The sequence below is a fragment of the Cibotium barometz genome, chromosome 29, assembly GCF_041138505.1.
Source record: "Cibotium barometz isolate CiBa-2024 chromosome 29, ASM4113850v1, whole genome shotgun sequence".
NCBI classification, from domain to species: Eukaryota; Viridiplantae; Streptophyta; class Polypodiopsida; order Cyatheales; family Cibotiaceae; genus Cibotium; species Cibotium barometz.
This window is the reverse complement of record NC_141074.1, coordinates 51889431-52033609: the sequence shown is the minus strand read 5'-3', so window position 1 is coordinate 52033609 and position 144179 is coordinate 51889431. Positions and strand designations below refer to the sequence as shown.

At 44.6% G+C, this 144179-nt stretch overlaps 2 protein-coding genes across 9 annotated transcripts; one reads left to right on the top strand and one right to left on the bottom strand.

Annotated features, from left to right (window-relative positions):
* Positions 1-35077: 35077 nt before the first annotated feature.
* LOC147622342 (uncharacterized) lies at positions 35078-126558 on the top strand. 8 transcript variants are annotated; one of them, XR_015269686.1, is made up of 18 exons: positions 35078-35206; positions 46160-46253; positions 46364-46443; positions 84478-84569; positions 84679-84839; positions 96160-96311; positions 119306-119454; positions 119579-119739; positions 119949-120032; positions 120198-120269; positions 122768-122905; positions 123009-123164; positions 123294-123346; positions 123447-123631; positions 124289-124389; positions 124708-125040; positions 125478-125733; positions 125825-126558. XR_015269686.1 is itself a non-coding variant. In XM_086823440.1 (16 exons), the coding sequence occupies exons 2-15, from the start codon at positions 46190-46192 to the stop codon at positions 124350-124352; spliced, it is 1611 nt and encodes a 536-aa protein (XP_086679566.1). In that variant the 5' UTR covers positions 35078-35206; positions 46160-46189; the 3' UTR covers positions 124353-124389; positions 124708-125376. The 8 variants fall into 8 exon arrangements, 6 of the variants coding, with proteins under 6 accessions (XP_086679566.1, XP_086679569.1, XP_086679572.1 ...); XR_015269685.1 differs by having other exon boundaries at positions 125478-126558; XM_086823440.1 differs by lacking the exons at positions 125478-125733; positions 125825-126558 and having other exon boundaries at positions 124708-125376.
* Positions 126559-132745: 6187 nt separating this feature from the next.
* On the bottom strand, positions 132746-134999 carry LOC147622341 (uncharacterized). The gene is made up of 4 exons (XM_086823575.1): positions 134790-134999; positions 133604-134738; positions 133063-133504; positions 132746-132989 (listed from the first exon to the last, which is right to left on the bottom strand). The coding sequence occupies exons 1-2, from the start codon at positions 134997-134999 to the stop codon at positions 133695-133697; spliced, it is 1254 nt and encodes a 417-aa protein (XP_086679701.1). The 3' UTR covers positions 132746-132989; positions 133063-133504; positions 133604-133694.
* Between the last annotated feature and the right edge of the window lie 9180 nt (positions 135000-144179).

The following is a 144179-nucleotide window of genomic DNA, read 5'->3' as shown; positions in this document are numbered from 1 at the left end:
ATATTCAAAAAGTTTTCTTTTAATATGAAAGGATAACAACATATACTCATGAGTGGTGGCCAACAACGTGTGAGACATGTGCATTATTATCCAATCACACTTTAAAGTTCTGGTGTCTCGGGTCTTAATAGCAAATAATGTTCCAATATCTTGTTCTAGATCTAGAAGATACACACCAGACATCGAACTACCATGATTGTTTAAGTTTTTTTCCCTCAAGTCTCTAAGTTAGGCTTTTTAATGCCTAGGAAATATTGATATTTGAACATATAACTTTTATAACTAAGAAGTCATTTACTCTACGGGCATTTCTAAGTTACACTTTACAAGGATTTTCAAGTATAGTAACTCATGAATTTTCTAAAATATTTCTAGCTATCATTTATAGTCTGTATGGTCTCTTCTTCTTCCAGCTTGATAAGGTTTAATCTTGTAGCTAATCAGGATATTTTGATTTTACTTTGAAGTTTATTCTAAAGAGACTTCTTGGTCAACAACAACAGGATATATGGTCACCTTATCCTACTATCTCAACAATGATGGTGGTTAATAAATTATTATGTTTATGTTTAGTAAAGTTAACAATAAGACCATATTAGGGAGTTTGGAAGAATCTCCATACTTTGGGAATTCGACATGGTAGCACTTTTGAGTCTACTTATTAGAGTATCTTGAGCGCGCCAACTTCAAATTTTTTAGAGATTGTATATTTTGAGCTTACACGTCAAGAGCTCTCCAACGATATGCCACATGAGAGGGTTTGACAAAAGATTGATAGGGTTCACCATGCTCCCCCTTTGTGAATCTTTGCAAAGTGGGAATTCGGGGAATAATAATCTACAGTCAATGGTCCTTTTGTGTGATCATATATTTTTCTCTATTATCTCGTGATTATAGAATTTAGTTGACTTAAGTTTAATACCGTTCATTGAGGCACCTTCATAACATAATCTCCCATTTTTCTTTTATACTCCGTTTGTAATTTCAAAGCTTCTTGTCACCATTCCCTTCCTTCTTCTCATAATAGAAAGTAGGTTGATTCGTTTTTTTCCAATAATAGTTCTCCCATATGAGGAGTTATTTTCCTCAGTCGAACAAAGAACTTGGTAGGCAACAAACTTTGTATTGTAAAGCATGATAAAGTACAACACTTCCATATGAGGAGTGATTGTCCTCAATCCAACAAAGAACTTGGTAGGCAACAAACTTTGTATTGTAAAGCATGATAAAGTACAACACTTACATTGATAATTTTGAATTAAGAGTAACAAATGAGGTTTTTGGTAAAGATTATCCGAACAAAATTAAACATAAAATGAATAAAGGTAGATTTGAGTATAATCAAAACTTTAAAAATGGTGTAGTAAAATATTTATCTTTCATAAGTGTGACTATTCAAAAAGCTTACTTGAATTGCTCGACTTGTAGTAGCTGGGAAAACTGACAACAACTCAATTGAAAGATATTAACAAAGCAAATACATAAAAATTTAAAATCCTACAATATTAATTTTGACTAATTTTCAAGTTTCTAGTAGTAAAAATATGGAAATGTACAACTATCTTTTTTGGGGGTAGTCAAGATTTTAGATATTCCAAACGTACATGAAATCCCCACCTTAGATAATTTCATAACGTTCCATAAATGACAAAATCAAAGATTTGGTTTAAATACTCGATGATTACCCGATAGGAGCCATAATGAAACATGCCTCGTGGTCTTTCAACCATACAATTGACCATTCATCGAGATCTCCATTAAAAATCTAGAGTAACACTTGGTAGAGAAAGGTGTTTCATTTAGAGATGATTGCTAAGCATATGCTCCCATAAGTTGTAGAAGTTTCAAGGTTTGAAAAATTTGATGTGGAATTGTTCGAGCCATCGAGAAAAAATATTGCTTTGTTATCTATGTCTTCACTCGTCTTCTTCTACTCAATCAATTGCAAGGATTTATTTTGTTGAAGCCACCTCTTTTTTTTAAATATAGATACAATTGTCCAATGACTCAGTAATGAATAGTACACTTTTAGAACAAGGTGTCTACACAGTTTGCTTCATGCTTTGTAGGCTCTTCTTTCTTGGCTTTAGCTTCGTTCGACTTATCTCTCTTCTTCTTGTAGCAATCCTTGATGGCATGGCCCTATTTTTGGCAGTATAAACAAGACCTTGCAGTCTTAAATGTTTTCTTTTGACCATCCATCAACAAAGTTGTCTCACTTGAGTGCTGAGGGTTTGTTATATCACTGGTAGGAGAAGTAGTTGAAGTAGAGGCTTTCCTTCCTTCTTCCAATCTTGTCTCCTCGAGAATGAGTGAAGGCGCTACAATGACAAGAGTTAGATTAGGTTGATTTGCAATGACACTAACACATTGCTCATATGCTATATCGGCATACTTGCAAGCCAAAAGCAAACAACCTCTTCTTCTTGAAGTGCCACACTAGCTCCAGTAAGCTGGTCTTGTCAGACACCTTATGTCATTAATGTGAGAAGCCACTGTGGTCTTCTCCTCTTTCTCCAACCTATATAATTTTTTCCTTAAGAAAAGACGAGATGCAGCATTTACTTGACCAAAAATTACTCTTAACCTTAGCCAAGCATCATAAGAGGTGGGGGAGGAACTGACTTGATGTATTTGGTTGTCATTCAAGCCATTGATAATGTATTAGAGGGCCTTTGCATCATTGCTCTCCCATTTCGTAACCATATCAGGATTCCTTACATTTGGTTTCCTCTCAGTTCCATTTACAGTTCCCCAAAGCTCTCTATCTGTCAAAGCCATTTCCATCTTGATGGCCCAAGTGTGATACTTAGATCCATCAAACCTATCTCCTCTTTTGAAATACCCATTTTCATTGCTCCCCATTGCTAAAAACTAAGGAAGGCACCCTCTCTGAACCCTTTATAAATGAGGGTTTGTACAACAAGAAATGATAAGACTACTATTACTTTTCTTGCTTCATAGAGAAGTCTCCCTCACCATATAAGTCCAAATTTTTACTTTAAAAACAATTGAATCCCCAAGGCCTAACTGCAATGTAATACGATGGAACTTTCTTCCGGTTAGTTACCAAGTTTTTTGATCTCTTCAAATATTTGCACCTAGATGTCTCTTTCGATTTTACCACACTGGTGGATTCACATGAGAATACCATCCTTTCTCTCCATGAAAAAATGCACCACTAAAATGAGAGAAAGTCCTTTATATAAAGAGGGCCTTTGTTACAATGTTTTTTCCTTCACTCACAAAGAGTGTGAACATGGATGTTCGAAAAAAGTCAGCTTCACACCATAATTTTTGAGAAATAATTAATGATGAAAGCTATAATAGCCAACTAAGGCTAATTTATCGAAATCCCAAGAATAGGAAGTGTGTGCGCGCCTAGAATCGAGCTGGCCGATTTGCAAGTCACAGACTCAGAATTGCAGGCTTTGCTGAATCGGTGTGTCCTCTTAACTACGACCACAGCGCAAAGACTATATGCTCCCTGAAGCTGGCTACCGAGAGCAACTAGCTTGCTGGCCGATGAGAGCGCTGCCTTCAGCCGGCGGGCCTGCCTGCCTGCCTTGCGCCACCAGACGTCGCCACTTTACACCCTTTCACCAGTCGTGGTTGCCACCAACTGCAATTTGCCGCCTCTTCCACCCAGCCACTTCAAAGGTACACCAGCAGCTACAGTTCGCCGCCTCTTCCACTTCAAAGGTATTGTGTTTGGTTCTGCTGCTTTGTTGGTCACCACAAGAAGCTTTGACTGAGTACTGTTGCTACAGCCGCCAGGTGTCCACAAAGTCGCCCTGCCTGGAAGAACTGATATTGAGCCTACTCTCACAGAAAGCCTACTTAATATTGAGCTAGATAACACTCACAGAAAGTCTACTTGTTGATATTAAGGATAACCTCACTCCCAGCTCACACAAGTTCTTGCACAAAAGAGAAGATTTACACTCTTGCTCTTACTCACACAGAAATGCTCCCTCTCTCTCACTTAGATTTGTAGAAGGTTCTCCTCATACAATGATATGATCACATAGATCTTTAGAGACTCTTCTCTCTCTCTCTCTCCTCACAAAAGAGAAAATGTGAATCTCTCTTCTTAAATAAATGAAAAAAAACTCTCTCTCACTTCCTCTCTTTATTAAGAGAAAATAAGATGTAGCTCACCCATGTGAAAAAAAAACACCCACAATGGTGTTACCCAAACAAACTCTCCCTCTCTCTCTCTCTCTCTCTCTCTCTCTCAATCTTGTTCATTTGCCACCACTAATCAATGATGAAGAGGTTAGTTTTATGACAAAGGAGAATTAGTATCGCTTCCACAAGATTTCCCTAATCCTCCCAACATGTGCCACTAAACTGGAGATTAGTTAGAGAAATGAAAGTTATTATCACAACAAGTTGTCTTGCCAAATCTTCCCACAAATAATGACAAGCTTAACTCACAAAGTTTAGTTACAAATAACAAAAAAAACTTCACAAAGATGATTAACAACACATGCCACTACTTCACCCATGATTCCCATACATGAAATGAAGGCCTAGGAAAGAAGCTTTGATACCATGTTAAAAGAGTGGTTAGCAAACATCATAAGATAAACTAATCACAGATATTAGTCTACTTGATTACAAGAGACAACACAAAGATTAACAAGGTGTATTTCCAATCTATTCACACAAGAGAGAAATCATAGAAGGCTTGCCTCTAGAATAGATGACTACTCACAAAGAAATGAAGCTTGCATAATCAAGAAATAATGACTAGAGTATTGTTGCCACAAAGGCTCACTTCTCTATTGTTCTTAAAAGGAATACACCACATAGGGTGTGGGGGTATTTATACATCAAGCCAAAGGGGGGGCGCCTAGATCAAGTGGGCATGCCACTTGCCTACACAAGATCATCCTCCAACACATATCCAGTAGGTTCCTAAGATACCTAAAATCACCATGGACCACTATGATTAATCACATCGTATTCCCATAGCTTACAAAGTATTAAAACCACCCACCTAGGGTAGTATGCCTACAACTAATTTAGATCACATATTTCAATAATATTCAGCACCAAGTACTAAACAGAATCACCCACAATATTGGGCCAAATACAATAACACACTAGGCATCCCAAGTACATCATAGAGAGAAAGTACACACGTCACATGTAACATATGTGTTGAGATAGTTATCCCAAAAGTTGTACTTGTATCTTGTGGGTGCACACATAAAATGCCCGTATAATACTTCTTGAAACGAACAAGATATTCTTGATACCCAAAGTGTAAAATCCTTCATGACAAACAACTTAAACTACAAATAGAAATAGAAATGGATTAAAATTAAAGTGTTAGGTTCTTTTTTGGATGGATTACTCTTGTGTTAAAGAAAACTTTTCATACTACATGAGTATAAGTTTGATTATGTTTAGAATCATGGCATTTGAGTATGATTTACTCTCCTCATTTAAATTAGATTTCACACAAAAGTGTTATTGATATGACTCGAAATGGTGTAGACTATAATAATAAGGATTAGTGGTTTGACTCAACTATTTGTGTGAGTCGATAAATGTTTTCAATTTACAGCTTGAATTTTAATCACTTTGATGTTTTATATAAGTGTGAGCCTTGCTTATTGGTTAAGACAGATTTAGAAAATTGGGGGTGAAAGGTATACCTTGCGTTCCCTTTATTTATGTTTGGGTATTGAAAGATTAATAATTTAGACTAAGATTTTATTGACACTATGGTTGATAAGTTTATGAAATTACAGATGACTTCAGAAAGGAAAAATGTCTTAACTACCATAAGTTTATGAAATTACAGATGACTTCAGAAAGGAAAAATGTCTTAACTACCATAAGGATAGTTCGGAGGAACCGCGCTACCTCGAGGGAAGTTCACTCTTTCCATACTGTGTGTAGTTCACTCTTTTCCATTCTATGTGTATTATTGACTCTTCATCAACATAATTGTATGCTTGGATAAAAAGGACACATTATATATAAGGAGAAGTTTGATCTTGGAAGACTCACAATGCCTATGGTATTGTTAGGATCCAGAAAAGAGATTGGATAGTTTGACCTACCCCATTGTCTACTCTAGAGCTCAAGACAAGGATGTCTTGAATATTATAAGGAGAAGAGAATGTAATATCCCACTAATTATATAAGAATGATTAATTATTTTTGGTGATATTTAACTACACTTTTGCCATAGATATAAAATTTCACCTTGATGTAGTGGCAATTCCCTGCAAATGTGAATGGTTGGGAATATTCTAAAATTAGTCTAAACCTGAGCCTTGGGAAAATTTATTGAACATCATATGTTGATACAATGATTACATCTATCATCAAATTGCATATCTACAATGATTACATCTATCATCAAATTGCATATCTACAAAGATAATTTATCATAAGCGCTTTGCGTGTAGAGGTACAAATAGGCACTTAGAATGTGAATCAAAGAGACACCTCTGATGTTTGGTGAAGAGCTATACTATGGTAGTATTTTAGAGTTAATTCACCAATAGACAAAAGTCAGACTCACTATGTTGCAAGGGTCATCCTCCCAATAATGAATGATATAACCTGAATGTCCCAATCTAGTGGTATTCTATGGATGTCTAACTTGTACACCTAAGCTTGAGGATGATAAGCTTTGTAATGATGAAAAAGAAATTGGTACCCTAACAATATTGTCAGGTAATGGCACCATGATCATGAGCTCTAGTCCGGAGAGGAGATTGTGGTGGAATCGAAGCAAGAACTAGAGCACGCCACTATGGAGGAGGAGGACGTTGGCTAGCCCGGAAGGGTTACCTGATGCTGTGTCAAAATATCCTTATCGTGTAAAACAAACAATTTGCATCTCTCTAGCTCCCATGTGAGCACTCTGTTTTGGATTTTATGCTCCTCAATCAATTAATCCGCAATTGGGCATGTTGTCAAAGAAAATCAATGTTCCCCTTGTGCTCCACAGTTTGAGCATGTTACCAGAGTAAATCAACACACTCTTTGTGCTCCTTATACATTTATCTAATCTCTTCTTTATACTTGTCCAACTTCTCGATAGCTGCTCAACAACTATGGGAAAACTTCCCACCATGGTTGTGCTCGTGAGAGAGATAGACAGGTATGGGGGCTCATATATAAAAGCCATGATTACTTATTAAAATCAACAGAGAAATGAGAGAGAAAACACAAGACTAGATAGAAGAAATACATGACTCAATGATGTGATACATTCATTATTTCTTCAATGAAAATACAAGACCTTTATAGGCCAAAAGATTCTTCTCCTCACATCATTGCTTATGTCACATCACACAAATATCTAGATATTATTCTGACCCCCTCTAAGAGGTGGTTCACACACACACATAATTACTAGATCAAGTAAACACATACAACTAGAGATATGGCCTTGCTTCCAAACAAACCCCCCTCAAGGGCTATCTCTCCTGCTGTGTCAAGGATAAATCTTGGACTCATAGTCCAGTTTCTCAGGCCAGTCAGGACTTGGGTAGGAACCACCCTCAAGAGATATCTCTCCTCACCTATGTCATGAGTTTTTTCTCATGCAATGATGATGAGGGGTTCTACATGAGTAGGGACAACCAAACAAGAAGAAGGACCAAACGAACATACACATTTCACATGGCCTACATCATAGGTGACCAGAGGTGGTTACATGAACCAGAACAAGTACTTGATCGAGAGTACGAGCAAACAAATGTTCCAAACACATAACAGAACACAACACAACATATATCTTGGACTTTAATAAGCCCAGACATACACACAAGAACATAGATTTCTGCTTTTTAGCACCATTTGTTTTTCTTCACCCTTCCTTGATTCCAACTTGGCCTACTCATTTGGTGGCTCAGAGGTTGAATCATTACATACAACATATTTTCATCTCTTGGAAAAATTAGGGTTTTCAAAAATTAGGGTTTTGTGAAATTGATATTATAGGAGGTTGTAGCACCCCTTCAATGCTTGCAATGCACCTTTAATTTTTGAAAACAATGAAAAAATTGAGATTTATGCCTCAATTTTTTTGGTCTATAGAAAATTTTGAAAAGCCCAAATATGTACCTTCTTGATGCTTTTGATGCGTATTGTTCTGATGTTGGGTCTCCCCTTTCTCAAGATATGAGCAATAAGAGTGGTTAGCAAGACAGCGAATCCACAACTCTCAGTTGTTGCCTTAAACCATTTAATAGGCCTTATAATATAAGGCTTAAAAGGTCTTAATAACCACTATAGGCTACGTGGCTACTACTAGCAACGCGAGCGATGGAAAAGGCGACAACGGCAACTTCATGGCAGAGTTGGTTGCGTATTGCTTACTGATTGTAGGTTGTTCTCGAAGTGTGGAGATGGCTTCAATAGTTGGTGGTGGCAATGCACAGCAACAAGTAGTAGTAGTGGGTCGCCACCACCAATGAGTAGAAAGCACTGCTCAATCACAGCAGTGCTTTCTACTAACTCAGCGGGAGCACTAGGTCTAATACCATATGGGAAAACTCGGAAGGACTGCTAACTCGGCAGAAGCACTAGCTCTAATACCATATGGGAAAACTTCCCACCATGGTTGTGCTCATGAGAGAGATAGACAGCTATGGGGGCTCATATATAAAAGCCATGATGATTACTTGTTGAAATCAACACAGAAAGAAGAGAGAGAAAACACAAGACTAGAGAGAAGAAATACACGACTTAATGATGTGATGCATTCGTTATTTCTTCAATGAAAATACAAGACCTTTATAGGCCAAAAGATTCTTCTCCTCGCATCATTGCTTATGTCACATCACACAAATATCTAGATATTATTATGACCCCTCTAAGAGGTGGTTCACACACACATAATTACTAGATCAAGTACACACATACAACTAGAGATATGGCCTTGCTTCCAATAGCAACTCTACTAAGGATCCCATTTTCTTCTTGAATTAATCAAATTTTTAACCGTCTCTACGGCTTGTTGCTCCATCGTTTCTACAAAAAAGAAGAAGATTGGATACCTTCATCTGAGCAAAAGCTACAAATGTGTTTGAAAACCCACAGAGGAAGAAATGAACAAAAAGAGGAGAATGCTAACCAATCAATGAGCCCCAATTTGAAAACAGATGAGCCACAAAAAGTGATGAACTTAACCCTATCGACCATACACCAAAAGCAAGCTACAAGGATGGTGACGCAAGGAACAACAGAAACAAATGAACCACATAAAGCATTAGAATTGAAACACAAAACAGATATATGAATGCCATCCAAAATGGAGCAGGAATGTAATGACAAAACATGAGGAGTTAACAATCGTCAAAAAATGTCTTGCCAAATGGATTGACAAAGAAGATTTAGCCCCCACACGAAATCCATGCAAACAAGCACATAATCACATAAATCAAAACAAAACTGAAGATATGATTAGTACTCGCTCTACAACATGATCATCAAAAGTGTTAGCGGATTTACCCCAATAGAAAACATTATGAAGCATTCATAAATCAACAAGCAAACAGATAAAAACAAAATAAACACCATATTGGGGAATATGGGAATTTCCCACAAGTTTGGGACATGTGGTCAAAAGTTTGGATTAACCTGAACACCACTAATCCAAAATGAGTGCTTTATAGCTCTTTAGATTCCATTTTTCAAGCGCTTTCCAATGATAGGTCATATGATAGGGTTTTGAGAAACTTACAAACATGTTAGCCATGTCCCCTTTTTTAAGTATTCAAAAATGGGAATTGGGAAATTCCCAAATTCACTAATATGGTGTTAATAGAAAGAAGAACATCATGTCTTGATATTGTAATTCCATCTATCATTAGATTGCATATCTAGTTATAAAGATAATTCATCATAAGCACTTTATGCAGAGATACGACATTTAGAGTGTGAATCAAAGAGATGCCTCTACTCTGATGATGTTTGGAATCCTAACAGAAAATACTATTTCTATACTAAGGTAAAGAACTATACTATGGTAGTATTTCAGAGTTGAATGTGTCTTGGGGCAAGAAAATATGATTTGTTTAAATGTATGTTTTAAGACCTTCGTCACATTGGATGGTTGCAATATTGAATCTATTTAAACTCTAAATACTAATTTTAGTGATGTTAAAGGTTAGTTAACTATGTGAGAGGTGAGTTAACTAGAGCTACAACTAGTTAACTAAGTGAGAGGTTAGATAAGCTTGTGTTAGTCCTAGTCTTCTAGTTGAGTTAATGCTAGTAGTGTTAGTGGAGTTAGCATGGGGTAAGTGGCCATGCAAACTAGTGATAGCCATGCACATGCATACATGGAGGAGTTTTATATAAGTCTCCTCTCCCCACCTCCCCACACATTCATCTCCTCTCTCATGTCAAAGGGCTACTCTACCATTTTTAAGACGTCCCCCTCATTGCACTCATTCCACCAATGTGCCTTTTTTAAGAGTAATTTTGACATTGTTGTAGGTCGAATTAGACCTAACCTCTCAAAAATGAATTTGTGCATCTACGCTTTTCAACAAGCTAAAGAGTGCTAAAATTGGAGTTTTCTATATTAAATTATGGTCAAAATAATAATTTGTAAAATCTATGGACGTATGATCATCATAACTTTTTTTTGTTTCTTTATGATGATGATCCTATGATTTTGATTTTGGGAGTCCAATAGGGATTAGAGATCTTTTGATCTTAGGGCTTGAAATATCATGTATAAATCCTCAAGCCCCCTAGTTTAATCTTGAATAATGATTAATCAAAGATTAATTAAGTAGGCATAACTTAGTGTATACTAAGCGATTGGGCCTCGATTGACTCAATTTATGTCCCTAAACCAAGATTAATTAAGTAGGCATAAATTACGTATCAAGAGGGTTACATCGGGCCTCGATTGACTCAATTTATGTCCCTAAACCAAGCATTATACTTTCATGAATTAGACTCAATTTATGTCCCTAAACCAAGCATTGTACTTTCATGAATTAGGACTTCATCTCGATTTCGTTCTTTCGTCCAGTGGCTAATTGACACCTTAATTAAGGAGAGGATTAGATTAGCCAAAAAGTCAAGGTCCTAATGGCCTTAATCTCACTTTCATTCTTGCGTTCAATGGCTAATTGACACCTTAATGGAGAGGATTAGATTAGCCAAAAATCAAGGTCCCAATCTTGTGATTAAACTTGCTCTTCCTCACATACGAAGGACACCTTAATCATGACCTAATGGGCAAGTGGTCAAAGGACGATTGACTTGAAACTCTTCTACTGAGTAATTAATTACAAGCTGAAGTGGGGCAAGCCGAGCGGTAAAGCAAAGCTCATTAGACCCTAAAAACCCCCAATTACATAAGCCTTAGTGCTAGGCTTAGCAAAGCCTTGTCCCAAATTTTTTGAAGGCCTAATTGCCCCACTAATGAGAATTGATCACAACGTTATGACAAGCAACTAGCATGTTCTCCCTATTCATTGCCTTGTAAATATCAACTAGCATGTTCTCCCTATTCATTGCCTTGTAAATATCAACAAGCACTTCACACATCAACTTCCATATGTATCACACATCAACTTCGATATATATCAAGTGCCGATGTGAGCATCCTTCCAAAGGCTATAAAGAACCTTCTATACTCGAAAAGGGGGTAGTTATTTTAGAGGAGGGTGTGATTGTGAGCAAGGCTCGACAAACAAGGGCATTTTAAGGTATTTTTACTTACTGCTAAAATTTGGCTAGGAATATATCAAGACGTTTTAAAAAACGATTCAAATTAAGTTTACTAGTTTTTAGTTAAAATACGGGCAAAATAGCCTAGAAAACTGGTTAGTTCATAAGCATGTCCTTATTTTGATGGGTTTTAAAAAAAATGCTTTTATCGAGCCCTTGATTGTGAGGGAGGTTTAGGGTTAGGGTTATGGTTTTCAGGGTCTTATATTGTTAGAAATACGCGCTCGGAGAGTTGAGATAACACTTGTACCAAATGCTATAATGTCCAAAAATTGGGGGAAATGCCCCAATGCCAACCAAATGTGCCTGTAATACCCAAAATTGCCTGCAAATAGTGCCAATTTCAGCAAAACTCCCAAATTTCTAGTGCAATTATGTACCAAATCTGTGAAAATGTGTGCCAATGTTGTAATTGCAGGCTCAATGGTGAAAAGTCCCAAATTTCAGCAAGCAATGTGTGCAGTTTCAAGTCAAAAATTTGCAAATCCTCATCATACCAGTTGTTCTGGGGCATGTTCCCAGATCGTCTCCATGTAGGCTGACTATGGGGATATGCCTCTGATGCTGCAGCATGAAGCATCTCTATCAATATCTGAGTGAGCTCATCTAATGGCCGCCCCGGCTCCTCGACACATAAGCGTCTGTATATCTCATCCGTGTACACGATGTCAGTCTCCCTCGTAAAGGTATAACAAGTGTGTGGAGACCTGTCCCAATGGAGCGGTGCTGAACTGAAATGTGAGAGTGAAGGACAAGATAGCATGATCCACTGCTACTCCAACCGGCCTAGTTCCTACAATAAAATCCTCAAAAGAGGGAATGAGACTGGGCTGAGCCATAACATAGTCCAATGTACTAGCACCATGCCGATATGGAAAGCTAGTGAAACCGCTCGCTGTCGGGAATCTCTGTAGGCCATTCCAATCCATGTGCAGTCTGCATGTCTATCAAATACCGCCCATACACTGTATGTTCCTCATCCTGTGAGAGTCTAGATAGGCCCATATCCCTAACATCAAGCTCCCTCAACATCTCCTCTGAGGTATCATAAAATACTGTCTGGTTATGGGCGTTCCTGGCATTGAAGTCCCCCAGGAGAATGATGTCACCATCCCTGGAGAACTCCCAAATGTCATCATCCAAAATAGAAAAGGGAGATTGCCAGCTAGGTGATGCATACACTGATGTACTAGGAGCAAAATAGCATATAGCAATGTAGAGATATCTCCCCGTCTCTGCCCCCAGTCTAACCCACATGTACCTAGCCTGCTCATCTCTGCGGACTATATGTATCAGTGGCTGCAGCTCCTCTCTAAACAATACTGCCACTCCTCCTGAGCTGCCCCGTCCTCTATGCTCTAAACGAGTCTCCTGTCTACAACCTATCTCCCATCGGTATCCATTAACATGTGGCATGGACTGTCCAGGAGCCTGATGCGTCTCACACTAGAAGATGATGTCCCTCCCAGTGAAACTATCCTCAAAAGCCTCTACATCAAGGCGTAGAGATCCATTACAATTCCAAGTAGCAACTTTGAGTGTAGTCCCATAGGTCTCGCGCCATCATGAAGAGCAAAGAGAGAGAGAGAGAGAGAGAGAGAGAGAGAGAGAGAGAGAGAGAGAGAGAGAGAGAGAGAGAGAGAGAACAAAGACAGTACACTCAATTGGGTCCCAAATACCCTTTGCACGGCCCCCATTGTAGCACGGTCAAATGCCCACTTTTATGAGTTGTAACCGTGGTTATAATTGAGAGGAGAGGGGAAATGTGTGAGAGAGAGTTATCGCATATGCAAATGGGTGTGAAAGAGCCTTAAAGTTGTACAAAAACCCTTTTCGCAATGGAAAAGTGATCGATTGTTTGTGGTGCAAAGATGCTCTTGTTCGTGTAAGTTCTTTCAGTTTTCTAGTTCCTTCCGTTCATTTCCCAATTCTTTGTTAGGCATAAAAGACGGCTACAGATGTAGCATCTTTTTGGCATGCTGGGTGGGATGGGGGGAATTCCATCGTCCCCCCGCTCCCCACATGTTTTCTCTCACCACCAGCAGAGCAGCTACCAAGCCCTTGCTTTCTATTTTAGTGTCATAACTTCTCGCTTGCTTGCATTCTACTTGGCCCCACTAGCGAGCTTGCAGCTAACTCTAGTTCAGTGTCTTGCTGGCTCGCACCCATCTATCATGCCTGCACTACTGGTGGTTAGAGCATTGTGCAACCGCCTGCCTCTACCTATGTTTTGGCATTTTCTACTTGCTCTGGCTGTCACGCTTGTGGCTCGGGGGTCGCTGGCATCATCGGCACACTTCACGCTGCTCGGCACTTTTCAAGGCTCTCTACCTTACATTGCTGGCAACAGTTGCTGACCGCCCATCCACATGGTAGTCCAGCACTTTTCACACCTACTGTCCTCTTACCACTTTTCATATCTGCCGCCGTCCAACCCTTCTGCATGCCACCGAAACTTTTCGTTCAGCTCGACAGTTGCAGCGTCGTTCACGTGCCTACTGCTACTACTGCCCAACCACTATCGCCTGCAATTAGCCCGCTTCTCGCCTTGCCTCACCTCCACCCTTTTGCCATTGTCCTCTTCAACTCCAAGGGCGTGGAAGTCTGCTGACAACTAATCTGTGCATTTTCCAAAGCCCGGTAGCTCTACGGTGGACCATCAAACACTTTATCAGTACCTCTTCTTCCCCAGAGCCATTTGATTTTGTTATGTGTTTTTTGGCTCTATTTGCTATGTTTGATGTGCCTCTAACTCTCTCTTTCTCTCTCTTTGCCTCATGGTGCTTCTCCCACTCTCTCTACGTCTCTCTTACGATAGAATCCTCTCTCATGGTGACCTATGTTGCTTCTCTCTGTGTTGCATGGTGTAATCTCTCTCTCTGTCTCTGTCTCTACCCTGTGGTGGATATTTCTTCAAATCCTGTGGTGGATTTCCTCTCTCTCTCTCTCATACCCTGTGGTGGATGCCCCTATCTCTTCCCATCTATATCCTATGGTGGATACTTCTCTTCCCTTCTATCTCTCTATTTTGTGGTGGATATTCTCTCTCAGTGTGATTTGGCATGTTGGTTTATCTTCTATCCTTTGCCTCATAAGTGATCTTGCACAAGTTCATGGCACAAGAACCACCTCTTTCTACATGGACACTCCTCTTCCATGGATGTGCTCTTCAACATCAGCATTGGCATCGGCATCGGCATCAGCATCAAATATGTACCATTTTTTTTATGATTGTTCACCGGGACGGTGAACTCTTATGACCTGGGGTATCTGTAGCACGGTCAAATGCCCACTTTATGAGTTGTAACCGTGGTTATAATTGAGAGGATAGAGGAAATGTGTGTGAGAGAGTTATCCCATATGCAAATGGGTGTGAAAGAGCCTTAAAGTTGTATAAAACCCCCTTTTTGCAATGGAAAAGAGATGTTTGTGGTGCAAAGATGCTCGTGTTCGTGTAAGTTCTTTCAATTTTCTAGTTGCTTCCGTTCATTTCCCAATTCTTTGTTAGGCATAAAAGACGGCTACACCCACCAAGGATGGGGTATTTGCTTTATTGAATGATGAGAAAAAGACTCAAATCTGTACATCTCCCTGTGGTTGTAAACCTTGAGCCTGTGGATGGTTGATTCACCTTTGCTCTAGGCTCCCTTTGGCTATCCTGGCCCTTGGAACACTTCAGCACTTTGTGAATTATGAGATGCTTAAATGATTAACTAGCCTATGTTTATATAGTAATCAAATCAGCTAGACCGTTTGTTCTAGGAGACAATCGACCTGTAAAAATTACCTCCGCGGCCTTTTTATTGCCGTTTAATATGTGCCTTCTTCTATTAGCTAGCCGCCTCTGCTAATGTTGTCCACGCTTGGCAGCCTTTGTGCACTGGCCGCCTACCAGTCTGCCCATGGGCTAGCCGACTGGCTGGCAAAGTCCATAGAGCTGGCCAACCTGGCCCCTAGCCCTTCTAGGCCTGGCCTCCTTGCTGCCCTAGTCTCACAGGGGACGGAGGGATGGACCCTTGGAACGAGGGGATGCCGTACCAAGAACACTGTGGGACGGGGACGGACGGAAGTCCCCCGCTGGGCATCCCTCACAAGGGATGGCGTTTCGAGGACAGATCCAGGAGGGGACGGTTGTGGGGGACAAATCCAGGAGGGGACGATTGTGGGGGATGGCTGCAGGTTACTGTTTGGGCAATGGTCACATTTTTGACCTTTTTTTTGGCCGTTTGGGAGGGTCTTTTCATGGGCCTTTAGCCTTGGCCCATAGGCCTTGAGCCTTTGAGGCTTTGGACCTTGGCCTCTCTCTTGCCTCCCTCCCTATAAGAAGACACACAGTGCACACACACACTCCCTCTCACACTTCAAGCTTTAGCTTCACACACACACACTCTCTCTCCCCCTCAAGCGGCAAGCCTCAAGGACCAAGGACTCAAGTTTCAAGCTCTCACACAAGCAAGCTGTAGCCTCTCAAGACACACTTTCCCTCACACACACTCCCTCTCAAGACACACTTTCCCTCACACACACTCCCTCTCAAGCTTCACACACACACACACACCCACCCATCCTCACACTCAAGTTCTCCCTCAACTTTCAAGATCCTCCTCATGGCAGTGGCTCTTCAAGTTCCAACTACCCGTAGAAGGACGACGGGATGGACATGGTGGGATGAGGTCAATCACACCCCATCCCCTTATGGAGGTGGTGCACAGCCATGGACTTGCACGCTTTGCCCATATAGGCGAGTGGGTGGTACTGACAAAGTAATTTTTAAGTGCCGTTTCTACCCCTGTCCCCGTTCCCTACATATGGCCATCCCCCGTTCTGTTCTCGTCCCCTTCCCCAGTTATCGTCCCCCGTCCCTTGTGACCCTGCTTGCTGCCCAGGCCCTCCAGACCCTGGCCAAAAGCATGCCCAGCCATCATGTGGCTATTGGGCTTTGGCCATGGGCCTCCTTGGCCCGTTAGGTGGCCTACAAGGCCTACACCCTTCTTAGGCAAGGATATTATCCTTTTCTGGGGTGGCCCACAGGGCTGCCCCTTCCATCTACATGCATTTACATGCTATTCTACTCAGATGTGGCCCACAAGGCTGCCCCTTCCATCTGTCAGAATGCACAGCAGAAATGAAGACAACTGTGGTAGAGAGCAAAACGCAGATGAGAGAGGGAGAAATGAAATGTTATATTAACGTCTCCAAAAGGCCAAAGTGACCTTTGAGACCAAAGTTACAACCATGTGACATCTGATACACTGTCTGGAAAAGAAAAGAATAAACTGAAGGTAAGTATCTAGCCCTAGAATACATCAATAGGGAGCATCCGGAAGCAGCAACTAGGGAGAGTGGGAAGCTAATGCTACTAGTCAAAATGGGGTACATGAGTACATGGATACATGAATACATGAATATGGGGGAGTACAAAAGTGACAGTGAGTACAACAATATATGGCTGGAGTGGTAATCATCCTAGGAGCTATAGCATGGGTCTCTGTCGGATGGCCTGGATATCTACCATAGTGAGATGCCTGGTCAGACGAGCCCGATGCCTCATAATGATGCTCTGAATCCTTCGGTGTAGGCACCGTCTCTGATGTGAGGATCCGCGAACCCTTGGGCGTTTGGATCTGCCCAGCTCTCTCAACTAGAGTCCCACGGGGTGCTTCCTAGGCTATCGGCTGTGTGTCCTCTCGGGTAGTCCCTCTAAAGAAGTCAATAATCTGTCTCTATGTGGACTTCCTGCCAGTCGGGCATCTGCTCTTGATAACGGACTCTCTGAGCCTGCGCATCTCCAAGAGAGAAAAACCCAAGCATCTCTGATCACAATAGTCCATGACTTTAGCCAATGGTCCAAATCCCTCTCTGAAAAGGCAATGGTAGCACCCTTGAATCTCATAATATGCTGTGCAGTGTGACAGATGTAGTGCTCCTCCGTCTCTGGCTCTATCCAACAAATCTGACAAATCCTGTCCCCTGGAGGTATGCCTCTAAATCTGCCTATCTCTATCTCTAACTGATGTGAAGAGGTGCGGATCTGCCCAATGGCGCACCTTAATCCATGAGACGGATGGGTATCCATGTACACAAGAAAAATCCTAGAAAATGGTACAATGACAAGTGTGGGGGGTAGGGGCCATTTTATATGGTCCAAAGTTGCTCGGGCAACCCAAAACAGGCCGACAGCAGCATATATGCTCACAACCAGCAATAGTTGCTCATGACCAGTAAAAAGCATAGTCCGCCAGGTGAAAAACCAGTCGGCCACTCTTGCAGGTTAGGTCGGGTAGCACAGACCAGTCTGCCAACACCTGATACAACCGACAGCCCTCCCACACCCAAAAAAGATGGGAAAAATACATGGAAAGGAAAAATGGGGGAACACCAAAACTGGGCAGGCACACCCACAACAGAGGCCCTAGTGTAATGCACAGACAGAAGATGAGTGCTAACACCCCCTCTCAGCTCCTGGATGATGAACCAACCCCAGTGAGCTGGAGTGCTGCCAGAGCATAGCTTGAGGTAGAGACTTCGTGAAGAGGTATGCCGCATTGTCCTCCGTCGAACAATAAACAAGCAAGATGTCACCAGCCAAATACTTCTCATGAACAAAGTGATATTGTATCTCTATGTGCTTGGTCCGAGCATGGAAGATTGGGTTCCGAGCGATAGCGATACAGCTCTGGTTATCGCACTAGATGACCATGGGATTCTTCTGTGGAAACCCAATCTTGCCAAGCAACCTCCGCAGCCACACGACCTCGCAAGCAACACCACAAGCAACTCGGTACTCTGCCTCTCTGTCGATGACAAGGTAATAGGTGGCTGCCTTTTGGTACTCCTTGATATAGCTCCTGAGCGGAGGGTAAATCCGTAGCCTGACGTAGATCTCCTCCCCAATCTGAGTCCCTCCAGCCTTGGAGTCGGACTCGGTCCTTCGCTTCCCCTTCAGTGTCGTAGAAGAGTCCAAGATCCTTCGTACCCTGCAGATACTGCAAGATCCGCAATCCTGCGTCCCAATGAGACTTCAAAGGTGTCTGCATGAATGAGCTCAACAGTCCCACAAGAAAGCTCAAGTCCAATCTGGTGTTCAACAACCAGATCAATGAACCAACCCGATGCTATAGAGAGGCATCAATTGGCTCACAAAACGATCATTCACTGTAAGCTTCGTGTTCAGGGGTGATGTGATAGGCTTGCAGTTCTCCATCCCGAAGACCTCAAGCAACTCATGCACATACCGCCACTGCAATCTGCTCCACATGACCGCTAGTGAGAATGAGGTCATCCACATAAAGGATGATCAACGTGACCAAACCGCGTTCTCGAAAGAGATACAAGTTAGGATTTGCAACTAATCTCTGAAATCCAGTCCGTAGAAAGAAGGAATCAATCTTCTAATTCCAAGCCCTAGGAGCCTGCTTAAGACCATACAAGGCCTTCCGCAACCTGTAAACCATCCCCTCTGATCCTAGAACCTCAAAGCCTAGAGGCTACTCAACATACACCTCCTCGTGCAAGTCACCATTAAGGAATGCAGATTTCACATCCATATGATATACGGGCCACCACTGAGAAGAGGCAAGGGCAAGAATGGTCCAAATCGTGGTCATCGTCACTCGCTGTCGGTGCTAAGGTATCCTCATAGTCGATGCCAAGCCGCTGAGCATAACCCTTAGCCACAAGTCTGGCTTTGTGTTTGTCCACTGACCCATCTCACGTATACTTGGTCTTAATGACCCACTTGACACCAATGACTGACCGTTTTGACGGCCTCAAAACCAACTCCCAAGTTTTATTCTTCTCTATGGCATTCAATTCCACTTGCATGGCTTTCCTCCGAGTATCCTTAAAAAGAGCTTCCTTCACGGAAGTGGGCTCTTTGTCCCACATGATACGAGACATCAAAGCATAGTTTACCTGTAAGAGCTCCATTGAATGACTTTTTTCATGAACTCTAGGTGATCTTCGAGGTCCGTCCTCTATGGTCCACTTAGAGGGAAGCTCCGTAACACCTAACTCCTGTGAAGGATGTCTAACAACCACCTGCTGGGTACTCGAACAAAATGTGGAGCCTCCTGCTACTACTGCAGGGGCTCATCCCTAGCTGCGGACTCACCCTCAACTAATTGACGCTGTCCAACTAGAACAATAGACTGGGAATCATGATTAGACTCATCTGGGTCTCCAACAAAACGTGGAGCCTCCTACTGCGAGGGCTCATCCCTAGCCGCGGACTCATCCTCAACTGACTGATGCTGTCCAACTAGAACAATAGACTGGGAATCATCATCAGACTCATCTGGGTCTCCAAGAAGTGGTGGCTCATCACAACAGTGGAAGCTCGAACATGATCATCAAAAACAACATCTCTGCTGACAACAACCTCATTCCGCTCCAGGTCATACAACCTGAATCCTTTGGAAAGAGAGTTATATCCCACAAATATAAGCTTCTGGGACTTCGAGTCAAGGTTCCCCCTCTGCTTCTTTGGAATGTGAACATAGGCATCACTCCCAAACACACGGAAATGGGAGACATCTGGTTTCCTACCAAAATAAGCCTCAAAGGGAGTCATTTTTGGTACTGAAGTCGTCGGAGATCAGTTGGACAGCCGTAGCCATAGCCTCTCCCCAAAGTGGACGAGGAAGCTCACAATGCTCCAACACCATCCTGGCCATCTCCAGACTCCACCACAGTCCGCCGGTTCTTTCGCTCAACTACTCCATTCTCTAAAGGCGAACCTGTATTGGCCAGCTTTCGCTTGATGCCATGTTCCGCACAAACGCATTGGAAGAAAACTCTCCTCCTTTGTCAACCCAAAGAGTCTTTATCTACAATCTAGACCCTTTCTCCACCATCACATGCCACTCCTTAAACCGAGAAAAAGCTTGGTCCTTCTAGGAAAGGAAATAAACCGATGTGAATCTGCTATAATCATCAACAAGCAACATAAAATACCAAGAACCTCCCAAGGATGGGGTCTCCATAGGTTCACATAAGTCAGTGTGTACCAACTCCAAAGGTTTTAAAGCCTGTATGGAAGCCTACTTCGGAAAAGATTCCTGTGCTACTTACCACACGAATGCAAGAACTACATCGTCCCTGCCTGCTCCCAACATTTGGCAAGCCATCCACCATCTGGTCCCAGAAAGCCCACCGTAGCGCATCCACATTCAAGTGGCTAAAATGAAAGTGCCACAAGTCACCAATCTGAGTGCCTGTCAGAGAGGAGGGTGCTAAGAGTTTGTAGTAAATACCGTTCTCCACTCTGCCTTCCCAAACAACCTACCCTGTTTCTCTGTCCCATATAGCAACAGAATGCTCCTCAAACTCCACCCGGAAGCCAATCCTGCAAACCTCATGCACTGACACAATAGATGAAAACCAAGTGCAGGGACATAAAGAACACGAGAGGAATGCTTCCCCCCTCTGCCATCGGGAATGATCTCCATCCTACCCTCACTATGAATTGGTATAGTGAAATTGTCACCAATGAAAATGCAACCTGAGTGCCATTTGAGATCCTGTAAGAACTCACGCGGGAAGGAGTCACGTGCCTAGAAGCACCACTATCAAGAATCCACTCCCGAGTATCCCTGGCAGTGAAGCTTACTGCCTCCTCGCTCGAAGAAGATGAAGCATCTGTTTCCAAAATCTGCAAGTGCACAAAAGCTAGAGTCTTTGCAGCTGAAGCTGAAGAATCAGCACTCTTCCTAATATTTTGCTTGGGACACTTTCTCCAATAGTAGCCTTTCTTGCCACAATCCCGACTCCAAAACGGACTCCAACATTACCTTCCATATGCCGTAGTTGTTTGCGTCCAAGATCACGTCTCTACTATCCTTGTTGGCCTATCGAGTGAAGGCCTCCTGCGCTTTAACCAATCTGTCTTTCGCAGACTCCAAGGTGTCCTGATAAGACTTCGTCGTTCTGTTCACTTGAGGCACTGAGGATGTCTTGGTCAACAAAGACTAGAACGGTCTTCCAAATGCTACCTCGTATGAAGTTCTGCCAATAGCTAAAGAAAAGATGTCATTCAAAACAGCTTGAACTAAAGGCAAATACGGTTCCCACTTACCTTGTTGGTCATGAACATAGCACTTCAGCATGTCGAATGCCAATTGATTGTAAATCTCTGTCTAGCCATCCGTCTATGGGTTGAATACACTGGAAAAGTACAAATTAGTACCAAATTTATCAAATAATGATATCCAAAAATGGCTGGTAAGCTTGGCATCTCGATCTAACACAATGGAATGCCAAACAAACATCCTAGCAACATCCTCAGCAGTCACGTTAGACCTACAAGGAATAAGCATAACAAATTTGCTAAAACAATCAACAATCGTCAAACACTGGGTTATATGCTTATCCAGACACTAGGAGGCAGGTTCATGACAAAATCCATCAAAATGTCTTGAAAAGGTCCTTCAGGAATGGGTAAAAAGGGTGTAGCAACCCAATCATCCTCCGACAAGAGGAGATTTCACCTTTTGACAAACCAGACATTGTTGCACACGTGTAAACACGTCTCGCCCCATTCTTGGCCAATAAAGCTACCGCTCTAACTTCTCCAGAGTCGAGTTCATGCCCCTATGACCACTAGTAACGGCATCATGGGCATCGTGGAGACGAGTTGCTTGGAACTGTTTCAACACGCAAAGTCAACCTTTGTAGAAAAGCCAACCATCGCATATCAAGAAATGGCATGGTCCTGTTCACAGAATCCACATACTTGTGCTTCATGTCATCTAGTCTTGTACTAGCAAATTCCATCCGTGTGGATTGGATGTGGGACATGGTTCCTTTCTTGCCCAAGGCATTGGCCACTGGGTTGGCCTTGCCCGAAAGATACTCGAGCATACCAACAAATGCTAGAAAATCTGGCTCCAATGATGTTGACGGTCACTCCAATTTGCATTTGGCACCATCTGAAGCTAACGCAAAGCCGGGTGATCTATGCAAACCTCAAAGTCGCACCTATAAAGAAAATGTTTCCAATGCTTCAGAGCTAGTATCACCCGTAAGGAGTTCCCGATCATAAACTGAGTAGTTCTTGTCTGTTTTTACGGGACATGTAAGCTACTAGATGCCCATTCTATTCCGATAGCAATGTTACTCGTCTTGGTGATCACCTGAAACGGATTATCCTAGGATGCTAGCGCTAAACAAGGAGCCTCAAATAATGCAACCTCAAGGTCCTTAAAAGCCTGCAAACCTCGAGGGGTCATCTTGATCTTTTGCCTTTAAGCAGATCAATCAAGCTACCAAGACATTAGAAAACTTGTCGATGTGGATGGAATATGCTTAGCGAATACCCACGAACAACCTAACATCATATGCTATTTCCGCAAGCTCCCAATTCAGGATCTCCGCCACTTTTGTTGGGTCTAATCAAATGCCTGAGGCACTGATTATATATCCGAGGTAGTGAACCTCGTATAATTAAAACTCTCATTTCTTCTCATTGACATACAACTCGTTGCTTTCCAACAATTTCATCACTTATTCGATATCAACATCATGTTGCTCTTCCTTAGCTAAGAAAGTCAGTATGTCGTCCAAAAAGATGAAGACATACTTTCCTATCAAGTCCCTGAAAACACACATCATCATGCAGTTAAATGTAGCTAGGACGTTCATTAATCCAAAAGGCATGACCACGAACTCATAGTGGGCCCGCTCAGTTTGGAATGCAATTTTGAGGATGTTTCTGTCCACAATTCTTCCTGATGGTAGCCACTTTAAAGGTCAATTTTTGAAAATACCTTTGCTCCATTCAGCCTCTCTAAGATATAATCAATCCGAGGCATAGAGAACTTGCTCTTTATCATCAGCTTATTGAACGCGTGATAATTTACACAGTCTAGAGGATCCATTCTTCTTTTTCACAAAGAGGATCGGGGCTATGAATGGAGACACTCTAGAACGTGTGAAACTGGACTACAGCAATTCTTGGAGTTGACAATCCAACTTCGTCTCCATGGCCTTGCTCATGCGGTATGGAAACTTTTGGGGAGTTCAAAACTTGGGAGGAGCTCAATTTTATTGTCCTCTGGTCTAGATAAGGGAAGTCTAGGAGGTAAGTTGTCCTGATTCCAAAAGAAAGATCTTTTGGAATCGATAATGTAGGGCCGTGTACTTCTCTGAAGCTTGGTCAAAATGTAGGTCACCGTACACTGTGTGCCTTTCGAATCTCTCTCTTTTAGCCTATAAATGACTAATGACCAAAAAGTTAGGTATCCCGAGTTCACATTTAATGATCACTCGGACTTTTGAGACATTTCGGGTAATCCCAAACGTGTGCTCGTCTAAATCAATGTCTAGAGTAAACTTATGAAACCACTGGATCCCTAAGATCATGTCTGCTCCTACAAAAGGGGGAAACCATCTAGTCCCACACAAATCATGTGCCTTGGATGACTAATCTAGCCTGGGGAGCTTCAAACTTGATGCTCGTTGCCATTGTTGGTCATGTCCACTCCCGGCTGGTTCAGGTGTGAACCCACCTTACTCACGCGGGCACTTTTTTCCTGTGACTAGACACATGTTTTTTCCCCGTGTGAACACACTTATGTGTGTTGGGCACTTAGCTCTAGGCCTTTTAGTACTCACTTGTACTTTCATTTCATATCATTATTGAGTACATCTTTTCCAGCACTCACGTTTCTCTGTGCTTGAGGTTGTGTGTGGTGTGTGTGTGTGTGCAAGCTAGCTTCCCTCCTACCGAACATTGGTATCAGAGCTTGAGCTTCAGCCTATTTGGCATTAGGGTTTTGCTGCATTAGGGTTTTGTTGTTTGGGGTTAGGGTTAGAGTTTTGCCCTCAGCCGCCCTGCCGTCGCCCTCAGCTGCCCGCCACCACCGCCCTCAACCACCTCTGCTATCGAACCTTCAGATCTACTACTGCCGCCACTGTGCTCAGCCGCCAGTCCCCGATCCACATGCACCGCCATCGCTACCGTCAGATCTGTGCTGTGCGACGTCGTCACTTTCAAATCTACGCTCGCAGCTCAGATCCGCCCATCACCCTATCAGATCTGTGCACCTCTGTCGATCGTCGCCCTCACAAATCTGTGCGCCGCCGCCTCAACCACTACCTTCTCCTGTTACCGTTGTACGTCGCTTGTACGTCAAACATTGCCCAAATCTGTGCGCCGCCCTACTGACGTACAACTTTGAGTGCCCTGTACCGTCGTCGTACGACACCTCACATCTGCATCTGTCAGATCTACGCCGACTTCACCTTCTGCAAGGTTTGTGGGAGGAGCTCCTAGTACCTTACTTTTCCTCATAGTTGTTGTTTCAGTTTCAATTAGTTGTTTAGTTGTTTTAGATTTCTTACACAGACATTGTATCAGATCCACCAATTGTTGTAACCTTTTTGGTCTCATAGGTCATTTTGCCTTTTGAGGATGTTAATATATCATTTCATTTCATTTTATCTCTCTGAGGGTCGAATAGCGCCATCTGGCCTATGAGACACGGAGGAAACAACATGAAGACAAAGAGATACACATAGTAGTCTCGAACTGTAATGGAGTCCTATGGACACATCCAAGGAGACTTGAGGAGGTGATGGAGGACCGGGATATCATCTTGATGAACAGAGACACATGAGAGCCCGGAGAGGGGCTTACCACGGGTTGAGGGTTATCAGTGGGAGTCAACTCACCGACAAGGGATGAGACAGGCCACCTCTCGAGGTTCAGGAGGTATTGCAGTGCTTTTCAGACATGGGTTACATGAGCATGTTCGAGTCATAGCACGAGACTCAGAGGCGAGATACATGTGGATTAGCTTACGCCTCTCGGAGACCATATGGATTTATATCGCGCTTTGCTACTTTCCTCCAAAGGGGTCGCGGTTTGCCACCACCGAGGAGCCGGCGGGTGGAGGAGAGGCTAGTGAGTTTCCATGCTCTGTCTTATCTGAGGGGATCTTACACTATTCGACACTGGGAGAAGTCTTCTTGATGGGGGACTGCAATGCACGGACTCAGAGCAGATAGTGCGAGATCTATGACTTTGAGGATCCCTTGAGACTAGAGCCGCTAGCTACAGAGGATACAGGGACCACTCGGATCTCCGCTTGACGGAGGAGCTGACAGCACTGGATATGGGCAACATTTGCTGGAGCTTGGGGCGCGACACCATCTCGTTATTTATAACGGGATGACTGAGTGGCCAAATTCAGGTGGGTTGACTTGCTTTCCAGTGGGGGGTGGTAGCAGTACATTGGACTATGTGATGGGATCCCGGGAGGGAGCAGATATGGTGTCTCACTTTACCGTACCACCATGCCCCATTGGGGCGGATCATACATATCTATCCCTCACTTTTAGGAGCTTACTGGAGACCCACCCACCCATCATACAGCCGCTACGCACTATTTTCCACTTCACTTAGGACCTAGCCCAATGTGTATGACTATCATGTTCATGATCAGCTATTTGCCGTAGACCCATCGGCACCCATGGCTATGCTCACCTCCCAGCTCTTACATGTACTGCACTCTGCAGCCGCGAGGAGTTTCCCATACCACATACAGACAGGAAAGCCACCTACATCTGGGAGCATGCCCCAGAACCGATGGTATGATGATGAGTGCAGAAACCTTTACCGCAGTCTCCGAGTGTGCAGAGGGCTCGTGGGGAGATCACCCAAAGACAGGTAGGCACGAGGATGCATACTCTCACCCGCCCGTAATAAGCGGCGAGCTTATGAGGAGACTCAGTACTGGGACACATATCACATGCTCATGAGTAGAGATACTGCTGCTGCTTGGAGGAGACTCAGAGAGCCCCGTCTTCCCACACCTATTACCGATATTCAGACCTGGCAGACATATGCAGAGAGACTCTATGATGTGCCTGCCTAGCCCCCTATACCACAGCCCACAGAGCCATGCCCCACAGTCTCCACCTTCTTCACTCCACCTATGGTTAGGAGGGCCATATGCCGACTCCAACATGGTCGGGCGACAAATCATACAGGATTACAGGGAGAGCATCTCATCTATGCTATTGATACATTAGCACCATTTCATGCTCATCTCTTCAACAGAGCTCTGTCAGAGGGGTTTCCGGCTGAGTGGACGATGCACACTACTGTGCCGATCCATAAAGCGGGAGATTTACTAGACCCCGGGAACTACAGGACCATCATGACTGGCCATATATTGGCCAAACTATACCGGGCAGTTTTGGAGGCAAAGCTGAGCACTCATGCAGAGGATGGGAGATTGAGAGCAACAGGCCAGGCAGGCTTCACGAGCCTTCTCGACCATCGACCACATTTTTACATTGAGGTGCCTGATTGATCAGGCCAAGGCACGGAGGCAATGGCTCTATTGTTGCTTTGTGGATTTCCGCAAGGCATTTGATACTGTGCCCAGAGAGCGCCTCTTTCAGCGACTACAGACACTAGGCATACCCTCAGACATGATGTGGGGCATATACAGGCTATATGAGCAGGTCTTTGGGAGAGTCCGATGCCCAAGAGGCTTGTCCGACATAGTTGCTAGCACCCGCTCTCCCCCATGCTCTTTGGGCTCTATATTGATGAGGTGGTCGACTACATCACACAGGGAGGAGGCTCTGGGGTTGAGCTATCAGGTACTAGTGTCCATGTTATGCTTTATGCTGATGACATCGTCTTGGTATCCGGCGACACGCAGGTTGGGCTTCAAAGACACCTTGTGGCACTTGATGTCTTTTGTGCACAGCAGGGTCTCATAATGAACCTTGGGAAAACCAAGGTTATGATCTTCCACACCTCACCCGTAGTCAAGAGCCACACTACTCTCACATTAGCAGGACGACGGGTCGAGGTGGTGAGCTCTTATGTTTACCTTGGCATCACATTTACTAGCTCAGCTGGACGCTTCTCCATGGCTCAAGCAGTCCGAGACAAAGTGACCCGGGGGTATGCAACTCTTGCTGGCCTTGAGCGTCAGTGTCATCAGGCACATTTTCAAGAACCCCGCACGAAGGGGTGGCTCTTTGATACATTAGTGACACCAACCTTGATGTATGCAGCAGTGGTTTGGGCACCAGGGCTTGCAGCCTCCACATGGGTACAGCTGGAGAGACCACAGATCTTGATGCTCTCGAGGATAATAGGCAACAAACCATCCGTCCCACACGACATTGTTCGAGCTGAGTTTGCTGCACCACCTATGGCAATGGAGGCATTGTTCCAGATGATCTCCTTTATATACAGGATGAGGGAGATGCCCACGGAGAGATTATCCCGCCGAGCTTTTGAGGCATCCAGGCCGAGGCTGGACACACTGGATCTTGGTATGCGCAGATGCTACAGTGGTTTTCACATCATGGGATAGACATTGAGCGGTTGCCACCTTTTCAGTATGATCAGTCTTTTCCACGTGTTTACCTCTCTCTCAATGAGAGGAACAGAGTGATGAGACAGGACATATGGCAGCGCTACATATAGGAGACATGACAGCACCAGAGAGCCCACTACCACCGAAGATGCTGTATTACAGAGACCACTTTATGAGCATCTTAGGGGATGGGTTTATACAGCGACCACGGTATATGGATGTATACATGCCACACAGCTCTCGTGTTGCTATTGGACAGCTACGAGTCTCATCACATCAGCTAGAGATAGAGGCACGGGTTCCCAGAGCCGAGCAAATATGCAGATTGTGCCACGAGGAGGTGGAGACTGATGATCACTTTGTATGTAGATGTAGAGCCCACCAGGGGGTGAGAGATAGTTATGCAGGATTGTTTGAGGAGCACTCTTCACTACATCAGTTGATGGAGGCCTCGGACCCCAGCGACAGCTTGGCAGACTACTACTAGAGCTTCATAGTTCTCGAGAGAGACTCCTCCAGACACCCGCTCCCACTAGGGGTGGTGGGAGATAGTCCCAGCTCACAGATTTCTTCTAGAGAGCTATGCCAGTGCCAGCTGATGTACCACGTGGGGTGACCGCACAGAGAGCAGAGGAATTGAGAGCCAGGAGGAGACCTAGGCAGACTGGACACAGAGCACCCCAACTCTGTCTCACCGATAGATAGCAGCTATCCGGATGAGTCACCACATGGAGACACAGGAGAGGCTAGCTCGCTTTCATTCAGACTCAGGGTACATGTTCACGCCACTCACAGCCTCAGCATCGACGATGTATGATATCTTATATCCCTCTTATGGCACTGGATGGAGTTAGACATAGATCTGCATAGCATGCTTGTACTACCCCTTCAGCATATAGAGATGCATCTTGCCTTAGCACTCCATCCACATCCCCACCCCCCTTTATATTGTTTGTAAAGGGGCTCCACCGATCCATGATGATTCACAGTTGTATCTAGACACATGCACACTTTTTTTCTTTCTTTTCCTTTTCTTCTGATGATCGGAAGAACACGGTTGTATTATTTTTTGTGTCATAGGCCGACTTTGGCCTCTCGTAGACGTTAATATATCTTTCTTTCTTTCTTTTATTTATTTCTCTCTCTCTCTCTCTCTCTCTCTCTCTCTCTTTGTCACTGTTGTACTCACTGTCACTCTCCCCATATTCATGTATTCATGTATCCATGTACTCATGTACCCCGTATTTTCACATATGGGCAGGAGAGACAGTGGAGTATGTTGACTCATACACATATCTTGGAGTGGTGTTCACTGGGCCCACAATTTCCATGAGGGGGGCAGCAGAGGCCAAATTGACTAGAGGATATGCAGCACTAGGAGGTCTAGAGAGGATGTGCTTACAGGTACAGTTTCAGGAGCCACGCACTAAGCTGTGGCTTTTTGACACGCAAGTCACATCGGCTATGCTATATGGAGTACAGATCTGGGGGCCTAGCCTAGATCGTCACAGTCGATCAAGACGCACATACAATGGATGGAGATCGATGGAGAGACAACTTGTGTCCATGATCTCTAGGATGATTCAGGCTAAGGCCTCGGTACCCCATGACATTATCAGAGCCAAGACGGGAGCACCACCGATCGTAGTCAAGGCTCTTGCCAAATCAGTGTCCTTCATTCATAGCACCTGGGAGCTTCCCCGACACCGGTATGCACGACTTGCTTTAGAGTCCTCTCATCAACTAGCCATGGATGGAGACACTTCATGTTGGTATGCGCAGATAGCATCCTGGTTTGAGCTCCATGGGTTCAGTTTAGACAGACTTCCACCCTTCCAGTACTCTCTGGAGGCACCCTCTCTCACCTTGACACATTCTGAGATTAGTAGTCATCAGACAAGACCTCATTCAGTTGGACACTAGGAGGCATGGCTAGAGCCCTCACAGGAGTTGGGGACGAAGATGGTTTTCTATAGACACCATCTTCTCCGCACCACTGAGGATGGCTTTATACTTAGACCGAGCTACATGGATACCCATCTGTCTCATGGATTGAAGTGCGCCATTGGGCAGATCCGCACCTCTTCACATCAGTTAGAGATAGAGACATCAGATTTAGAGGCATACCTCCAGGGGACAGGATTTGTTAGATTTGTTGGATAGAGCCAGAGCCAGAGACGGAGGAGCACTACATCTATCGTCGTTGCACAGCATATTATGAGACTCGAGGGCGCTACCATTGCCTTTTCAGCAGAGAGGGATTTGGACCACTGGCTAGAGTCATGGACTATTGTGATCAGCGATGCTTGGGTTTTTATCTCTTGGAGATCCACAGGCTCAAAGAGTCCGTTATCAGAAGTAGATACCCGACTGGCAGGGAATCCACACAGAGAGATTATTGACTTCTTTAGAGGGACTACCCAGGAGGACACACAGCCGACAGCCTAGCAGTGGGCACCCCGTGGGACTCTAGTTGAGAGAGCTATCCAGTTGGGCAGATCCAGACGCCCGAGGACTCGTGGATCCTCACAACAGAGACGGTGCCTACACCGGAGGATTCAGAGCATCATTGCGAGGCATCGGCTCGTCCGACCAGGCATCTCACTCAGATATCCAGGCCATCAGGCAGAGACCCATCCTAGAGCTCCTAGGATGATTACCACTCCAGCCATATACTGTCGTACTCATTGTCACTTATCTACTCCCCCATATTCACGTATTCATGTCTCCATGTACTCATGTACCCCATTTTAACTAGTAGCATTAGCTTCCCACTCTCCCTAGTTGCTGCTTCCGGCGGATGCTCCCCTACTGATGTATTGTAGGGCTAGATACTTACCTTTAGTTCTTTTCTTTGCTTTTCCAGATAGTGTATCAGATGTCACATGGTTGTAACTTTGGTCTCATAGGTCACTTTGGCCTTTTGAAGACGTTAATATAACATTTCATTTCATTTCTCTCTCAAGGGCGATATTGTGCGTAGGGTTGAAAAGTGCTCTCTTTTTCTCTCTCTATGGGCATGGGGAGGCTGAATTTGATGTCTCTTTCTATCTCTCCAGTTCTCTATGCACTATAGATGCCCTCTTTGTGTTAAGCTTTGCATGTAAACCAAAAAGCAAGATGGGATTTGGAAGGTGCTAAGTAGAAAGGGCTTCAACTTGTTGTAGATGAGTGCCTGGAAGTCTTCTCGTTGTTGGTAACACTACCTCTAAATGGAGGAGATCACTTAGGTCTATTTCCTCTGTTTTTTTCCCAAACCAGGCTGAGCATGATGTCTTTTGGGGGCGAGAGGAGCTTGGCGAGGCATGTAATAGGATGTATCTAATAGCCATACCTACAATAGGCTTAGGGGTAGTAGGGGTGGTGTGGGAGGTAGGTAGGAGTGGTGGAAGGGATATCTCAATGTGGAGGGGAGGCTGGTTGGCCACATGTAAAGGTGGGCACGAGATGAGGTGCATATTCACCCTAATGATGAACCTTAGGCATTAATTATTCCCCCACTTTAATACACAATATAATCATTTGGGTGAATATATATGTACCCAAGATATTGGGTATTAAATGTGGAGCACTAATTAATGTTGAACCTTAGACATTAAATAGTCCCCCCCTTAATACCCAATATAGTCATTTGGGTGAATATGTATACTCATTTTTTAGGTAGGTACGATCGTCAACGCATTTGAGATGGACTCAGATAGATCATCAACGCATTTGAGGTACGATCATCAACACATTGATATGGACTCATATATATATATATATATATATATATATATATATATATAATGTAAAATGATATAAATATTAGATTATATCCTATATATAGATGGGTCTTTTCTATGCAAGTCATTAATTTATGCAAACCTTAAGGGTCAACCTTAGTTGAGGACCCTTTACACGTGGAAGAAGAGACTAAATGTAGAAGGTCCAACCCCTCTCTCTCTCTCTCTCTCTCTCTCTCTCCACGTAGAGCTTGGGGCTCTGGTTTTGATTGCTCCCCTGTCTCCTTCTTATGTGCCTAGAGAGGAAGAAACATCCTTGCAACTATACGAAAGAGAAGAAAGAAAGATAGATGACGCAGAGACTGAGAGAGGGAAATTATCTATGGAGAGAGAGAGAGAGAGAGAGAGAGAGAGAGAGAGAGAGAGAGAGAGAGAGAGAGAGAGAGAGAGAGAGAGAGAGGTAACTATCCTTTGCACTCTAGACCCTATCATAATTAATCTAAGCAATAAAGAATAATGCTAATCACATGCACAATGATGACACAAAGAAGTAGAAAGAAAGAAAGAAAGTTGTGTTAAATGTCTTCAAAAGACCTAGTGGGTCTATGAGACCAAAATTGATACAATAGTGTCCATGTAATCTCATCATGGTACAAAAGAAAACAAAGCTAGAGCTATGAGCTAAGAATGACAAATCTGAGCTAGACAGAAGGAGAAGAGACAACTCTTTACCTAACCTACTCTAATTGTATATTACTAAATAGATGAGTAATTACAGTATCGGTAAAGATCTAAATCGAATCCAAGCCTTAAATGACATGCATGAATTGATGCAATGCATAAGCTAATGCTTATTCCCCTCCTTTATGCATTAATGGAAAACGTTGATATGGAGGTGTACTGATCCAAATGTCGTGATTGCATGCCCTTGGTCTAGCCTTTGCAACCTCTATCTCTAAGTGATTGTGAATGACCCCTAGCCTGCCTTTATATAGGAATCTAATGGCAAGTCATATTCAAGTCAGCAAGCCCCTTTCAAGCCATAAAACATCATAAAAAATTCTATTAAATGTGTTCATATTGTGTCCAATACTTGTCCCAACCATTGGTGCATGTTTTGGGCACCTATGACACTACCAAAACGGCTCCAAATTGCCCATATACGACCTTTAACGGTAATGTGTGGAAGCTTACAGACAAGACTATACTTCGGATAACGAATATTCAGCCCCTTGGTTCCTAACGATTTGCACAATGTAATGGAAGTAAGAGTGCGAGAGACATGAAATGAAATGAAATGTTATATTAACGTCTTCAAAAGGCCAAAGTGACCTATGAGACCAAAGTTACAACCGTGTGACATTTGATACATTGTCTGGAAAAGAAAAGAAACAACTGAAGGTAAGTATCTAGCCCCACAATACATCAGTAGGGGGCATCCGGAAGAAGCAGCAACTAGGGAGAGTGGGAAGCTAATGCTACTAGATCTCCAGACCCACTGAGCTGTAGTGTCAAACACCATAACCTTGGTCTTACCAAAGTTAACTGAGAACCCACTGTCTTGTGCATAAGCATGTAAAGTATCCAAGTGCCTCTGCATACCCTCTGGTGAGTCTGCTATAAGCACAATATCATCAGCATATAAGAGCAGAGGTATCAGCTAACTGGGCTTCTTTGCCCCCTCGTGTCCCAATATAATCAGAGATCTCATCTATGTATAGTCCAAATAGAGTCGGAGAGAGCGGGCAGCCCTGTTTCACCCCTCTAGTGGAGTGTACTGGTGGCTGGGAGAGACCCTCTGAAGTCTGCACGTTCCCAACTACTGTCTCATAAAGTGCCATAATACCCCAAATGAGCTCACATGGAACCCCCAAGTCTTGTAGCCGGCGCATCAGTCTAGCTCTGGGCACTGTGTCAAAGGCCGTGCGAAAATCCACAAAGCCACAGTAGATCCCCCTCCCATGTGCTCTGCCCTCCTCAATGATAGCCTTGAGGGTAAAGATATGAGCCAAAGTAGAGAATCTCCTCCTGAAACCGGCTTCTCCCTGAGCTCGGACCCCTTGTCTCTCTGCCCATCTACTCAACATTCTTTCGACGAAACCTGTCGGATGGTAGTACACCATCCTCACCCCGATGGATTCAATTGTGTATCGAGTATCCTCTCGTTCGTAGATCAATTCTGAGAATCCTTAGGTTCCTGCTCAAGAATAGAGGCATATAGCTTGGCCAGTGAGTGACCAATCATAATGGTGCGATAGTTAGTCGGCAAGCTCAAATCTCCAGACTTGAGTACCGGCACAATCGTGGAAGTACTCCAAGTCCAAGGAAACCCCCCACACATGGATCTATTAAACATGAGAGCTAGCAAGTCTGCAATCATATCTCTAGCATGTATGAAATGCTCGGCTACAATGCCCTCATGATCCTGTGCCCCCCCTCCCCTTGAACAAGATCCTTCTATTAGCTACCAAAAAACAGCCTTAAAAGGCTTGAGTACAAACTCACTCCATGTTCGGAGCAAGGATCAAAGAGCAAAAAGGGGGAAAGATGCACTTCTCCTCCAGCTGGACGCTCTATGAGGAGAAGATTATATCATACAATGGGTTTTTTTTTTGGGGGGGGTGGTGTTGTTTGAGGCGGGGGGGAATAACCACACAAGTAGTCTATAGTGCTAAGTGGGCTCACCACCACTATCTATGAGAAAAGGACCAAGTCGCCAGGGCCTCAAGAAGGCTTCTCGACGCTTCCCCATACGGCCAGAACCACCTTGAAGCTTCTCCCACTGGCCATGAAGCTTCCCCCACTGGCCACGGAGGGTATGGATGATGTCGAGCCAGATGCTCTTGATGGACTCCATAGGCGGGGTGTGGGTGCATTCGATGGCTTCGCTGCATCGTGTAACTATTTGGCCCTCCTAGCTCTATTCACATGATGGAACCCTTGCCCGTACACTGGACAGGTGGAAGAAGGCATGGAGACAGGGACCATAAGTTTTGTACATGAAAAAGCACCAGTTTTGGTCAAAAAGCAAAGAAAGCAGGAGCTTCACTAGCAAGAGGGGATTGAGTCAGACCAAAAAGCAAAAAGCTAGCAACTATAGGGCCAAAAAGCAAGGCCCCTAAAGCCAGAAAAGCAAAGCACAAGAATTTTGGTAAAAGATTGGCCTTGTTTGAGTAATATTTTATTGTATAATGTAAAAAAGAGAAAAGCAAAAACAAAAGCTTGGCTAGCTTTCTGGCAAAAAGCACGACCCCTCCCACAGGTATAAAATGACCCCTCCCACAGGTATAAAATAAGCAGAAGCCTCTCTTGATCACCATCATCAAGATCGTTGAAGGGTGGAGCTCATCATCGCCATCATCATCAAAGCGTGGGGCTCTTCATCATCAACATCATCATTGTTGAAGCGTGAGTCTTTGTCACTGCTTCCCTTGTTGTTTTGGATTGTACGATTGCTGTTGTCTGTACTGCCGTACCGCCCGGCCGCCACCTGTAGAACAGCCCCCAGCTGCCGCCGTTGTGCTGTTTGTCACTGCTTGCAGAACGCCGCCGCCTGTGCTTGGTTATCTCCAAATGAACTGCTGCTTACGTTGCTGCTTGACGGCCACCTGCACCTGCTGGTGCCAGTGCCGCTGCCACCTGTGCACCGCCACCTGATTGCTCGGCCAGCACTGCCCCTTGCTGTTGCTGCCATACCACTGTTCCGTGCTGCTGTCTTTGCCGTTCGACTGGCTGTCGATAGTTTATCGTAACAACTTTTCAGTTGTTTCATTAAAGTTTTCTTATAATCCTATTCCATTGCTAATGGAAATGCGTAAGTTTGTGAATGGACTACAACCTAAGCTTATGCAAGCAGTTTTCATGGCTGGTCCGAAATCTTTGGGGGAAGACCAAGACAAAAATTTACAAGTTGAGGCTTTATACATGCCTTGGATGGTGGGCAAAACGAAGATTGACAACCGGTATCCACCTCAAAAGAAGAAGTTTAAAGACAGAACCCAAGCGAGAACCGAGCCTCAAGAGAAGAAGGATAGGAGTGGGAACAAGCCTCCACTCTTTCCAAGGAAATTGTCCCACAAGCAACTTGAGGAATATGTCAAGCAAGGGAAGTGTTTCCAATGTGGAAAGAAGGGACACATGGCTGTAATATGTCCCGACAAACCAAAGCAAGAAGCCAACCAAGAGACTGGAAGATCATCATATTGACATCATGCCAGGAAGTTCTCAAGTGGTTTGCAGTGATCGCTAGTCCATTGCATGACTTGATAAAGAAAGCCGTGGGATTTCGGTGGACCAAAGCTAAAAAAGAATCCATTGACTGTTGAAATTTTACGCTAACAAAGGACCGGTGTTGATTATTCCCAATTTATCAAAGCCTTTTGTGGTTGAAAGTGATGCCTCAGGAGATTGCGTTGGAGCAGTCTTAAACCAAGAGGGCCATGCTGTGGCCTATGAAAGTCGAAGACTTCAAGGGGCCAAAAAGACCACACCCACATGAGAAAGAGTTGATGGCTATCATTCATGCATTGAAGATTTGGAAGCATTATCTTATGTGTATTCAGTTTGTTATAAAGACGGATCATCAAAGTCTTCGGTACTTCATGTCTCAACCTAAGATATCCGAAAAGCATATAAGATGGGCTAGTTATTTGGCCCAATTTCATTTCAAAATTATGCATACTCATTGGAAAAGACAACAAGGTAGTAGATGCATTGTCTCGAAGATCCATGAGTCATGCAGTTTCTATGGGATATTATATGGATTTTACTTTGATCTTTATGCTACTGATGAGGATTCAAGGACATTTGGAACAAATTGTAGAATGGAGATTTGGTGACCTCCTATGTCATCAAGGAGGGTTTCCTTGTGATGCAAACCTGGTTATGTCTGACAAAGGATATCCCCCTGTGCTTGGGGGCGAGCGTGAACAGCTCTGAGCTAGATGCAAGTGTCCATGTGTCATACACTCACACCATGGATCTCTTTGATCCTCCATTGCTTAGGCTTGTACCTACGCAAACCCTAACCCTAACCTACAATTGGTATCAGCAAGGTTTTGAGTTTCAGGGTTTTTGATCGCCGCCTTGTCCTCTTGCTGCATCATCTGCAATGCTATACACCATCGTTGCCCACCTCCACCTGTGTTGGCCTGTATTTGATCACCGCTCTACTCTACTGTTCCTGCTTAGCTTTACCTCCGCCCTTACCTTTGAACTGGCCTGAGGTGCCCTTTGTGCAACATTTGTAGCCTGCCATCCTTGCGCCACCTCTGCCAACACAGCCTTGCAATGCCGTTTGCTGCAATCCACAGTCGCTACAGCCACTTGCTATCCATGCTTTTGTTGTTTTGCCCTTGCTAGCTGGTTGTCATTCGGTCACAGGTCTACACCACAATTGTACTTGTAGGTTGGCATGTCAGCAAAAATTAGAGCATTTTAGGACGTTTTATTGGCCTAAGATAAAGGCAAAAGTCCAAAACTATGTGGTGAAATGTCATCAATGTCAGGTGAGTAAGGCTGAGCGCCTTAGGTTTGAGGGTTGTTACATCCTTTGGAGATTCTTGTTGGGAAATGGAAAAGTAGTTCCATGGATTTTATTGTCGGATTTCCATGGGCCGACAGAGGGCATGATGCCATCTAGGTGGTGGTAGAGAAGTTCACAAAGATGGCGAGGTTTTTACCTACAAGATCAAGCATGAGCAACTGATTTTGCATAGGAGCTTGTTGAGCAACTTTACAGGCTGTATGGGTTGCCTCGTGACATAGTGAGTGACAAGGATTCCAAGTTTTGTGGACACTTATGGCAACTAGTTTTCCAAAGATTGGAGACTACGTCTAGAGTATGAGTTTATTTGATCATCCTTAGTCCGACGGAGAAGGTGAATTAGGTTCTAGAGGATATGCTTCGTGCATACATCTCCAAGCGACCATTTGATTGGGAGAGGTATGTCCCAATGGTTGAGTTTGCCTACAATAGTGCTAATCATTCGACTGCTGGTTATAGTCTATTTATATACCAAAATAAAACACACTAAGATATTCAACGAGGAGACAAAACTCTGTGAGATATATAGTGATGAGAGATACTGAAAGTGGAAAATTTTTGTTGAAAGTGGAAAACTTCTAATGAAAGTGAAAAATGCAAAAAGAGAGGACCTCTTGACTCGAGAACACTTGGAGACTTATGAAACTCCAAGTAACTCCACTGAGTAACAAGGGCTCTATGGCTTATATAGATTTGGACGGCTCCCTGATGCTAAATCCAAACCACTATTAAAGCCTATACCATGTGCTGAACCCATGGGTGGAGCGCCAACATAGGCTTACTTTAGTGAGTGCTCGAATAATAGGGATAGCTTTAAATCATAAAGTGCTTTAGGTTTAATTTTTATGGCAGATTCCAAATCTCTGGCATAGGTTTAGATTCATGAACAAATATAGAAGAAGACACTTTTCTTCGAGAATGATCTTGTTAATCCTTTTGCATTAAGTTATCCATACTTACTGAACTGTTCTGAATCTAATGAGATTGCTTTGACTAATCGTTGTGTGACAAAACACAATTGCCTTTTTTCTTGCCTTAGCACCTAATGCAAACGGCCACTGGCTATAGATAGCAGGTGACGGCTTCGATTGTGGGTCTTATATGTTATATCTGCACCGTAAATTGTGGCTTCGAGACCACTAGACTTTAGAATTTCTTTGGAAGTAAAGTGATAGAGATATTGAATGCAAGAAAAACACAGACTGATAATATGAAACTCTCTAGAGAATGACTGAACAAGTGGAGTTTGAAGAAACAAGAGTATATTAAGAACATGATCATCTTGCCAAGGAGCATTTGGCTCTGATACCTAAACAAAACACACTGAGATATATAGCGAGGAGAGTTCTTAAAGAAAACTTCCATGAAAGCAGGAACACAAAAAGAGAAGTCCTGACTGGACTCGAGAACACTTGGGGACTTATGATGAAACTCCAAGAAACTCCACTGAGCAAGAAGCGCTCTATGGCTTGTATAGATTTGATGGCTCCTTGAGGCTGAATCAAAACCAATAGATAAGCCAATACCATGTGCCGAACCATGGGTGGAGAGTGCACACAGACGTGCACAAGGATACAGAAATCCTGATAAAGTTCTTACTTTAGTGAGTGCTAGAGTAAAAAGTACAGGTGGCCACAACTCGGCTCACATGGGTACAAAGTTATTCTAATACAATTTGGTAGGCTCGATGGATAGCCCACAATTCTTTACAAATCTATAGTGGATTTTGACAAAGCTTTGCAGTGTGAGCATACAGTCTTTTGACAACACCTTCTCCTGTTAGCATGTTGGCCACACAATTCTTGTGAACGGGGATGTGTTCGCACTTGAACCGCCAAAGTCCAAACTAGCTAGCCCAATGTAGCATTTTGGTGTTGCCTGTTTTTAGGACATTGTCGGAGTTGAAGAAACCTTTGAAATTGTTGAGGTCAGTTTTAAGACTGAATTCTTTGGAGATTATGAGAACATCTCTTTGCAAATAATATTTCCTTCTAAACAGAGGGCAAATTGAGTTTTGCTTTGTCAAACTTTCTTGCACAATATCTGGTTATTTCTTCAAGTCTATTTTTAGTTTCAGTTAGAATTCCACCCCAAAATTTACTTGAAGAAATTAGACAGATATCACAGCCCCTTTAAAAAGAAGTTTAGAAGACGCTTCAAAAGCTCCTCTTCCCAGATGCATGAAAGAAATGTATTTAGAAGGAAGAAAGAGTCTTCTAAAGATAGTGCTTGTTTTATTTGTAGAAAGACAGGTCAATTTTCTCGTGATTGCCTAAAAGCAACAAAGAAGGTATGAAAGTTGCTAGCAAAAAAAAATGATTATCAACAAGTCTCTGTTGATTATCATGAAGGTACATATATTCTTTTTGAAGAGATTCCCCTATCCAAACAAATCAGCTGATGTATGGTTACCAACCTAGATCTCGAATAACTATATCGGGACTTAAGGGTATTAGGATTGATGCGGCTAGAGATTTCTTAGCGGATATGCCAGAGATGCTAGTTAGTGCATGGGAATCCATCAGGAGTGCTCAGGATAGAGCATGGTTTTATGCTGATAGGAAGCGTTCGTCGAGGGAGTTATTTGAGGGAAATGCTAGTATATCTAAGGATACCCAAGAGTTTTGAGGCGTTGCCGGACCAGGAAGGTTGGGAAGTTGTCCTCTAGGTATTGGATCTTACCAGATCTCGCGAAGAATTGGTGCGGTTGCTTGTAAGATGGAATTGCCTCATAATGTGAAAGTTCGTTTTTCATGTGAGTAGACTCAAGGAGAAACAGGGGGTCGATGATAATGTTCTTACACCTCAGGAGCTAGTAGAGGTTGCGGACTTGTCCTTTGTTCTACATGAGGCGGAACTTATATTGGATTTCAGGGAGAGGAAGCTTAGGAATAATTTAGGAATAAGTTGATCCCAGTATAAGATTAAGATGGAATTGCCTCCTAATGTGAAAGTTCGTTTTTCATGTGAGTAGACTCAAGGAGAAACAGGGGGTTGATGATAATGTTCTTACACCTCAGGAGCTAGTAGAGGTTGCGGACTTGTCCTTTGTTCTACATGAGTCGGAACTTATATTGGATTTCAGGGAGAGGAAGCTTAGGAATAATTTAGGAATAAGTTGATCCCAGTATAAGATTAAGTGAAAAGATAGGGCGGTGGAGGACTCAACTTGGGAGACTTTGCTAGTTTAGAGCAGAGACTGCCTAGCCTTTGTTTCCTAGGGAGGAAAGGTCTTCGAAGGGAAAGTATGTTGTGTACCTAACACTAATCCTTGGGATTAGGTCCTAATCTGGTTAGGGTTGGGGAGCCCTGAGATTAGGGGAAGGCTGCGGCACAGGCAAGTTACGACGACGGGTGGCTAGGATTTATTATTATTGAAAATCCATGGCTGGGTATTTATGACTGAAGGGTTATTTGTTGCGGCAGGCCGCAATATTCACAATATGAGTGACTTATGGGTTATTGAGGATATACTGTTATACTTGACAGTTGGTATGTGCGTGGACTAGAGTAGTCTTACTCCTGCCATGGACATGGTGGTTCGTAGGCGGTCTTGTCGAGGGTCCCTTAGGAGAGGCTCTGGTGGTATGGGATGCCAAGGCTGACTGGCTTGGCGTGTGGGGGGAGTAGTGCTTGGCTCGGGGAAGATTACGGATGGAATCTATGGTTGGGAGGTGAGTTTACCTACACCCCTCTATTTTGTTCTAACCTTGTGTGTTTAGCTTGTGTATTAGGTGATCCTTTGGGAGGGGTCTTACAGAAACAACTTTAGACTTTTCTACCCTTGAAGGTTTCTAAAATGCCATTTGTATGGCCAAACATTTGCTGTTTTTTTAATTTAAAAAATCCAGTGGTTCCATTGTTCATGTGGGTGAAGTCATATAAACAGGCAGCTTGCTTAGATCCACGTCATTACTTATTTCATTGACATTATTTTTGCACAATTATCTTTTGCAGGAATATCATGTATCATAGAAATTTTCAGTGAACCTTTGTACATACTAGCACAGAACATGCTTTTGTTGCAAGTACGTGTAAGGATTGAAGCATTGGCCACTTTCATTCGTTGTGTGATTACATATATTCTTGTCATCCTCGAGATTGGGAAGTTTCATACTTCGTACCTCTTGCTTAAAAGTTCCAGTCTGTTATCATACAAAAGTTATTTAAAAAAAAAAAACAAAGAGGTTGCTCAGGTGTCTGAAATCTCATGACAAAGATAGAGATATCTCTCCTTCATTTAAAATAAGCTTTTTTAGGTTTCAAATCTCTCCTTAAATACAAAAATTAATAAACATTTTAATCTTTCAATCTCCTTTACTTAAAGGAGATCCTCTACACTCAAGTCCTTGTGACACTGGTGTTTTTTCATATCAACAAACCTTAATTTTCCTTCAAACCCCAAAAATCACTTTGAATCTAGATAAGCAAAAAGTCATTTTTTTTGGTTTAAATCTTTTTTTTTTTTGGGCTTAATTTTCTTTTGCTCTCCTGGATGGGGTATAAATATTTTGCTTGCATTACATGTTGGGTGATCTGAGAGTTATTCTTGCACTAGTGTTTTGGTGCTTGGATTATGGTTGGTGCATTTTGGTGACCTTTGAGATTTTGCATTGGTTTCACACAATCTTTGAATGAATTTGATGGGATAAAATTCGTATGATGTGATGTGGGGTTCATTGGTTTCTTGAGATCCATGTATTTACACAATTACTTGGAGGTGCTTAAGATGCATTAGTGATTCATGTGTTGCATGATTGGTCTTTTGGGTTAAAAAACTGAATGGAAAATATTATAAAACTGATACTGAAACAATTTTTTTTAAAAATTGATAGAACTTGGAGTTCTCAAACTCTAGTTTTGGTGACCAAACTAGTCGTAAAGTATCTGCTGTGGAATTGGAAACCACCCTGCCTTAGGATGTTCCTATTCCTACGGTTTCTCATGCTTTAGTGGGTGTGGGAGGAATGCCTATTGAACAATTGACCTGCCATAGGTGCGTACACTTTGGGGATATTCGAAAAATCAGCCACCGGCAACTCAATTTTTGACATTTGACTAGTAATCTCTACCCCTACACTCGTATTTTCATGGTTTACAGGCACCAGTGGGCCACTTTGTGGCCATACAAGTTGCATTCTATTGCAACTCCACGGATCTCCTAAACACAAAACACAAGTGATTAGTACAAACCCCCTAAGAGAAGTGTAGGCTAGCTCACCTCCCAACCGTAGGTTCTATGCTTCGAACCACCTCCGAGCCAGGGGCTAAGGTTTGACTCCCACATATCCATGCCACTCTACCCCATAGAGGCCTTTGGTATGTTGATCTATGATTTGCCAAATATGCGTGGTCGGACTCTTGGTCGAACTTCAACCAATAGTGAACTTCAACCAATAGTGACATCTGATACACTGTCTGGAAAAGAAAAGAAAGAACTGAAGGTAAGTATCTAGCCCCACAATACATCCTCTGAGCTGTAGTGTTAAACACCATAACCTTCGTCTTACCAAGGTTAACTGAGAACCCACTGTCCTGTGCATAAGCATGTAAAGTATCCAAGTGCCTCTGCATACCCTCTGGTGAGTCTGCTATATAAGCACAATATCATCAGCATATAAGAGCAGAGGTATCCAAGTGCCAGCTAATTGGGCTTCTCTGTCCCCTCGTGTCCCAATATAATCAGAGATCTCATCTATGTATAGTCCAAATAGAGTCGGAGAGAGCGGGCAGCCCTGTTTCACCCCTATAGTGGAGTGTACTGGTGGCTGGGAGAGACCCTCTGAAGTTTGCACGTTCCCAACTACTGTCTCATAAAGTGCCATAATACCCCAAATGAGCTCACATGGAACCCCCAAGTCTTGTAGCCGGCGCATCAGTCTAGCTTTGGGCACTATGTCAAAGGCCTTGCGGAAATCCATAAAGCCACAGTAGATCCCCCTCCCATGTGCTCTGCCCTCCTCAATGATAGCCTTGAGGGTAAAGATATGAGCCAAAGTAGAGAATCTCCTCCTGAAACCGGCTTGTCCGTGAGCTCGGACCCCTTGTCTCTCTGCCCATCTGCTCAACATTCTTTCGAGGAAACCTGCCGGATGGTAGTACACCATCCTCACCCCGATGGATTCAATTGTGTATCGAGTATCCTCTCGTTCGTAGATCAATTCTGAGAATCCTTAGGTTCCTGCTCAAGAATAGAGGCATATAGCTTGGCCAGCGAGTGACCAATCATAATGGTGCGGTAGTTAGTCGGCAGGCTCGGATCTCCAGACTTGAGTACCGGCACAATCGTGGAAGTACTCCAAGTCCCAGGAAACCCCTCACACATGGCTCTATTAAACATGAGAGCTAGCAAGTCTGCAATCATATGTCTAGCATGTATGAAATGCTCGGCTACAATGCCCTCATGATCCTGTGCCCTCCGTGTATGCAATCTGTTGATGGCCCTCCTCACCATCTCTGTTGTGAAGAAGGTAGAAGTGGGTGGACAAGGCTCTGAAGGGTTCGGTAGTGGTGGCTGCTCTGGTACTGTGTAGAGGGAGGCTGCATACTCGCCCCGTGTATCTGTAGAGGTAATGGCCAGAGGCGGGGGGTGCTCTCTAAGCAATCTCTAGGCCTCCCCAGAATCTTACTCAAAAACAGCTGATACATGTCTCTCTCCAGCCGAGTTGCTCTCTTCTTCCGCCGAATGAGGCATCGGAAGATGATGCGTGACTGTCTATATGTAGTAACACCTGTGGCCACCTCTCTCTGTAGCCGGGCTCTGAGCTCCCTATAGTCATCATCATACCAACTATTCTGGGGCATGCTCCAAGGACGTGGTCGTACTGTGGGTTGCGTGTGTGGGAAGGCCATCGCTGCAGCTGTATGTAAAGCCTCTGTCAGGATCTGTGTGAGCTCTGCTAATGGCCTCTGTGGATCCTTTGCACTCAATAGGCTGTAGATCTTTGCAGTGTATACTCCATCTCTCTACAGAAGGTATATCTCGGGTGATAGGAGGACTGCCCAACCTGGCGGGTATTGTAGTGGAAATCCACCGTAAAGGAGAGGAGTGCATGATCCACCGTAACTCCGATGGGCCTGGGGCCAATCGCAAAATCCTGGATACTTGGGATGAAGGTTGGCGAGGCTAAAACATAATCCACTGTGCTGGCCCCATGTGTGCGTGGAAAGCAAGTAAAGCCACTGGCAAGTGGATACCTCTCTAGGCCATTTAAAATGGCCAGCCCATGTGCAGTCCCCATCTCCAAGAGGTATCTCCCATACTCAGTACACTCCACCTCATCCGGTGATCTCCAGGTCAAACACATCTCCTCCACATCTATCATCTCCTCCGAATTGTTAAAGGAGGAGGTCTGGTACTGAGCCGTTCGAGCATTAAAGTCCCCAAGTATGATAACATCTCCCTCCCTGTAGAACTAATATATGTCCTCATCTAGAATCATATATGGAGATTGCCCCTTGGGCGCTGCATAATGAGATGTGCTGGGTGGAAAGTAACATATAGCAATGTATAGGGGTCTACCCTCATCTGCCCTCACTCTGACCCACATGTACCTCGCGCTCTCATCACGGCGTATAACATGGATGAGTGGCTGAAGCTCCTCTCTAAAAAGAATTGCAACTCCTCCAAATCCGCGACCACCATGCTTCGAACGGGCCTCCTGTCTACAAGTCGTCTCCCATCTGTATCCTGCCACTCTCGGTAATGTGCTGCTTAAGGCCTGATTTTCTTCTCCCTCTTGAAGTGTTCTCACTTGGGCCTTGATGGTGTTCAGCTCCACCATCATGACGGGCTGAATTTCACCTTCCTCGAGCTTATGTTGAGCACGTGCTTCTTCTATCTCCTTCTTGAGATTTGCGATCTCTACATCTTGGGCTGCTATCCACGCTTCAAGCTTCTTGACTTTGTCAAGAAGGCTCCGGTTGACCATATTAATTGCATTGTCCGTCTCTTTCTTGTGTTGTTGGATGGCTGCCTTGATCAGGTCTTCAATGTTGATCCTCTCCATCTTGTCTTGGGCTGAAAAAGGCTGGTTTTTGGTTAAAAATTAATTAACCCTTGGCCATAGGAAGAGCTTCGTGGCTGTCTGCAGCGCTTCCCACAGAGAGAGAGGCCAGAGGGGGCTGTTGCGAAGAGAGAGAAAGATAGGAAGCAGGCGGGAGAGGGAAGCAGGCGGGGGAGAGAGAGAGAGAGAGAGTGGTGGGAGGGGGCTATGACGAGAGAGAGAGATGGTCGAGTCCTTTTGGGGCGAGCAGAGAGAAGAGAAGAGCTTGTGGGGGCGCAGTGAGAGAGAGAGAGAGCGTTAGCAGGCGGGGCAGCAGGAGGGAGAGGGAGGCACACAGGTTCGAAGAGAGAGAGAGGGCAGCAGGCGGGGCAACAGGTGGGAGAGGGAGACGACACAAGGTCGAAGAGAGAGAGAGAGAGAGAGAGCGTCATCAAGCGGGGCAGTAGGCGGGAGAGGGAGGCGACACAGGTTCGAAGAGAGGGAGAGAGAGAGAGAGACCGACCTAGTTTAATGTGCGATAGAGCCCAACAAGAGATGCATGCATGGACACTTATTCTAATTACCCAAAAAAGCATGATATTCAAAGACTTCCTACTAAATGAAAACCTTGGTATCAAACCTTAGAATTTCCTACTTGTAGGCTCTAAATATTATTCTAGACTAATTAATTAAATAGATAGCCAAAAGAGCTTATATAAGATAAATAATTATAGTTGTACTCAAATTAATAGATAGCCTAAAGAGAATAGTTGTAAAATTAAAACATTACTCTTTTGGCTCCCTTTTCTGCATTTCCTTTTCGTTCTACAGACTAAAGGAAGAAGAAGCACGAACCCATCAATGCCTCGGAGCGCAATTCAGGAGGGGAGCTCCCCTCTGCTCCATACTTTTTTTCAACTCATGAGTAAGGACTTTTTTTTATCTTTTTTTTTTTTTTGGGGGGGGGGGTTCCGTTTTCTTTTTTAAATTCAACCCAGTTGGAAAATTGATTTTTTACCACATGGGTTTACTCAGTTTCGCAGGTTGCATCTCGGATTTTGTCATTCTCGTTGAATCTCCTAATAGCCCGCCGCCTCTCACAAGAAGATTATGGGGTATTATGGAAATTTCATTTATCAATTACTCTAATTCTGTCAAAAGTGATCATGTGTGCTACCATGAAATAAATAATTGCCTTATTTTCATTAAACAAGACCGTTGATGTTCATACCTTGGTATTAAGTAAAAGCTAACTTTTTGCCCTAAGTAGCACATACATAACCCCACAAACCTTCACTAAGATGTACCCTGACAATTGATCACGCATGTCCCACTATTAATCCGACTAAATAATAATAGGAGAGTATAAAAGGAGCCATGATTTAATTTGATTTGTTATTTAAGCTTTTTAATTTCACTTGTTATGGGCATGAGTCTATGGGTGGGCAAGCCATGGGTTTTCCAATAAAAAATTAAACGTGTTTAATTTTAAAATCACCCTTAGCTAAGAGATTGAATTTTTATGGTCACACAAAGCTCTGCTTCAAAAAGGAACAAAGCTTTTTTTATCCAAAACTTTTGGTCTTGAACGGTGAATTCAATCTATGGTGCAGATAGAATGTATAGTCACACTTGCACACTTTCATTATATATAGTAAGATGCCCAAAGTGTTGCCATTGTCGGTTTATCTCATTCTATTATTACGTTTGTCTATGGTATGTTGTTTCCTGAAACTATAGCCATGTTGTCATTTGTTAGTCCAAAGTTTTTAAAGAAAAAAACGATTATTATTATGTGTTTCATGTTGCTAATTGGCCCATGTTCAAAGATTTCAGACTAAATGAAAACCTTGATGTCAAACCTTCGATTTTGTGCTTTTAGGGTCTAATACTCTAGACTAGTTAATTAATAGGTAGCCACAATAGAATTCCTATTAGAGGTGAATAAAATTGTGTGAGAATTCTAAATTCTAGGACTTTATGTAACGGAATGTTGTCATGTCAAGTGTTGTGATTCTATTTTTCTCAATAGAGAAATTGGCCCATGTTCAAAGATTTCAGACTAAATGAAAACCTTGGTGTCAAACCTTTGATTTTGTGCTTTTAGGGTCTAATATTCTAGACTAGTTAATTAATAGATAGCCAAAATAGAATTCCTATTAGAAGTGAATAAAATTGTGTGAGAATTCTAAATTCTAGGACTTTTATGTAATGGGATGTTGTCATGTCAAGGGTTGTGGTTCTGTTTTTCTCAATAGAGAAATCGGCTTGGCTGCACGTCAAGGCAGGGATAACATGTTGGCTAGTCTTGAATGGGTTTCAATAGGAAATAAAGAAACCACAAGATTGAGAACTTAACAATGTCCTTGAGTGTAACTTAGTTAGGATGATCTCTGTCACGACCCTGTGTTTTTTCTCTGGACAGTGTGCAGGTGACATGGTGGACAGTGTGAATGGCATCAGGTTTGCGTTAAAAAGGAACCCCATGTGTGGACAACCCCAAGTGTGAAGGGGGCAAAGAGACTTTAACTCAAAGGGTTCTAAAAACCTTTAAAAAAATATTTTAATGCCCTTCATGAAAGAAAACGTGGCCCTTATGCTATTATTGGGGCCACGTGTGTTTTTTTTGGAAACAAGAGGGGCTGGCGGGCAGAAAAGGGGGAGGCGCCTATCTTTTGAGTGTGGTGTGTTTTTCCAGTCAGGAGGGCTGCTCATCTGGTACACAGGCGGCCAGCGCTGAAGTTCTGGAGTTTGGCTGCGTACAGGACTGCCCTTACACGCCTCTTTTCCTTCTCTTGCTTTTGTGTGAGCAGGCAGTCGGGCAGGAGCTGAACGGTGTGTGGATCTCTCCCTCTTTCTGCTGAAAAGCTGCGCAGGTCTGCAGGGAACAACCGGCGGGTTGGACTGCAGGTTGTGCTAGACGGTGAGCAGGTTTCTCGTGCTTCTTTCTCTCTCTCATGGAAGCAAGCGATGGGCTGCAGGCAGCTGTAGGAAGCGCACCACTGCCGAGGTGCTGGACTGAACAGGGCATGAGAGGCTCTCTTGGAAAGAGGGGACTGCAGGTGAAACAGGGGCGTACACGTGGGGACAGCCAGCACTGCTCTCTCTCTCTCTCTCTATTTGGCGACTGTTGGGTTGCAGAACAGAAGGTGGGCTGGACTGCAGGCGCAGAGGGCTGAAACTCATGCTCTTTTGCACAAGAGTGGCTTACAGGTTGGTTTCTCTAGACACACAGGCAGTCAGGTGTGTGCTTTTTGGAGGACGCTGTGTTTTTGCAGAAAGGAGGGGCTGGTTTTTCATGAACATAGACATCACGTCGATGGCGTTCAATTGATGGAACTTTCAGCTTCTCTTTGCTTTGGGTTCGGGACTGTTTTGGAAAGGGTTTATGGACTGTTTTGTGGCAGTTCATGTGGCTATGAACATGAGCAATGCTCGGGACTGTTTTGAGATCAGTTTGAGGACTGTTTATGGGCTGTTTTTGTTTGGTAGCAAATTCAGCTATGTACTTGGGTTATTGGCTGCAAGTACAGGTCACTTGGTTATGTTTCTTGGCATGGGAGTGAAGCAAGCTCGCATGGCTGCGTGCTCATGGAGCAGATTGTTTTCTTCCTGCTACAAAGGAACAGAGGGACCTACAGTTATGGGCATCTCTATGTTGCCAGATGTTTCATGAGGGAACAGGTAACTAGATGCATGCTGCTGTTGGCACTGTTGTTGAATGGTGCCATGAATGGTTCTGTATGGAAACAGGACATAAGTTTCAAAGGGAAACAGGCCTAAGGGTTTCATGTGGAACAGGTCGTAGGTTTCTCGAGGAAACATGTTTTTGGGTTTCTCCAAGAGAAGGTCACATGCAGGCAGAAGGTACAGGAATGGACACATGTTTGGTACAGCCTTGCTACTGATTGGGCAGGGGACAGGGAATCCATGATAGAGATGGATAGTACCCTTGGAAGGTAGAGAGGGTTGGTACAGGTGTGGACTGTATGGTATGCTGTGCTGTGATATGAGTTCTCTTTTGAGAGACAGTTTGAGAGTCTGTGTTGTGATGCAGAAGCACTGGATGTGTCAGGGTGTGATGCTGTTCATAGTGTGAGAGGCTATGGATGGTTGTGGCAGCCCTGATCATGGGAGAAAGCTTCTGTATGCAGACTCAATGTGAGAGAGTCTTTCGATGTGAAGAATGGCTGGACTTGTTTGTGGACGCCAAGTGGACAAGAAGCCATGATGCAGATTCTTTGCAGGCTTCACTGGTTCTACTGTGACGGTTGAGTTCCCAGCCTTATTGTAATCAAAGCTCTTATAATCAATTAAAGAAATACCGCAAGGGGCGCCACTGCGTTTTGGGGCCAATCGGTGTCCGTGTACTGTTTGCAGGAGCACTTTAGCTCCCTCTGTTTGTTTTCCTTTTCTAGGTCCTCAATGGCGTTGAAGTGTTTTATGTGCGAGTGTTTGTTTCACCGCCCGTCAGATTATCTGAAGGCCGGTTTCAATCTCCCATATGAGAGAGAGAAATGAAATGATATATTAACGTCTCTAAGAGGCCCTAATGGCCTATGGGACCAAAACTGAGAGTACATATGAAGTTGGTGTCTCATCAAAGGGAACAACCATATGAAACTGAAAAGTACAATAAATTGACTATCTGTAAGTAAGACTCGTAGATGATATTGAGTAGAAAATACTGGAAAATGTATATCAAGTAGATCCATGTATGCTGATCAGTTGAAGTGTTGCCCTCTCCTCATAACAAATATCTCCGCCATGGGGCTGTCTAGAATGGAGAGGTCGTAGAAGCGAGGTAGGCGCCTCCAATGCTGAGCAATAATGGCTCTGATTTGGTGATGGTGAGGATGCCGTGGTCGGGATCCTGGTGGGCGTGGCCGACAAGCACGACATAAGATGATCGCTCTATCAATGGTGACTCCCTGATGGCCCGATGGAGGAGGTATCAGGAGGTGTGCGGGTTGGGCTGCTGGTGCTGAAGAAATCTGTCAGGATCCTGTTAGAAGTCATCTCCTGTCTATTTGTATACACCAGGGCCTCTGTTGTGGGTGTGCCCGCCCGTATATCATTTTTCCACACTCCCCGTATTTTTTCCCTATTTTTTCCATTTTTTCCTAGTGGTTGGAGGGCTGCCAGGTGATGCCAGGAGCACCCCAATGCTGGCCGACTGGACTTTCTTCAGGCGTGTGCATCTGGGTTGTTGGCCGACTGCTCTTGCACCAGTCGTGGGCATCAGGCTGCTGGCCGACTGGTATTTTCTCAGTCGTGGGGTATTTTCTCAGTCGTGGGCACCATCTGTAGCTGGCCGACTGCCCACATGGAGTTGTATATATTGCCCCTCAGCCCCCACCACTTTCTCATTCAGTTTTTCGGGATCTTGTGTATAGAGAAGAGTTTACACACCTATCTCTCTATGTTTCTTGTGCTGATTATTTTCTGCAGTCTACTTGCTCTTGTCTACCCAAGTTTGGTTGTCATTTCCGCTGCATATTCTGACATGGTATCAGAGCCCTAGGCTCTAGGAGATCTTGGGCGTTTTTCTGAGCAAGAGGGGGAGCAACAGGTTGCTGATTGGTGGACTGTTTCGGGCTGAACAGGAAGAGGAGGTGCAAGAGGAAGGCAGGCAAAGGTGCTGGACAGCCACTTGCAGATTTTCAGATTTTTCCCACCCACCCACCCTTTCAGGTTACTGTCCGAGATGGCAGATTTACTAGAGATGGCCGAGAAGCACGTGAAGATTCCGACTCTCCCCACGTTCCCAGCGGATCGTGAGTTGGACGGGTCCAATTACGGCATCTGGAAGGTCATGATGGAGTCAGTTTTGGAGTCATATGACCTTGCTGATTTTATTATCATCGGGGTGCCACGGCCGGAAGCTGAGGAAGGGGAGTTATTATCGACGAGGAAGGACCGAGAGGCACAGGCACACATGTGGGACCGTGTCAAGGCCAGGGTCCGGTCGTTTATATTCCTCAATTGCACACCACAGGTGATCAACCATGTGAAGCACATGACGCTGGCGAGAGGCATATGGGAGCACTTGGCTTCTTTGTACAACAGGGTGTCACCCATGAAGCGGATATCCTTGGAAGTGCAGATGCGGGTTATGAACCCTGCAAAGTCTTCGACGATGCGGGAACACATTAACAAGTTGCAGGCCCTTCAGCAGGAAGTCCTTCAAGCTGGGAAAGAGATATCATCCGAAGATATGGCCATCACGTTACTTTCCCACTTGCCTGGTCAGTATTCCGCTTTCTATTCCTCGTTGATCACGAGTGGCAGGCTCAGCACCATTACTTGGGAGGAGCTTGTGCCAATGGTCTTGGACCAGGAGGAACGTTTCACGAACCCTCCTCACGGCGGAGGTTCGGAGGCCTTAACTGGCCAACAGTCGAAAGGCCGTAATACCAACAAGGGCAAAGGGAAGGCTTCACCGGAGAAGTCTTCTGAGAAGAAGCCTGATCCAGAACGAGAGAAGCTGAAGGCCAAAAGATCTTGTAATGATTGTGGCGAGAGAGGCCACTACTGGAGGAAGTGCCCTAAGCGGACATGGAAGAGTGCTGATTCCTCAGCCTCAGCTGCTGCGAAGACTCCGGCATTTGTGCACTTGGAGATGGTGGACTCCGATGCTTCATCATCTTCGAGCAAGGAGGCAGTTGGCTTCACCGCGAAGGATACCCGGGAATGGATTCTCGACAGTGGTGCTTCCAGGCACATGACTCCATCCCGTGACTTCTTTCTGGATCTGAAACGGCAGTCAGGTCGTATCTTTATTGGCGATAACTCCACTATTCCGATTCATAGTGAGGGCCGGATGGAGATTATTCCCGACGGCAAGGGGGGCAAGCATGCTTCCCGTGTTCTTTATGTCCTTGCTCTGGGTTTTCATCTTCTGTCAGTGCATGAGGTATGCAAGACTGGCTTTCGGGTGGAATTTGAGAAGCATTCAGTTGCTCTGAGGGACCGTGAGACAGGCAAAGTTGTTTGGGAAGGCGGTGTGGAGAACGGCATCTACAAGCTCTCTGCACTCTCCTCACTGACAGGCTCTCAGGTCGGAGATTTGTGGCACTTTCGTTTTGGCCACTTAAATGTGGATGCTTTGCGGCGCGCCTTCCGGGACTAGATGGTGGTTGGCTTGCCAGATGTTGGTAATAGGCAAGGACGCTGCAGTTCTTGCATACGTGGTAAGCAGCACAGGGAATCCTTTCCGAAGCAGGCTTCCAGGCGGGCTTCGAAACCATTGGAGTTGATTCACACTGACTTGTGTGGACCACAGCAGATACCATCCTTGGGAGGATCTCTCTACTTCATGGTGCTTGTTGATGATTGTACCAGATTCACGTGGGTCTACTTTCTTTCACAGAAGGACCAGGCTTTTGCTCGGTTCAAGGATTGGCACGTGATGGTGGAGAAAGAGTCTGGATTTCAGGTCAAGACTCTCAGGGCTGACAAAGGAGGTGAATTCTCCTCGACTGTATTTTTCCGGTTTTGTGCAGATCATGGCATCAAGAGGGAATTGGCCAATACTGGATCGCCTTCGGAGAATGGAGTTGTTGAACGTAAGAACAGGACTGTGGTGGAGATGGCGAGGACCATGCTGGAGCATCGTGATCTTCCTCGTCCACTTTGGGGTGAGGCTGTGGCAACAGCTGTCCATACCATTAACCGCTCTCCGACGACTTCTGTACCCCATATGACTCCATTTGAGGCATATTTTGGCAGGAAACCTGATGTCTCGCACTTCCGTGTCTTTGGGAGTGACGCGTATGTACATATTCCGAAGAAGCAGAGGGGGAAGCTTGACTCCAAGTCCCGCAAGCTGGTATTTGTGGGGTATAACTCTCTTTCCAAGGGATACAGGTTGTATGATCCAGAGAGGAACGAGATTGTTGTCAGCCAGGATGTGGTCTTTGACGAGCATGTTCCAGCATCCACTGTCGAGGAGCCGCCACTTCTTGGAGATCCAGAGGAGTCTGATGATGATTCCCAGTCTACCACTCCAGTTGATCCACCTCAGTCATCACAGGAGGTTGAGCCCGCAGCTGGAGTTGAGCCCCCGCGACCACAGGAGGCTCCACGATCTGTTCGAGTACCTAGGTGGTTGTTAGACACCCTTCGTGTAACGCGCGGAAGCTCTGGGTAGTCTTCTTTCAGCCCTAAACACTCTTGGAAAACCTTCTGGTGCAAAAACGCACCATCTGATGCAAAAACGCAGGTAGAGAGAGAGTAGAGAGAGAGAGTGAGAAGTGCTGGAAATTCAGTATATACTATGGTACAAAAAGGTACATATCTTTGCAGCCCTTGGCTGCCCTCTTGAAAAGGTGATAACACACCTAAAATCTGCCCTAGACTAGGATCCTACTGACTCAAACCCCTAGTGGGTTGAATGAATAAAACAAGGAGCAAGGAGCCCTTTTTATATGGGATTTTTGACACTTTATGCTGGCCGACTGCTGGTCGGCCAGTTCCATGTCCAAACAATCCCCTTTTTGCCCTGCCCGACTGTTGCTGGTCCTTGTCTTTGATGCGCATGCTGCCCCCCCCTCTGCTGACGTAAGCCGATAGCTCCTCTGGCAGCCAGCATCCACTGCCCTGCAGCCGACAGCCATCTGATCATGCTTTGCTCCATGTCCACCTCAGATGAGTCACCTGAAGCTCCTACCTTCTGGTTCTACTGGTTCATAATCTTTATCTGTTTGCCTCTTCTGGATCTAGCCCTGAGAAGGTCCATGGCATTGCTGATGCACATGACATCCCCCTCTGCTAAACTTGATGACGGGAATCCAACCTGCTCTTGGATGACTGTCATCATCCCAATCCTGTCCCGAAGTCCCTCTGTCACCTTCCATCCCTGGCAAACCTTTTTCTCTGAAAATCCGATCTGTTCTCCAAACCACTCTGTCTCTGATGAAGATCTATGCATCTGGTCTTCCTCTAGTCCACAATCCTTTCCTGCCCTGGCTCTGAACACCGTCTTGGTCTTCGTTCCTGGAACTGAGTCTGGCACTCTCACATCACCCTTGGAGGATCAACCTCCCTTGGGACCGTTCCCTTAGAACCCATCTGGCTCACGGAACTGCCATCCCCATCTGGCACTGTGGAACACCACCAACAAACCTCCTGGGAGTTCTTCCCGATCTGTGTTCCCGCCTTGGGCTTCGAATCCGTGTACTTTCCTGTACCTTGGACCTGTACACCATCATCTGGGACTGAATCAGTGTTTAGCTTGGCTGAGCCTGATGCTCTGATACCAATGTAACGCGCGGAAGCTCTGGGCAGTCTTCTTTCAGCCCTAAACACTCTTGGAAAACCTTCTGGTGCAAAAACGCACCATCTGATGCAAAAACGCAGGTAGAGAGAGAGTAGAGAGAAGTGCTGGAAATTCAGTATATACTATGGTACAAAAAGGTACATATCTTTGCAGCCCTTGGCTGCCCTCTTGAAAAGGTGATAACACACCTTAAATCTGCCCTAGACTAGGATCCTACTGACTCAAACCCCTAGTGGGTTGAATGAATAAAACAAGGAGCAAGGAGCCCTTTTTATATGGGATTTTTGACACTTTATGCTGGCCGACTGCTGGTCGGCCAGTTCCATGTCCAAACAATCCCCTTTTTGCCCTGCCCGACTGCTGCTGGTCCTTGTCTTTGATGCGCATGCTGCCCCCCCCTCTGCTGACGTAAGCCGATAGCTCCTCTGGCAGCCAGCATCCACTGCCCTGCAGCCGACAGCCATCTGATCATGCTTTGCTCCATGTCCACCTCAGATGAGTCACCTGAAGCTCCTACCTTCTGGTTCTACTGGTTCATAATCTTTATCTGTTTGCCTCTTCTGGATCTAGCCCTGAGAAGGTCCATGGCATTGCTGATGCACATGACATCAATGTAACGCGCGGAAGCTCTGGGTAGTCTTCTTTCAGCCCTAAACACTCTTGGAAAACCTTCTGGTGCAAAAACGCACCATCTGATGCAAAAACGCAGGTAGAGAGAGAGTAGAGAGAGAGAGTGAGAAGTGCTGGAAATTCAGTATATACTATGGTACAAAAAGGTACATATCTTTGCAGCCCTTGGCTGCCCTCTTGAAAAGGTGATAACACACCTAAAATCTGCCCTAGACTAGGATCCTACTGACTCAAACCCCTAGTGGGTTGAATGAATAAAACAAGGAGCAAGGAGCCCTTTTTATATGGGATTTTTGACACTTTATGCTGGCCGACTGCTGGTCGGCCAGTTCCATGTCCAAACAATCCCCTTTTTGCCCTGCCCGACTGCTGCTGGTCCTTGTCTTTGATGCGCATGCTGCCCCCCCCTCTGCTGACGTAAGCCGATAGCTCCTCTGGCAGCCAGCATCCACTGCCCTGCAGCCGACAGCCATCTGATCATGCTTTGCTCCATGTCCACCTCAGATGAGTCACCTGAAGCTCCTACCTTCTGGTTCATAATCTTTATCTGTTTGCCTCTTCTGGATCTAGCCCTGAGAAGGTCCATGGCATTGCTGATGCACATGACACTTCGGGAGTCAGGTGTCACGGAGCTACCCTCCGAGTGGACCACAGAGGACGGCCCTCGAAGATCACATCGAGTCTGAGATAAAAGCAACACGGCGGAGCTTCTCCAGGTGAACTATGCTCTGATGTCTCGTATCATGCGGGATAAAGAGCCCACTTCCGTAAAGGAAGCCCTTTCACAGGATACTTGGAGGGAAGCCATGCAGGTGGAACTTGATGCCATCGAGAAGAACAACACTTGGGAGTTGGTACCGAGGCCGTCGAAGCGGTCAATCATTGGTGTCAAATGGGTCTTTAAGACCAAATACACGTCTGATGGGTCGGTGGACAAACACAAAGCCAGGCTCGTGGCTAAGGGTTATGCTCAGCGGCCAGGCATCGACTACGAGGATACCTTTGCACCGACAGCGCGGATGACCACGATTCGGACCGTTCTTGCCCTTGCTTCTTCTCAGAGATGGCCCGTGTACCAGATGGATGTAAAATCAGCGTTTCTTAATGGTGACCTGCAGGAGGAGGTGTACGTTGAGCAGCCTCCAGGCTTTATTGTTCCAGGATCGGAAGGGATGGTTTACAGGTTACGTAAGGCCTTGTATGGTCTTAAGCAGGCTCCGAGGGCTTGGAATCAGAAGATTGATTCCTTCTTTATTCGGACTGGATTTCAGAGATCGGTTGCAGATCCGAACCTGTATCTCTTTCGGGAACGCGGCATGGTCACACTTATCATCCTTTACTTGAATGATCTCATTCTCACCGGCGGTCATGTGGAGCACATTGGAGTGACGAAGGCTGCCTTGTCAAAGGAGTTTGAGATGACCGACTTAGGCTTACTCCACTTCTTTTTGGGATTGGAGATCTGGCAGACCCAGAGGGGGTTTTTCGTCTCTCAGCAGCGGTATGTTCATGAGTTGCTTGAGGCCTTTGGGATGGAGAACTGCAAGCCTATTACTTCGCCGATGGACCCGAACACAAAGTTAACCGTTACAGATCCTTGTGAGCCAGTTGATGCCTCACAGTACCGGAAGTTGGTTGGTTCATTGATCTGGTTGCTGAACACCAGATTGGACTTGAGCTTCTCCGTGGGGCTGTTGAGCTCTTTTATGCAGACGCCATTGAAGACTCATTGGGACGCAGGATTGCGGATCTTGCGGTATCTGCAGTGTATGAAGGACCTGGGACTCTTTTACACAGGAGGGAATGGAGTCAAGCTCCAAGGTTGGAGTGACTCAGATTGGGGAGGAGATCTAGACACGAGGAGATCTACTTCAGGATACACTTTTACCCTGGGCTCAGGAGCAGTTTCTTGGAGCAGCAAGAGGCAGCCAACTATTGCCCTTTCTTCGACAGAGGCAGAGTATCGGGCTGCTTGTGGTGTTGCTTGTGAGGTTGTATGGCTGCGGAGGCTGCTAGGCGAGATGGGGTTTCCACAGAGGGAGCCCACAGTCATCCAGTGTGATAACGAGAGTTGTATAGCTATTGCTCGGAACCCGGTATTCCATGCCCGGACCAAGCATATAGAGATACAGTATCACTTTGTACGTGAGAAGATCTTGGCGGGTGACATCTTGCTACTTTATTGTTCGACGGAGGACAATGCGGCGGACCTCTTCACGAAGTCTCTACCTCAGGCTACGCTCAGGCGGCACTCCAGCTCCCTGGGGTTGGTTTCACAGCCAGGAGCTGAGAGGGGGTGTTAGAAGTCATCTCCTGTCTATTTGTATACACCAGGGCCTCTATTGTGGGTGTGCCCGCCCGTATATCATTTTTCCACACTCCCCGTATTTTTTCCCTATTTTTCCCATTTTTTCCTAGTGGTTGGAGGGCTGCCAGGTGATGCCAGGAGCACCCCAATGCTGGCCGACTGGACTTTCTTCAGGCGTGTGCATTTGGGTTGCTGGCCGACTGCTCTTGCACCAGTCGTGGGCATCAGGCTGCTGGCCGACTGGTATTTTCTCAGTCGTGGGGTATTTTCTCAGTCGTGGGCACCATCTGTAGCTGGCCGACTGCCCACGTGGAGTTGTATATATTGCCCCTCAGCCCCCCCCACTTTCTCATTCAGTTTTTCGGGATCTTGTGTATAGAGAAGAGTTTACACACCTATCTCTCTATGTTTCTTGTGCTGATTATTTTCTGCAGTCTACTTGCTCTTGTCTACCCAAGTTTGGTTGTCATTTCCGCTGCATATTCTGACAGATCCTTTGTCTAGGTAGATCATGGCTCGGTCTACTGTCCACCAAGAGGGTCTCTTTGTGTCTCCTGAGCTCAAGTAGGAACAATCCCAAGCATCTCTGATCCTCAAACTACATGACCCTGCGTAACGGCCCAAAACCCTCTTGGAAGAGGTAGTAATATCTCCCTCGGGAGTCGGAACTCATAATAGACTGTACATTGGCAAATGTAGTGCTCCTCTGTCTTTGCCTCCTGGTAGCATAATTGACAAATGTGGTCTATGAGACCAAAAAGTGACAATAGTTCCATGAGAGTACTAATCCATGGAAAGAAAAGGACAAAAAACTGAAAAAGGAAATGAGCTACCAATACAAGGAAAATGTGTGATAATACACGTAGCCATGTGAGGATGCCATCGTCCTTTAAATAGATCATGAAGCTAAATCCTCTCACTGTGGTGTATGACTCGTGAGTATGTCGTATCGAAAGTTGGGGCATAGGGATCTTCGGGGACGGTAGCATCTAGATCTTAGAAGAATTTGTGCTCTCTCTCTAGTAATTGCGGAGAGTGGAGCTGGAGGGTTCGGATGTCTGGCTATGTGATCTCTCTTTGCCTGAGAGAAGTCCTCAGTCATTGGTGGATGTAATCTAAAGAAGTCGATTTGATGAGAGGCCAAATGGCCAGATCTGTAATGGGGGTGGGTGGCCTAGTTTCTACCAAGCCTCACCACTATGTGATAAAGAGAGAAAGAGACAGAGAAAGAAAATAATATTAACGTCTACAAAAGACCCCAAGGGTCTATGAAACCATAAGTGATACAATGATACCTTGGATATGGTGAGCCATGGAAAAAGTAACAGAGAAAAAGGAAAAGCGATCATCACTAGTGTATACAGATGTGATATTAGCATGTGACCTTGTATGGGAGAAACTAGCCATGAACTAATGATACCCTTCTCAGCCAATACGAATTTGATGGCTGAGAGAATATATGGCCTTTGTAATGGAAGCATATCGTGGCATTGAATTTTGGAAGGCTACTAGAATTAGTGCCTATGCAAGAGTGCACTATTTTTGTCACACTCATATGACACGTGTCCATGTCCACGTAGTAATCATGCATTGGCTAGTGTGGAAAGCCGTTGGGTTATTATTATTGTATCGTGGGGTGGCCTCCGCTTCATTTCTCTTAGTCGCCCTGTCACATCAAATTGTGTGTATCATGAATCCAGTCATCATGAATTAATGTGTGTAAATTTTTGTCGTTTGAATGTTTTATGCCACACCCTATATCTCTATTATCAAAACTTTCATCCTTCTCAATCATTTTTTCATTCGCAAAGTTCATTGTCATCTCGCTCTCACCCTCTGTCTTTCACTTACAATCGCTCTTGTTGCTTTCTCTAACAAGGTGGAATTCGAGAAGCTTATTTCTTATATGGACCTGGCTGACGGAGCTCAGCTGTTAGGGTTAGGGTTTGGAAAGTACTTCAGCAAGAAACGTAAGAGGCAGAGAGAGGAACATGACTGCTCTTGTATTGAGAGTGATAAAAGTGAAGTACAATAGCCACATAAAGAAGTGACCTAAAAGATGTGCTCACATGGTCCGGCCATAAAGTGTGCCAGGTGGACCAAATCACTTATAAACTATTATAAGTGAAACTAAGCTAAAACTGGGGAAAAAAACCTCCACTAACTGAAGTAAAAAGTGCCCTAGTAATCTACTGATGATCACTAGCACTCCTCTGGGTGCATACACAGCGTAAAACCCAACAAACTCCCCTGGAGTGATATGTGATCACTGTACATCATCCACCAAAAGGAAACAAATTCAAAGCAGTGCGGAAAGCTTCGAATTTCGGATGTGGTAAAGCCTTGGTGAAGATGTCTGCCACATTCTGATCTGTAGGACAGTAGATCAGACTGATATCACCTGCCTGGAGTCTCTCCCGAACAAAATGATAGTGAATCTCAATGTGTTTCGTGCGAGCATGAAACACAGGATTCCTGGCCACGGCAATGGCACTCTGACTATCAGTATAGATAGATGTAGGCTCCTCCACTGAAATATCCATATCAGTCATGAGACGACGCAGCCAGACACACTCAACGGTAGTAGTGTAGGCTGCTCTGTACTCTGCCTCACAAGACGAAGTGGCCACTGTGGTCTGTTTCTTGCTTAGCCAAGAAATACATGAAGAGCTAAGAAAGAAACGATTGCCACTAGTGGAATGTCTGGTATCAAGATCACCAGCCCAATCTGAATCGCTGTAAGCATATAACTGCATGTCACCCCCCTCAGGATAAAGCAATCCAAGAGACAAGGTACCCTGCAAATACCGAAATACACGCTTCACAGCTTGCCAATGTGACAATCGCGGGCTGTGCATGAATCTGCTCAACTGAGATACGGCATACTGAATATCTGGCCGTGTAGTACACAAGTAAATAAGGCACCCAATAGCCTGAGCATATGTAGTGGCATCAAATAAAATACTGTCATCTTGTAGTGACAGGTTCATCCCAGGCTCCATAGGAGTGCTATAATAGGCTTGCAATCCTGAAATTTAAACTTCTCCAGAAGTTTAGCAACATACCGAGATTGCAACAACCCAATGCCTCTGTTATCTTGCACAAACTGTATGCCCAAATAGTAGTGTACGAGCCCCAAATCAGACATGTCAAATGTCTGTTGCAGTATCTCTTTAAAAGCTGCAATTTTGTCATCATTTGATCCCATGAGCAAAAGATCATCTACATAAAGACTGATGATCAGCAGATCTTTCTCTTCTTTCTTTACATACAAAGTGGCTTCTGATGGACTGTTCACAAAGCCTTGAGTGAGCAAGAAAGCATCTATTTTTGCATACCAAGCTCGTGGAGCTTGTTTCAAACCATACAAGGCCTTTTTCAGCCTGCATACTTTCCCTTCATGACCATGTTCTGCAAAACCTATGGGCTGATATACATAAACTTCCTCCTCGAGGTCCCCATGTAGGAAAGCAGTCTTGATGTCCAACCGGTGAACAACCCAACCACGATGTGCAGCCAATGCAATGACACACCTAAGTGTTGACATACGAGATGTAGGAGCAAATGTCTCCTCATAATCAATGCCCTTCTTCTGTGCATAGCCCTTTGCAACTAGACGGGCTTTGTACCTGTCAATGGATTCCATCTGCATGTCTTTTCAACTTATAGACCCACTTAGTACCAATGGCTTTCTTGCCTTTGGGCAGATCAACCAAATCCCATGTTTGATTCCTTTTAATAGAATCAAGCTCATCCTGCATGGCTTTATTCCAATGCACATTGTCTCGTGCATCCACAAATGAATTAGGCTCATCATCATCCTGTAAAGTGGCTGCCATAACCATATTCAAATCCATGATGTGTGCATGCTCATTGGTCCGTGTCTCCCTTCGAGTACGGCTAGCAAGAGGACCATCTAGATGGCTGTCCTGTAATGTCCTCAAATACCATCTAGGTATGTGTCTGACCTGTGGAGCCTGCTGCCCCATATTTGGCTCAACTACTGGCTCAATAGCCTGCTGAATTTTTGCACCATCTTCATGATTAGCTGGCTGTCCTGCACCCTCATGGGTTGGATCACCAACTGTGGAATGAAACTCCATAGGTAGTAGACCTTCAAACACATCATTTTCAGCCTGATTTGCATCATAACCAGCCATGGATATTTCTGATTTTTCATCAAAAATCACATCCCTACTAGTGAATATCTTCTTGGATAGTGGGTCATATAACCGGTAGCCCTTGCTCTCACGGCTATACCCAACAAAAATGCATTTTGTGGCTTTATCATCCAACTTCCTCCTCAACTCTTTGGGTATGTGTGCATATGCAAGACACCCAAAAGTACGAAAGTGTGATACCGAAGGCTTGCGGCCATGCCAAGCTTCAAAAGGAGTAATGGAAACCAATGCCTTTGTGGGACATCGATTCAAAATATGACAAGCACACATTACAGCTTCCACCCAAAAGATATGTGGTAGCTTCTTTGCCTTTAACATACATCTGGCCATCTCCATGAGTGACCGATTCTTCCTTTCTGCAACCCCATTCTGCTGTGGAGTATAAGTAGTAGTATACTGATGTTTGATACCTCTACTCTCAAGAAAGGAATTCAACATATGTGACACATATTCCCCCCCTCGGTCAGAACGGAGAGTTTTAACCTTGCATCCTGACTCTGTTTCAGCAAGTGCTACAAAGGCCAAAAATGCATCATATACCTGTGATTTTTGTGTCAACGGATAGACCCAGCATATACGAGAGAAGTCATCAATAAATGTAGCAAAATAGAAGCAACCTCCTAATGACTTCGTCTGCATGGGACCACAAAGATCACTGTGTATAAGCTGCAACTTTGCAGTTGCTCGTAGAGCTTGATCACGTGGGAAGGAAAACCGATGCATTTTTCCCAAAATACATCCTTCACATATGTGATCTGGAGGCTTCTCCATAAGAGGTAGGTCTGTCAACATGTTATGTCGCTGCATAAGCATAAGACTACCAAAATTTACATGCCCCATGCGAGCATGCCATAACTCCGCATCAACCATAGCTGGAGTAAGAGTGAATGCATTATAAGCAGACTGATCCACTGGCTGAAATGCATCCAATTGATAAAGTCCATGACATAATGTACCAGTAAGCATCAAGGTCAAAGCATTAGCTTTGTCTCTGACCATGCATTTGTCATCATCAAAGTGGACTTGCATACCACACTGTGCTAAAGAAGAAATGGACAACAAATTCTTCTTTATCCCTGGTACATATAAGGCATCTGTAAGGCGAAGAATAAAGCCATCAATGGCTGTGAGCTGAATCTCCCCAATGCCACGAACTGGATATGAAGCAGTATTGGCACACTGAACAGTTTTGCCAACAGGAGCAGGGCCTACATGACAAAACAAATCCCTGCGAGATGTGATATGCTTTGAAGCACCACTATCAAAATACCAAGTACATGCATGCTCTGTCACACTGAGTGCCTGTGAAGACCAAGAGGCATCATAGCTGCATGTGTAGAAACAGTAATCCCTGTCCTCAACAAAAGAAGCAGTCTCCGGAGGAGCTTTAGAGGCATCATTTACAGACATCCCAGATTCCTTTGCCTTCTCTTTGGCAATCCTCTTCCTACACTCTGTGATGTAGTGACCTGGCTTCTTACAGTCATGGCATTTGCCCTTCTTCTTGGGCTGGCCATCACCTTTCTTGGTATCCTGAGATGAACCACCATCACCTGAATTCTGATTTGAACTCTTTGGCTGAGATTTGCCTTTCCCTTTTTGACCTGTAGTAAATGCTTGTTCAGCACTTGTGTTCATATTCATGTTCTTCTTGATTTGCTCTTCTTGTAGCAAGAGAGTAACAAGTTCCTGATACTTAAGGGGTTCACCAGCATTCCTCATGCTGAGGTTCAAAGAGGTATGAAAAGCCAAGTAAGATCTTGGCAAAGAGTTCAAGATGGTGGACACAAGCTGTGTCTCAGGAATAATCTCATCCACATTGATGAGTTGCTCTCTCAAATCCTGCAGCTTGTTCAAGTGGCTAGACATATCATCTCCTTCATTCATTTTCTGATTTTCCAGGTCTCTTTTAAAAAACGAGATCCGAGCCTCATTATGAGCAGCATACATCTGCTCCAAAGTCACCCATGCATTCCGTGAAGAGCCAGCTGAACGAATATGAGGTATAATAGACCTCTGTACTAACAATGCAATAAGTGACAAGGCTTGTGCATCTCTGGCATCCCATGTCTTCTGAGCATTTGTTCTTTGAACAGGCAATGGCTGACCTGGTGCCTGTACCTGTTGTCCTCGTCCACGAGCACCCCCTTGGGGAGGAGTCTCTGGAGCCAATGGACCTGGACGTGGTTCATCACCACTAACAAAATCCCAAAGACCTTTTGCCACGAGCACATTTCTCAGCATAAAACTCCACAAGGAGTAGTTCATGCCGTCCAACTTGTCTTCCTTAGACAAATACGTGAATACATCACTCTGCTGTTGATTTGCCATTATGCCAATGCACAATGTTGTACCTGTGTATCAAAAAACCCAATAGCAACAACCCTAAAAGCAATTGTACTCCACTGAATACAGCTTACCCAAATATGCCTGCACTCTCAATCCTCTGAATGTGCAACACAATGCACCACTGACTGAGTAGAGCAGCAAAAATGGCTCACACAGTGCCAAAATGTCCAAAAATGCCCAAAGTTACTGTACCCAAAACCTTGCAAAAACCACAAATGTGATTTTGCAGGTACAGGCGGTTGTAGACTGTACGGAACTAGTGTACGGTACAGTGCAGGTACAGGTCGACTGCACGGCGGATGTACGGCGATTGTACAGTGCAGGTACACGCAACAGGTACTGTACTGAAACAGCAGTCCACAAGTTGGCAGCGGGTACTGTACGGAGCTGGGCGAGCAGCTGACGGCGAGTGTAGGTCGCCTGCAGGTACTGTACGGGGCTGGGCGACTGTGTACGGAGTAAAGCAGGCGCCTGGTTGTACGAACAGCTGAAGGCGATAGCTGATAGCGAACTTGCACGGTGCTGTGTACGGAACAGTAGCTGGTCGACTAATGTACGGAGCAGAGTACGGAACAGGACAGGCGCCTGTACGGAATGTACGGTTGAAGGCGACTACCTGTACGTGGCTGCAGCTGAAGGCGACTAACTGTACGGACACTGATGGCGTGGAACAATACGGGTAGGTCGCGTGGAGCTGTACGGGCAGGGCAGGCCAACTTGGGAGCTCTGATACCAAATGAAGGAGCTCAGCTGTTAGGGTTAGGGTTTGGAAAGTACTTCAGCAAGAAACGTAAGAGGCAGAGAGAGGAACACGACCGCTCTTGTATTGAGAGTGATAAAAGTGAAGTACAATAGCCACATAAAGAAGTGACCTAAAAGATGTGTTCACATGGTCCGGCCATAAAGTGTGCCAGGTGGACCAAATCACTTATAAACTATTATAAGTGAAACTAAGCTAAAACTGGGGGAAAAAACCTGCACTAACTGAAGTAAAAAGTGCCCCAGTAATCTACTGATGATCACTAGCACTCCTCTGGGTGCATACACAGCATAAAACCCAACAATTTCATGAGCCTATAAGTAGCAAGGGTCAGTTCAGTCATGAGTCATCTCATCCTTGATAGGTGGGACCACATATAGGATAGTGTCTGAGATCTGTGATATCCTATCCATCAAGGTCTTGACATCCACCAGGTCAAGGGAGAGTTGTCTCTCACCATCTTCCATATTCACAAAGACAAAAATACCCCTCTGCAAGCTCCTTAGCATCTCCAGGTTGGCTGACTTTAACTCTTCTGTTTCTTTGATGTATTGTTCTTGGATATTTGCTGGGGTTATTTTTACTTATCGATCCTTTTCTTTTTTGATATTGTGCTCTTCCTCCCGTCTGGCCTCCTGTTCTGCCCTTGCTCTTGTGTTAACACAGGTCATAGGGAGGCCATGCTAGGTAGGATCTATGTACATCTTGATACATATATGGAAAACACTGTTTCTCAGCAACATATCTCTCTCCTATCTTTGTTCATCTTTGCTAAGACAGGTAGTTCTTCCGCATGTTACAATCCCTATCAAGAGTGTATACATGCCGGATATAGGTGATGGTTTGAAAGAGGGCATCTATGGTGAGTGGGTCCACCCCAAACACTGTTAGCACAACCTTATGTGGCACCGACATCTTACTTCTGATCATGTGTGACAACATCATAACTTGTAGCCTCTCTATGCTCTTCCAGATGGCTTTCCCTAGCCTTGGTCCCCAAAAAGTTGCACCATTCATGACTGTTGGGTGTACCAAAGTGTCAAAAAGCTAACACTTGTTGCGAGGCTCTTGGAAGAACATTGCCCCTCTCTAGACGGGCCAGGGAGGCATGAACTTTTTTCATCATTTCTATGCGATTGGTGGGAGTCCTCTTTCATGGCTTATGTAGTATGTGGGTTAGCAATGCTTGGTTATGTATCTACTCAAGCTCCGTCACCCTACTCAGACATCACCCATGAGGTTGTAGCTAGTGGGATGCTTCTCAAACCTCCATTACAAACTTCTTTAGATTGTCTTAGCCTACGTCAGAGGAGGCCACTTAGGCCCCACATAGACAGAGGGATCACACATGCCATTGCCATACTAGATGTCACTAAAGCTTCAAAATACAGGTTGCTGATATGCAAAAACTCAATGCGCAAAAAAAGGGAAAAAAAGTTTTTGAAGAAATAAAAATAAAAAAATGACATGGCGATGTGGCACTGACACGTGGGAGGATAGCAGCACAAGGTCACCTTACAGGCTTGGAATGATGCAACTAGCTTTTGGAAAGCAAAAGATGAAAAGCTTTTTAAAAACTAAAAAGAGAAGAGCTTTTATTATTAAAAAGATGCTTTTTGGACTATAAGTGAGTTTTAAAGCACTTTTCTCAAGTGCTTTTGGGCAAGAACTATAAATTCAGCTATTCTCTCATTATTGAGACATGGAAAAAGACAAGAAAGCTCTCAAGCTCTAAGAACTTGTACTGAAGACTCCTTGAAGAGGTTTTATCTAACATAACTTGGAGGGGGGGGTCGGCCCAAGGCTATTTCGACTCCTAGTGTGGTGTCTTCTCTCTCTACTCTCTGTCTTTTGTTTATTTTTAGAGTTTCTCAAGATTTTATGCGTGAACTTGTTGTTTTCTTGAAGATAAGCTAAGTACTTGTGCCACAACCCTTACGAATGCCTATTTCAGTGGTATCAGAGCGAAGGTTATCTCTCTCTCCTATGAGGGATAACGATCTTTACACCCGATGCTTTTTGCTTTTTCTTCAAGCAATGGGAAGCACTCACCACCAAGAAGAGGACCAAACCACCAAAAGTGGAAAGCAAACCCAAGAAGACTGAAGAATCCACATGATCAAAGAACTTATGACCAATGTGGAAACTTCTCTCCAAGATCCCGACTTGATGAGAATTTTTGAGAGACTATCTAAGAAGATCGAGCAAATGAAGAAAGGGGATGAGCAATCAACAAAGGAGGTTGCAACTGAAAATTAAAAGTCTTCATCAAAGAGAGCTCCCTCAAAGAGATCACCCGGTCCTCCACCTTCTCGTGGATGGAAGAGGAGCCATTCCAAATCAGCCCTCTCTCATCATGGGAAAAGTCGACATGGTTGGAGAAGGTCCAGGAGCCCATCTTCTTCATCAAGCCTTTCATCTTTCTTATCATCATCATCATCATCTTCTTCTTCTTCTTCGTCTTCTTCCCCTTCTAGGTCACCCTATCCATCGCATGGAAAGAAAGGGAAGAAAGGTAAGCGCAAAGCTAAGGAGCTCAAAGGAGTGTCATGTGCATGCTTGCCCATGTACATTCTCAGGGCTAATCTAGAAGGGGCAGCCAAGAAAAACAGATTAAAGCTAGGACATGGAGCACAGAGTGCTATTTGGCAGTGTGAGACTAGGAGCAAGGCATGGAAGAGATGGAAGGACAGTCGACTGAGACCAGAAGCTGTCGGCTGTACCAGATCAGTGTTGGGCTGCAGGTGCATCAAGACAAACCAGTCGGACAACGTTTAAAAGTATTTTATGCATTGTAGGCTGGCCGATCAGCAGTCGGATAGAATGCCATGTATTCAAGAAGACTATAAATAGACAGGTGGTGCTCCTCAATGATTCATTCAACTCCATAAGAGTTGGGTCCGTAGGGTCCAGCATTAGGACTAGATTTTGGCGATGTTCACCTTTTCAAGAAGACAGCCAAGGGCTGTAGATTGTAGGTACCTTTTTGTACCATTAGAATATACTGAATTTCCAGCCATATCTCTCTCTCTTTTTTGTCTCATAGGCCGACTTTGGCCTTTCGTAGACGTTAATATATCTTTCTTTCTTTCTTTCTTTCTTTCTTTCTCTCTCTCTACTCTCTCTTCATGTCTGCGTTTTGCATCAGCAAGGTTCTAAGTGGTGTTTAGGGCTGAAAGAAGACACCCAGAGCTTCTGCGTGTTACATTGGTATCAGAGCATCAGGCTCAGCAAAGCTAAACACTGAATCAGTCCCATATGATGGTGTACAGGTCCAAGGTACAGGAAAGTACACGGATACGAAGCCCAAGGCAAGGAACATAGAATCGGGAAGAGCTCCCTGGAGGTTTGTTGGTGGTGTTCCACAAAGCCAGAGGGGATGGCAGTCTTGTGAGCTAGATAGGTTCTTGGGCAACGGTCCCAAGGAAGGATTATCCTCCAAGGGGTGATGTGAGAGTGCCAGACTCATTTCTCAGGAATGAAGACCAAGACAATGTTTAGAGTTAGGGCAAGAATGGATTGGGGACTAAATGGAACAGATGCATAGATCTTATTCAGAGGCAGAGTGGTTTTGGAGACCGGGCTGGGTTTTCAGAGAAAAGGGTTGCCAGGGATGGATGGATGACAGAGGGACTTTGGGAAAGATTGGGATGATGACAGTCATCCAAGGAAAAGGTCGGAATCCCGTCATCAAGTTTAGCAGAGGGGGATGTCATGTGCATGCTTGCCCATGTACATTCTCAGGGCTAATCCAGAAGAAGGGGCAGCCAAGAAAAATAGATTAAAGCTAGGACATGGAGCACAGAGTGCTATTTGGTAGTGTGAGACTAGGAGCAAGGCATGGAAGAGATGGAAGGACAGTCGGCTGAGACTAGAGGTTGTCGGCTGTACCAGATTAGTGTCGCGGGCTGCAGGCGCATCAGGACAAACCAATCGGACAGCGTTTAAAAGTATTTTATGCATTGTAGGCTGGCTGACCAGCAGTTGGCCAGTATGCCATGTATTCAAGAAGACTATAAATAGGCAAGTGGTGCTCCTCAATGATTCATTCAACTCCATAAGAGTTGAGTCCTTAGGGTCCAGCATTAGGACTAGATTTTGGTGATGTTCACCTTTTCAAGAAGACAGCCAAGGGCTGTAGATTGTAGGTACCTTTTTGTACCATCGGAATATACTGAATTTCCAGCCATATCTCTCTCTCTCTGTCTAGTCTCTCTTCATGTCGGTGTTTTGTATCAACAATGTTCTAAGTGGTGTTTAGGGCTGAAAGAAGACCCCCACAGCTTCCACGTGTTACAAGGAGCCTGGAGGAAGGACGGTGCGGTTTACACCATATGATGGAGCTTATGGATACACAAACAAAGCCCTCACTTTCATCCGCCAATTTGATATTGCTTTTGGCTCCAAAAACTATTCGGAGTCATCTAAGATTCGCATGGCTAGTTTACATCTTACGGAGACAGCCAATGCATGGTGGGGTGCACTCATGGTTGAGGGAACAGCTCAATGGAAAGACTTCAAGGAGCAGTTTTATGATCAGTTTTTACCTAAGAAGTCTGAAGATGATGTGCACCTTGCATGGGAAAGATTGTGGATGGAAACAAGTGAGATAGTTGATCTCTAGAGTAAGAAATTTTGGGATGCATATCTCAAGATTAGTCCTTTTAAAGAGATTTTCGAGAAGTCTAAGTTAAGAAAGTAGGGGGCTGGTTTGCATGACAACATTCGAGATTTTTTGAATATATGCCCGAATGATACCATCGAAGATTTGATGCATTCAGCTTCAGTTTGTTGCCAGGGTCTACATGGTAGAGGAACCAAAGAAAAAGACAAGTACTAGAGATCAAAAGTCTTCGGTACTTGAGAAGCGTGAGAACTCCAAGAATAGGTTTCAGCCTATGAAGTTGACGGGTATTCCAAACTCCTACAAAGGAAAGCACAACTTGACCAATGAGCAAATAGAGGTCTACCGCAAGGAAGGGAAATGCTGTTAGCATTATTCATCTCCTGGTAGTGTGCCCAAGTTGTGTATCAAGGGTGCCCAGATTTATCCCGAGCAGCACCATATTTTTCCCTCTGGTCAGAGCCCTTGGTTGTAGGGTTGGCCACCCATTTTCACATGTTTATTATTAGCTAGTCGTGGGTCTTTTTTAGAGCAAGTCGGCCAGCTCCAGTAGGGGCTATATAAGGCTAGGCTCTTACTCATTTGTAGACAGCTTGACAGGGGCTTCTAAGCCCGGGTCCTCCCTTAGGGGAGTAGCTCATCACCCCTCACTTATGGGGACCACCCCTTGCACAGTGCTGTTTGTATCATTGCTTCTTCATCAATATGCAGATTCGTTTTCTTTCTCTCTGTTCCTATGTGTCATGCTTTCCGCTGTGCACTTTTGACATGGTATCAGAGCACCAGGTTGAGGCTCTTCTACAAAAGGTGTTCTAGCGTTTTTTTTGAGAGAAGGATTTCTGCGTTTTTTGATACTGCTGGTTGCAGAGGAGGAGGGAGCGTTTTGGTCTTGTCTGGGGCAGCTGGAGGAGGTACAGGGCAGCCCCTACTGGCTGCATTTTCTGCAGGTCTGGGGCGGCCAGAGTAGGTACCCTATTGGCTGTGTTTTCTGCCCTTGTGAGCAAGTGAAGGGCAGCCAGCATGGCTGCGTTTTTTTCTCTGAAGGTGGGCAGCCTGGCTGCGTTTTTTTCCAGAGGAGGTGCTGGGCAGCACAGCAGCGTTTTTTCTCCACTGGAGGTGCTGGGCAGCCTGGCTGCGTTTTTTCTCCAGAGGAGGTGCTGAATGTGCTGTGTTTTCCTTGTCCCTCTCTACTTCTTGGTACATGTGCTGCCGGCTGGTTACAGCAGCGGTTTTTGCATTATCTCATCTGTGTTTTTGGAGGCAGGTGTTCTTTTCCAGGAATGGTGCCTTCCCACATGGCCTTGAGCCCTTGCTCGGCCAATCTTTGCTTTGTCAGAGTTTTCAGACTCATGGGTACACACTTGGATTCACATCCTCGAGGTGTGTATGGAAGACAGTTAGTCCTTTCTCGATAGCAGAGGGGGTCTATGAGTTTGTGCCAATTCAGCATAGTTTTGCTGGTGTACAGGTGTTTCTGTTAGGTTCTCAGGGTGTTCACCTTGAGAGGGGGATGTGGTTACTTGGCAAGGTGAGCCACTCCTATTCCCCAGGCAGATGGCCTTCTGGATTACAAGGTACAGGCACAGGAGTCTTCGTCCCTAGGATGAGCATTGATTTGGGAGCATGGTGTACATGTTGAAATCGGCATTCATGCAGAGGCAGGCTAGGTCATTTGGTGATGAGAGCTGTTGTCGAGGTTCACAGGTACTTGCTTAGTTACAAGACGGGTACAGGATGCATGGCAGGTGTACAGGTTCATTGGATACAGATAGGTACCAGTGGAGCAGATGATTGACATCAGATTGTGCTTTGGGATGATGAGTTGTGGATGGTTGGTTCCACATGGACACGTGACTGGTTGGTTGGGAGCTTGCCAACTGGGGGTGTTTGGTTTTGGTAGGAGAGCTTTCTTGAGCTTAGTGCGATAGTTAACACCAAAGAGCTCAGGGGGTGTTGCCATGTGACTGGGTGACTCATAGGGGTGTGTGAGTAGTAGTCCCATTATGCGATGGCGAATTATGGGTACAGGTTTTAAAGGTTAGGTGCCAACAGGATTGTCAGCTATAGTGCTGGAGGTATGTTTCTTCCACTTAGAGTGTTAGCAGGATAGAGAGGCATTGTTGGACCGAGGGATACATGGAGATCCGGAAACCTTGTATCTGGAGATTGGTGTTCAACAAGCTCAGAGTTGGAGGCTTGAGTACCAGGTCTAATGTAGCCATTGTGGGCCTCTAGGGTGTCTAGAGGCGGTGCCAACAGCGAGACAGTTTGGCGGTGTTCTCTAAGGAGCAGATTTTTTCTTGGAGGTAGAGAGTCAGACGACATCCTTTCTTGGGCTGAAGAGGGAGCACATTGTGTGGACTGGTGTGATACAGATTGGGTTGGAGATATGGACATCTGGTGGTTCATTTTTGGATTTTGCTGGACTTCTGGATCGAGAGCAGTTTCTTGGAGTAAGTGGTAGAGGCGGGAGCAAATCGACTTTTCGACTTGCTTTGGAGGTTTCCTTTTCCAGCTCCTTGGACCGGTTTCTCTCCCAGGATCTGAGAGGGGGTGTTAGCATTATTCATCTCCTGGTAGTGTGCCCAAGTTGTGTATCAGGGGTGCCCAGATTTATCCTGGGCATCACCATATTTTTTCCTCTGGTCAGGGCCCTTGGTTGTAGGGTTGGCCCACCCATTTTCACATGTTTATTATTAGCTAGTCGTGGGTCTTTTTTAGAGCAAGTCGGCCAGCTCGAGTAGGGGCTATATAAGGCCAGGCTCTTACTCATTTGTAGACACCTTGACAGGGGCTTCTAGGCCCGGGTCCTCCCTCAAGGGAGTAGCTCATCATGCCCTCACTTATGGGGACCACCCCTTGCACAGGGCTGTTTGTATCATTGCTTCTTCATCATTATGCAGATTCGTTTTCTTTCTCTCTGTGCCTATGTCTCATGCTTTCCGTTGCGCACTTTTGACAAATGCTTTAGATGTAGCAAAGAGGGGCACATGTCAGCCCAATGTCCGGATCGTCCGAAGGGACCTAGTGAGCAAGTGAAGTCCAAGGAAAAGTCTAAGCTAGTGGTTGGTGGGATTCCGGATGTATTGGGAAACGTTTCAGAACTTGAGGCTAGAGAGTTATGCCTCTCTTGGGCAAAGTGCGGGCCAAGAATGCTCTAGTGTTGTTTGACATGGGAGCCATAGGTAATTTCATTTCCGTAGAGGTTGCGGAACAACTGGGTATCAAACCCGTGTTTCATGGTGATGTAGTGGCAGTAACGCCTATCATTGGTAAGTTGAGGATTCATATCCAGGGTTATGTGGACTATGAGGATTTCTATATTTCACCTGTGAAGCACTCGGATGTCATCTTGGGGATGCCATGGTTCCATAGGAAGAGTGCTATTATCTAGATTCCCGAGAGGACTATTTCTTTAGCATAAGAATAAGGGTATCACTATTGTAGCAAAGAAGAAGGGAGATACCATCCCTATCGTATCTGATGTATCTATTTCCAAAGCAATAAAGTCTTCTATCTTTGCGCATATGATCTTTGTAAAGGATAAGAGTGAAGACTCAGTGAAAGATTTGAACTTTCTTGAGAGGGAGAGACTACAATTTCTAGAGGGATACAAGGATTGCTTCACGGATGTTATTCCAGGAGAGTTGCCTCCTGAGTGACCAGAGGATCATGTGATAGAGTTGATTATAGGGAGTTCACCCCTGAATCGACCTCCTTACCGTGTGAGTGCAGTACAACAAGAAGAGATTATGACACAAGTACAGGACTTGCTATCAAAGGGGTTGATACGGCCTAGTTCTTATCTCTTTTGTTCTCCAATGCTTCTACTGCATAACAAGGATGGCTCATTCCTCATGTGCATGGATTATAGAGCGTGGAACAAGATTACAATGAAGAATCAGTTTCCTACAAATCAGTTTCCTACACCGAGGGTTGATGATGTATTGGATAGGTTGGAAGACGTGGCATTCTTTAGTTGGATTGAGCCACAGGATATTCACAAGACTGCCTTTTGTACCACTTTTGGATAGTATGATGCCTTTTGGACTCACAAATGCTCCGGCTACCTTCAATTGCGTGATGGATCGGATCTATAGACCACATTTGAAGTATGCAGACACTTTCTTTGATGACATCATTATGTTTTCCAAGACCGAAGAGGAACAGAGGAAGCATTTAGCTAAGGTATTTCAAGAGTTGCAGTCAATGGAAAGAAGAGTGAGTTTTTCTTCAAAGAAATGCATTACCTTGGACGTATAGTGTCTAAGGAAGGAGTGCAGATGGATCCAACAAAGCTTGAGGCCATCAAGAATTGGCCAGAATTGAAATCCGTACATGAGGTGCACAATTTCTTGGGGTTATGCGCCTATTAAAGGACGTTCATTAGAAAGTTTGCTACCGTTGCCGCTCCATCGCATGATCTAACCAAGAAAAAAAGTAGTAGTGTTTAGATGGGGTGAGCGTCAAGAGACATGCCTTCAACCTATTGACGGAGAAGCTTATTATTGGACCGGTATTGGTCATTCCAGACCTAGTGAAACCTTTTGTGGTGGAATGTGATGCAAGTGGGGATTGTATAGGGGCAGTTTTGCAACAAGAAGGGCATGTGGTTGCCTTTGAGAGTCGAAGGTTGCAACATGCTGAGAAACACTTGCAGGTTTATGAGAGCTGTGATTCATGCTCTTACTTTATAGAAACATTATTTGCTTGGGGCTGATTTCATGGTGAAAGTTTGAGAGATTTTCTGACCCAAACTAAGCTTTCCAAGAAACATATGAGATGGGCAAACTTTTTGTCCATGTTTCATTTCCAGATTATCCATACACCTAGAAAGAAGAATGTGGTTGCAAATGCTCTATCTATGTTACATGTACTGAGGTTGATCACGGCAATGCACAACAGTGTCTTCTTTGTACCTTTATGTGGTGAGATCTTTATTATCCAATTCACAGAATAGAGAGAGAGAAGAGAAGTAGGCGACAAAGTATTGGGTCCCAATTTACCTACTAAAGGGCCCCTCCTACAAGCAGGAGTATTTGCTTGTACTATTTCTTTGGAGAATGCTGTACAACGCTTGAGAACAAGCGATATGATTGTCCAATGCAAGGATGAGGAAGAACGTGCATCGATTGAGTATCCACCAATCCGAGGCACTGCAGAAAACTCTTTGGGCCACTTATGCAAGTCCAGATAGCTATAGGACTGCACATATGCTGGCTGAATGCTGAAGAGATGCTTCAATGATTGCTTGGAGAGAGCAGGATGCGAATTGGTGCTTGAACTACTGAATGCTCTTGTCATGTGCACGCCCGTGCCATGGCTAATCTTTAGCATGAACTAGCTTAATCCTTGATTAGTGCAGCAGATAAGATAAGCATTTAGGTCACCATAAGCATTGGCATTAGCATGATCATCATGAGCATCATCAACAGTATTATCAGCATCATTCATCAGCAGCAGCAGCCCCAATATCATCTCCATCAGCATTAGCATCTTCATAAGGGGCCTGTTGGCAGCCAGCAGGTATTCTGTCGGCTGCCATCAGAGGCCCCACAGCAGGCGGCTGGTTGCTCAGCCTTTGGCCAATAGTAAAAGGGGGAAAAACGCAGCATATTTAGCAAGTGAAAGGGGTTTTTGTCCATCAGAAGTGACCAACTGGATTAATATGCTGGCCGACTGCAGCCTCAACATATATAAAAGCATCTAATAATTTTCAGCAATGTTCAAGTCATTATTCAGTCATCATTCAGTCTAGAATTAAGTAGAATATCATGTAGAAGGGCTAGGGTCAACCCCTATGGGGCTGACCACAAGCCTCAGCCATGTACAAGCATAAGTCACCTTTTTGTACCATATGAATAAAGAAAACCTGAACACTAATCTCTCTCTTCTTCGCTCTCCTCTCTGTCTTAATCATAAGTAATTAGCATCATTGTTCATGGCACGGGCGTGCACACGACAACTCTTTTGAATACTTGAATGAATTATGAGGGACTGAAGTGATTTCTTATATATGTCCTCAGGTTGGTGGTCGGTGATAGAGGCTGTCCACCAGTTCATCGTGGGGACAAAAAATGCTGTTTTTACAGCATTAAATGCTGTGCTAACATCTTATTGCTTTTTTAAGTCCTGGCGGACTCCTTGCCTACTGGCCGACCTGCTGTTGCTTGTTTTGATGCTGGCCAACTGGTGCACTAAGGCTCCCAAGGCTGGCCGACCGTATGTAGGGGCAGAGGTAGGCAGCCGACTGGCTGCCTAGGCCCCTCCAAGGCCTAGATGCTGCCCTTTGTGGGCTGCCATGCTTATGGGATGGCCTTTGGCTGTCCCATAGAGCAACTATGCATCTATATGCTTGCTAATGCATGACCTAATGCTAAGGATAGACCTCTACATGCTTTATCTGATGAATTCTCCAAGTGGGTTAAGAGGACTGACTCTCGATTGACCTCTAAGGCTCGGAGACTGACCTACGTAGCACGTGCCTGACTGTCCCTGGACTGAGGGCTCATGGCGTACGACAAATATTCCTAGAAAAGGTATTATTATGTACAAATGTTCACACTGATGATCATGCCGGTGTGTTACTGTGTACCCTAGTGCAGGGTGCACGTGACAATCTAGGAGACCACAGGTACATTTAGTGACCATTGCCTATCATTGAGAGTTGGATTCCGTGAGAGATCACTATGTGCATGATAAGGACTTTGGTGGGACTATGCGGAAGCTAGAGGATGGTCAGACAGTTAATCACTATTCCTTGAAAGAGGGATATTTGATGATGGATACACGGTTATGCGTAACCAAGGATTTGAGGCAAAAAGTGTTTGAAGTCACATGCACCATCTTAAGCAGGGCATAGAGGTATTTCTTCTACTATGCAAGCATTGGTATTGGCCTAGCATGAGAAAGGATATCGACACAGTGTTTAGACTTGTCAAAAGGTTAAGTACAATCGTCAAAAGACTCCAGGATTGCTTATGCCTCTACCCGTGCCCGAGGGGCCATGGGAAAGTATAGCGATGGACTTCATTTTTGACTTACCGAAGTCAAAGTTTGGGAACGATGGTATTTGGATGGAAATCAGAGCTGAGTACATGGATATGAATACTGTTAGTCTACCATAGTCAGACACTGAAATGGGTAGTTGGACTATTGTAGGAACTGGTGTAAAAACCAACAAATTGGTATCAAAACCAAGGAACCGTTTGTGCATTCATTTGTTCATTTGATTTATGCTTGTGAGCATATTTGTGTATGTGTGCCAAGGGTCAGGACGCTCGGTTAAACCCAAGGACGAGCATGTGTGTACGTGTTTGTGTTTTGACATATATTGTGTGCGTGTTGATCTTGACACAAAGAGAATCATGTTGGGAAACTCCTGCCTGAGGATGACTCTAGAGGTGCAAGGGTTGGAAGTATTTGCGAGAGATCAAACAGGAGGTCACTTTATGTGAAGGGTGAAAACCATGAGGGCAAGATGCTTCCCAAAGCCAAGCGCAAGAGAAGAGGAGGATATTTCACATGAAGAACCATGTCTCAAGAGCCAAAGAGAGAAGAGCTAAGTCCACAGCAAGGAAAAAAAAGGAGAGAAAAGCAAGACCTAACAATTTAGGACAACTGTTTAATAAGTTGGGGGGATGTCACCGAAGCATCAAAATACAGGTTGCTCATATGCAAAAACGCAACGCGCAAAAAGAAATGAAAAAAAGCAAAAACAAAAAAGAAAAAAGGGTGATGTGGCATTGATGACGTGGTGATGGTGATGTGGCACTGACACATGGCAGGATAGCAGCGCAAGGTCACCTTACAGGCTTGGAATGATGCGACTAGCTTTTGGAAAGCAAAAGATTAAAATTTTTTTAAAAACTAAAACGAGGAGAGCTTTTATTATTAAAAAGATGCTTTTTGGACTATAAGTGAGTTTTAATGCGCTTTTCTCATGTGCTTTTGGGCAAGAACTATAAATTCAGCTATTCGGCTCAAGGCTATTTCAACCCCGAGTGTGGTGTCTTCTCTCCCTACTCTCTCTCTTTTGTTTATTTTCAGATTTTCTCAAGGTTTTACGCGTGAAGAAGTTGTTTTCTTGAAGATAAACTAAGTACCTGTGCCACAACCCTTATGAAGGTATGTTTCACTAGAGCGCGTGGTCCTTTGGCCCCATAGACCCATGGAGTCACCAGAGAGAGCGCTTGATTTATTTGAGAGCTAGATGCCCCTACCCCAAGAAATCTGGACCCCCCCACCATTCAGTTGTGGATCCAAGATAGGGATCAGAGGAGGTTGACTTCCTCACAACCTTGCACTATGTCGTGGAGGAGAATGGTACTATTATTATTTTTTTTCAGAAAGGAGACTTCTAGTAAGTATGAAAAAATTTTACAAAATGGAGATTTCACACCAAGAAAGGTGGAGATCTCAACCAATCAGGAGCCCTTTGCTGCCAATAGGGTCCCGAATGAGAGGATGTGAAAAAGATACCAATGTCCCACTCTCTCATAAACTGGCTGCGCTTCCTCTTCGCAGCCCTCGAAGATCCCTGGATTCTGGCCCAGGTAGCCATGATGGTGTGAATAATATCACTCCAATCCTTGCAAAGATACTGAGAAACAAGAACGGGAGTAAACTATTATTGGATGTCATGGAGGAGGATGGTACTATTATTGAAGAAGAATACCACATGGGGGTTGATTCGGACCTTCCACCAGTTGATTGTAGATCCTAGACATGGATCAGAGGAGGTGGAATTCAGCACAACCTTGCACACTCTCGTGGAGGAGGACACTACACAACATGAGCTCTTTGTATTGTATTGATATGGAGAATCTATTATGTACCTAGCCCTAACCCTTGGGTTTAGGGAATAATTTAGTAGGGTTAGGGGAGCCCTAGGATTAGGGAAAGCAGGCTTAGAATGATGGCTAAGGTTCAATATTAATAAACCCAAGGTTATTGGCTATTTATGACTAGACCATTATTTATAGCAACAATAAGCACTATATAGGCTTCGGTTATTATTGATTCATTGTGGTCTGGACCTGGACCAATAGGCTTACGCCTACCATGGACATGGTGGATCACGGGTAGTCTTGCCGAGGGCCCCTGTGGGCAAGCACCGGTGGTATGGGACGCTAGGGTTGATTGGCATGGACTCGTGGGAGTGGAACCTTGGCGATTGGCTCGGGGGAGGTTTGTGGACGCGAACCTATGGTTGGATGGTGAGTTTGCCTGCACCCCTTTTATTTGGTTTCTCTAACCTTGTTTGTGCATGTGTATTAGGTTGAATCTTGGAGGGATCTTACAATTGGTATTAGACCAAGCCTAATTGCGGAGGGGGGGAAAAAGCAAAGTTTGCATGGCGTCCTGTTTTTATCAAAGTTGCCTAAGCTAGGTATCTCTTGTTCTCCATATCTGCATTTTGAATTTGCAAGGAGTAGGTGCTTTTTCAGGTTTTGCTGGCAAGGTAAAGTGCATGTGGATTCTGAGAGAAGGGGGGGTAACGAGGAGATTGGTATGCATGCTTGCGGGCGGGATTGCCCTGGGAAACCCCTGGTTCTTGACTGTAACCCTAGGCTTTTCTGAACTCTTGGAAGCACTGCAGGTTGCTTATGTTATGGTGCATGTGGTGTTACATCGGCTATCGACTAGCACCCAGACATGTAGGAAAGAAAAGAGGGCATCACTTGTAGGTTCTGTGAGCAGTAGGCGACTGTCTGAATGCTGGATGCGCTCTGGATTAGGGCACCTACAGCAGACAGCCAGGTTGCAGTCACAGCCACCAGAAAAGGGCTGCATAGGACAGCAGCTGGGCAAGCCAGCAGGGATTCTGTGCGTAGGGCTGTACGCTTGGACCAGACCGAACAGATCTGTACTGTATTGTGCAGGTCAGCAGGCCGTACAGCAGCAGCAGTTGACCGTACAGAGGCTGAATTAGCCAAATATATGGTAGACTGGCACATGGAGACAGAGCAGGCTGAAAGTTGGCAGACAGCAAAAGGCAGCACATAGAAAGAGAGAGAAAGCAGAGGGTGGCGACTTGTTTTTTGGCCCAAAAAAAAAAACATACTTGATGCCAGTTATAGGGCTATTGTTTTTTTAAACTCGACAGTCATGTTATTTTTATTATGAAAAAACATGGGGCTGTTTTTTTTTAAAAAAAGCAAGGGGTGGGGCAATTTTTTGCGGACAGTTTATAAAAGGCTGTTTCTTTTTTGGGAAAAAGCACTTGGGTGTTTTTAAGCCATAAAAGAGGGATGGCCTTAGGCCCTTTGTACTGAGCCCATTACGAGATTGATTGAAGGTCCGTCGTGAGGATTTATCGCCGATCTTCATCTCTCGTGCGTGGAGTACATGTGGGACACCTTATTTTTGCATACTTTTCTCCTGTTTCTCGCGTGAAACTTGTTTTATCTTCCTCCGACTTTTCAGAATTTTCAGAATCCTTGCAATAGTAAACCTTTCTTCTCCCTTTATCATGGCATCACGACTCCACTCATTGATGATGTTTTGGACCATGAGGAAGATTGTCCATAGGGGTCAAGAGAACACCTGGAGATGTAGCAAAAGGTGGTTGGGGGGGTTGAGAAAACTTACTTCGAGGAGTATATGGTTCAACTTTGAGTAGAGTTCCGGGAAGCCTAGGTGGACTCTTGGCTCAACCGCTAGAACGTACTCTTTGAGTTTCACTTGTTCCCGGAAACTGAGAAGTTGCAGATGGTTAGGGGTCTCTTGAGGGGGGAAGCCCTGACATGGTGGAGAGAACTCAACAATAAACTGGGTACTTGGGTGGATTTTGAGACAGTGTTTCGCGATGAGTTCCTCCAAGTGGAGGATGAGTTTGATATAGTGGCTCAAGTTTATGTACTTGGACATGAGAAACCTGTCTTTCGACACATATTTGCAAAGATGCAAAGAGTCGCAGCCCTAAGCGACACACATGGATGCCACAATGTTGTGTGGGCTTTTTATCTGTGGGTTGGCATGAGAACACAAGCTCCAGGTAAATAATAATCATAGCAAGACACTGGAGGATGACATCCGCTATGCTAGGATTTATGAAGAGACCATGGTTGGCCAGACGCAGAAGAACCGCCTTTGAGAAACCTCAAACCACAGGAACCTTTGAGCAAGATTCCAGGCGTAAACATACGTTTAAGTCTGAGAAGGATCCACTAGACGAAACCAAGTCTTCGGGTGAACCCAATGAGAAGAAGGATTAGAAGCATCAGGAGATCCTCCAGAGCATTAGGAAGGGCTGGTGTTTCTCATGGTGCCATATAAAGGCGAGTTGTCCAACGACAAAGACCACGGCGGCTCATTTGACCGAAGTCACAAGTAAACCTAAAGTTCTTTCCTAGATATTATTGTTTTAGGTCAGAGTGCTTGCATGGAATATGTTTTCAGCATGGCAATCTTTGATCCTAACGACTTAATACGTATGTGTAAGTCGGTGTTAGGGAGGGCTGTGCACATCCTTTTTGACCCTAATAGCACTCACAACTTCATTAATGGCAAATTTTTACAGAAGTTGGGAGTGAAGATGCACCTAAGTGATCATGTGTATCGTGTGAACTTGGTGGGAGAATTTGGACTGATTTGGGACAGGCGTGTGTCTCAGTCACATATATATATTCAGAGTTATGCATCTATGTCAATTAAAAGGGTCATGTTTTTGTCCTTTGTAATGGAAGATGCTCCAGTATTTTGGAGAGAGATTTTGCAATCCCACTTTCTATTTGTTGTAACTCAGCACCACTTCGTAATATAAGTGTTTAAATGTGTTGGTACCCTTTAATCTGATGTTAATTCTGGTTTATAATGGTTAACTTAGGTGTTTGGAGGACACTGGTTTCGAAAGCATCAGTGCGCAATTTCGTAGATGTTTTCTTTGCTGAGTTAGGTTGTGATCTTCATCTGGAGAGTTAGTCGATCCCAGGGTCTCAGCCTTTGAGGATGAGCCAACTGGGGGAGGAAGAGATTGTTTGACAATAGTCGGAATATGTCAGGGTTGGGACATATGACATGGTACATTTCCATGAGGGAGAGCCATTAGGACGAGACTAGTAGGATGTATGGACATGTGTGAATTATTTCACTGTTATTCCAATGTGACATGAGGTGGAGGTGTAGTGCACCAAGACTTAGTTGGGAAAGGATTGATCACCTCAAGGAAATTTTATATTGTGTGTATCCTAGTGGTATTGGACGCTATGATCTGCAGCATGTAGAGTTTGTGGGGGTGTATATTTTCCAATCTTGCTATGGCCTATCCTTATGGAGGGTAGTTATCCTAAGGTAGACAGAGTTTACACATGACTTGACAAGGAAATCGGAAGGGTAACTTGGATGGGGTTGCTAGGATAGGGTGGGTGAATCTTTTACCTAGTTTTGTCTTGATTGATATGATTCCTTGAGAGGGCTATGCAGAGCCAATGGGCATTTCATTCGGTATGGCAATAGGTCCAGGCGGGGAGCTCTATTAATTTAGATAAGGACCGGGGGATCATTCCACTTGTTAGGGTGAAAGGTAGTCAATACCATGTTTGGAATCGGGTGTTGTTCCATGGTGATAAGAGTATGTGTGCCAGATTATGTTGAGCTTAGGGGAGAAATTTCTTATGTCATGACGCTCCTACAACATGTAATATGGAGACTTGACAGACGTGTGTTTTTCTGATCATCCTTAGTCCGATGGGCAAACAGAGAGGGTGAGATCAGGTTTTGGAGGATATGGTTTGGGCATACGGCTCCAAGCGACCATTGCATTGGGAGAGGTACATCCCTATGGTCGAGTTTGCCTATGGTACTACTCGGCATATGGTTATGGCAAACTAAGTGGGGAGGAATGTTATGTACCTAGCACTAACCCGTGGAGTTAGGGACTTATCCAACAGGGTTAGGGGAGCCTTGCGATTAGGGAAAGCAGGCTTAGATGGGTGACTAAGGTTCAGATTTAATAAATCCAAGGTTATTGGCTATTTATGATTGGATTGATATTTATAGTGGCAATAAGCACTATATAAGTTAGTTGGGGGTTACTATTGATTCATTGCGGTTTGGACATGGACCAAGAGGCTTACTCTTGCTATGGACATGACGGATCATGGGTAATCTTGCGGAGGGCCCCTGTGGGCAGGCACTGGTGGCATGAGCATGGACTCGTGGGAGTGGAACCTTAGCCACTGGCTCGGGGGAGGTTTGGGGAGGTGAGCCTATGGTTGGGTGGTGAGGTTGCCTGCACCTCTTTTATTTGGTTTCTCTAGCCTTGTTTGTGCATGTGTATTAGGTTGAATCTTGGAGGGATCTTACAACTAGGTTGAATCTTGGAGGGATCTTATAGAATCCGTGTTTGAAGAACACATGTATGGACTCGACTAAAGCTGCTCCTAGGATGTTGTGCCTTGGTGCTTCTCTAAAGGTTATGTTGGACTAGTTTTATGCTTGCGTTATGTGTTAACCTGTTGGCTACAAATTTTCGACTTTCTAGACCTCCTCATCGCCTCCTTATGGTTCGCGTTAGCCTTTCCTTGTTGCCTTTGGCTGCGTCTAGGCTTGGCATTGTTGTGTGTATATCGAATGTAGGAATCAGCCCCTTATACAGAGGTTATAGTTAGCCAGCTATCCTTATAGAATTAGTTGAGACCGAGTTCATGGGGTAGTTGTGCCAAAAGCCCCTTACTACATGGCCGACTTGGGAGCCTAGGCCCTTGGCCCCATTAATTTGGCATTGGGCCCCTCTAGGGTGGCTTATCAATTGATCCAAAGATGTCTCGAGATGTACGTGACAGAGCTCAGCGACATAGGGACGGAATATTGAGAGGACATGTTGAGAGACAAGGGGAGCCCATACAAGACGTTGCCCAGAGATCCATCACCGACTTGTTCACGGCATGAGCATCTGCAGCAGCCACCCACACTGACATGGCTGCCGCATCAACGTCAGCTCATGCCAGCCATACACGGGGGAGATATTTGTGTCCTAGAGGAGTCCTAAGTGCGCAGGCCTACTCCATCTTGCGGCTAGGCGCCCCCGACCGAGAGCACCGAGCCATGAGATTCTCCGATGACGTGATATGCCCTCACGAGTCACGGTTCACCATAGCCACATCTGCCGTCAGGAGGCTTATAAGTCATGTTTCAATTTTCAGTTTTCACGTTCTTTTTTAGTTTTTCCATGGCACTGTATACCCATGGTATTATTGTACTATTCATGGTCTCAGAGGCTTCAAGTCTTTTGTAGACGTTAATATATATTTCTCTTTCTTTCTTTCTCCACCATCTTGCACAGCTATCCCACAATCTCCTTCCCTTTCACGGGCCACCCACCTTTGCCTCTTGCAAGAGGAACTTGCAAGCCACCTGGCAAATCATGAAGTGTGAAGTGCAATGGATTCTTTTGGTGCCTTACTTGATGCGAGAAGCGAGTGACACGAGAATGCATTGCACCAACTCTTTTCGAGCGCGGATAGTAAGGAGGCTTGGCGTAAGCTCTTGTAACATGGGCCACCCATACTCATCACTGACCCCCTCATTTGGCACACATGTGCAAAAGCTCTACGATGTACCCATCCAATCATCCCTTGCTCCGTCATCTGACCGTCACTATCTCCAATGTCATTACAGCCATATACAAACTCTGAAATGGGCGTTCCTAGTATCATGAGGGTTTAATGACGGAGCACATTGCACACGCATGTGACACCCTTGCCCCCCTGTTGGCACACATGTTCCACACAGAGATTTATGCCATGGTTTCCTATCTTCATGGTCCACCAACACCATCACCTCCATCAGATCCTGGAAACTACAGGACTAAGGCCTAAAGCAACACTGATCAGGAGTACTTTTGATGAAGCAAACAGAGCCAAGGTAGAAGTGTTTGTCCTTGTCTTGACCCACGCTTCAATGGTAGAGCTGTCAAGTGTGCTGGGCAATTCTAGTCCTTTTTCTTTCGTCCTGTTCTCTTTGGTGACTATCTGAAAGATCTGCTGAAGCAGGAGTGTTTTCTCTTCATGTAGGTTTTTGCAATACAGTTCCACCTCTTGATAACAACGATTTTGTTCTTGAGCAGAGAAGGATTTCGACGAGCTTGTTTGCGATCTGAGTTTAGGTATTATTTAAGTATGGTCTGTCTTGGTATATATGTTGATCCAAAGCTTTGATTGAAACTGTTCCTTCCATTACAACTTGTGCTACATTTTATTCACATCGTGTGACAGATCTGCAGTCTCAAGATTGACAAATGGAAACAAACTCATGGCAGTTGCATGGTTAACGGTTCCCTTTGGAGTGATCTTGTCAGTTGTATCTTGTGCAATTGTTTTGAGGTGGAAGGTGGTCAGTAATTCAAGAGAATCTGCACATGCTTTTGTAGTTTTGGGTATGATACCTGACTTGATACTTGATATGCCTATTTTCTTGCAAATGTTGAGACTTCAGGCATTGTTTTTGGTTTTTGGATGAACAGATGTGCATATTTTTTTCTGGACCCTACTTATATTACTAGTGCTACACAGCATTGTTTTGCAGCAAGTTTTGCTACATTGGCTGTTTTATGAGGCTCTGAATGGGTGTATGGGTGTATGATATATTACTCCTTGATTCATGTCAACGTGATAGTGAATAAAGATTTTTTCTATGACTTGCAGCCTTGCTGTGTAGATATGCATTCATGGGTGGGGACGGCTGCCTCACCTGGCCCCACAAGCCCCCGTGTGTCTGCGCCCCCTCCCCCCCCCCCCCCCCCCCCCCCCGCCCCAAAAAAAAAGAAAAGAAAAAGGAAAATAAAAAAGAAAGAAACCATGTGGCCTTCCTCTGAGAGCAGCTAGCCATGGAGGGAGCCCTCTTTATTATACTTTGTACATTTTACCTTCTTACAGGGTTGTAGTCCACCCGTAAGGAGATGGTGCATGCCTAAGGAGAGCAGGATTTTCCCTTGCAGCGGCCTTTTAGGCAGGATTAAGGGGAGGATATGGTCCTAATCTGGAGCAGCTTCCGCATGCATGTACTAGTGGTATCAGAGCATCTAGATTCTTCCTAGGTAGCTTTTTTTGCATTAGGATCTGCAAGAAATGCATGCAATAAATTAGAGTTTGCATTTTTGCATTGTACCCAAATTGAGGTTTGTGTTTTTTATTACTGCACATGTGGGTTAGGTTCCATGCACAGGTCTTGCATGTAGCAATATTTTGCATGCAGATTAGATCAAGCTTAGTTAGTCAGTCAGCCAGCCATAGTTGCGTTTGTCTTCATGAGTGGCATGGGAGGAGAATTCAAGGCTATGTTCCAAGACGAGTTGGAGATTTGGGAGCAAAAGATCAAGGATACAATCTGTATGTTGTGCTAGATAGAGAAGCGAGGATTTAAGTGCGTTAAGCATTACTATAACTATTGGGAGTACACGTGTGTAGTGTTAGAGAGTGCTCCAAGTACAGGAAGTAGCATTGGCAAGACCCAAAAACAAAGGCACAGAAGTAGCACTGACGAGCCCAGAAACAAAGACACAGAACTGGAGAGTTCTCCAGATGTTGAAGCTCGGCAGGAGGCAGTTTTCAAAGGTGCCTGAGAGCTTCCAGGACCGAAAGTGGCTCAAGAGAGAGTTTCCCCAAGTAAGGATTATTGATTGGTGGATAGCCAGAAGAAGAGGTGCTGATGCCATTGATGGTAGAGTCAGAGTCAAAACTAGTTTTCCTGAGATGCAGTTGTCCGGAAGCTGAGTCCGCTGACCAGCTGAACATTTAGGATACTGTTGTGAGTCTGTCTGAATTCAGGACAAAGGAGGATAAAACTATGAGTGGTGCAGTAGTTTTCGGGGGAGTCACTTTAGTAGTGCATGCCGATAGATACGGCGCACGGCCTACTATTGGACACAACCCAAAGAGAAGCAAAGCAGCATGGAGCAAAAGTGCACCAATAGATATTGGATGCCATTATTTTTAAGGCCTTCTCTGTTTGGTACTTGACATTTGTGTCACTTGATTATATAATGTATGGCCGTATTCTTACTTGGCTAGGAAAATTGGTTCTTAGAAGTGCATATGCTCTCTATATCCTTGGGTATCTTGCACTAAAACTATTATGGACTGTCATAACATCTTTAAAGACTTTGGCCCCTTATATTATACTCCACTTTTGTAAAGGAGATACCCATCCCCAATCTTATACTTCCTCCATTTAGATACTCATTCTCAATTTTGTACCCATCCTCCAATTTCGATACCCATCCTCACTTTTATACTCCCCCATTTTCCCTTGCAGTTATGTGTGGTGGATTATATGGCCTGATAAATCCTAATATAAAGTTTCTTCATTTGCACCTACTCGGGATACAATTTCAAACGCACAAGCATCCATCTTAGATGCTTCGCCTATGGGGCGTGTTATCATTGCAACTTTCCAAACCTAAGAGTAGAGGGCATCATTCTCATATCTGCCCTTTATCGTCTAATCTCAGCACATGGGTAGAGAGCATCTGGGGGCTTCATACGCCATGACACCCACATGGGTGCTGTATACCCCATGGCTGCCCTTGTTCTCGCACCACCAGGATACCTAATGTTGAAGAACCACTTGGCTGCGTTTTCTCATCTGGACCAAAAACAACCACCTTTGTACTGTGCATTTTCCAAATCTGCACCAATTCAGCACCTCTAGGACTTCTACCAGGCTCTGATACCAATGTAACATGAGGAAGAACTGCTTGTATTAAGTACTATGCAAAAATGCAAAGATGAACAGAGAGAATAGAGAGAGATGTTGCTGAAACAATGTTGTTTGTATATATATATCAAGATGTACATAGATCCTAGCCAACTTATAGGCTCCTAATTACCCCTGTGGTGCAGTCTGCCAATGCAACATCTGTCGGCCAGGTCCTTGGACAAATAAAATGCAAAAATAGACACATACTGCCAAACTACTAGTAAATGTCCTCCAACTTCTTCTGACTGCCTTGGTGAAATCCCTAGCATTAACCCTGGTTGTCTACTGCCCCAAAAGGTGCCTAAACACATCCTGAAACTGGGGATTAGCATGTCCACATGTTGTGCATGTGACACATAAAGCCTTCCCCTCCCCCCTCCCCCACCCACTAAACAAGATCCTTCTATTAGCTACCAAAAAACAGCCTTAAAAGGCTTGAGTACAAACTCACTCCATGTTCGGAGCAAGGATCAAAGAGCAAAAAGGGGGAAAGATGCACTTCTCCTCCAGCTGGACGCTCTATGAGGAGAAGGCTATCTCATACAATGGGTTTTTTTTTTTTTTTTTTTGGGGAGGGGGGGGGGTGGGTGTTGTTTGAGGCGGGGGGGAATAACCACACAAGTAGTCTATAGTAGTGCCAAGTGGGCTCACCACCACTATCTAGAGAAAAGGACCAAGTCGCCAGGGCCTCAAGAAGGCTTCTCGACGCTTCCCCATACAGTCAGAACCACCTTGAAGCTTCTCCCACTGGCCATGAAGCTTCCCCCTCTGGCCACCACGGAGGGTATGAATGATGTCGAGCCAGATGCTCTTGATGGACTCCATAGGCGGGGTGTGGGTGCATTCGATGGCTTCGCTGCATCGTGTAACTATTTGGCCCTCCTAGCTCTATTCACATGATGGAACCCTTGCCCGTACACTGGACAGGTGGAAGAAGGCATGGAGACAGGGACCATAAGTTTTGTACATGAAAAGGCATCAGTTTTGGTCAAAAAGCAGAGAAAGCAGGAGCTTCACTAGCAAGAGGGGATTGAGTCAGACCAAAAAGCAAAAAGCTAGCAACTATAGGGCCAAAAAGCAAGGCCCCTAAAGCCAGAAAAGCAAAGCACAAGAATTTTGGTAAAAGATTGGCCTTGTTTGAGTAATATTTTATTGTATAATGTAAAAAAGAGAAAAGCAAAAACAAAAGCTTGGCTAGTTTTCTGGCAAAAAGCACGACCCCTCCCACAGGTATAAAATGACCCCTCCCACAGGTATAAAATAAGCAGAAGCCTCTCTTGATCACCATCATCAAGATCGTTGAAGGGTGGAGCTCATCATCGCCATCATCATCAAAGCGTGGGGCTCTTCATCATCAACATCATCATTGTTGAAGCGTGAGTCTTTGTCACTGCTTCCCTTGTTGTTTTGGATTGTACGATTGCTGTTGTCTGTACTGCCGTACCGCCCGGCCGCCACCTGTAGAACAGCCCCCAGCTGCCGCCGTTGTGCTGTTTGTTACTGCTTGCAGAACGCCGCCGCCTGTGCTTGGTTATCTCCAAATGAACTGCTGCTTACGTTGCTGCTTGACGGCCACCTGCACCTGCTGGTGCCAGTGCCGCTGCCACCTGTGCACCGCCACCTGATTGCTCGGCCAGCACCGCCCCTTGCTGTTGCTGCCATACCACTGTTCCGTGCTGCTGTCTTTGCCGTTCGACTGGCTGTTGACTACTGTTGCCCCCACCTGATATCTGCACCGTATGCCTGTTAATCTGATTGCCTGTGCCATACTGCCACGTGGACTAGCTCCGGTTCATACTTATCTGTGCGGCCCCTTCTTGTGGATTGTTTCTATTCCGGTTTGGGCAACAAAATCTACAGCTGGTCATCATGTATTTCGTCATCTACACGTATCTCGTGTGTACCATGTTTACAAGCTTGCGGTTCGTTGGATTTGGATTTGGATTTGGATTTGGTACTTGCCCGGTGAGAGATCTTGTGGGTCATCCCCTTGGTGTGCTCGGCATTAGCATCTCGTGCCTAGACATTGACATCGACTTCGACTTCGACTTGAGTTTCACATCGGCATATTTGTTTGATTTTGTTATCATTGATGTATTGATCCTGGCTTGCTAAGCCCGTGGATTGTTCCTGAAAGAGGGCGGGGCCTATTCCTCGCTCAGTGTGCATGTCCTGTGCAAAGTTCCCTAAACCCTTTTCTCTCCCCTCTCTATTTTCTCTCTCTATTTTCTATCTCTTGGATACGTGGTGGAATTTGTCACACAGCATGTCCCGTTGGGCTTACAGTGGTATCGGAGTAGGATTTCTCTTGAGGAATCTTTCTTGGGGTGATAGAGCCATGTAAAGAGTAGAGGGCAACCAAGGGCCTAATGAAGGGAACAACTATGAGACCGATCTAGGACTTAGGATGGGAACCAGGGTCGTCGATCGATTACTCATGAGACCCTCAAGTAGTTAAAAGAGTACCATGATTTTCAGCAATTCAAACATTTGCTCAGGGATGAAGAATTCCTTGCTTGGAGAGACAAAACGGAACATGACAAAAGAAGGGCTCAAATGTTTGAAGACTTCATCAAGGATAGAGCCACCTAAGGCGAAGGAGTTGAAGCTGCCAAAGCCCATCTTCGTGCCAAGGGAATCACTGTTTGCAGAAGGATCTAGAGTCACTAGGTTTGCTTCTCGTGGAGGAGACACGGAGGCTACCCATAGGCCTGCTCTCTCAGATGCAGTCTCTTCGGGACAAGCAAGAGAAAGGAAGGCAAAGGAACCTTCAACAACCAGCAAAGTGGACTTTAAGCCGGGAGAGAGGAGTGTCAAGCTTGATGCTTTCTATGGTAAGCGGGATACTCAAAAAGCCTTATCTTTTATTAAGCTATTTGATGCTGCTTTTGAAGGAGAGGACTTCCCCAAAAAGTCCAAGCTTCGCATGGTTCACATGCACTTGAAGGATGCCGCCTTGAATTGGTGGCTAAAAGTGGTAAAAGAAGGGACTGAGCCAAAGACATGGACCGACTTCGAGGTTATTTTCAACAAGAAGTTTTTACCACAAACTTTGAAGCAGAGGTGTAAAAAGAATGGGATGAGGTAAAGCAAAAAGTCGGTGAGGATGTGGTAGTTTACCGTAACAACTTTTCAACTGTTTCATTAAAGTTTTCTTATAATCCTATTCCATTGCTAATGGAAATGCGTAAGTTTGTGAATGGACTACAACCTAAGCTTATGCAAGCAGTTTTCATGGCTGGTCCGAAATCTTTGGGGGAAGACCAAGACAAAGATTTACAAGTTGAGGCTTTATACATGCCTTGGATGGTGGGCAAAACGAAGATTGACAACCGGTATCCACCTCAAAAGAAGAAGTTTAAAGACAGATCCCAAGCGAGAACCGAGCCTCAAGAGAAGAAGGATAGGAGTGGGAACAAGCCTCCACTCTTTCCAAGGAAATTGTCCCACAAGCAACTTGAGGAATATGTCAAGCAAGGGAAGTGTTTCCAATGTGGAAAGAAGGGACACATGGCTGTAACATGTCCCGACAAACCAAAGCAAGAAGCCAACCAAGAGACTGGAAGATCATCATATTGACATCATGCCAGGAAGTTCATCAAGTGGTTTGCAGTGATCGCTAGTCCATTGCATGACTTGTTGATAAAGAATCCTTTGACTGTTGAAATTTTACGCTAACAAAGGACCGGTGTTGATTATTCCCAATTTATCAAAGCCTTTTGTGGTTGAAAGTGATGCCTTAGGAGATTGCATTGGAGCAGTCTTAAACCAAGAGGGCCATGCTGTGGCCTATGAAAGTCGAAGACTTCAAGGGGCCGAAAAGACCACACCCACATGAGAAAGAGTTGATGGCTATCATTCATGCAGTGAAGATTTGGAAGCATTATCTTATGGGTATTCAGTTTGTTATAAAGACGGATCATCAAAGTCTTCGGTACTTCATGTCTGAACCTAAGATATCCGAAAAGCATATAAGATGGGCTAGTTATTTGGCCCAATTTCATTTCAAAATTATGCATACTCATTGGAAAAGACAACAAGGTAGTAGATGCATTGTCTCGAAGATCCATGAGTCATGCAGTTTCTATGGGATATTATATGGATTTTACTTTGATCTTTATGCTACTGATGAGGATTCAAGGACATTTGGAACAAATTGCAGAATGGAGATTTGGTGACCTCCTATGTCATCAAGGAGGGTTTCCTTGTGATGCAAACCTGGTTATGTCTGACAAAGGATATCCCCCTGTGCTTGGGGGCGAGCGTGAACAGCTCTGAGCTAGATGCAAGTGTCCATGTGTCATACACTCACACCATGGATCTCTTTGATCCTCCATTGCTTAGGCTTGTACCTACGCAAACCCTAACCCTAACCTACAATTGGTATCAGCAAGGTTTTGAGTTTCAGGGTTTTTGATCTCCGCCTTGTTCTCTTGCTGCATCATCTGCAATGCCATACACCATCATTGCCCACCTCCACCTGTGTTGGCCTGTATTTGATCACCGCCCTACTCTACTGTTCCTGCTTAGCTTTACCTCCGCCCTTACCTTTGAACTGGCCTGAGGTGCCCTTTGTGCAACATTTGTAGCCTGCCATCGACCTATTGCAATAGCCTGCCATCCTTGAGCCACCTCTGCCAACACAGCCTTGCAATGCCGTTTGCTGCAGTCCACAGTCGCTACAGCCACTTGCTATCCATGCTTTTGTTGTTTTGCCCTTGCTAGCTGGTTGTCATTCGGTCACAGGTCTACACCACAATTGTACTTGTAGGTTGGCATGTCAGCAAAAATTAGAGCATTTTAGGACGTTTTATTGGCCTAAGATAAAGGCAAAAGTCCAAAACTATGTGGTGAAATGTCATCAATGTCAGGTGAGTAAGGCTGAGCGCCTTAGGTTTGAGGGTTGTTACATCCTTTGGAGATTCTTGTTGGGAAATGGAAAAGTAGTTCCATGGATTTTATTGTCGGATTTCCATGGGCCGACAGAGGGCATGATGCCATCTAGGTGGTGGTAGAGAAGTTCACAAAGATGGCGAGGTTTTTACCTACAAGGTCAAGCATGAGCAACTGATTTTGCATAGGAGCTTGTTGAGCAACTTTACAGGCTGTATGGGTTGCCTCGTGACATAGTGAGTGACAAGGATTCCAAGTTTTGTGGACACTTATGGCAACTAGTTTTCCAAAGATTGGAGACTACGTCTAGAGTATGAGTTTATTTGATCATCCTTAGTCCGACGGAGAAGGTGAATTAGGTTCTAGAGGATATGCTTCGTGCATACATCTCCAATCGACCATTTGATTGGGAGAGGTATGTCCCAATGGTTGAGTTTGCCTACAACAGTGCTAATCATTCGACTGCTGGTTATAGTCTATTTATATACCAAAATAAAACACACTAAGATATTCAACGAGGAGACAAAACGCTGTGAGATATATAGTGATGAGAGATCTTAGAGAAAACTGAAAGTGGAAAATTTTTGTTGAAAGTGGAGAACTTATAATGAAAGTGAAAAATGCAATAAGAGAGGACTTCTTGACTCGAGAACACTTGGAGACTTACGAAACTCCAAGTAACTCCACTGAGTAACAAGGGCTCTATGGCTTATATAGATTTGGAGGGCTCCCTGATGCTAAATCCAAACCACTATTAAAGCCTATACCATGTGTTGAACCCATGGGTGGAGCGCCAACATAGATGTGCACAAGGATACGAAAATTATGACAAAGTGCTTACTTTAGTGAGTGCTCGAATAATAGGGATAGCTTTAAATCATAAAGTGCTTTAGGTTTAATTTTTATGGCAGATTCCAAATCTCTGGCATAGGTTTAGATTCATGAACAAATATAGAAGAAGACACTTTTCTTCGGGAATGATCTTGTTAATCCTTTTGCATTAAGTTATCGATACTTACTGAACTGTTCTGAATCTAATGAGATTGCTTTGACTAATCGTTGTGTCCCAAAACACAATTGCCTTTTTTCTTGCCTTAGCACCTAATGCAAACGGCCACTGGCTATAGATAGCAGGTGACGGCTTCGATTGTGGGTCTTACATGTTATATCTGCACCGTAAATTGTGGCTTCGAGACCACTAGACTTTAGAATTTCTTTAGAAGTAAAGTGATAGAGATATTGAATGCAAGAAAAACACAAACTGATAATATGAAACTCTCTAGAGAATGACTGAACAAGTGGAGTTTGAAGAAACAAGAGTATATTAAGAACATGATTATCTTGCCAAGGAGCATTTGGCTCTCTAGAGAATGACTGAACAAGTGGAGTTTGAAGAAACAAGAGTATATTAAGAACATGATTATCTTGCCAAGGAGCATTTGGCTCTGATACCTAAACAAAACACACTGAGATATATAGCGAGGAGAGTTCTTAAAGAAAACTTCCATGAAAGCAGGAACACAAAAAGAGAAGTCCTGACTGGACTCGAGAACACTTGGGGACTTATGATGAAACTCCAAGAAACTCCACTGAGCAAGAAGCGCTCTATGGCTTGTATAGATTTTGATGGCTCCTTGAGGCTGAATCAAAACCAATAGATAAGCCAATACCATGTGCCGAACCATGGGTGGAGAGTTCACACAGACGTGCACAAGGATACAGAAATCCTGATAAAGTTCTTACTTTAGTGAGTGCTAGAGTAAAAAGTACAGGTGGCCACAACTCGGCTCACATGGGTGCAAAGTTATTCTAATACAATTTGGCAAGGCTCGATGGATAGCCCACAATTCTTTACAAATCTATAGTGGATTTTGACAAAGCTTTGCAGTGTGAGCATACAGTCTTTTGACAACACCTTCTCCTGTTAGCATGTTGGCCACACAATTCTTGTGAACGGGGATGTGTTCGCACTTGAACCGCCAAAGTCCAAACTAGCTAGCCCAATGTAGCATTTTGGTGTTGCCCATTTTTAGGACATTGTCGGAGTTGAAGAAACCTTTGAAATTGTTGAGGTCGGTTTTAAGACTGAATTCTTTGGAGATTATGAGAACATCTCTTTGCAAATAATATTTCCTTCTAAACAGAGGGCAAATTGAGTTTTGCTTTGTCAAACTTTCTTGCACAATATCTGGTTATTTCTTCAAGTCTATTTTTAGTTTCAGTTAGAATTCCACCCCAAAATTTACTTGAAGAAATTAGACAGATATCACAGCCCCTTTAAAAAGAAGTTTAGAAGACGCTTCAAAAGCTCCTCTTCCCAGATGCATGAAAGAAATGTATTTAGAAGGAAGAAAGAGTCTTCTAAAGATAGTGCTTGTTTTATTTGTAGAAAGACAGGTCAATTTTCTCGTGATTGCCTAAAAGCAACAAAGAAGGTATGAAAGTTGCTAGCAAAAAAAAATGATTATCAACAAGTCTCTGTTGATTATCATGAAGGTACATATCAAACAAATTAGCTGATGTATGGTTACCAACCTAGATCTCGAATAACTATATCGGGACTTAAGGGTATTAGGATTGATGCGGCTAGAGATTTCTTAGCGGATATGCCAGAGATGCTAGTTAGTGCATGGGAATCCATCAGGAGTGCTCAGGATAGAGCATGGTTTTATGCTGATAGGAAGCGTTCATCAAGGGAGTTATTTGAGGGAAATGCTAGTATATCTAAGGATAACCCAAGAGTTTTGAGGCGTTGCCGGACCAGGAAGGTTGGGAAGTTGTCCTCTAGGTATTGGATCTTACCGGATCTCGCGAAGAATTGGTGCTGTTGCTTGTAAGATGCGAAGAATTGGTGCGGTTGCTTGTAAGATGGAATTGCCTCATAATATGAAAGTTCGTTTTTCATGTGAGTAGACTCAAGGAGAAACAGGGGGTTGATGATAATGTTCTTACACCTCAGGAGCTAGTAGAGGTTGCGGACTTGTCCTTTGTTCTACATGAGTCGGAACTTATATTGGATTTCAGGGAGAGGAAGGTTAGGAATATTTTAGAATTAAGTTGATCCCAGTATAAGATTAAGATGGAATTGCCTCCTAATGTGAAAGTTCGTTTTTCATGTGAGTAGACTCAAGGAGAAACAGGGGGTTGATGATAATGTTCTTACACCTCAGGAGCTAGTAGAGGTTGCGGACTTGTCCTTTGTTATACATGAGTCGGAACTTATATTGGATTTCAGGGAGAGGAAGGTTAGGAATAATTTAGGAATAAGTTGATCCCAGTATAAGATTAAGTGAAAAGATAGGGCGGTGGAGGACTCAACTTAGGAGACTTTGCTAGTTTAGAGCAGAGACTACCTAGCTTTGTTTCCTAGGGAGGAAAGGTCTTCGAAGGGAAAGTATGTTGTGTACCTAACACTAATCCCTGGGATTAGGTCATAATCTGGTTAGGGTTGGGGAGCCCTGAGATTAGGGGAAGGCTGCGGCACAGGCAAGTTACGACGACGGGTGGCTAGGATTCATTATTATTGAAAATCCATGGCTGGCTATTTATGACTGGAGGGTTATTTGTTGCGGCAGGCCGCAGTATTCACAATATGAGTGACTTATGGGTTATTGAGGATATACTGTTATACTTGACAGTTGGTATGTGCGTGGAGTAGAGTAGTCTTACTCCTGCCATGGACATGGTGGTTCGTAGGCGGTCTTGTCGAGGGTCCCTTAGGAGAGGCTCTGGTGGTATGGGATGCCAAGGCTGACTGGCTTGGCCTGTGGGGGGAGTAGTGCTTGGCTCGGGGGAGATTACGGATGGAATCTATGGTTGGGAGGTGAGTTTACCTACACCCCTCTATTTTGTTCTAACCTTGTGTGTTTAGCTTGTGTATTAGGTGATCCTTTGGGAGGGGTATTACAGAAACAACTTTAGACTTTTCTACCCTTGAAGGTTTCTAAACTGCCATTTTTATGGCCAAACATTTGCTGTTTTTTTTATTTAAAAAATCTAGTGGTTCCATTGTTCATGTGGGTGAAGTCATATAAACAGGCAGCTTGCTTAGATCCACATCATTACTTATTTCATTGACATTATTTTTGCACAATTATCTTTTGCAGGAATATCATGTATCATAGAAATTTTCAGTGAACCTTTGTACATACTAGCACAGAACTTGCTTTTGTTGCAAGTACGTGTAAGGATTGAAGCATTGGCCACTTTCATTCGTTGTGTGATTACATATATTCTTGTCATCCTCGAGATTGGGAAGGTTCATACTTCGTACCTCTTGCTTAAAAGTTCAAGTCTGTTATTATACAAAAGTTATTAAAAAAAAGAAAACAAAGAGGTTGCTCAAGTGTCTGAAATCTCATGACAAAGATAGAGATATCTCTCCTTCATTTAAAATAAGCTTTTTTAGGTTTCAAATCTCTCCTTAAATACAAAAATTAATAAACATTTTAATCTTTCAATCTCCTTTACTTAAAGGAGATCCTCTACACTCAAGTCCTTGTGAAACTGGTGTTTTTGCATATCAACAAACCCTAATTTTCCTTCAAACCCCAAAAATCACTTTGAATCTAGATAAGCAAAAAGTCATTTTTTTTGGGTTTAAATCTTTTTTTTTTGGGTTAAATCTTTTTTTTTTTGGCTTAATTTTCTTTTGCTCTCCTGGATGGGGTATAAATATTTTGCTTGCATTACATGTTGGGTGATGTGAGAGTTATTCCTGCACAAACGAATTCTCTCTTTTCTTCTCATGGGTGCGCTACTGGGCGTTATGGACACTATGGAAAGTTCGCAACCATGCAGTTTTCGGTGATGCGGTTTTTTCTGCTTTTTCTTTTTTTCGGTACTCCCTGCATCAATCTTTCTTCGATTGCATGCAGGTTGACCAAATAGATTATGATGTATATATGTCTTATATTGACATCTTCAGTTGATGTACTTTGGGACTATCTACTTTGGATAGTCATCTTGTAAATCTAATATACTTATGATTCCACTAAAAAAAGAGAGTTATTCCTGTACTAGTGTTTTGGTGCTTGGATTATGGTTGGTGCATTTTGGTGACCTTTGAGATTTTGCATTGGTTTCACACAATCTTTGAGTGAATTTGATGGGATAAAATTCATATGATGTGATGTGGGGTTCATTGGTTTCTTGAGATCCATGTATTTACACAATTACTTGGAGGTGCTTAAAATGCATTAGTGATTCATGTGTTGCATGATTGGTCTTTTGGGTCAAAAAACTGAATGGAAAATATTATAAAACTGATACTGAAACAATTTTTTTTAAAAATTGATAGAACTTGGAGTTCTCAAACTCTAGTTTTGGTGACCAAACTAGTCGTAAAGTATCTGCTGTGGAATTGGAAACCACCCTGCCTTAGGATGTTCCTATTCCTACGGTTTCTCATGCTTTAGTGGGTGTGGGAGGAATGCCTATTGAACAATTGACCTGCCATAGGTGCGTACACTTTGGGGATATTCGAAAAATCAGCCACCGGCAACTCAATTTTTGACATTTGACTAGTAATCTCTACCCCTACACTCGTATTTTCATGGTTTACAGGCACCAGTGGGCCACTTTGTGGCCATACAAGTTGCATTCTATTGCAACTCCACGGATCTCCTAAACACAAAACACAAGTGATTAGTACAAACCCCCTAAGAGAAGTGCAGGCTAGCTCACCTCCCAACCGTAGGTTCTATGCTTCGAACCACCCCCGAGCCAGGGGCTAAGGTTTGACTCCCACATATCCATGCCACTCTACCCCATAGAGGCCTTTGGCATGTTGATCTATGATTTGCCAAATATGCGTGGTCGGACTCTTGGTCGAACTTCAACCAATAGTGAGGTTATGACAATAATAACCCATGTTTCACTTATATATTACCCATTGCTGTTATAAATAATCATCCTATTATAAATAGCTAGTACATATGGATTTATCAATAATAACCTTAGCTGCCTGTATTAGCATACTTTCTCCTAATCCAAGGGATCTCCTAACCTTGCTGGATTAGGCCACTAATCCTGAGGATAAGCACTAGGTACGTAACACATTGAGTGGACATTGCCTTTGCAGTGTATTGGAGAGGTGCATTTGGTGTGGGACTGAGAGTCTTTAAAATGGTAGACGATGATGTATTCGGCATGCTTACAGCTAAGGACAAATTGGATGGGACTAACTACCCATTGTGGGCATACATGATGGGGCACTTGCTGGTTGCGAAAGGCCTATGGGCTATGGTTTTAGGTGAGGAGGCCCAACCTCCCTCGCCAATTTTGTAGCAGCCAATTGCTCGTGCTTCTACAAGTGGCAAGAGCATAGCTACATTTGGCACTACGGGATCTTCTATCGCTCAGGCATCACACCTCCTACTACAGATTAGCAAGGCCATGGGATGCCAAAGATGCACAGGCACATGCACTCATTGCCCTCTCAGTGAAGAGGAGCATCATTCCTTGTATTCGCTCGTGTCACTTCTAAGTTAAAGTGGGATGCCCTTGCAACACTCTATCAGGTGTGCAACGAAGCACATGTTGCCTACCTAAAAAAACAGTTGGACATGTTGCGTTTGGATGAGGGTGACTCTATGTATGAGTAGATAATGAAGGTGAAGGACCTTTGTGAGCAGCTTGCTAATATTGATGAGATCATACAAGATAGTTCTCTTGTCGACAATCCTCAATGCATTGCCTGACTCATATCAGACGTTTGTTACCACTCTCAGGTTGCTAATGAAAGGCAATGCAAATGCCTTTTCTTTTGATGAGCTTGTCTCCTTTCTCATGCAAGAGGAGCAATGCAAAACAAACAGGTCTTCCATGAGGATTGGGGATCGGGCTTTCCTTGCCCAAGGCCAGGACAAAGACAAAGCATCTAGTGCTAGTGGCTATAAGACAGTTTTTCAGCCGCCTCTTCTAGCAAAGATGTAGATAAGAGTAACAACAAGAAGCCCAAGAAAAAAGACAAATGCAATTACTGTTGCAAATGAGGTCACTATATCAATGAATGTTGAAGAGGCTTGCTAAAGAGAGGAGAAAAAAGACTCTGGTATGTCTGTGGCTGATGCATTAGCACCTAGTGCTAAAAAGAAGGAATCCGTTAACTATGCTCAAGACGAATGGGCATTCCAGGCTCAATATAGCTATGATTCTTCTTTACATGATGCATGCATGTCAGTGGCAGATTCTCATGTGAGGTGTTTTGATAGTGGTACTAGCAAGCACATAACGTCACAGCGCCATTTGTTTGCTTCATTGGGAGATGCACCAAAGGGGGGTACTGTCCACTTACGTTGTCATGGAAGTTGGTCAGATTGTGCTAACCAATGGTGGGACAATCACTCTCTCTAATGCATTGTATGTGCCAAGAATTAAGAAAAATCTCCTATCAGTTTCGGCCATTGGTGGGTCTGTGTGTCACATGCACTCTGCACTGTAGTGCATGTAGTGCATGGTGACAAGATGGCTCATCATCAGTGCATCATTGTGTAGTAGTAGGACCCTTTAGGATATGGAAATGTCGTATGTCGTGGCCCCATTGTAATCCTCAGTCAAGGATATGTCTCGCACCACGAGCTATGTAGGTCATTCCTTAGCCTTGGAGTGTTAGTCAGTCAATCAAGTCCTTGAACCCACTCGGAGAGAACCATTCATGCATGTAGAGTCAGTAGAAGCCTTGGGGTTAACATCAGATCACGGTCTGCATTTGCATAGCATTCGTCCCATATGCATATAGACCATTGCAGAAGCCTTAGAATAATATTCAGTATTTTTACCATATTTATTAGTATTATTCTAGCATTTTTATCATATTATTTCAGCATTTATCACTTATACAAGTCATGTAGCATTATTTATGGAGTCGACCAGCTCTGTAGCCAGCCGACCAGCCTCATGCTCATATAAATAGCATCAATTGCATCATTCCATATCATCTCAACATTCAAGCATAAGCAATTCAGCTCTCAGCCTTTGGGAGCTTCATCGCTTGGAGAATATAAGCATTCATCATCACAAAACGGATCATCAACAATCAGCTCAAGGAAGAAGTGCTTCAGCCCTTGTGTTTCTCAGCCTACAGCAGGTTTCAGCATTCATACATTCATCGTTTGCTCCAACCATCAGGGTGAAGGTAAACGCAGCATGTACTTTCATTCATATTGCATATTCACAGCCTAGAACAGTCCCAAAACAACCCATCTCTCAGCCATAGTTTGGAGCCTTCCTACAGCCCCTTGGAACAGTGCATCGGCCTTGAGATTGGACATCATTGGTGCTTCTACTGCCGTGTACAGTTCAGCCCAACTATTGGTCTTCCGAAGGTCTTGTGTTTGGCTTATCTACAGTCCCAAGTTAGTCATTCTCTTCAAAGTAATAAAGCAAATACTCCTAGCAATAGGAGGGGGCCTTTCAGTGGGTAATTTGGGACCCAATAAGGTGTACAGATCTCTCATCTCTTAAAGTGTGAAGTGATAAAGTGGATTGCTAAAGACTTGCGAAACTCAAGATAAAGAAGGCAGTGTGAGACTTTGTGTGACAAGATTCTATATCTACGCATAACTCCGTTGTATGTTACACTAGCCTAGTGGTTCATTTTGTTGATGACAGATGCACTGTACATGATTGTAGTGATTGTACTTTGTGTCATCGCCTCTACAAGCTCGATGTATATGAGAGAGTTGCACATGATGCACTTGCAGTAGCTGCCACTTCTAGGATGAGAGATGCTAAGCTATTGGCATGCTTGGTTTGGTCATTTGAACTTGGGTAGTCTACTACACCTTCAAATGCATGATATGGTATTTGCTTTGCCACCACTTGATGCACCCATCAAGCATGTATGTGAGGGTTGCATATTGGGCAACATGCATTAGACACCTTTCTCCAAAGATGGTTCAGTGAGGGCTTCCCGGAAATTGTAGCTCTACATAGTGATGTATGTGGTCTGATGCAGACAGCATCTATTGGTGGTTACCTCTATTTTGTCACATTCATTGATGATCTTTTCAGATTCAGCTCGGTCTATGGTATGAAGCAAAAAGCAAAGGTGTTTATATGTTTCAGGCACTTTCATCATATGGCTGAAAATGTGTCAAGATGCAAAGCGCAAACTCTACGTACAAATAGAGGGGGGAGTACATGTCCAAATAATTCAATGCATGCTTGTCTGAAAGAGGCATTCAACACCAATGTACCATGCCATATACGCCTCAGTAGAATGGTGTATCTGAAAGAAAGACTAGATCTCTCATGGAGATGGCACGATGTATGGTTAAAGGCCAAAGTTTGTCTCATAAGTTTTGGATGGAAGTTGTTATGTGTCCAACATATGTACTTAACAAGTGTCCAACAAAAGCCTTACAGACTATTCTTACCTACGAAGGATGACATGACAGAAAGCCATCAGTGACTCATGTGCATCTTTGGTTGCTTGGTTTATGCTCTTGTGCGTTCTATGCTTGATGACAAGGCAATGAAGTGTGTTTTTGTGGGCTATAGTTCGGAGAGTAAAGTGTATCGTCTCTACCATCCTACTTCACAGTGGATTATGGTTAGTCAAAATTCTCCTTGCTGGAAAAAAAAAAAAAGACGTAGTCTTTGTGGAGAATTCATCTCAACCCGTGCTTGAATGGAAAAAACAGCCAATTGTTGGCTCACAGGATATGTTTTGATAGTCTTCTCTTGAAACTGGCCTCTGGTAGAAACCAAAGTGTGGTAGACTAGCAGTCACCCAAACCAGTTGTAATCCAGCAAATAAAACAAATATATGGGAGCTAGAGTGCTCCAACACGAAAAGAAGAAGGACACTTGTTGGCCCCAAAGCTTGGTGCCCCTTTCGGTATTTCTTTATTCAAATTCAATGGAAAAGTTTAAATGAGTACATCATGGCCATTCATGGCTTGTATGTTTGCATGTCCAATCTGCCAATCCCCTGAATCCCTTAGCATAGAGGTTATACACAACCTTGTGTCCCCAAAACACCACATTGTTATCTCCTCTAATTAGCCAAGACAGTGCATCCATGAGGCCTTGAATATGCATCCATGCTCATAGCCACAAACTCAGCCATGAAATAGTCCACAAAGTCTTCCAAATCATTTCAAAAACTTGCCGTGTTTCCATCCTCCAAACTACCAAACCCTTCCTCTCACAAAGGGCCAGAGAAACAACTCCGAAACAATCACGAGCCAGTGAAAAGAGAGACTCAGTTTGACACTTCCTGCAGTCCCACCTGCTCACAAAGAGAGAAACTTACAGTCCTTGTGTCGCTTACCACAAGAGAGAGAAGGTGTGAGAAAAACTCTGTTCTGTCCTGCCCTCCTGTCTAGCAGCCGCCTGCAGTCAAGTACCTGTTTCCACGTGAGAGAGAGAGAGAAATGCGTGGGTGAACCTGCTGTCCAGCCCTGCACGCCCTGCAGTCCAACCTGCCAGTTCACAAGGAGAGAGGAGGTGTGTCCCTAGCTGTAGCCCGACTCCTTGCAAAGAGAGAGAGAGAGAGATTCAGTCTGTGCCTGTGTGTACAGCAGTGCCGCCCGCCAGCCTCCTTCCAAAAGCAAGGGAGAGAGAGAGAGATTCAGTCTGCCCCTGTGCGTACTGCAGCGAAGCCCGCCAGCCAGCCTCCTTTCAAAAGCAAGGGAGAGAGATTCAATCTGTGCCTATGTGTACTGCAGCGCAGGCCGCCAGCCAGCCTCCTTCCAAAAGCAAGGGGGAGAGAGAGAGAGATTCAGTTTGCGCCTGTGTACTGCAGCGCAGCGCAGCCCGCCAGCCAACCTCCTTCCAAAAGCAAGAAAGAAAGAAAGCTGTATTAACGTCTACTAGAGGCTGAACTCGACCTATGAGACAAATCAATGTACAACTATCAATGTCTTCTGGATGTGACAAAATGAACATGAAATAAACTATGAAAGTACTGAGCTAGTGGGGCGTGGTGATGGATGGAGCACTACTGCTAGAGGCTCAGTATGCAACCTATATGTGTAGGGTATACAAGAATGCAATGCAGATCTGTCTAGCTTCAACCACTACCATAATGGGGGTGTAATATGTGATACATAGGTGATGGCGAGGCAAAAATACCTCGGAGCATGATCTCCGGGTGTGAGTGTAAGTGAGCTAGCCGCTCCTGGATATGGTGCTGATGCCGAGCCCGTATCTCTGTGATCTCCCTCTGATGTAGTCTGGGAGTCTGGTAGCCTGGTGCTCTCGGTCTCCGTTTGGCTCGGAGGTCCGCAGCGCGCTGAAGTGTAACCCACTCCTGTGTCAAGGTAGGCACTTCTTTGGAAGAAATTAGTGAGCTAGAGCTGTCCCCCACCTCTCCCTGTGGTATGAGTCCGTATCAGTGTCTCTCTGTGGCGCTGTGTCTCTAGCAAGAACTGGCCAAATCTGCGTTGGTCTGCGGACTCCATGATCTGGCGGAGTGAGGGATGTCCACTGAAGATGGTGATGTATCTCTCTCTAATGACACTACATGCTCTGCATCTGCATACATAATGTTCCTCACTCTCAACCTCCTCCTGGCATAGTCTGCATATCCTCTCTGCTCTGGGGATCCGTGCTGCCCTACCTGCCTCAATCTCAAGCTGGTGTGATGACACTTTGAGCTGGCCAATCGCCACTCGGGCACTGTGAGGCATGTACACATCCATGTATCCAGGTCTCTGTATGAATCCATCGGCTAAATATGCATAAACTGATCTCTGTAGTATAGCATCTTCGGCGGTAGAGACTGACTGGGTGTAATCCAAGTCTCTTGAATGTATCGCTGCCATAAATCCTACCGGAGGACTCTGTTCCTCTCACTGTGAGAGAGCTGGATGTGTGGTGCATGTATATCATACTGGAAAGGTGGCAGGTGATTTATGTCGAGACCAATGTGAGTGAGCCACTGTATCATCTGTGAATACCATGATCTCCTATCTCCACTCTCTGCGAGCTGCCTGGACTCCTCTAAAGCTCTATGTGAGAGTCGATCTGATGGCATATCTCTGATCCTCTGTATGAAGCAGATCGTCTGGAAGAGGGCCTCTACTAGCATAGGAGGTGCAGCAAACTCCGTCCGAACAATGTCATGTGGGACGAAGGGTTTGCTGTGGATCATCCGTGAGAGCATGAGAATCTGAGGCCTCTCTATCTGAGACCATGTGGAGGTGGCGAGCCCAGGTGCCCATACTGCTGCGGCATACATCAAAGCAGGGGTGACTAGTGTGTCAAACAACCACCCCTTCGTGTGGGGCTCTTGGAAGTGTGCCTGGTGACACTGTCCCTCTAGCATGGCCAAAGCTGCATACCCTCGTGTGAGTCTATCCCTGGCTGCCTGTGCCATAGTAAATCTTCCTGGTAGATTTGTAAATGTAATCCCCAGCTACACATATGAGTCTACACCTCTACCTGTCCTCTTGCTAGTGTGAAGATGGCCTGTCGTCGAACCGGCCCTGAGGTGTGGAAAATCATGGCCTTGGTTTTCCCAAGGTTCACTGTAAGCCCTCTTTGTGTGCAGAAGTCATCGAGTGCATGGAGATGGTGCTATAGTCCCATCCGCGACTCAGAGACCAGAATAATATCATCTGCATATAGCATAATGTGGACTGTGGTACCTGAGATGTCTACCCTGTCCCCACCACTGTGACCAATGAAGTCAGCCACCTCATCGATGTATAGCCCAAATAGTGTAGGAGAGAGTGGGCATCCTTGCTTCATACCTATGGTGCTAGCAATAACATCAGATAGCCCCCCGGGGCATCGTATGCGCCCGAGGACCTGCTCATATAAAGCATAGATGCCCCAAACCATCTCTGATGGGATCCCCAATGACTGTAGGCACTGGAAGAGTCTCTCTCGTGGCACCGTGTCAAATGCTTTGCGGAAATCCACAAAGCATCAGTATAATCTATTCTCCCGCGCCCTAGCCTGGTCAATCAGACATCTCAGAGTGAATACATGGTCAATAGTGGAGAAAGCTCGTTGGAATCCAGTGTGCCCTGGTGCTCGCAATCCCTCCTTCTCTGCATATGAGCTCAACTCTGCCTCAAGCACTGTGCCATAAAGTTTGGCCAATGTATGACCAATCATGATAGTCCTGTAGTTGCTGGGGTCTAGCATGTCTCCCGCTTTGTGGAGAGGCACGATGGTGTGCATTGTCCACTCAGCCGGTAGGCCCTCCACTAGTGCCCTATTAAAGAGGTGAGCAACAAAGGGTCCCAGTGTGTCAACTGCATAAATAAGATGCTCACTCTGTATACCTGTGTGGTCAGCCGATCTCCCATGTTGTAACCGATCTCCCATGTTGTAACCGACGGATAGCTCTCTCCACCATCGAGGCGGTAAAGAAAGTAGAGGTGGTAGGGCGGGACTCTTGTGGCTGTGGTATGGGCGACTGCTGAGGGATATGGTAGAGGCTCTTTGCATATGTGTGCCATGTGTGTGGATCCTCAATTGGGGTACGAGGGCGAGGCTCTCTCATCCTGCACGATGCAGTGGCTGCATCTCTGCTCATGAGTAGGTGGTATATATCCCAGTACTGTGCCTTCTCATATGCACGCCTCTTACGGCGTGTGAGGGTCCTCATCTGTTGGCTCGCTTGTCTCTGTGTAATGGTCCCTAGTGCTCTCTGGGCACGGAGGTGTCTATATATCTCTCTGCACTCATCATCATACCACGATTCTGGGGCATGCTCCCAGATCTATCTGTGTGTGCAATGTGTGTATGATGGGGGAAGCTGCGGGTGGCGGCCGTATGTAGTAGAGATGACAGCTGGGTGGTGAGTGTGTCTAGAGATGACAGGGGATCCATCTGGAGTAGCCCGTCATATACATGATGCTCATATATGTCTGCCAAGTCATGGGTGAAGTCTAAAGTTGTATGCGATGCCTGTGTGGGCTGTGTGGGTGCTGGTGTGGAGCTCGCCAGTGATAGTAAGAGGTACCTCTGATCCGCACCAATAGGACAGGGGGGATGGTGAAAGATGTCACTGGCTGTGTGGTCTCCATGACCGGTAGGCGCTCCTATAGCTCTCGTTGAAGAGTACCGCTATACCTCCAGATCCTCTCGATGTGCTCTGCCGTGTGGTCCCCTTGTATGTAAACTCCCACTGATAGCCCTCTACTTTGGGTAGCCCCCTCTGTGGGCTCTGGTGCGTCTCTGTAAGTAGTATGATGTCCCGTCCCTCCATGACCTCCTCCATCCTCCGAGGATGTGTCCAAAGTGCTCCATTGTAGTTCCAAAGTGCTATGTGTATCTGTGAATCTGGATCTTCCATAGCCGATGTCCCATAGGCCGCCTGGCGCTAATCGGTGGCCTTGCCATCGATGATGACACGGCCATCGCGATAGAATGCTCTCTTGTCCTCTTTCTGCGCCTGTACGACTCTCTCCAAAAGAAGCGTAGGCCCCCAAAATAGCCTAGGGGCCACAATGCTCCAAAAAAGGGAATGTTCCTTTTTTTTTAAATTTATAAAGGTTATAAATCTTAGCTCCCTTTTGTCCCCTCCACACATGGGGTTGTCCACACATGGCGTTATTTACATAAAACATTTGCCCGAAGTATGAACGTTCAACATATATCTTGCTCACTGACCACCATGCTGACACTTATGTTGCACAAATTCACAGGGTCATGACATACCCCCCTCTTGAAAAATGGCAAGCGTCCTCGTTTGCATTTTGGTGATACAGCAAGACATCCGAAGCGAACCACACTGATAACAAAAGCTGCCCAGTACAGTCAGATATCAGCCATGTGATCCAACTAAAAGTGAAAAGTACAATATGGCAAGATCAGCGTCCCAATCTGTCTAAGCCATGTATATGTAGCAACATTCACTGCAAATCAATGGTGTAGTAATATACCACTGTGAACCATACACAACCACAACATCCAAGGCGACTAGTACACATATATCATAGAAGTCCCATAAGCAGATGTATTGTCAGCTGTCAGTACCTTCGGGTGAGACAAAAGCTGCACCAAGCGACCTCTAGATGACATCTGAGCCTGTTTGTATCAAGGGAGCAGAGGTGCTACCCCCCTCTTGAGCATCAGGCAATGCTCCAGACCTATGCTTTGCTGAACCTGAATGAGCCGTAGCAAGAGTTGGCTTCAAAGGCATCAAGATAAACTTGCAATACCTGAGGTGAATCTGCTAAGTCACCCTCCTCCATCCACTTCGCATCCATTGGTGAATAGTTCTTGAACTTCACAAGATAGGGACGGGAAACTTTACCTCGTACCTTTCTTTTCTTATGTGCTAGTATCTACCGGGGAATAAGAACCTCATCAAGCTCCTCCACTTCCGGCTGAGTCTCATTTGATACATCCTCAGGCACTCCCCCATGGAAAGGTCTAAGTAGACTTATATGAAATGCATTGTGAATCCTCCAGTGATTTGGTAGCTTCAAACGATAGGCCACCTCACCAAGCTTTTCCAATATCTCAAAAGGTCCATAATAGCGCATGCTCAACTTAGGGAATAAGCGCTCTTTACCCTCCATCTTTTTGAGCCGAGCTTTCTCAAAAGGTCCATAATAGCGCATGCTCAACTTAGGGAATAAGCGCTCTTTACCCTCCATCTTTTTGAGCCGAGCTTTCTCAAATCGCAAAAGAACCCAGTCAAAAAGCAATCTTGGTACTCACGTAGGAAACCAGTCCTGTCTTTATCTAACATAGAGAAATTAGATTGAGATTCATCATCTTTTGCATCCTTTACAAAAACCAAGTATGCGGAAAGATGCTTTTTCATTACTGATGAAATGGCCAAAGTTGATACAAAAGGAGCATATTCCCCTTTAAGCTTTACATCCAAAATATGCTCTTTCCCTCTACGAGTCATAGTAATCTTATTGTTGTACGTATCCACCACCGCATGTACTCTATGACACCATGGCATACCCAACAAACCATCACACCCATCAAGTGGCATGATATAGAATTCCTCACTGTCTACATAACCCTGCACATGAAGCCTCAACTTCCCAATAATAGGTAACGGGTTCTGCATATCCACGACAAGCCATATTAGCCTCATACAAAGGTCCCATCTCCTCTGCACGGATCCCCAATTTGCCAGCCAAATCTGGTGAGATAAAGTTGGCTCTAGCACCTATGTCAAAGAAAATCAAAGCATTCTGATCTCTAACCTTGCCCCATGCCCTGCATAACTCAGTCTCCTCACCGCCTGGTTATTCCCCAACAAGATCAGGAACTAACCCTGCAATAGGCTTTGCTTTCTTAGAGTTGGGCTCCCCTTTAGTGTCAGAGTCCTTGTTGGACTTACGCTTGGGACAATTGAAAGACATATGTTCCTCTTTGGTACAGAAAAAGCATTTTTTGGCATCCAACAAAGCCTGTTTCTCCTCAGGAGTTCTCTTGGGCATTGGTAACATCTTACGCCGCTTCTCTGTAGGCACTGTTGCATCACGCGATGCATGCCCTGACTTTTCGGTTTTCTTTTCAGTGCTTTTACTGCCCTTAAATCTAGTTGAAACCCCGGTGAGGAACGCATTTGCCGTCATGGCATTCTCTATCATCTGCAACATATTTGTTACTTGAGTCTTAATGCAATAGTCACGTACTTCCTTGGGCAACCCACAACAATACTTCTCAACTTGCTCTGACAATGGCATTGCACGATAAGAAGTAACTTGGAGTAAAGCTTCCCAAAACTTCTTGTTGTAATCCTTAAGATTCTCACATTTCAATGCATCTAACTTATGCCATGTTGTCATTACATCCACCTCAAATGTAGATGTGAACCACACGGAAGAGAACACCTGTTTAAACTGTACCCAAGTAGATGGTGCTATGCCTTGCAAAGAAGAGTGGACCACCATTGCAATGCATTGCCCTTGAGAGAAGTCACAGCCTTTCTGACTTTCGAGGATTCAGTGTAATTTCCACCAGAAAAAGCAGCATCAAACTGCTGTAAAAAGGTAAGAGCCTTGAACCTGTCTTTGGCCCCACTGAATGTGTCAAATTTCACTACAGCTCCCCCTTTCTTATAATCCTTTGCTATACCCATAGGCGTTAGATTATCACAAGGAAGTGGCCTCACAAGATTGCTACCCCCTGCATTCATGCCCATAGTAGGGTCAACATTGCCAGTTCCACACCTTGCATACCATGCAATCCTGCTGATCCTCCCATATTTCCAAACATACCACTATGCATAACGGGATGCATGTCCCCATACATGTTTCCTTGCATTGCGGGCTGCATGCCCCCATACATATTCCCTTGCATTCCGGGCTGCATACCACCATACATGTTGCCTTGCATACCAGGCTGAAAATTAGTTCCAAAATTCCCTTGCATTCCCATACCTCCCTGAGGGTAACCCCCAGTCATAGATTGGAACACAGAACCACCGCCAAAATAGCATGGATGCATAGATTGCTGCGGAATAGGTGGCTGTCCGAAAAAGGAACTCTGTGGGTTTGCACCAAAGTGTTATGCATGTTAGAAAACTGTCCAAAAGCAGGATCCTGTGGGAAGGCACCACTATTGCCCTGAGGTGGGTTTCTAGAACGCACCTTCTTCTTCTTCTTCTTCTTAGGCTCAGAAGGGGCCCTTATAAATTCAGCAAACTTCTCACTTTGCGTGAGCTGCATAGGCACATCTACTGCCCTGCCAAACGGGCTTTGAACTGGGCATCATCTTCCTCTTTACTTGGCATATCTTCTGGCTGCGTTACATCCTCATAACGTGCATCTCTTGCAACCCGTTCTCCTGCAACCTGTTCTCCTGCAAGTACATCCTCAGATTCAGTCCTCTTAGGAGTGGTCTCCTGCTCTTCCTCATCATCGTAGTCACAGTCTGACATCTTACTGAATTTTTCAACGACGACTTTCCTCGAGACAACCACGAGCTTACCCTCTTAAGAAAGTTGGTGATGGTCCCGGTAACGGAACCTTGAAACCGGCCTCTGGTAGAAACCAAAGTGCGGTAGACTAGCAGTCACCCAAACTAGTTGTAATCCAGCAAATAAAACAAATATATGGGAGCTAGAGTGCTCCAACACGAAAAGAAGAACGACACCTGTTGGCCCCAAAGCTTGGCGTCCCTTTCGGTATTTCTTTATTCAAATTCAATGGAAAAGTTTAATGAGTACATCATGGACATTCATGGCTTGTATGTTTGCATGTCCAATCTGCCAATCCCCTGGACCTCTTAGCATAGAGGTTATACACAGCCTTGTGTCCCAAAAACACCACACTGTTATCTCCTCTAATCAGCCAAGACAGTGCATCCATGAGGCCTTGAATATGCATCTAACTGGCCCATGCACATAGCCACAGGCTCAGCCATGAAACAGTCCACAAACTCTTCCAAATCAGTCCAAAAACATGCCCTATTTCCACCCTCCAAACTGCCAAACCCTTCCTCTCACAAAGTGCTAGAGAAACAACTCCGAAACAGTCACGAGCCAGTGAAAAGAGACTCAGTTTGACACTTCCTCTACTCCCACCTACTCACAAAGAGAAATCAAATGTTATATTAATGTCTCTAAGAGGCCATAGTGGCCTATGAGACCAAAACTGAGAGTACATCTGAAGTTGGTGTCTCATCAAAGAGAACAACTAAATGAGACTAAAAAGTACAATAAACTGATTGTCCTACAGTTATAAGAACAGAACTGTAAGACTCCGAAATGATACTGAGTAGAAAATACTGGAAAATACTGAAAAATGTATATCAGGTAGATCCATGTATGCTGATCAGTTGAAGTGTTGCCCTCTCCTTAGATCAAGTATCTCTGCCATGGGGTTGTCTAGAATGGAGAGGTCGTAGCAGTGAGGTAGGCGCCTCCAATGCCGAGCAATAATGGCTCTGATCTTGCGATGGTGAGGATGCCGTGGTCGGAATCCTGGTGGGCGTGGCCGACGAGCATGACATAAGATAAGTGCTCTATCAGTGGTGACTCCCTGGGAGCGTGGTTGGTGCCCTGATGGCCCAGTGGAGGAGGTATCAGGAGGTGTGTGGGCTAGGTTGCTCGTGCTGGTGCCGAAGAAATCTGTCTGGTCCTCTGTCTAGGTACATCATGGCTCGTCCTCCTGTCTGCCAAGAGGGTCTCTCTGTCTCCTGAGCTCAAGTAGAAACAATCCCAGGCATCTCTTATCCCAAACTCCATGACCCTGCGTAACGGCCCAAAACGCTCTCGGAAGAGGCAGTGATATCTCCCTCGGATCTCATAATAGACTATACATTGGCAAATGTAGTGTTCCTCTGTCTCTACCTCTTGGTAGCATAGCTGACAAATGCGGTCACCCTGTCTCAATCCGTAGCTGGTGTGATGAGGTCCGGATCTGTCCAATGGCACAACGTATCCCATGTGATAGGTGTACATCCATGTACGCCGGGCGGGTGATAAAATCATCCGATGAGAGGTGTAGAAAATGGCTCTTGTAATGAGCCATTTTCGTGCCCAAGGGCTCAAGGGAGCTAGTCCATGTCCTCTCTGTGTCCAGTCTGATGATATCCATCCTGATCACGCGGTTTTGCTCTGAGCGGGTGAGATCCAAAAATGGACAATCTAGATTGTACTGAAAGGGTGGTAGTGCCTCTATCCGCAAACCATGTAGGTCAAACCATGATCTCATCTGAGCGTACGAACAATGAGTATCTCCATCCTCTGCCAACTGTATGGATGAGGTCAATGCCAATCAGAAGTACCTCTGCTGAGGGAGCTCCCATAGCCGCTGTAAAAAGGTAATTGCGTAGAATAGGGCCTCGGTTACTACTGGTGGGGCACCCAGCTCAGCCCGAACAATCTCATGTGGTACTGATGATTTGCTCCGAATCATGCGGGCAATCATCATAATCAGCGTTCTCTCCATTTGCCTCCATCCCTCATCTGTCCCTCTCTGAGATCTGTGATGTATACTGGGTCCCCAAATTGGAGCTCCGTACAGGAGGGCCAGTGTGACAAGCGTATCAAATAGCCACAATTTGGTGCGTGGCTTGTGAAACTGTATGTGTGCACACTGCCTCTCAAGTGCCCCCAAGGTTGCATGCCCTCGAGCTAATCTAGCTGTTGCTGCCTCCTTCATGGAGAAACGCGGTCCTGTGAAAGTAACTCCCAAGTAGACATATGACCTAACGTACTCTACCGGCTCCCCTCGGAAAGTGAACCGAGGCTCTGATCTCGTCACCCATTCCTGTGTGGTGTTAAACACCATAACCTTGGTTTTCCCAAGGTTCACTGTGAGATCTCTATCCGCACACAGAAAGCCTGTAATGCATCCAGGTGTCTCTGTAATCCCTCCGGAGAGTCTGAGATTAGAACAATATCATCAGCATATAACAAGATGGGTATCAACATTCCTACGAGGCATGCCCCTGGGCCTCCCAATCTGTCTACATAATCAAAGACCGCATCAATGTACAGTCCAAAGAGGGTGGACGATAGCTGCTTCACCCCTATCGTGCTGGTCACCCTATCAGATAGTCCGCCTGGAGCTCGGACTCTGCCTGTCTCACAGACTCATACAAAGCATATATCCCCCACTGCATATCCTCGGGTACCTCAATGTCATGCAATCTGTGCATAAGCCTGGCACGTGGTACGGTATCGAAGGCTTTGCGGAAGTCCACAAAGCAGCAGTATATCCTTCTCTTCTGTGTCCCGCCCTCTTCAATAAGTTCCCGAAGTGTCAGTATGTGATCCAAGGTAGTAAATCCTCTCCTGAAGCCAGCGTGTCCATGTGCTCGATGACCATGCCTCTCTGCCCATCGGCTCAGCTCCGACTCCAATATAGAGCCATATAATTTGGCCAAGTAATGACCAATCATGATTGACTCATACAAAGCATATATCCCCCACTGCATATCCTCGGGGACCTCAATGTCATGCAATCTGTGCATAAGCCTGGCACGTGGTACGGTATCGAAGGCTTTGCGGAAGTCCACAAAGCAGCAGTATATCCTTCTCTTCTGTGCCCTGCCCTGAGCTCCTCTTGCAGCGGCTGCAGGCTCGGGCGCCCCCAGCAGGGGGCACTTGGGCACCAGAGATTCGCTGGATCTTCATAGAGATGAGGAGGACAGGCCTCAGTAGGATGGGAGGACAGATTTGCTTTGAGTATCCTGAGAGCTTGGGAGCTGCTGAGACCGGGGCTCTCTCAGCGACCTCCTTCTTGTGTTGAGGAGCGGGCCAGACAGCCGCTCATCTGGAGCCCAGCGGTTCGCACAGAGCAGGATCATATGCTGGGTTCTCGGCCTCGTTTAGCCTGGGGGCCTCTAGCGGCAGGCCCAGCTCGTAGTTTTGGAGACTGGCAGGCCTTCTGCAGTCTCCAAGAGGAGATCCAGGTGGAGAGGCTGAGTCACTTCAGAGGGGGGTTGATTATGAGAGATGATATTCAGGAGGCACTCACAGAGGAGTGGTTCACGCCTCTCGAGCCAGTGACCCCACGGTGGATGGGAGCCTTTACACAGTTGGAGATCCTGATTGCTGTCAGAGCTTGCACTGAGGATGGCAGTTGCCTCTACTATGAGATTCAGGATGAGGGCAAACTCCAGCGAGTGGAGGTGGAGTCGCCTTTGGTTGCAGAGTGCACCTTTCAGAGGATTAGGGTAGTGGCCGCCGCTTCTCGGAAGTGGCATATAGACCCCGATCCTGCTGATGTGCTCCCGGATTGGCGCATATGGGCATATGCAGCGCGCCCCTTGGCCCGGCTACAGTGGGACCCCGGGGAGTACGAGTGGCACGATCCTTATGCATCCCTCGAGGCCACAGAGATTACCTTTTTCCAGTATACTGTTCGACTGGGGCAGCATATTTTGACGGCGAGGAGGACGGTCTCTCCAGCGGCAGCGGGGCATTGGCGGCTACAGGGGCTCTCACAGGAGTTCCTGGAGGATTTTTGGGCTCGGCTCTGGGCTAGTCGACAGGCCCGCAGGATCTCGACTTTTCAGTGGCTGGTCGCCCACCCACAGGGACTCAGCAGTTGGCACTTGGCTTGTTTACAGCGGTCTTCCGGCGGCCTGCGTCCGATGCGGCCACCCTATGGAGACACAGAAACACTGCCTTTGGGATTGCCCTCAGGCGCAGCAGATCTGGTTGCGGATGCTGCGTATTCTGGCTCCCCTCTCTCCAGAGGGTATGTTTACGTGGGGTGCCGCTGCTTGGTCGACTTCGTCAGGGCCTGCTATGGGCTATGAGACGGAGCAGGGCAGTCAGTCCATCAGATTTATTAGGGGCCAGCCTCGCCTGGTTCTGGCACCGGATTTCTCGTCCGCCAGCTGGACACAGGAGCAGGATTTACGATGGGAGCTCCTCAGCAGCCTCACCATCTGGTTCACCTGGAGGGCCTGGTGCTTTACGGCCTTTGAGGGGAGATTGGAGCCACCAGCAGAGACTGTATGGGGGATTTGGCAGGAGTTGATCCACACCCTGCGAGGATAGTACGACCGCATCCGGGGAGACTCGGATGAGGCGATCTTGCGGCGCCAGGCCTTTCACACCACTTGGCGTTGTGGCCCCTTCTACACCTTACACACGGGATCCCCCCGTTGGCACTACAGGCCACCTGTTTGGCTCTTCCCCCCCCTATTGTATGATTTAGCCTCTCAGTCCTTTGTACTGATGCTTGTATTTTGCAGCACCTAGGGAGAGTCTCCCGGGCTGCCATGCTGTATTCTCTCCTGCTCTGTTTCTCTTATGAGCAGGAGAGATCTGTTGTAGCCCTACGGGCGTTTTTTGTTATATAACTAATGAAAGGATCTTTTCTCGAAAAAAAAAAAAAAAACACCACATAGAGGCCGGAATGGGCCGACCCCTCCCTTGGAGTATTTCATTATCCAAGGAGAAATATAGCATGTACAAGCTTTGAGGGCCTTACTTTCCCCATGGGAGATGCGAGATTATCCATATACAACCATAAACCTGTCCTTCACCCAATATGGGTCTTTCCATAGGCGCACAAACATGTATAACAGCCCACATGGCTCTTCCATACGCGCATAAACTTGTATGACAGCCCATATGGCTCTTCCATGAGCACATAAACTTGTAAACCAGCCCATGTGGCTCATTCATGAGCTCATAAACCTGTGAACCAGCACATGTGGCTCATTCATGAGCGCATAAACCAATATAACAGCCTGTATGTCACATCCATGAGCGCCAAAACGTGTAAACCAGCCCATATGGCTTATCCATGAGTGCATAAACCAGTATAATAGCCTGTATATCGCATAAAACCAGAAATTTCAGCAAGCTTTGTCCTACAGCTATCTGGACTTGCATTAGTGGCCAAGAAGAGTCTTCAGCAGACCCTCGGGATAGTTGGATACTCAGCCAACGTACAATCTTCCTCGTCCTATGGGTTTTTGCATGTACAAAATTTCAAATATATACAAGCCTACAGTCTTTGAATTACAGTTAACAAAAACCATATAATCATTCATCATCAATGTCAAATGATCATGATTCATAGACCATGGTCCATTGTCCATGATCCATGATCCAATCATCCATCATTCCATGCCACAAAAAAAAAAAAAAACCATACATGACACTACATAAAAAACTTCATCAAAAAAATGTCAAAAAACTTTATCAAAAAAATGTCGCACAGATTTTGACGTTAGATTTGGGACCAAAAAAAATGTCCAAAAATTTGCTTGAAAAAAATGTGTTTCCTACAAGGAAACGTTTCCAAGTTTCCTTCCCTGTAGGAAACGTGTTTCCTAACTACTATGCACCCGACCTAGCATTTAATGCTGTTGACTGGCATTATCTAATCTTGGGGGGTCTTTTCAACAACCGATTGCTCGTTTAATCAGTCGTGGGTCTTTTGCCTCAGTCGATAGCCGACTGCAGTTCTGAGGAGGTATAAAAGCATGACCTCAGCCCACACAAAATCATTTAGGTATTTTTAGAAAAGCATACTCGGTTTGCAGCATCCAAACACTCTAGGCTAAGAAGGAAGATGCTCCTCACATTTAGCCAGCGTATGTGCAGTCCTACAGCTATGTGGACTTGCATCAGTGGCCAAGGAGAGTCTTCAGCGGAGCCTCGGGATAGCTGGATACTCAGGTGACGTATGGTCTTCCTCCTCCTTGTGTACTAAAGCATTGTACAACATTTCTCCAAAGAATAATACTCCTGCTTGCAAGGGGGGCCCTTCAGTGGGTATTGGGACCCAATACTATGCCGTCTTCTATATTCTCATTCTCTTCTCTCTTTCTCTCTATTCTCTAAAGTTGATGCTAAAGATTCTCACCACATAAAGGTAAAAAGAAGGCCCCGTTGTGCATTGTCACGATCAAGCTCAATGCATGTAACAATCAATACAATCAATGAATACAAAACAAACAGATATGCCAATGTAGGATATCCAAGTCGATGTCGAGACACAAGATCTCTGATGCCGAGCACACCACAAGGACCCACAAGTATCTCACCCACCGGGCTAGTACCAGATCCAAAATCCAAATCCAAGTCTAGATCCAAATCCCAAGTGCAAGTTCCAAGTTCAAGCTCCAAGTCCAAGCTCCAAGGCCAAGTTTCAAATCCAAGCGCCGAGTCCAAGCTCCAAGTCTCGAATCTCAAAGATCGGCGGCGGCGGCGGCGGAGCTGGGCAACGGCCCGCCTAGGCGACGGCAGACCTAGGCGGCAGCGGAGCTGGGCTGGTCTGAGGTGGACAACGGCAGCTCAGGGGCACCTGAGCTGGGCGGCGGTGAGGCTGAGAGTTGGGTGGTGGTGAGGTTGAGCTAAGCGGCGGCGGCCGGCCAGTGGATGAAGATGAGGGTCTCCTTGCTCTCCACATGCTTGATGCCCAAAACAAGAGGGCTCTATCTTCTTTTATACTTGGGGAGGGCCTTTCTTTTTGCGAAAAGCAATACTTAATGCTTTACTTTTCTCTTTTTGCTTTAATATTTTAGTAATAATAAAATATTGCTCATGTTTTGTCAAAGTTCTTGATTTATGCTTTTCTAGCTTCAAGGCCTTGCTTTTTGGCCTTGGACCTGCTTTTTGGAAAAGCAACCTTTAGCTTTTTGATTCGGCTTAGTCTTCTCTTTCCAATGGTGCCCTTGGCTCGCGGTCAACTTAGTTTGACTTTTTTGCTTTTCCTTGCTTTTGACCAAAACTGGTGCTTTTTCCTGTGCCAACTTCATGAACCCTATTTCTAGGCTTTCATCAATCTATCCATCAATCTATCCATGTGTCCAGGCATAAGTTCCCGGCCCTCCCTACAAGCAGGAGTATTTGCTTTATTTCTTCTTCTAGAGAACTAAATACAAGCTGAAACTGTCCACAAGACTCAGCGGACAAACTGATTGACAAACCGCCAAACGCAAGGACAAAGCGACCAAATGCTAGGAAGAACTGTGCATAAGTTGTAGGCAACTGTGAAGCTATCTTCGAAGAGGTTACACCGACCCGAGACTGAGGGTTGGTGTGCTAAGATCTCTTGGAGAGGCTAAGCTTCTCTTGCCTTGGGCTGAAAGCACAAGAGTGGCTGTAAGTGTGCAAAGGCTGAAGTCTATGCACACATGCTTGATTGAATTGCTTGATAACTCTGATTCTAATCTGATGATTTTTGGGACTGATGATGGCTTGCCTTTTATATGGGTTCAGGACGCTGGTCAGCTGCCAGAACAGCTGTCGGCCTGCTGTAAATTGCCACGATCTGTATTTATCAGCATTAAATGCTGACTTTGCTGCATGGGCTGGTCTGGCTATTGGCCTGCTGCAACACCTAGCCGACAGCAGTCTGCCTCTGATTGCTGTCCAGGCCATCCTGGCCTTGGCCGACTGCATGCCTAAGCCCATAAGGGCTGCCGACTGGTGGCTAGGGGTATTACCTACCCCTTGCAAGGCTGCCCACTTCTTGGGGCTACCTTGGGGCTGGCCCGTGCTATATGAGTGCAACTAATATGTCTTAATGCAGTCTACTCCTATGGCTGACATCTACATGCACCTACATGATGATCTCTTGTTGAATTCTCCAAAGTGGGTTAAGAGGACTGACTTGACACTGACCTCTATGGCTGGAAGACTAGCTCGTGCCTGACATGTCCCGGACTAGGGCTCACAAAGGGGTCATGGCTTACAACAAAATATCCTAAAAGGTACTACTTCTGTACATGATTCTTGCACTGTTGATGAGCCAGTTTGTCACCGTGTACCATAGTGCATGGGTGCACATGACATGCATCATCCGGACATGCAGTGGGCTTTTTCAGGTATGACCAGCTGGATCCTATTGGAGTTCTACAGAGGTCTCTTGAGCAGCTTCTGTAATCTCCTATTTTCTCTAGCTTACTGCTCATCAAGGTTTTGCAGTAGGGGGGTCGACTGGCTAGCTGTCAGCAATGCAGAGCAGCAGGCGAAGGATCGTCAAAGCAAGCTTGGGGCATGTGGTTGCTTGGGCAACGGAGACCAGCCGTGGATGGGAAATAATCAGTACTCCAGCGGTTCGGTAAGATATGGCTGGCATGTTTTTGTGCGACAATAGAGGTGTCAAGCACTCCTCTAGCAAGTCTCTTTTTGTGCCATTTGGACTGATGTGTCCACATCTGTGGCTGATAGGAGCGTCTCCAGGGCACCATGCAGGAACGGGAGGCAACTTTTCTGCATATCTGGAGCCCCGGACCTTTTTTCTCTGAATGGAGGTGTGACTCACATGGCATGACAGGTCCCTAGTGTGGCTTTTACCTCTACTCCCGTATATATAACCTTCCTCTGAGAGCACCCAAGCTATGGAGAGTGTATCCTCCTCCTTTTCTAGACCTTTACCCGATTTAAGGGATCATTTCTGTGTAACGGTTTTCTTAGATGTACACACTTTCGTAATAGAAGGATATATAGCACTTGAGACTAGAGACTGGCCAGAGATAGGATGAAGAGGAAAATCAGTTGGAGCAACATCTGGGAGCAGCTACAGCAGATGCATCTCTATGAAATGTGGGCAGCTTGAAGGGCAGTATGAACAAATGCCACTGTCTTGTTTATCTTTTTCTCTCAGCCATTTCTTTTGTGTGCTAGTTATGTGTTGGATTCCCCTCATGGTGGGCTGGTACTAACTGCCTAACAGTGTTTTGTTGAGGCCTACCAATTAAGCTCGGCTGTTGCTCAGTACTTTTGGACCTCCCCTTCTGAGATGGAATCCTCGGAGCTACCACTTGTCTCCTCTTCATCGGATGACTCTGACTCTGAACTTGAGTCTTGGTTGTAAGGATTTGGAGAATCTGTGTATAGCTTAGTATGGATAGAAAAGGTTGGTCACACTTCATTGTGCATGGTGTATCCAGGCTGGGGGAGTACTTTTCGCTTACGCTCAACTGTCGTATGCTTCATGCCTGCTGTTGGGATATTGGGCCTACTTTCTTTTCTTCTCAAAGTTAAAGGCTGAACTTGTGGAGAACAGAGCATCAGTCGTCACTTACTTTCTTCCCATACAGTATGCTCTTTTCTCTCATCATTATGATAAAACAATAAGGGAGTTGTAGTTTGTTCATTGAGATATGTTTCTTGGTTTTATACTACATCAATCACAATCAGTGACTTGTGCTGCTGTGATGTAGGGACATGCGGAAGCCTGTTGACAAACAGTTGTTGTACTTGTCTATGATGTTTACTTTCCAGTCATTTCAGAAGCTGGTTCTTCAAGAAGGAGAGAAATTTGTTTTACTGGTTTTTGATACAACGTACAATCAAGGGGTATATGGCTTTGTCGACAATTTAGGTAAGCTTCATCCTGGTAAGCTCAGCAAAGATTAACTGGGATCTCAGAGGTTTTCTTGGCTGATTCCTCATACATTATAGCTGCTAATCCTTTAATTGGGTTTTATAGTAAATATTGTCTTCAGGAATGACTTTATTTAATCTTTACATACCAATTATGTATCAATATTTCAAAGCACCAACTGACAAGCAAGTAGTAATTGCTGGCAGGCAGTTTGGTGGTCAGATCAATTTTCCAACCATTTGAAGAGAGCGCATTTACAATCTTTGCAAAGACTTCTAGCACTGAAAATAGTAAGAGCTTTTGCGGAGTGGAATGGTGTGGGTTATTGATAAAGATACCGGTTCACTACATTCTCAACTGGTGCATGCTAACCGGAAGAGTGTACCCTTTTTTTAAGAAAGTAAGGTCTCATTAAATCCATCTTGATGATGAGAAAAATGCTCTCATGTCCACAGGTTCAGCATCCCCTGCAGCTGTAAGACTTCATGAGGTTATGGTTCCTGCCCTGAAGCTTGTCTGTCTGATTGGTAAGCTAACAGTTAGCTGCTCTATTTCAAATCTGCAATGAAGTGATGTGGGAATATTGTGGTTGGCAAGAAAGGTAGTAATGTGTTTTTATTATTGAATATTGCAAACTGGGAATGCATATTTGGTCCAGCCCAAAAATGACACATTTCTTTTTTGAGGTGCTCTCAAAGGGATTGGGTCTTCTCAGAATAAGTTGGGATGAGTTTGTGAGGGCTAAATTCACAGGGAAAGGAGTATTGAAGACTGAATGGTATGATTGAAACATTTTATTAGCAAAGAGAAAGCTGGCAAAAGGAGTATTTAGCAAGCATACTACTAGGAGTCAGAGATTTGGGGGACAAACATCTTGTCATATGGATTCCATCATCTGGCCATTATCTTTTGAATCGGTCCATTCTTATCCATTAAGGGGTATGGCGAGGAAGGTATTCAAAATGGCTTCCTTCTTGAATTAGTGTGAAGGCTATTTTGGAATGTTATTTATCGCTTTCAGCATCAAATGGTGGGGCTCACGGACACTGTGCCCAACACATGTTCTATTGGACAATGGGAAAGAGGCACTGCACGCCCATCACACAAAGCTTCACGTACATGTAAAAGTAGTGGCAGGAGATCACCTAGCTTACCTCTATGCATCCGGATACTCAGTTCATATACCAGTCAGCTCCTTCTACAAGCTCAGCCACACAAATGCGAGACATGGATACAACTCCACAGTTTTGAAAAATTAAGGCTTCAGACCTCTAGCCTCCTAATTGCTCTTTTGTTGCTAATTCTTTCTCCTGGACTGCTGCAGCAGCTTCGTGACCCTTCAAAACAGTTCCGCTGTTTCTCGTCTTTTACATAAAACACATTTTTTATGTGTCATTTGCAAACGATCGTTGATAAATTCGTCCACATGTGAGGTTTCTAGTTTTGACACATGCCATACCCTGTTCTATCTAAGTAGGATGATATAAGTGACCATTTATACAGTGTTTTAAATCAGTAAATCAGCGCTAATCCGAATTACCATTACATAAGAAGAATCAGAATCAGAACTGTACAAAAAGCGTGCGGATGGTTTTTTTTTTTACATTAAAGGGCTGTGTTTTCTTTTTCTTTCTTTCTTTTTTCTTTTTTTCTTTTTTTTTTGGGGGGGGGGGGGGGGGCGGGGGGGGGGCGGGGTGGGCGGGTGGGGGGTGGTGTTGGATTTGACCCAAGAACAGCAAGAGCAATACAGTGCTTTGCCTGCGGTGGGAAAGATCACATATTCCCAAAGTGTTTCTCTACTCGCAAAAAGGAAGGGAACAAAACCAGACATAAGTACCATCCAAAGTACTGGTCGGTCAGCAAACAGTTGTGAAAAAGCCTGCCTACCATACCAATGGTGAGAGTTACACAGGTCGATGTCTCATGGGCAAAAAATGGCCAACCAAAGCGTCTGACAAGGTAGCCGGATTCAATCCATCTACTCTTTAAAAATCAGCTGACTTGATGGTGAGGATGTGATTATGAGCCCATGAAACTCGGCTGTATGTCGTTGCTGTTTCTTCTAAAAGATAAGAGAAGAAGAACCAAGAGCTGCAGGACTGAGGGGGCCCTGCATCCCATACTCCTCAGGAGCACATGCCCCAAAGGACGACACAAGGGGAGGCACACCATGTTGTTGAAGATCAGATGTGGTCACGGTTGCTCCTCCATCAACTGTGGCTGACTTTGGAAAATAGTTAACTGGAGCGTGTGCAAGTCTGGTTGGGAAGCAGATAGTTGAGCAGTCTGGTTTCTGCTTCTAACAAAATCCATTGATGTGAACCTCTTCTTGTATCAATAAAAGTTTACAATTTCTGTGTGACATCAATGATCTGGAGCATAGTCCATGCCTTGTTCTTTGATGAATGGAAGGAACAGAAGAGGCTATGGGAGTGTAAGTGGGGATGCACAGAGTAGAATAGGATGCACTGGCCTATGAGACTGGGGGGCAGAAACAGTAGAAGCAAAGATGCAGACAAAGGCAAGCAAACAGAAGAAAATGCATGCAATCAAGACCAAAACGAAAAGGTAACCAGTCTGGACGGTTTGGGGCACCAAACAACCAGTTTTGGGCAGCCAAACAAACCTAAAGTGGGTGCCCAATGATGGCATAGGGTCTTGCACATAAAAACATCAAAAAGATCATTTTCTCAGTCCTACAACAAGTTAATAAGAGCTGATTATTACCAGTTTTTTTTGGAGGGACAGAGGGAAAGGAAAGGGGTGGGTGGGAAGAGGATAGCCATATAAATTGGCCACTTGAGCATGCATCCAACAAAAAATGACCTGTTCAAATTGTGAGTATGTGCTAGCCTTGAACGTAGAAAGATGAAAGGGTGTTATCACAAAGAGCAGAGCAGTTTGCACATGTACACGCATCCATGTATGCATGCTTTTTTCTTGAGTCCATGCCCGAAGGTTGCGCAACAACTTTCTAACAAATCCTGTATGATAAATTTAGTGACTACTGTACTTTTTCTTGCAGGATTGATTTTTGCAACGTTTGGTCCAAGCTACTCTTATGTTCTTCTTAGAATCCTATACGGAAGAAAATGGAGTGATGGAGAAGCAGCAACAGCGCTAGCTTGCTACTGCTTTTATGTGATGATGTTGGCGCTCAATGGTAATTGAGATTAGGTGAAGGTGATTTTGAGACCTTGTCTGACAGTAATTCTTTTTAAAGAGTAATACAAGTAATTTATCCCCTTTTTTGTGTCATTGACTAGGTACCACAGAGGCCTTCTTGCATGCTGTTGTGACAAAAGGACAACTTGCTCGATCTAATGTATGGCTTGTAGTATGCTCTTTGGTATATATATGCTTGAGTGTTGCTCTCATTCGCATAGCTGGAGCTGTCGGACTCATCATGGCAAATTGTGTCAGTATCCTTGCACTGAATTTCAGGTTTTTTACACAATATATATTATCTGCTGAGGTTTTCAAGTGGAAATTAATTATAAGGTATCTTAGTGGAATCTCTATCATTCTTATTTCCTTATCATGATTCGAAGACATGTTACTGCGGATTGTTTATTCCATGAATTTTATTAGAAATTATTTCAAGGTAACCCTCTATTTTTTGTCTATATTGTTTTGTTATTCGCACAGTGCAATGTAAGTCCTTTTTTTTTTCTCTTTTTGATGTTTTTGAATGCTGTTAACAGGGTTCAAGTACTTTTAGAACTTGGCATGCGCTCCCAGATTCAAGAGTACTTGTAGTGCTTGCTGTCTCAGTTGTGGCAACCCATGTGTCTGAAAAGAAGATTTTGGACCCAGAGAGATTTTGGTCAACAGCTCCTTTGCATGTCGGAATCGGATTCGGTTGTTTTGCACTTGTTCTTGCTTCTTTGTATCATGCCTTTTTACTTTTTTTAAAAGTTAAAATTATTTATGCATAAATTTCATTTTCTAATGATAAAGATTTTACCATAACTTCCCCATATTTTCTATGAAATGAGAATGCTTAGAATTCCATTTTTAGCATAAAATTTAATTATGCATAAAATTTATTTTTTTAATGATAAAAATTCTGCCATTGTTTCCTGCATTTTCTATGAAATGAGAATGCTTAAAATTACACTTTTAGAATAAAATTTATTCTATCCATAAACTCATTCTCTAATGATGAAATTTTTGTCATAGTTTCTCCGCATTTTCTATGAATTGAAAATGCTCAAAATCACACTTTTAATATAAAAATTAGTTTATGTATAAACCTAAGCTTAAACATAAACATTAATTCATCATAAATCAAAAAAAGCATGGTTTTAAGAGCTATGAAGAGCTTACTCAGAAAAGCAACTCTTTAAGCTGTCATAAGGATAGATAGCTCCATTGCTCTTTCATTTCCTCTTTCTTGTTAATAAAAGAACTCCCAAATAATTTAAAATTTTTTAAATGTTTTACACAGTCTTCTTAAGCTACGGCTGAAACTTCCAGTCTTTTGAGTGTCGTCCATTCTAGCAACAGCGAAACTTTCAGAAAACATTCTTAACCTTGTGTTCAGATATAGATACGAGGGACCTTTCTTTGCAAAACTTGCGGCATTTCGCAGGGCAAAAGATGACTAGAAATTGCACATCAACAAATATTGGTTAAAGAAGGCAGGTAACTGTTGTAACTTGTGAACCATACATTTCAAGCTTTATTCCATTTGATTGCATTTTTAAAAAAAAATTACGCTTTTTTTTTTCGGGCGGGTGGGGGGTGGGGGCTCAAGATGGCACTGTTGAAATCAAATGGATTTCCCAATAGATGATTCCTGTCTTTAGTTTGATATGTATTTTTTCTCTCTTTTTTTTTTTTTGGCTCATCTGTTTTTATGTTGAGTCTTTACCTTTCTTTGCAATATGTTTGTGAGCTCAGATGTCTTCTAGTATCATAAAGACTGATGGAGGACTTATCCTTAAAAACTTGTGTGAACAGGTATGTTCGTAGCTGACTGCTAGGTTTTGTATGATGAGATGCCATAAACGTCCGAGGCACAAAGAAGCACTAATGTTGGTGCTGTTCATGGAGTGACTTCTGACTTCTATCTTTTTTGGCAACAATTCTTGCATACAATTGCTTTCCTTTCCAGAGTGCACCTCAAAAGCAGCTTCCCAATGCGAGGGATGGAACAAGTCCCTGCTTGTTGACATCTGGGGTCTACCCACTTGGGGCTAGAGCCTTGTGGTGCAGACTTTTTTGTTCAAGCACACTGAACATTTGCAGGAATTTGATGGTAAAAATTTGACTATCAAGCCATATCAGATGCCTGTAAGTTTCTCCCTGATTAATTAACCTTTTAGTTATGAAAAGGGAGAGGCTCCTTGGATTGAAATCTCAACTTTTGTTGTACACGCTGTATCATCTGGAACTATGGTGACAATGCATTCACAGATGTCTCTGCCGAAGCTGAGACTACACAAGTCCACTCTCCACCAGCAGGGTTCTAGTCCCCATGCAATATGACCATGTATCACTTTCGATCTATAAAGTCCTGTATGTGCATTGCCTGATATACTGCCCCCATGCAATATGACCATGTATCACTTTTGATCTATAAAGTCTGGCCTTAGCCTGGAAAATCAGGTTTAGGCCATTAATGCTTAACTGAGAAGTCAGCTCTAAACTCAGAGACAAAAAGATCCTTGCATTGTAAAATTGAATTAAGATTTTTTCAATTTGATTGTGGGAATGTCATTTTTCTGCAGATTGTGGAGTGGTTTTATTGAAGGTTATGGTGCGGGGAGGTGGTGTACTCTGGAGGATCAAATTGTTGTGTGGCAATGTTCCTTTCATGGCAATATGTTCTCAAAGTCAACCACCACAAGGACATACAAGTTGTGTGCGCTCTATGCAACATGAACCTACTTTGATTTGTGGCAACTCCTATACGAGGACGACTAGGCAATCACAATAATCCTCCATAAACTCCCATGCTAGCTCCCGTGCTTTGACCTTCCCAAGGTTAAGGATTATATCTTTCTTCCATTTTCCTCTCATATCTATTTCATTTTTTTGTAATCCATGCCAACGTTTACTATTGCTTTCTTTGTAGGGTGGGAAAAATGGGTAATCCCAAAGCTAGGAATAGATGGGAGAACAAATCTAAGCCCTAGGGTAGTCCGTGTTGGCAACACCAAATATTTTGAAGTCAAGAGCTTACCTTAGCCTTGCCGAATCATGTGTAATTGGGTCTTGCCTTCAACTTGCAATGCAACTCCTTGATGTGGGTGTGCTAGCTCATTCGTCGCATCTTCATTCCGTTGTTACACTGGATGCTCCTTTGCTAAGGGGGTGAAGGAAAAGCTCTCTATGTCTAATGGAGGCGAAAAGATAAGCTCTTGTTCGAGCAAGTAAGATGGTAAAGCGCATTAAAGCAGGTCGAGGGAGCGAAACGATGTTAACCTATGAAGTGGTTTACAAACTTTTCTTCGTAATGGTGATCGTGTCCTTGCATCACCTGTGCATGGAGAAGTTGCTGCTAGGGTGGAAAGATGTGGATGGTCCAAGGAACGTTGTGGATCGAGGTTAAGTGGTAGATGAAGAACAATCCGCATCCAAGTGTAGGGTGATTAGCCTTGTTGGTATGTTGCTTTTTTATTGCTAGTGCATATTCCTTCAATGCTTATATACGTCCACTAAGTTGGTAGGTTTCTCTTGTCAAAGTCATGGGTCACAAGGAAGCACATTTATCATGTTGAACTTGTTTGCAATAAGAATTTGAACGTACATCTCACTAATTTTGTTTTTTCATGTCAACATTAGACCTTGAAAGTTGATCTTTGACTTATAATTAATCTCTTGTTGTAATGTCAAGCCATAATAGGCTACCTCCCCAAGGTTTTGTAAGAAAGTGACATCTCCCGGAGTTTGGGCATAACCCGGGGATTGTTTCTATGTTGATGAGTGGGGTGGTTTGGTGGGTATTTTGGGCGGCCCGTGTCCTTGAGCCTAACTTGAGAAAGGTAATGAACAATGGTCGTCAAATCTCCTCTTTGCAATTGGATCATGGCACCCACCAAACCCATTTTGTAGTATATTTTCTAGTCATAATTGAAAATTGTTAATTCAAAGTTGACAATGTCTTCATTTTCAAGGGACAAAAATCGTGCGTTTTAATTATAAACCATTAATTCCAATATGACTTTCAAGCAATAACTTTATTTTGAGTGATTGTAAAAAAGCTTCTTTTCAAGTTTAACGTTTGGACAATAATCCCAACCGCTTTGGTGTATTTGGGTTTTGAACTTAAGTGGGTGTACAACTTGAAAGAGGACTCTCAGGTTAACCAATGCAAGATTTAGTGTTTGGAAAATACTCCCAATGGTTATTTAGTGTATCGAATAGTCACGTTGGTTTGCAACTAGAAAGAGGACTCTCAAGCTAATCAATTTGCCTTGCTTTGGGTGGCACAAAGGTCACCTCTGATGAGTCCTTTTAAACTTCCACACACCACTCGCAAAGATTCTTTTAACGTTCGAGGATTAATCCCAACCAGTATTTAGTGTGTCAGACAATAAGGTGAAGGTGGACAAGATGGAAATTTCAATACTTATCAACAATGTCTTGTAAAATTATAAAATAGCATTAAGGATTTGTGTAGGTGCTTAGAAACAATTACACTTTTGTTATCCTTAAGATGCACTTGGGTTGCATATGCTTAACTTAGTTGTATGTTGGCATTCAGTGATGTATATTCTTGTCAAAAATAATATAAGGTATTTAAATAATGATAAATGGTTGTAAGTAAATAGAATTTCCAATATACAAGAAGGGGATTAAATGAAGTTTTGTTATCACATGGATGACTTGTTTCTCTTTCTGCTTGGATTAGGGAAGCTCTTAAGCTATGCTCCTCCATCTGTTGAAAAAACAACAATTCTTTAAACCTAATCTCTCTCATTCACTCACACACACTCTCTCTCTCTCTCTCTCTCTCTCTCTCTCTCTCTCTCTCGCGCGCTCTCTCTCTCTCTCTCTCTCTCACACACACACACAAACAACAGTTCTTTTAAAACTCTCTCTCTCTCATACAGAGAGAGAGAGAGAGAGAGAGAGAGAGAGAGAGAGAGAGCTCTCTCACTCATACACACAAACACACATACAAAGAGAGAGAGAGACATCTAGACACACACACATACACATATAAAGAGAGAGAGAGAGAGAGAGAGAGAGAGACCTCTAGAGTAGAGATTGAAGCTATCACTTCATTAAGCTCTTCCAAAGACCCCTTCTCAAGAACTACCGTCTCAGCGAGCTCAGATAGTAGAGAATCAACTCTCTCTACCTATTACACATCGTAAAAGTAATATCGTTTAGTCTCATTGTTATGATCAAGTAAAAGAAGTGGCAATGTGAGTTGAATGGATCCCTCCCACCTGTCACTACAAGGGATCGGGCTCATACCCGCGCTCCTAGCCGCTAAAAATGACTTGTGGAAAAAAAGTAACGGGCCCGTGTATCAGCGCGTGTATCATCGCGACCAGAGATGCGTGTAAAAGCGCGTGTATAGAAGTAGTCAGACGCGCTGATACGAGGGCGTATACACGTGTTTTGTCAGTTTAGCTGCGCTTAGACGTGCTGATACGAGGATGTATACACGCGTTTTGTCAGTTTAGCTGCGCTTATACACGCGCAAATCACAGAGTATCCGCGTATATACACGCGACTTTTGCAGATTTGACGCGTCTATACACGCGAACAGAGAGCAAAAAAAAAAATCCAAAGCGTGCTATTTGGTACTTGAATGCTGTTCCAGCATTCCAGCACCCAATAGCACTCTCTGGATTTTTTTTGGGTGCATTGCACCATCCACGAGGAATATTTAGTGCATTGTCATTACACGATTCAAGAACGACATGAATGCATACATTGTCAATACACGATTCAAGACAGACATGAATGCAATACTATCAATTCACAATTCAATATTACTATCAAAATTTTATGTATACACATATATACAAGGGAGTCCATATGTCGAAGTAGCCCATGGCTTTAGTTACAAAAATATATATACAACCACATCCTCAATATGGAATGTGATACTATAAGTCTGAGTACTACTCAGACCCAGATGATGACTCGCTGCTCCCTCCATGATCAGATGAGCTCGCATTGGTCGGAATGTCTGATGAGTAGTGCTCACGTCCAGCAGGAGCAGTGGCGGCGGGTGGATCATCAATGGCAGGATCATCAGCAAGTGCAGCCAAGTAATATATAGTATATAAGTATATATATATGTAATTCAATAAACCAAAATCATTCGTTTAGAGTTTTCAAGTACCTGTCGACCGTATGGTCTCATGGCTATCTCAAACTGTGCGTCCGAAATACGTCCCTCGGCTCTGAAGAGGGTCCACGTGTCACATCTGCTATGCCGGCGAGCATACCCAGTATTGTGGGCTGTGGGCTTCCTCCCCATAACCCGTCTCGCTGTATCATAATCAACACAATTTGTAAGATTAAAACAATCATAGGATCAATGAATTAAGTAAACAATCAAATAAAGTAGCAAGATACTTATGAACTCTGCCTTCCATGACTCGACGTCGCCAGATCCGAAATGCGAAGATCCAATGGTCTCCATCTGGATCCGTCGTGCCTCCACATGCTGCCTGCTCTTCACACCACCCTCTGCTCGTTTCTTTGCCTCCTTCCACTTGCGTTTGTGCACAGTGGGCCAGGTTTCTCGGCAGGATAGCCACCCGTAGCTACATCTAGCCCATCATCGTACGAGAGTTTCTTAAGGTGAGATCTTTTATTACTTAAGATCTCCCTTATTCGCGTCCTTCTCCATACATCTGAGAATGTCGCATGTGGGGGATTGGGGTACCGACTATGTACAGCATCTATCAGCTCCCCAACTAATCGGCTATTTTGATCTTTAAATCTAATAAAACAATTTCTATACAAGTTTGAAACTACCCCACGCATGTACTCCATTACCTCTTTCCCCCTCGCATCCATCACTACCCCGTCCCTATCCGTCACATCATAGCAGATCACTCCCTCCACCTCTCTCACCTCCTCCTCATCCCTGTCTCCTCTAACTCTTCTCCCTCTATCTCCTCTCTCACCGCGTGCCATACTACCTCCCCCACCAAAGCACCCGCCGCATCCTCCACTCCCACTCTTCCTACTACCGCGTTTGCTCTCCTCTGTACTGCGGGTGGAGTCACGACTGGGGGATTGTCTACGTGACTGTGGCTGTGAGAGGGAGTACACGTGGCTGTGAGCCCTGACGTGACGGTGCCTAGGAGGGTGTGCGTGAGTGTGTCTAGGATGGGGTATGTCTCCTCGGTGGGCGTGGAAGAGGAGAAGCTACATGCCGTCTCGTCGGACTCATAGTCATAGCAGTGGAGTGACATGGATACTCGGGGGCGGGGTATAGATACCAAGCAATCCAAGAGGGGGATGGGCATACATGTACTCTGTAAGCTCAACTGGACCAGGATGGCGCTCAAAATGATTTAGCATCTCCATCGTCCAAGTGTCGTACGCAAATGGATCGGATGAAGAACCTGGATCCATGAAGAATCTGCAAGTATATACATGATTTTATCAAAGCACAAATGTAAGCTAGCACATATGATTTTGTGAAGGCAAGCCATATGCAGATGGGATCATCTCTCTGAAGAATCTGGATCGCAAGCATGGGTGAAACACAGTCGCGTGTACACCCATCCAAAAACGCGTGTATGCGCGTGAACGTCTGTGCAAACAGGGTACACGCAGACATACACGCGTTCCTACACGCGACCTGCGCAAAGATTTTTTTTGAAAGCGACCGACCACCGACAAATCATCCTTATAAAAAAAGCCCACTGTCACAATCGTTCACAAAAGTACTACCAGAGAAGAACGGAGACAATCGCATAAAGAAAAGAGACAATCGCATAAACAAATGAAAGAAAAGAGACAGGACAAAGGACAAAGTGACTCACCTCTGAAAAAGTGAGTCTTCTTTTTAGCTAGTTTCCTTCACCCGTGTCTGCTCCTTGCACTTAGGTTTAGTGCTCTATTGGAAGAGGCGGCGACGAAGGAGAGATTATCTTAGTTTGAAAATGTTTTTTTGGAGAAGGCGGTAGGTTAATTTAGGTATAGACAGGTCGTCGCGTGAAAGAGCGCGTGTTTTTTTGCGTGTATAATAAAGCAGCCGCGTTTATATACGCGATTTAAAGGATGTAGCCGCGTATATACACACGATTTTAAGGATGTAGCCGCGTTTATACACGCAATTTTAAGGATGTAGACGCACTGATACACGCAATTTTAAGGATATAGACGCGCTGTTACACGCGATTTATAGAAATTTTTATACTTTCATTAAAAACTGATTATGATTTTGTGTTTGCTCTTTTGTACATAGGATGTCATCAACCTCCTCAAGCAGTTCTGGTGAGGATGAGACAATGCGTCATCGTAATCGCGATGTGTGGTTGGGAGGACAAAGGATCAAGTGTATGTGTAATCGATGTCAAGGATGCATTGTATGAGCGCGTCGAATTACCTTGAATCATATCTCCATGTATGGAGAATGGAATCAAACAGGTTTAGAGGTGAGTAGATGTAAATTGATAGTATTCAAATGACTCATGGTATCCAAATTAAATTAATGGAGTTGTAATATATATACTCTAATTGAAGCAGGATGTAGTACCACACCGTAACATGGTGCCCTACGCGCGGCGAGAGCACGCAAAGCGTCGACGAGATGATGCTGGAGCTTCGGGATCTATTGTCAGAGTTTCTTGGTCAGGTGGACAGCTCTTTGCCACGACCATGGAGCAATGAAGAGGACTTGAGGATGACCTCTATTGTGCCTCAAGGAAAGGGACAGAGTAAAGTAATTGACAGAACATTGATTGATGATCTCAATTTCACTTGCATCCTTAATAGTGATGTGATGAGAAGATGGGTTACAAGATATGAGGATGCAAAGACAAAAAGGCAAGCAGAAAGAGCTCTCTTTCGGAGGCAACATGGCTCTCGTAAGGCGTACCCTAAGCATCTAGCAACACCATGCAACGATAAAATGCCATGCAAGTGGCTATGTAACTATTGACTCTACAAAGTTTTGGCAAACAAAGAAAGATGGGCTCGTATTGCCACAACAATGTGAGCAGGTATGCATTTTTTTACTAATGTGTTTCATGTACATATATATCTAAGCTCGTGTACCCCTTGACTTTTGATATGCTAATTAATTACTCCAGTATGTGTATTTGAGTAGGTTATCTATCTGCCACCAATGGTGCATGACATTAAATGGTGGTACGTCATCCCTATTGCACCACGTTCCAAAGTGATGTATAGTACATTCACTGATATGGAGCATATGGAGGATGTAACAAGCCGCAATGAAGATGATGTCGAACATGCCAATGAAGATGTTGTGATCGATGATCAAGAAATAAGAGATGATCATGATAATGAGGATGAGCGTGCCATTTCTCATGATCATGAGAATGACCCTACCATTGAGGATGATGGTGATGTTGATGAGGATGATCAGGGCATCGATACCATTATCAATGGACAGAATATCGATAGTGGAATAAATTTAATCGTAGCCTTACAAATTGATCAAATGGATATTGATGCTGATCATTTGGCAAGGATGGATCTTATTGAAGATGAGATCGAACCCTAACCAATCCATCATTGTATCGTTCTAAATTGATGACATTTCTATTGTATATGTTGTCATCTCATGATTTATTTTTGAATATATTTCATTGTTGTAAATGCATGTAGTGGGATTGTGTAATGATATATACTCTAATGTACTATGAGATGGTTTAAAGAAAATAGTTTTTAATTTTGTAAAGGAATGAAGTTTTTCTTAATAAAGTTCTCGCGTGTAATAATGTGTGTATAATTGCGTGTATATACACGCGCTGATACACGCGTTTGTAAAACCAGTATACACGCGTTTGTAAAACCAGTATACACGCGAATTTAGATGCCAATATACATGCGTTGGTAGACACGTTTCTGAAACTTCAATACATGCGAATTTAGATGCCAATATACACGCGCCCGATACTACTATATACATGCGCCCGATACTACTCATATACATGCGCGACCATACACGCACCCGTATGGTAGCAGTGTCTTGTAGTGTGTGGCAACAGCTTGGCCGCAGAAAAAGTCACTCCATCCATAATGCTTAGAGCAGAGTCCAATGCATCCTTCATAGAATGCACGTCCATCTGTAGAGTAAGCGTGTAAGTTTTGAGTGATATTATAAAGTATTAATGGGTCAATTAGGGGCACTAACCATACCTGTACTCCTCCAACCATGGGGACGCTAACCATAGTAGCTTCAAGGGCTCCTATGAGGCTCTTGAGAGAAGATGAATGCTCTTGATGCAAAGAGTCCCATGTTTCCAAATGTTCACCCTCCATCATCACACTACACATTAGCCTTTTGCTCTCAAGCAATTCAATTTCCATGTGAAGATTATGTTTCCCTTTTAAGTGTTCTCTTGATCATTAATTACATTATACTATTAGGGTTTTACTTTATTAAAATTAACCACCTAAAAAATCATATTATTGTTGAGATTAAGTGGATGATCGATACTTAGAGATCAACACTGCTCACCATGTTTTGGAGGATCGAAACGAGCTTGTTGTGTTGGGTGCCTTTCTTCAAGAGCATTTGTTGGGTGGCAACGCATGCGCCGAGCTTGAAGAGGCTAATGCAGGCATTGTAGAGTGAGCTCTGCATAAACCAAAGAATGATTAGCTACGCTACCTGATTAGCCACCATGCTTAACTAACAACAAAATACCATACTTATTTAACCACTAAAATTAATCACCTCCGCCGCGGCAGCTTGCGCCTGTGTGGCGGCTTCCACTCGGGCGTTGAGAAACCGCCACTGCAGGCAGCGGTTCAGTAGAAGGGCCAAATCAAGGGCGGCTTCCACCTGCGCGCGGCGGTTCCTTGGCGTATGACGCCGGGCTTGCCACTCCGTCTGCTTCCGCCGTCCAATTCCTTCCAGTCCCCGACGTTGCCCGCCTGACGTAGGACGCCGGACTCGCCATCCCGTCGCCTTCCGTTGCCCAGAGGCTCCCGGTTCCCGCAACGAACGGCCTTGCATAGGACGCCGGACTCTCCAGTTCATCACCTTCCGTCGTCCAGCTCCGACTGTTCAACCCAGCCAGCCTTGCCGCTGACCCTCCCGACGACGAGCTCTCTGTGTCCGACGCCGCACCTCCGGCGCTGTCAAATGAATCGGACCCACTGAACGACCTGCAGCCTCTCTCCGCCGCTTGGTCGGACGGCGTCCCGCCGCCGCCCCGGATGGCCCCTTTCTTGGGCGTTTTCGGCGCCGCTTTCGCTTCCCTCCCGTCCAATGACAGGCAACGGACTACTTTGGCGCTGGGTCCTGTCGATACCGAAGACGAGGAGTGGGAGGAGCTGCGGCTGAGGCCGAAGGGAGAGGCCGTCTTGTCCACCTGCTTGGAGTAGCTCTTGTACCGGCTGGGCACAAGCAGGGATGCAACGGCGCGGCTGAGCGAAGAAGAGGAGGAGGAGGGGCTTTTCTTTCCGACGGAATTTATGGCGTTCTTAGTTGCGCTTCCCGGGAATCCCTGCAACTGATCGGTCTTCAAATTCTCGACCGGCTTCGCATTCTCCCCGTGTTGTTGATGGCGGTCCTTCCGCGTCGTAGGATCGCCGTTTAGCTTCTCATCTTCGTTCTTCTTCTTACTGCCATGGTCTGCAGACCTGATCAGTTGGCGGAAAAGCGTCGAATCAAGGTTCTCAAAATGCTCGCCCAGCTGCTTCCCGAGCGGTGCCAATTTCTCCCTTTCTGGGCTTTTGTTGGTCGGAATTTGGTCGGAAGTCTCTTCCACCTTCTCCCTCCTTGCAGCTCTGCTCCGCCGATCAGGCGTCGTGCCGCCAATCAAATTGCCAATTTGCTCAGAATATTGCTCGCCGGACGACGTTTTCTTCGCTCAATTCCTCCCCGGGTGGGGCGGACACAGCAGCTGGCCTCATACGGCAGGCTCCGTTGAAGACTTAAGGGGCGTGGCGCCATGCTGATCATAAATATCGCTGCCGCCCATTGACACCCTGCGCGGAGTTCGACCATTTGACTGATCAGAGCTTTCGCCCAGCGAAAGCCTGCGCGGGGCAGTGCTATTAATCTGTTCAATTGCGCCATCGCCTTCTTGATTAACCTTGCTTTCTCCGCCATCACCAAGCCGCATGGACGAAGAAAAGCCGTTGGTCGACGGCCACAAGCCACCGTCGAACTGGCACGTCCCAGCAGCCTACGGCGATCGCGAGTTGACTTAGGGGCAGCATCAGACCTGCCGCCCTGTGGTTTCTTATTTTCCGAGCCAGAAGAGGGCCACGGGCGGCGTTTCTCGACGAAAACGGCGACAGAAGTCGGCGTTGCCGTCGACGCCGCGCCGGCCCCTTGACATTGGGTGCAGCAGCGACCAAGTCCGGGGCCTTCTCGCGATTGGGTGAGAGGCTGGAGGAAGAAGGGAGCATGCGAGAGCGGGCGGGGGACATGAAACGGCGCTGGGCGGTGGAGGAAACTTTTGCAGATTGGTAGCGGGACGGAGTTTCCCGCCCTGCAGCTGCAGCGCGCAGGTTGGGTGAAGCTTGGCGGCCATAACCAGGAGCAGCAGTGCCATACTGGTCCTCTTTACTCAAGCTCCTGTCGTGCTCCAGCAGCAGGCGCTGCAATTCTTCCGACCGATGCTTACGCAGAGAGGCTGTTACGGCATGATCGCCGGCACCCAGATTTTCGATGAACGATTAATCGGAGACCGCTTATTTCTCACATTGAAGCAGCGGGTTATATCAGATGATCAAGTGTTCTGTACTAATTCGGATCGTGAAAGACAACAATCGGAAAATTACAGTGCGGGGGATGCGAGACGGCAGGGCGGAGGTAGCGAGGGTGGGTATACAGTGGCGCTTCAACTTGGCGGAGAAGGAATGATTCAGAGCTCTCAAAGTTGGGAATGGCGCAACAAGACAAGACAAGAAACCCCTCCCTCTCCTCACCAAAATAAAAAAAAGGCCCTTCGAAGACGATGACCGGCCATACCGTTGTTCTCACTGGCACTAGCCGGTTCACTCGTGTTTAGTAGAGTCCGCTTCAACATTTTGCAGAATTTTTTGTATTGTACCCTTGGAGTTAAATTATAACTAAAATGCATGAAACTTTAAAAAATGGAAAAATAAATTCTACAGGTGAAAATGAGAATTATCCTCAATCAATTCTATTAAGGAGTATCTCCTCTCCCCTTATCTCTCTCTCTCTCTCTCTCTCCATATATATATATATATATAATCTTAAGGAAGAGTTTTACAAAGCTTCCACATGGCATGAATTTAGAGGTTCCAGAAGAGGAGGAGGAGGTTCTAGCAGGTTGGGAAACTTGGGGTAAAATTTGAATTTTGGAGGTTGGAGACATGTGGAGCACGAGTCGGCTGACTAGTCTCCAATTAAACTTTTTTCTGTAACGATTTCTTGCTGCTGATTGGCAGGTTTTCTCTGTCCTTCGATTTCAACCTTCTTTCAAAATTTGTCAGTTTTTGTTGGAGGTGAAATCATATGCATGTAGCTTCTAGGTAATAAAATCATAGGCGCCTAGCTTAGTTAATGATGCCATTGTAAGCACACAATTAATTTTGATAAGCACACTATAAGTGCGCATAGGTGCACTTGATAAATGCGGGATTTGTCGCATGATTTTGTGAGAGCTTCCAGGTCCTAGTGATTTCGCAATGGATAGTGCAGGGACTTTGAAGATGTAGAGTTCATTTCCATGCCTTGGTCGACCGTCACTGCAACAATTAGATCTTGGAGCTATACCATTAGTCAAAGCACGATTATGTTAACTTAGAAAATAACGCTTAGTTTATTATTAATTTATATGTTAGCTTAGGGGTAGTTAGGAATGAGAATCGAATAGTTACGTCGATCACTAGTGACACTTTGTTCCTCGATTCGGAAAGTGTGATTAATGTTTGACAGTGAGATTTGTTTGATGTTTAACTTGTAAATTCTGTGTTGGTTTATTTGTCAACACTTTTGGTGATCATGATGTGACCAATTAATTACTCAAACATGCTCTGGTTAACGTTTTGAGAATCATGCAGTAGTCTTCATGGATTCGACTTGAGTAGATGCTCTCCCCTTTCCAATAATATAGTTGCACACTTTTCATTGTCTACTTGTCTCTGTTTCCACAAATGTTCTAATGGCATCCGTATTTCCGTCTCACATTTCGATGTGTCGCTACTTTCATTTCACTTGTTCCGCGTATCATTGTCTTCTTAGGTTGTTTCTGACATGTGGTTGATCATGTTGAGGTAGTCATGTTCTATGGGTCTTCTTCTTTGGGTGTCATTTACCAGCTATTTTTGGGTATTTAAGCCCTTTTCTCTCTTGTGCAACTTTCCGATGGCTTTTTTCGCACATGCCCAATCTGACATGGAGGAATTGCTTCTTCTAGCAGAGGAGCACAGTAATGACTTCTACTAAGCTGTGGAATGATGTGTCCTTATTTTTCTATGATAGATAGGGAATGGCATTATAACGCTCAACAAGAGCACCATCAGGTCTTTGCATTGGCAAACAGCCTACAACGGGAGTTGGTTATGGAATACTTATGGGATGATAACACTCTGACGGATGATGAAGCCAACTAGTATATGAAAGATGAATTTAATGTCAGCATCCAGCACATGGATACATGTGGATGATGGTGGTCCACAAGTGGAACCAAGTCCGTTAAAGCTAGTTTGTCGTACGAAATCTATTAATTTTTCAGAATTCTGTTCACCGAATTGGGTGTAGATCTTGGCACAACATGTCATCTGGCCTCTCCAGGTCCAAGTCCGCTTGGTATCGCTAGAGTATCCCTACCTCATTTGTCATTGGCCATGGCGTGTTAGTGTCCCTCAAATACCCAAAGTATTAGGGCAAGGAGGAGAATCCAGACACACGTAGCAAATTTTGAATATATCTAGATGGCCAATGGCATGAAGCCTACTATTTCGATAAGCAAAAAACATAATGCATTTAGTGGTATAACCATGCCACCAAAACTGGCATCCTCATGCTCAGTATGGCCTAAATCATTTCCTAACTTATGTGGCCATGCGTGATGCATTTCTGCACTGATTCTGGAAGGATAAGACATCCTCACATGTAACAAAGTTATTTTCCACTAGCAGTACACATTGGGGTTAAGGCACATACGCTTTGGGCATGGGCTAGTGTGGACACATTTTAGGGCAGGTGGCTATATAAGTCACTTAATAGACAGTTATTGTACTTTTTGACTTTTTTGATACCTTTTATGACTTTGATTACTTTTTGACATATACATTGTTACCTTTCTTGGAGCTTATGGCCCAAGTTTTCATGGTTGTGTCATGTGGCTTCCCATGTCTAGGTCCTACTCCCTATGATGAGAAAAACCACTCCATCCAATATCCCATCTTAATGAAACAACCTACACCGTCACCAGTTACACAACAAGTGCAATAAAAAAGTAGCCATTGTGGAGTTGAAAAGATCTAGGCATGGCCCTATCACATGTAAGCAAAGTCAAAAATGGCCATCACAGCTTTGTTGAGAGCTAGGCAAGGAGTTTCCATCTCTAACTGTGGTTAGCAGAGAGAGAGGGAGATGGTCACGAGTTGAGCAAACAAGCCACCGACGTGAGAAAAGCTGGCCATCATAGCTCTATTAAGAGCTAGGCAAGGAGTTTCCATTTCTGGCTATGGTTAGCATGGAGAAAAGAAGATGGTCACGAGCTAAGAAAATAGGTTGCCCCGTTGACGTATGGAGAAGGGAAACTGTGAACAAGAGGTGCAAGTGCAAAATGAATTTCTTTTTATTACATCAAAACCCTATAATCGCATAAGCTTAGAGTTTCCAAATCTTTTCACACCCCCTCCCCCCATTTTCTCATTTTCACTTATTGGCCTCTTCAATTCTCTCATTTTCTTGATACCTAGGTAGCCATACCCTTTGGTTCAAATGGACTTCCACACCCTCTACCCCTCTACTTTTGATCCTCTCACACATACACCCAAATCCACATTTTAACAAAGTCAATCCTCTTGGGCCTTGGGGGAATTTTGTGTGTAGTGTGCATATTGAAGCTTGTTTGGCACATTTTTTGGAGATTTTATAGAGATTGTTCACACACATTGTGTTGTGTGGGGTGTCCATGCACTTTGGGATTTGTTGGAGCTTGTTTATGCTCATTGGTACATTGTTAGCCCTTTTTTACATGCTTAGTGCATTGTGGGCTCGATTCGCACACTTTGGGTGATTACTTAGCCATGGTTTATTCTTACTATTTCTACCTTGCATATGATCGCCACCATGGTGTGAGTTCTCATCATCATCGACATTGCTTTGTTACCATCTCAAATCCTAATCGTCGTGCTCATGCACTATTATCATGGCTCTACGCTCGTTATCTTGAGCTTTGCTACTTTGTGTCTTCGTACACGTATCTTTTGCCGCATTCACACACACCTTTGGCACTTCAAGGCTTAGACTTGCACACCCTTATGCGTCAACTTCATGCGATGATGAGATGGCCCACTCATGCCACGGGTGGATGTTTGAGCTCAAGGGCTTGTTGCCTATCAACTTGAGGCATCTTTTCAATGAGGCGGATTGCCACTTGGTTCGTACATGGTGATTTTGTAGTTTCATTGCTCGACTACCTCAGCTTAGCATTGTTTGCATGGGATGGCACTCTTCCTTTGGTGACTTGTACAAGTGTCCTACACTCTTAAGCCATCATGATTACATCCCTGAGGATGTAGATGACACCAACATAGATTTGGATGATGATGATGATGTATCTTATACTCATACACATGATGATGTGTAGATGACACCGACACAAAGTTGGCTGGTGATGATGATGTATCTTATACACATGATGATGTATCACACACATATATATGATGATATTGATGCATTACACACACATGCACATGATGATACACATGCATATGATGATAGTGATACATGTGCACATGATGATGATGTATGTGATAGTGATGTGTGAGGTTGTGGGCATGATCTCAGGGGCAGGGATGGCATTAAGAATTATGAGTTTTGATACACCTAGGCCTACTTACCTTCTTAGGAATATTAGTTTGGCATTAGATGATCTCGTGGGTCAGCATTCGACTAGTGATACATCCATTAGCACACACGAGGTTAGTGATACTTCGCATGTGGAGTCACGGGATACACATGGGCATATGCTTGAGTTTCTTGTGCTAGATATATCAGGCTATTTTTCTAGGGCCTTCACATGTAGAGACATTCACGATACCACTCCTAGTTCTCATAGCTTACCTAGCAGCGTTTATGGGGGTATATGAAAAGATGCAGGGGAGAAGAGAGCTTAAGCTCTTGCAAGCACACACATACACACACTCACAAAACCCTAAAAGAGAACACATAAGGTGAGAGGCTGAAAATCTTCTTCTTCTTCACTCAACACTCAACACACCATATACAAAGATAGTACACACATATGAAAAGGTACTCAACCAAATACATACTAGGGTTCTCTATAGTGTGAACCCAGCTAAATGAGCTGGCGCTATAACTATGCCCAGTCTCTAGAATGGCTGTCACACAGCCTGTCATCCCACTGGCCACATATCACCCATGATCTCACCAACCATGCCAGTGGTGTAAGTGTGGGGTCTATCCCCCAGGCGAGTTATCAGTGTCCACCGCCTCACTAGATGAGCTCGATATCTCAACACTCTCCCTTGAGCTCAACTCCATCTCATGTACACCAAGCGAAGCCCTGAATCTGTGTAGCTTCTTTGTACCCAATGCTTTGGTGAAGATGTTAGCGACCTGATCCTGTGTACTGACATAAACAAGGTCAATGTCTCCTGCCAAAACCTTCTCTCTGACAAAATGGTAGTGGACCTCTATATGCTTCGTGCGAGCATGAAAAACTGGGTTCCTGGCCAACTGTATACTGCTAATGTTGTCATAGAAAATGACAACTTGTCTATCCACACTGATAGACCCAAATGTGCAAGTAGCTTTCTCAACTAAGCTACCTCACATGCTGCCATAGCAGCACCTCTGTACTCGGCCTCTGTACTGGATAGAGAAACCGTAGGCTACTTCTTTCTGCTCCAAGTCACTGCAGCACTTCCCAAAGAAAACATGAAGGCACTAGTAGATCTTCTATCTGAGATACTAGCAGCCCAATCAGCATCTGTGTACCCATGTACACATATCTCTGTCCCAGTGTCATAAAATAGTCCACAATGCAAAGTAGACCTCACATACCTCAATATGCATCTCAATGCATCCAAATGTAGCTTCCGAGGAACCTGCATAAACTGACTCACCAACCCAACAGCATAGCTCAAATCTGGCTTGGTGATCGTCATGTAGATCAAGCTTCCTACTATACGCCTATACATAGTAGGATCCTCCAAAATCTCTCCTGAATCTGCACTCAACTTGCCATTTTGATCCGGGGTGACTCACATCCTCATAACCAAGTGGCTGTAACATATACACCTCTTCTTGCAAATTCCCATGCAAGAATGCATTCTTTACATCCATTTGATGTAAAGACCATTGCTTTGACGCAGCCACTGCTATCACAACTCTCATTGTTGCCATCTTGGCAACTGGGCTAAAAGAAGACCATTGCTTTGATGCAGCCATTGCTATTACAACTCTCATTGTTGCCATCTTGGCAACTGGGCTAAAAGTTTCCTCATAATCAATGCCATATGTCTGCGTATATCCTTTGGCTACCAATCTAGCCTTGTACCTGCTTATGCTTCCATCACTGTTATGTTTTACTTTGTACACCCACTTGCATCCAATGGCTTTCTTACCTTCTGGCAATTGCTCCCAAGTCTCATTTCCATATAGTGCATCCATCTCCTCATCCATAGCTTTCTCCCAACACACATTTCCAACAGCCTCATCAATGCATGTGGGCTCTACAACCTGCACAACTTTTGCCATGTATGCATAGTGATGTGCCACATAACCATCATAGGTAAACCTCTGCACAGGATTCTTCACTCTCCTCCCAGATCTTCGCAGCTTTGCATTCATGGCTTCCATAGCCTTCTTTACACCAGGTGTTCTCATAGCTGGTATCCCAAGCTCCTCATCAAGACTCATCTCTGAGCCACTAGACTCTCCATCAAGATGAGAATGCCCTGCAAAAATGTCAGGCATACTAAGGGGCTCAACCACTTTCTCTTTGCCTTTATGTGATGTACTAATCACATTTGCAGGACTGGTATTATGACGTAGCCTGCCACTCCATGGTCTATCAACTAACCACTAGATGAGGACTCTCCTGGTCCACTCAAAGACTGTGATTGCTGACTTGCATTCTGTGCAACCACATTTCCACTCACATCAGCCCCCACATTTCCACTCACATCAGCCCCCCCAACAGCTTCTTTTTCAGTAGCATACCAGCTTCTCATCTCATCAAAAACAACATCCTTGCTTACCCTCAACTCACGTGTAGTAGGATTATAACACCTGTATGCCTTTTGCTCAAGGGAATACCCAATAAACACACATTTTTCAGCTTTTGGATCCAGCTTAGTTCTCAGCTCATCTGGCACATGCACATATGCAATGCATCCAAAGACTTTCAGATGAGACAAATTAGGTTTTATGCTAGTAAACCTCTCCTCTGGAGTTACATCATGTATGGCTGTACTTGGAGTCCTGTTCATGATGTAAAATGCTGTAGAAACAGCCTCAGCCCAATAGCTATGCGGCATATTCTTCTCTTTCATCAATGCTCGCGCAATCTCAGCAATGTGCATGTTTTTTCGCTCAGCAACTCCATTTTGTTGCGGAGTGTATCTGCATGTAAACTGTCTCCAAATACCATTCTTCTTCAAAAATTCAGAGAACTCATTGGACAAGTACTCTCCCCCTCCATCTGACCTTAGGCACTTTACATATTTCCCTGTTTGCTTTTCAACCATAACTCTGAAATTCTAAAAATGAGTGAACACCTCACCCTTCTCCTTCATGAAGTATACCCACACTTTCCTTGTGTGGTCATCAATAAATGTCACATAATACCTGCAGCCTCCCATAGACATGGTCTTCGTAGAACCCCATACATCTGAATGCACAACATCTAGTGCATTTCTGCTCACATTTCTGTTACGTGTAAATACATGCTTTGTTTGCTTTCCAAATTGGCATGCTTCACATATTCTTCGCATATTCTCTGCATACCTTCAACTTTAAACTTTGGCAGCCCTGTCACAATTCCTTTAGTCTGCATAGACTTCATTCTCTACACATTCACATGTCCAATTATTTTATGCCAAATGTCTGTGTCAGCAACAACAATTCCTGAACCATTTGCAAACATCGCAGCACTCACTTTAGGCATATTTACATTCAATGCAAACATTCTGCCCACTCTGTTGCCTTTTGCAACCAACCTGCACTTGTCTTTAAAGTCTTCAACATAACAACCATCAGGATAAAACCGAACCTGCAAACCCTGTTCAATCATCTGGCCAACTGAAACCAGATTCTTTGTTATGTTTGGAACATGAAGTACATCTGCACGGTAATTCACTTTGCCATCCTGTATAGACAATGGCGGCACATCTCCAACATGGGCAATTGGATGAGCAGTGTCATCCCGTGTTTCTACAAAACCTGGTCTTTCAAGGTATTTCATCTCCTTGAACCACTTCCCATGACTTGTCATGTGGTTCGAAGCACCTGAATCAACGTACCATACATCATCTTTATGTGCTGCTTCTACATTTTCAGACATGGCATTAACGGCATGCTGCATAACAAACAACCTTTCATTATCCTCATTGTTTCTGCTCGAGGAGCATAGTTGTTTTGCTGCAATTTTCCATTTTGCATGTCTGCCTACTTTTTATAACAATCTGCCTGCACACATGTCCAAGCTTATCACAATAAAAGCATCCACGTGTATCATTATGCTGTCTTTGCCAATTTCCAGGACCTCTTTGACTCCCCCTGCCTCTGAATTGGCCTCTTCCACCTACGTGTTGTTGTGAATTCTGGGACTGTTGTTGTTGCTGCTGCTGGCCATAATTCTGATTACCTGTTCGGCCACCCCCTTGACCGCGTCCACGGCCTCCTCTACCTCGTCCTCTTCCCGAACTTGTGTAGAAGGCCTGTTGCTCTGAACTGTTTTTGTTTTGTGAAGACTAGAGCTAGAAAAGTTATGTATTGGCTCTCTATCAGTATACATGACACCATGATTGGGCACATACAGGATGCCAAGTCCCCCAAGGAGGCGTGGGACACCTTGATAAAACTCTATGAAACGAATACTAAGGCACGAAAGATATAGTTGAAGAAT

What these genes read in the sequence shown, in the direction of transcription:
- LOC147622342 (XM_086823440.1), top strand. Translation starts at nt 46,190, where the DNA reads ATGCCTCGGAGCGCAATTCAGGAGGGGAGCTCCCCTCTGCTCCATACT. An exon ending in TGTTTGCGATCTGAGTTTAG is followed by an intron (nt 84,570 to 84,678) that starts GTATTATTTAAG and finishes ATCGTGTGACAG; the next exon opens with ATCTGCAGTCTCAAGATTGA. An exon ending in ACATGCTTTTGTAGTTTTGG is followed by an intron (nt 84,840 to 96,159) that starts GTATGATACCTG and finishes TATCTTTTGCAG; the next exon opens with GAATATCATGTATCATAGAA.
- LOC147622341 (XM_086823575.1), bottom strand. Translation starts at nt 134,999, where the DNA reads ATGCGGCTTGGTGATGGCGGAGAAAGCAAGGTTAATCAAGAAGGCGAT. An exon ending in AGTCTTCAACGGAGCCTGCC is followed by an intron (nt 134,739 to 134,789) that starts GTATGAGGCCAG and finishes AATTGAGCGAAG; the next exon opens with AAAACGTCGTCCGGCGAGCA.